Source organism: Canis aureus, chromosome X (assembly GCF_053574225.1).
Source record: "Canis aureus isolate CA01 chromosome X, VMU_Caureus_v.1.0, whole genome shotgun sequence".
Classification (NCBI taxonomy): domain Eukaryota; kingdom Metazoa; phylum Chordata; class Mammalia; order Carnivora; family Canidae; genus Canis; species Canis aureus.
The window spans coordinates 41059306-41203484 of NC_135649.1; the positions used below are offsets into that span (position 1 = coordinate 41059306).

The window sequence follows — 144179 nt, forward strand, 5'->3', positions numbered from 1 at the left end:
CGTGAGACTCGATCCCGGGTCCCCAGGATAGCGCCCTGGGCCAAAGGCAGGCGCCAAACCGCTGCGCCACCCAGGGATCCCAAGAGTTACAAAAGTTTAGATTTTCAGTAAAGTAGTGGTTTGATGAGACACAGTTTCATAGAAAGGATCACTGGTCATTGAAAGAAGCAAGTGGCTCCCTGTGGGAAGTGTTTATAAAGGGATATTTAGAGCTTACCAAGGTGGATAAAGCTAAATGACTCTTCTGAAGGAGTATCCATACTGACTTAAGACAATCTCAGGAAGACTAACTCCAGGGAATTTACAGAGGATGAGAGCTATAGCCAGTTACTATGATGTTAGATAAGACAGCTTTAAGGACTCAGTAGAAACCTCAGTAGAATTCTTTTAGATCTGAGAGAAGACTGATAGCTGAGGCATGGAGCAGTGTTCTTCTATAATGGAGGTAGGCTTAAGAAGTCCCAGTTCTTATTAGAAGCGAGCTCTAGAAAACAGGAATTATGTAACATTCATATGGCAGACTTTTCCAGCTGGTGAAATGAGATCACATGAACTCTACTATCCAAACTTCATCAGCTGCAAGGCTCCACCTGCTCGCAAAGGAATTTAACCCCATTCCAAAGACTGTCCAGTTATTTCTGACCATTCTCAGCAGGGTGGCAGGGAGTAGGAGGGGTTACCACATGTGCCTATAAAAATCTCCCTCACATTGTTATAGTCAGGACTACTAGTCAAGGCACCTCATCATTGCCTCCATTGCTAATGCCCTTTGTGCAAATAGCACAGAAGTTCTAGTCCTCATGGTATTGAGATCTGGGCCCTTCACCCAACTTTATATAAATTTTGTCACTTTGGCTCGAAACAGCAGAATTTGAGCCCAGAGTCACAGAGGGGCCTTCATGAAAATGGTGCCTTCAGCTTTTGGCTCTCCCTTTCCGACTGGGCCTTGAACCCAAAGGGCTAGCCAAAGCATCCACAATCTACTTTCCCTTTATTCTTTCCATATCTTTCTCTTTTCTGTGTGCCCCAGAAAAAAAGAAAAAAAATCCAACTTACTACTCTTCCTTCAACCCAAATTCTAAAGTCTCCATGCATTGGAGCACCTGGGTGGCTCAGTGGTTGAGTGTCTGCCTTGGCTTAAGTCGTGATCCCGGGGTCCTGGGATCAAGTCCCACGTCAGGTTCCCTGCATGGAGCCTGCTCCTTCCTCTGCCTATGTCTCTGCCTCTCTCTGTGTCTTTCATGAATAAATAAATAAAATCATTTAAAAAATTAAGTCCCCATGCATACAGACTTATGCCAATAGGTAAAGGAAAGGGGGGAGGCAGCCTGGGTGGCTCAGCGGTTTAGCGCCCCTTCATCCCAGGGTGTGATCTTGGGGACCCGGGGTCGAGTCCCTCGTCAGGCTCCCTGCATGGAACCTGCTTCTCCCTCTGCCTCTCTCTCTCTCTCTCATTCTGCCCTCTGTGTCTCTCATGAATAACTAAATAAAATCTTTAAAAAAAAAAAAGGAAAGGAGAGGGGAAACAATCACCTAGTCTCTTTCAGATGAAGTTCTAGCACCAGCTTGAGCCCAGCCAAGATACTCTTTTATGCATATAATAAAAACATAGGCTATATTTCCATCATGGCCTGAGTGGGAAGGGGAAGAGCATATTGGAGGAAGGAAACAGTGATATTAAAGGATCCACCAGGGCACCTTGATGGCTCAGTGGTTGAGTGTCTGCTTTCCGCTCAGGTTATGATCCCGGGGTCCTGGGACCGAGTCCTGCATCGGGCTCTCAGCAGGGAGTCTGCTTCTCCCTCTGCCTATGTCTCTGCCTCTCTCTGTGTGTCTCAGATGAATAAATATAAACATTTTTTTTTAAAAAGGATCCACCATTTTGGAAAGAGAATTAAACTTTGGAAGAGTCGCTGACTTTCTTTGTCATCCTTTCTTACTGCTCTTTTTCATTTTCTCAGGCTTAATTTCAATATTGAGCCCAAGTCTTTTGCTCCTTCGTCTTTAGATCCAAAAGAGGACAGCAATTAATTAGTCTTCATGGCAGAATAAACACTAAGGTGAGTTCTCATCACCAAATACTATGAAAAGTGATTGATGATGTTAAGTTTGGCAGAACCCTTTATCTTAAATTAATACTATTTCATAGCCAAAGCTGAAGCCTTTTGTTCCATAAATCAGTGGGATATCTCACCAGGTGAAGCAGCCTTAAAAGGAACACAATATCACTTCCAAACTACAGTTATGACAATGGCGAAGACGTGCAAGTCACCCTTTTTAATTAGTCATTTCACAATGAAGATTTTCAAACAGTGAAAACCATTAAAAAATAATCAAATAGGCCAACTATTGAAGGAGAAGAATTTATAGACCTGATTTATTAGATACTGTCACCCATGAGGAAAATTAAAACGAACCCGACTTCAATTGGTGTGCCATGAATTGCCAGACAAAATTAGAGACGAGGAAATTTTTGGAGGCTGTGGGTGGCAACTCAGGAGATCTTGACATCATAAGAAAATTCCTTGATCCTCAAGAGTTGCTGACACCATGGCAAAGAACCTGGAGTTGGTAAAATATAAAGGCTGGAAAGTGCTGTACTGAGAAAGCAAACGGGTTTCATTGACCTAGAACAGTGGCTCTCAACTGGGGGGAGATTTTGCCACCTAGGGGACATATGGCAATATCCGCAAGCATTCTTAACAATAATCTTTTTAATTTTCATAGTTTTAGAACTATAAAAAGTTGCAAACTCAGTACAGAGACTTCCAAATACCTGACCTCTATTCTCTCTATTGTTAACATCTCACATCAGCACCATATATTGTTATAACCAAAGAAACAACATTGATACATTATTACTAACTGAAGTTTATGCTTTATTCAAATTTCCTTAGTCTTTACCTAAGATCCTTTTCTGTTTCGAGATCTCATCAAAGAAACCATATTGTATTTAGCCATCCTGACTCCCGAGGCTTCTCTTGGCTGTGCCAGTTTCTCAGACTTTCCTTGCTTTTGATTACCTTGACAGTTTGCAGGAATATAGGTCCAAACTTTTGTAGAATGTTCCTGAATTGGGATTTGTCTGATGTTATTCTCTATTCTCATGATTAGAATGTGGCTATGGGTTATTAAGAGGAAGGATAATAGAGGTCAAGTGCTGTCCTCATCGCATCATATCTAGTGCTATCAACATGACTTATCACTGATGGTGTTAATCTTGACCACCTGTCCAAGAGAGTGTTTATAATGTTTCTTTGCTCTAAAGTTATTTTTCCCCCATTCCATACTCTCCTCTTTGGAAGCAAGCCACCACACGCAGCCTTTATTTGCAGGGTGAGTAGTTATGCTCCACCTCATCGAGGGGGGGGATACATACATAAATTATTTGGAATTCTATGCGGAAGATTTGTCTCTTCTCCCATACTGATTTATTCATCTTTTTTTTTTAAAAAAAAAACTGTATTTAGCATTCATTTACACTAATATGAATGCCTAAATATTTATTGCAGATCTTTTAATTTGTTTAAGGTTTTATTTTTTTAAATGATCTCTACACCCAGGGTGGAGCTTGAACTCATAACCCCGAGATCAAGAGTCATATGCTCCACTGACTGAGCCAGCCAGGCACCTTCCCACCCCCATTTTAATTTTTATAATCGGGTCTGGGGAGGGTGATTATGGCATCTAGTTGGCAGAGACCGGGGATACTGGTCCCATAATCTGCCGGATAGATCATCTGACCCCAAATGTCAATGGCACCAAAGTTGAGAAACCCTGCTCTAGAGCCTCTGATGTTCTACTCTGTTAGATGTTGCATATGGAAATACAATTCTAAGTTTATAATTGAAGTCAGTGAATAAAAGTTGTGTTTTCAGAAAACTTTATTGGAATGCATAAAAAGAGTAATTCTTTTGGTGTCATATAAACATAAAGCAAAAGATTTAGACCCTCTGAGGCTCCACATAAACAAAATGAGCTGAAAGTTGAGGCAGTGACCCAGATTATTCAAATGCAGTGGTATCCTCTCCTTACCACTGTGCCGTTGAAGAAAAAAATTTGTTCAATGTGTATGTATTGGTAGTCTGCATTGAATGAATTCACTGAATATTTACTTAGTGCCAGTGCATGAGTTCAGGGAATCAAGAGAGGCTTTGGAATGAGTCTGGAGGTAGTGGGAAATGTGAAATAAAAAAGAAAGTGCCATTTTCTTCAAAATCTGCCTTCTCTGTACATGGTACCTTTTCACTTCCTTGTCCTGTACTAGAACAATGGTACTCAACCAACACCAATGTCACTATTTCACACACACACACACACCCTAGACACTTATCAACATCTGAAGATGTTTAGGAGCAGTCACCACCTTGGGGAAGAGAGGGGTGCTACTGGCATCTAATGGGTAAAGACCAGCTATGCTGTTAAAGATGCTATAATACACAGGACAGCTCCTCAAATAAAGAATTCTCCAGCCCCAAATGCCAATAGTGCCAAGGTTGAGAAAACCCTGGACTAGATGGGAAGAAAACAGTCTTCCAGGTTGATCGCATTAATTTCTTACAACCAGAGAGAGGCATAGTTGTCTTGGTATATCCCCTTTTAAGGTGTGTGTGTGTGTGTGTGTGTGTGTGTGTGTATGTGTGTGTTTCAACAACCCCTTTTAGCTACTGTTTTGGCCAACTTACTATTGGTGTTGAAAGACATTTCTTATCATAGGTGTACCTGAGTGAAATTAAACTTTTTACCCTAGCCTATAAAACTCTGAAAAATCAGGCCTTCCCTACCTTTCCATCTTCTTCCCATGCCCCTCTGCCCTTGGTTCTCTTGACCGATCCAGCTGCCCGAGGCCCAAGGCCAGATTGGTTTTGTGTCCTTTGCATGTGATGATCTCTGTCTGGACTACTCATCCTCCAGCTGGGTGGGCAAGGCTGGCTCTTTTTCATCATTCTTATCTCAGCTCAAACATCATCTTCTCAGCAAAGCTTATCACCTAAATCTAAAGTACAGTCCCTTCCCCCGCCACACACATACCTACTCTTGATGTCATAGTTTTATGTTGCCCATAGCACTTAACACTTCCTGAAATTATCTTGTTTGTCTTCTATATTACCATGTAAGCTTCCTAGGGGCAGGGACTTTGTCTCTTTAGCTCAGCTTGAATCTGTGCGCCCACACCCAGTCTGGCACAGAGTCCGACTAAATAAATATTTGTTGAATGACTGAATGGATGAAGGCAAGAGTGGGGAATAAATATTTAAAATTTCTGGAAATTCTGAATTTATAGGGAATGTTTTACATTCCATTAATCTCGTAATATAAAATGGAAATCAGGGAGTAAAACTTCAAAATACAGAATTTTTAAAAAGATTTTATTAATTTATTCATGAGAGACTCACAGAGAGGCAGAGACAGAGACAGAGGGAGAAAGGAGCCTGATGTGGGACTCGATTACAGGACCCCAGGATCATGACCTGATCCGAAGGAAGTCTGCTCAACCACTGAGCCACCCAGAACACAGAATGTTTTAAAAGAGCCATTTGTAGGGGATCCCTGGGTGGTTCAGTGGTTGAGCGCCTGCCTTGGGCCTGGGGCGTGATCCTGGAGTCCCGGGATCGAGTCCCGCATCGGGCTCCCTGTGTGGAGCCTGCTTCTCCCTCTGCCTGTGTCTCTGCCTCTCTGTGTGTGTGTCTCTCATGAATAAATAAATAAAATCTTAAAAAAAGAACCATTTGTAGTTTGAATGCCCCCTTAATTAGGAACGCACTACATAGTATATTAATGTCATCAAATCATAAAATGGTTATAACTTGCTATATTGCATGTCAATGAAGATTTTATTCAAGTAGTTCTGAATGTGGTGTTGCAGTAAAACCTAATTTAAATTTTCTTCCTAGATTTCTTTCCTATTTAAGAGAACCAGAAAAACTCATGAGGACGGGTGAAAACACCTCTGCTAAAGCTGTTAGGTTTTAGGACTTAGGCTTTCAGGCAGATATAGAAAACATTAAGTCTTAGGAAACAAGCCAAAATGGGATGAACAAGAAAAACACCCTGCAACTCACTGAACATAAATTTTACCTCCAGGGAGCTTTGTGTACTCAATTTTATTTCCAGAGATATTACTATCAGCAGTGTCTTCTCCAATGCTTCATTTCATGAACTTTTAAAAACAGAAAGCTCATAGGCTTTGGCTTGGTTCTTTCAATACCATGTTCTTTGGTTCTTGGTTCTTTCAATACTACATGGAAAAGAAGATTTTCCATGATTTATGGAGGTGAAATTTACATAGAATGAACCATTTTAAAGTATATGATTCAGGAGGCACTTAGTATGTTCACAATATTGTGCAGCCATCACCTCTGTCTAGGTTCAAAACATTTCCATGACTTTGAAGTAAAATCCTGTACCCGTTAAGCAGTGTCCTCTCACTCAGCCTCTGGCATCCAGTATTCTGCATTCTGCCTCTATAGATTTATCAATTCTGGATGTTTTGTACAAATGGAATCATCTCATATGTGGCCTTTTGTGTATGGCCTTTTTGACGTGTACCAGTGTTTCATTATTTTTATGGCCAGATAATATTCCATTGTATGGGTGTGCCACATTTTGTTTGTCCATTCATAAATGGATGGGCATTTGGGTTATTTTCAGTTTTTTAAGCTATTATAAATAATGTTGTTATGAACATGGGTGTACATGTGTTTGTTTGAGTACCTGTCTTCAGTTATTCTAGATCTACACCTTTGGAGTGGAATTGCTGAATTATATGGTAACTCCATGGTTCATTTTTTGAGGAACAGCTGAACTGTTTTCCACAGCACCTGTACCATTTTGCATCCCAGCTGGCAGTGTGAAAGATTCCCATTTTTTCCCATATCCTTGTCAACACTTGGGATTTTTCTTTTTTTTAAAGAGCTTTTCTAGTGGATGGGAAGTGGTACTTCATTGTGGTTTTGATTTACGTTACCCCAAAGACTAATGATGCTGAGCATCTTTTCATGTATTTATTGGTCATTTTCAATGTAGACTATTTCCGACTTCAGAATATTTCTGAACTTTTATGGTTTCTTTTAGACAGTGTGGAAGATAGAAAGATCAGAAGCAGACAGGAATGAGAGAGCTAGCGTCACAAGATTCTATTTGGCAGATGCCCCAAATGCCTTCCTGGCCCCCACCCCTGAGAATGTCACATTTTCCACAACAACGGAAAGTTCCTTTCTGATAGCAAGTCTTACAGACCTTGAATATTTGCTGATACAGTTAAATAAAAGAGTGGGAATGTCATAAAAGTAGTGGACAGGAAATAAGGAAAGCAATCATAGACAGGACAAGTTGACTATCAACTTCATATGTCCACTAGGTAAGGAGGACATTCCAACCCGGAAGGGACGTTTCTAGAGTGGGCTGAACACATGCAGGTAATTAACAAATATATTAGAAAAGTTTGTGGGGTTTTTTTTCTTTAACAAAATAAGTAAAGGAGAAAAAAAACCCACCTTTCTCATCAAAATTTCTGCTTGCTTTCTCAGATATGTTCCACAAAAATTAAACAGATCATATTTTCCTGTTTTCTTTAGTTATTCCTGACTTTTTTTTTTAATCCAAGCAACTCAGAGCCCTTTAATAGGTGTGGTTTGGGTAACTGTGCTACAGTTAGATTATCAAACTGCTGGGAAACGGATATGAGGTAGACAATGTGGCAAAGTAAGATGAGCTCTGAGCTGATAGTCAGGAGATTGGTGACCCAACCCTCTTGCACTGAAATGACTAGTTTTGTAACCTTGAATAAATGTCTTAACCTCTTGGAGACCACAGTGTCCTCATTTGTAAATACGTGAATGACTGGACTCTCAGTGATCTTCCCAGTCCTTTACAGCTCTGAACTTCTATTTGAGAAGTTCATGTGTTATGTACTTTAAATTTCAAAGGCAGATGCGTACCCTTACTTTGTTTGTGCGTATAGAAATGAAAACTGTTGCCTCAGTTCAAACCTGTATCAACAGAACAAGTTTAAAAAGGAACAAAGAAAAAAAAGGCCCAGGGACACAGGCTTCTAAGTTCTGAAGCCAGGCTTCTCTTTGTGTATTGGCTGAGTGCCTCCGTACACTCGTATGTGTGATGATCTGCCCTCTGCCCTGAGGTTTCTTAATCTCCGTTTTGCAATGTGTGTCCTAGATGTTTGTTTATCAAACTGTGTAACTGACTCAGACAGGGCATTGCACTGTTTCCTAGTCAATGGCCCAAACATTTCTCATCAGAACTTTTTCAGTCTTTGGTTCTGTAACTTTTGTGAGTTCACATGAGGGTACCTTGACTTTCACTTAGTCTGATGGTGCATTTTATTTTCTGCCAGAGGATACTGGGTTTTGAAACTTTCCCCCCTCTTTACTTGTCGGGAATATTGTTGTAAATGGTTAAGGTGATTCTGTCCTGCCAGCACAGGGGCCTCCCTCCAGCCTGTCTAACACAGGTTCCGAGGGAGCTCTGGGTCATCTCATTGTCAGGAGAGTACAATTCACTACTTCAGTCCCTGATGAGGAGTCAAGAATTTAAGATCTATCTGAGAAGGGTTATGTTACATTTAGGTACCACACAGCATGAGCTGGTTCATAATCTTCGGATTAAAATCCAGAGGCAGAGGCAGAGGCAGTGCACTTGTTGTGATGAGCACCAGGCATTGCATGGAACTATTGAATCACCATATTGTATACCTGAAACTAATATTACACTGTTAACTGGAATTTAAATAATGATTTAAAAAAAAAAAGTAAAATACGGACACCTGGGTGGCTTAGTGGTTTGCCTTTGGCTCAGGGCGTGATCTTGGAGTCCCAGGATCGAGTTCCACATAGGGCTCCCTGCATTGAGCTTGCTTCTCCCTCTGCCTGTGTCTCTGCCTCTTTCTTTCTGTGTCTCTCATGAATAAATAAATTAAAATCTTAAAAAAATAAAAAATAAAATACATACATACAGAGCCAGTGGAAACAATGAAGGCATGGTCTTTGCATTAATATTTATCTCCAATGCTAGAGGTTTTTCAGGTTAAAAACAGTAGTAGGTAAGATAAAGGTCTTATTAAAATTTATGATCACAGAACTCAATCAGGGAACTGATCTGATCTGCATTATCTGAAGACCTGCTTTTGATATTTTTATTACCTTTTGGCTATTTCTTTTCTGTTAATTTACAGGCATACTTTCCTTTTGTGCTTTCCTGGGGTTTCTGTGTTTTGTGTCTTTCTCTCAGCCCTGGGTCAGCTTGTTTATTTCCAAAAAGCAGCCGCTTCTGCAAAAGGCTGGCAACAGGGGGTCTGAGCGAGGGAGATGTCATTGCAGCTGAAGAGACTCTTATTTTAGGTTGGTGTGTTCTCTTCAATTAAACGCTCCATCTCCGACATTTTTTTCTCCAGTAGGAGGTCAGAATATTGTACTCCTGCCAAAAAAACTCCCCAAACTTGAATCCTAAACAAAAGAAATAAGCCCTCTACCCTGAATAAAACAATATTTTGTGTTGGTGACCTATTTCAAAAATCATTATATTTAATTTGATTCAAAATTACTTTTACAATTTTACAGCATTATCAGTACATGCATTTGTTTTCTTACTGGGGTCTATTTATCAATGGGACTATCACTACAAATTATTCTTCTCAGCGTCTATCAAAAATCAGAGGAAAACTGTTTTGGCAATATGAGACAATTACCTTTAAATGGATCATTTGATTCAGCAAGTCAACATCTAAGAGCTATTTAAGAAACTAATTAGAGAGACGTGCAAATTTATATTCATAACAGCATCACTTATAGTACTAGAAAAATTTAGAAACCAACCTAAATGCCCCACAAACAATAGGGCACTGGTTACATAAATTATGTCCTATCTATATGCTGGAATATTATGCAGCTCTAAACATGGTTTTAAAATAATTTTTAGGGACACCTGAGTGGCTCAGCAGTTAAGTGCCTGCCTTCTGCCCAGGGTGTGGTCCTAGAGTCCTGGGATAGAGTCCCATATTGGGCTTCCTGCATGGAGCCTGCTTCTCCCTCTGCCTGTGTCTCTGCCTCTCTCTCCGTGTGTCTCTCATGAATAAATAAATAAAAATCTTTAAAAAATAAAATGATTTTTAATAACATAGGGGAGAGCCCACTTTAAATGTCAAGTGAAGAGAAGCACACAATACTATACTATTGAGCCCTGAACAACATGGGTTTGAACTGTGTGGGTCCACTTATAAATGGAATTTTTTCGATCAATATGGCAGAGCACTATAAATGTATTTTCTCTTCTGTGATTTTCTTAATAATGCTTAATTTTCTCTAGCTTTATTGTAAAAATATAGATGTAATACATGTAACATACAAAATATGTGCCAATTGTGTTATCTGCAAAGCTTCTGGTCAGCAACAGGCTGTTAGTAGTTAAGTTTCTGGGGCATGAAAAGCTATTTGTGGATTTTTGACTGCATGGGGCATCAGCCCTCCTACCCCCCCCATACTGCTCAAGAGTCAACTAGATGTATAGAATGGTTCCAATTTTGGAAAATATATGCAAAATAAAGAACTGGTAAGAAATACATCAAAATATTCATAGTATCTCACTCAAGGCAGTAGAATTGTGGATTGAAAGAGCACTCTTCAGGGGTGCCTGGCTGGCTAAATCGGTGGAGCACATGACTTTTTTTTTTTTTTGAGCGCATGACTCAATCTCAGGGTCGTGAGTTCAAGCCCCGTGTTGGGTGGAGAGTCTACTTAAACTTAAAAAAAAATAAAGAGCATTCTTTATATATTTTTGGTGCTTTCTATGTTTTCTATAGTGAATAGTTATTACTTTTAGAAAAAATGTAAAATTATCAAACATTTTAATGAAAGGAAATGAAACAATAATGAGAGTATTGTTTGCCTATTGGATTGGCAAGATTTTTAAATATTGATAATATTCAATGTTTTCAAGGATATGAGGAAAATGGCACTCTTACATATCTAAGTAGGAGTATGCATTGGTTTAGTCCTTTTAAAAGACAACTTGACAGTGTCTTTTAAAATTTCAAATGCACATAGCCTTTGACCCAGCATCATTTTCACTTACAGGGCTTAGCTATATAGAGATGCTAGAGTAAATACGCAAAGATACATGCAGAGGGATATTAATTGGAGTATTGTGAAGAATTAGGGGAAAATCCTGAATGTTCATTAATAGGGATATGATGAATACATCATGATACATCCATGCTATGGAATATAGGGTAGCAGTAAAAAAGAAAGGATGGAGCTTAATTACTTAGCTACCTACATACAAACATAATACCATGGAATGAAGTTTGTGATATATTATTAAGTGGATAAAGTGATTTTAGAGCAATATGTATAATATATTCTCATTTTGAAAAATAAGTATATATGGAGCACTTGGGTGGCTCAGTCAGTTAAGCGTCTGCCTTTGGCTCAGGTCATGATCCTGGGGTCCTCCTTGCTCAGCAGGGAACCTGCTTCTCTCTCTCCCTCTGCCTTCTACACCCCAGGCTTGTGCTCTGTCTCTGTCAAATAAATAAATAAAATCTTTAAATAAAGAAAAATAAGTATAGTGACCATATATGTGCATGGCAAACATTTGGGAAGATGTGTATCATTGTCTACAGCTGTCATTATCTGTGTAGAGCAGAATCAGAGACTCTTTTACTTCATATACTTCTATTTGAACAAAATAAGTGAACATGTGCTTCTTTCGTAAGAAAAATAATAATAGAGATAAGCTTACCATATGAAAATTTGCTTAAAAATAGTCTTCCAGGAACGTATTAATCCATAGACAGTGATGCATAGTTACAAAGAGTTTGGACAATTTTATATAAGGCCTAATTTGCATCATGGCTCAATTAAGAGAGAAAACTGTTTCATAAACTGATCTGGATCACCATATGTAATGTTTTGCCCAGAGGCAACAAAATCCAAGTTGTTGAACTCTTTCATAAATACTTGCATGAGCTTGCAGAAAGTTGAGGTTAGGCGTACCTGGGTGGCTCAGTCAGTTAAGTGTTGGCTTTCAGCTCAGGTCATGATCTCAGGGTCCTGGGATTGTGTCCCACATAGGGCTCCCTGCTTACCCGGGAGTCTACTTCTCCCTCTCCCTCTGCCCCTCTCCCAGCTTGTGCTCTTTCTCTCTCTCTCAAATAAATAAATAAATAAATAAATAAATAAATAAATAAATAAATAAAATCTTTAATAACAATTGAGGTTAGACCCTGATTCTGAAAGCTACCCACATAGATGGTCTGGATTAGATACATAGCTAAAAGTGACTCAAAATCTATGAGTTCACCTTCCAGGTATTCGCTTTAAATGTCTTTTTATAGGAAGGGTTCCCTCTGTGTCTAATATAGAAGTAGGATATTCCAAAATGAGAATCTGTTTCTATTTTAGATGGGCTTATGTGATAATGAGATTGATATGTGAAATATTACTTGTTCAGCCATACACACGTTTTCCTCTGAAATAATAATAGTATCTACCTTGTAAGCTTACTGTGTGGGTAAAATGAAATAATGCAGGTAAAGTGTTTGGGGCAGTGTCTGGCACAGAGTGAGTATTTAAAGCTGGTGGTCATTGTTATTTAAGCACATTGCTAAAGACTTTCCATTTGAATGACAATAAATTGGCCTAGACCCGGTGCCACATACATCCAAGTGAAGTAGACAGTTTTATTACAGCATTTTAGTTGGGAGAAGGATTGCTTTGAATAAATGTTCCAGACTTAAGCAGAGTGAATATGTAGGTATAATGAAGGGGTTTGTCCATTTCACAGAAGGCATTAGCAAAGGGCATATTTAGAGGATTGAAGGGAATGGAGGTTAGCGGGCAGGTCAGAGTGATTTAGTAAATGAAAGTGAATGTGGTGGTTGTAGAACACTTAAGGAATTTAGCCATTGGCTTTAAAGAAAGTCATTCCATAAACAGGAGAATCTGAAGAAAGGTTGATGTGGTGCAAATGGAAGGATGTGAATTTTGGTACCGGCTTCCTTTTTTTCTCATCTGTAAAATGAGGAGGTCGAAGTTGGTAATTAACGGCCACTGTTTTCTCCACACTTATCATAAACCAGGCTTTTTACAAGCATGGTTTCATATAATCCTCCCTCAGAAGAGCCCTGTGAAGGAGGGACCATTATTAGCTCCAATTTACAGATGAGGAGGCTGAGGCTTCGAAAAGATTATGTAACTTTGTGTAGGGTGGTCCGTGTCCAAAGTCCACATGGTTTCCATGATGCTAGTCTGCGCTCTGAGGGGCCTCCCGGCTCTAGTAGTCAGAGATTCCTAATAAGGGACATTTGAAAATGTTGTCTCTATTTGCTTTGTCTTTTAAGAATGGGAGATGAGGAGTGCCTGGGTGGCTCAGTTGGTCATCTGCTTTGGCTGGTCAAGATCTCAGGGTCCTGGCATTGAGCCCCACATGAGGCTCCCTGCTCAGCAGGGAGGCTGCTTTTCAGTCCCCCTGCCCCCCCTTTCTCTCTCTCTCAAATAAGCAAATAAAGTCTTAAAAAAAAAGAATGGGAGATGAATTAAATATTCTTGTATGTGAAACGGCAAGGAAAATGAAGAGAGGTCAAATATGAGTTATGATACTAATGACCTTTCTTTTCCCCTGACATTATTGGGCTAGAATCACTGCAGAAAGTGTGCAAAAATACACTAAAGGTAATGTCCACTCAGATCTGATGACACCCACAGCCCATTTCATTTGCCTTTGGCGTTACAGATAATCTGAATACTTTGTTCTTTCTGTCCCTTTTGGGAACGTTGCTAAAGCAATTTGCAAGGACACTGTGAAGGATTTTATTTAGAGGGGACAAGAGTTCACTTTGAAAAGACCCAAGAAAGAATTAGTAAGAGATACTGAAGTCAAGTTCCATTAAAAAAACCCTGCTGGGATTCTGATTTGGACTGTACCAGCTTTATCGATTCATTCAGGAAGAATTGAGTCTTTACAACACTATCCCCTTCCATTCAGACATGTTGGGGGACTTTCCCTTTATTTTGGTCTTTAGATTAATATAAAAATCTGGCAAATGTGCTAGACTGAAAAGAAATAGTTGTTTGAAATGATAAAAGGATCATTTCTCAAATGACATTTAGATCTAGATACTATGCCTCTGAACAGTTTTGAATGGGGTAGCTTGGGTTATTATTTATGTTCACAGTAAGATCATCTCCTGTCTAGGTTTCTGATTTCACTAGTTGTTTCAAACACGCCATCAAAGACAGTATTTGGCCTGGTGATCAGGCCTGAAAAAAAAATAAGGCCTTGCTAATGGCAAAACATAACATAGCTTGTCTGTGCAAATATTATTGTAAAGTCCTGCTGCTTATAGTTGGACCACAGGGGGAAGTCATTATTTCACAAACCTGTGAAGTATGTTTAACACACAAAAGCTCGTTACACGGTCAATGAAGAACAGTTGTTTTCTGCCCTTCCATAAATAACTAATGCCAGGAGAAGCTTGGCTATCTGTTTCAGCTTCTTGTTACAGGAGAATAAAATGAGCAAGGCCTAAGTATCAGTACCTACAAACAGAGCTGTCACGTTCAATGCTACTTGGTTTCAGACAGCTTCATTTTCATGCTTTTAGTGCTTTTTATGTCGTAATTTGAATCTGTCGACCACACTGTATATGTTTCCGTTTTCCATTTCCATATGTTTATCTATTCTGTTTCTAATTGGGTTGGCAGTCCTGGGTAGGACTTAGGACCAAGGACGCCTGATGTCGTGGCAAATGCTGTAGTCCAGGAGTCACGAGAACTGTGGTAGGCGATCCAAGCTCTAGTTAGTTGTGGGACACGGAAAAGTCATTTCACCTGAATCTACTTCTCCACCTGTAAAATAGGGATAATAATCCCTTGTCTTCCTAATTAGTAAACAATTGTGGAAGTGTTCTCCTTAAAATGTCAGGCAGCTGGCTGGGGGAATGTTTTGTTCCTGGGTAGGAGTGCTGGAGGGTTTCTGATGACAAGAAGTTTGACAAGGTTTGTTTTGGCCTTGAAAAGATGAGAAAGCAAAGTTAGAAATTGTATGGATCCATTTGGTTTCCTTTTTGGAAATGTAGCTCTTCTTCCATCTTCGTCCTGGGTGTGGTTAACTATAGAGCAAAGGGGAGATGGAGTATATGATTAAGGTAGCCAGGACCATCTGCGTTAATGAATAACTTAAGTGATAAAGATTTTAAACAACTGAAGTAGTTTCTGGGTCTGATAACTCAATCTATGTCATTAGTACATATATATATGTATGTGCATAGGTATGTATGTATACAGAGTCATACATACCAATAAAAGCTGAAAGCTTTGGGCTCTTTATACCTTGTAAAGTTGGAACAACTTCACTAAGCTAAGGAGATTACGTAGTTGAAGAGGTCTGGGCTAAATGACAGATTTGGTAGAGATGGACAAAAGTACCATTTATTTATTCATCCATTCATTTAGAGAGGGAGAGGGGACTGAGAGAGAATCCTCAAGTAGACTCCAAGCCCAGGGGCCATCAACAGGCTCTATATCATGACCCTGAGATCAGGACCTGATCTGAAATGGAGTGGGAGGCTTAACAGGCTGAGCCACCCCAGGGAGGGGGGCCCCCTGACAAAAGTACTCTCTAATGACAAGTGCTTCCTGGTCCAACAGATTGACTTACATGCTACACGGGGTCTGTCCCGAGTCTGTGTTTTAATTCCCTGACTAAACAGTAAATTTGTTGAGGGCCGGGATGATCATTCCTCCAATTTTATTTGTGTTAACACTGCCGTGGATGACAGTGTTCTGTACCCTGCAGGTACCCAGTGAATTATATAGCTGACAAATGATTACTTATTTCTAGTATTACAACAAGATCTCATAAAATAAACACGACGAACTTGTTGTTTGAAGTCCCGAACTTTCTAGGTCAATCTCAAAAAAGGAAGTTCATGAGTGCTATAGTAACATTTGTAGATATATTATATGTAAGTGGGTGAGCCTGTTGTAAATTGGCTAAGTAATCCCAGTTCAGAGTAAGTAACACTCAAGAGCTGTCTGTAGCACTATGCTCTCTAATTGTGGGCCCCTGACCACGCATAGTGTCACCTGGGATGTTTATTTAAAAATCAAATTTTTCAGCCCCACTCAGATCCTAATCATGGTATCTGGAGGCTGTTTGGAATCTTCCAGTCACCCATATTTTAACAAGCACCCCAGATGCTCTGGATGCATAATAAAGCTTAAGAATGACTCTCGTCTATAATCTGGAGGGGTGACAGACACGTGTACTTCTATGGGAAGATGGAAAACAGCAGGAGAAATGAAATGTCCACCACCAGCAGGAAGAGGAAGTTAGTCCTCCATTATGCATCAGGGAACTTGGAAGAACGTCGGTGTTTTACTTCTTCTGGTGATAAATTCTTGGCAGTTTGTCGCGGCTCATTTACAATTGTGGTCTATCCGTTTGGCAGTCCAGAGACAGGTCACCAGAATCTTAACTTTTAACAGCAATTTCTCAAATCTCTTGGGAACGGTCTTTGTAGGACTTGCCCCTAGGCTACGATCATGGCCAGGAAAATGTCATCGTGCTGCAGTGACTTCTCCTTATCAATTGTGGGTCTTTGGCCATGTCACCGCGGTGGAAAGAAAAGGCAGCCAGTGAAACACAAGCGGGAGGGAGCGGGTGGGGCGGGGGTCTTTTAACGCGGCGAGAGGCGAGGTTAAAGGAAAGGAGGCAGTAGCTCCGGCTTGGAGGAGCAGGATGCCTTTAATCAAAGAACAGGATCTTCGTCTGCAGAAAGAGCAGCAGTCCAGAGATGAGTATCTCTAAAGGGCAGCTGGAAGATGACCCGAGGGGAACTTTCCTCCCGGGGCTGAGTCCTAGGAAGCGAGCACAGGTGCGGGCGTGGGCGCGCTCCAAGCCTCGCTGTAATCAGATAGTTGCTGGGCCCTTCCGAAAACGCAGTAGATAACGCGGCTGGCCCGCCCGCCCAGCGGCTCGGAAGCAGGAGCGCGAGGCTGCGGCGAGCCAGCAAGGAGCCGTTAGCCGACTCGGGGAGCCGGCAGCGCCCCTCCCCTCGCCTTGGGAAGCCCGCTGGGCCCCGCCTCCGCGGCTGACGTCCGGAGCGAGCGGAGGCGGGAGCGTGGGTGGGCCGAGACGTCGGCCGCCCGCGATTCGGCCGGCTCAGCCACACCACCGCGCGCCCCCGCTCCGCCCGCCCCTCCGGGCGCGTCTTTTCCGGGCTCGCGCCGCGGCGCCTCGTCCTGCCTCAGCCGGCTGTCCGGGTACGCGCGCGCCGCTGCGGCTTTTTCTCCGGCCTCCGCGGCGCGCCCCTCTCGTCCCAGCCAGCGCTAGCGGGCACGCGGCTCTTCCGTGGGCTTCCCGAGTGCCAGGCGCCGGCCGGCTGCGAAGACACCGCGGGCCGCGTCTCGGGTGAGTAGCCCTCGCTGCTGACCCCCCGTCGTAATTAGCACACGAGCTCTGGCCGCCCCACTGTCCCACACCTGAGCCCTGCCGGTGAGGTGGAGGGGATGTCCCAGTTCCCGGAATACGCTCGCTTTTTTCTGGAGCCGGGCCGAGCTATCGGCCCGCCTCCTCCCCGCCCCAACCCCAGTCACGGGGCCCGGAAAGATTTCCTAGGGTCTCTGCATCTTCTCCGCAGAGGTCCAGGGGCCTTGAGAACCCGGCCTGCCTCTCTTCCTGCCGCCCACCGCTCCCCACCCTGCGAGGGCCAGAAGCATCCTCCCGACAGGGCTCCGGTGCTTTGCCCTGATCCTTTCCGAAAGAGCACCTCAAGTACTTGCCAGACCTCCAAACGACCTTTAGGGCGCCTCTAGACTTCAACACCATCTTGTCCCCGCTGCGTTGCTCTGGCTCCGAGGGCTAGGGGACCTATCTGGCCTTAGCAGCATCCGCCCTTCGGATTTGAGGGATGCCCTGGCTTCTGATCTCCTTTTAGCTTCCGTATCTTTAGGTATGTTGGAACACGGCTGAATTCTAGCAGAAGCACGCTCATATTTTTTCCTGTTTTTTTTCTATCTACATCCCTGTCCTCATGAACGCTGTATATTTAGCATTAGCTTTAATCACTTCCTCTTCCTCTCCTTTGAGTACCCTACAGAAAGAATTGCGGCCGATGTCTATAGCACAGAGAAAAATCGAGGAGAATATGATTCATTGCCTAACCCCCATTAAGGGGTTACATATTTTAAATAGGACGTCATTTCTCCTCCGCACTCCAGCATCTCCTCCTTCAAAGGCATTTTTCCACCCTCTTGAAGTGGGTTTTGCTCTAGCGTCTCACCTTAAAAATAATCAGCCATCGCTCCCAGAAACGACGGTGAGATGCAGAATAAGGGCAAAATGGCATTTGAAAAATGAATCTCTTTGAAAGAGCAAGCAGTCTGCTTTATTGGTAAATGGCTTAACCGAAGCCTCAGTTCATCTACTAAAATGAGGATGTTAGACTGGAGCACAATAAGGTTTCTCTAGTGTTTTGATTCTAGGACTTGACAAATTCATGCTCAGTCCCATATTACTGCATAATGGAGGTTTAACCTAATTAAAGCCCCATTTCCTGGTAGTTGCTGGTCACTTTAGTTTTCCTTGGATTTTGCCTCTTAACAGTTTTTACTATCCTTCATACATAGGCTGCGTGCAAGTGGAGATTCAATTACAGGACCATCATCAAACATATCGGTCAAGCTTTTTATGGCATAATACCTTCTTCCTTGAATTGTAAAATAGCTTTTTCAATTGGAGCCATTAAAGTGCAAGACATATAAGTCTCCTGTTGGAATTAACACCATCTCCACCATTTAGGTGGAGGATGAAACATCAGACCGTTAGTATACTTGCACCATAGAATAAAGTACCATTTGTTCTGATGTGGGAAGAAATTTGACACCTAAAAGTTCATGGGAAGGTGTAATGCAACAATTAAAAGCTTTCCCCCTCCCTGAAAACCCTATTAAAACAAGTGATTCAGATGAACATTTTTGTTTGGGTTTCAGGTAGCGGTGGGATGGGTGGAGGAGAAAGGAGAGTCTTGTCCAATTCAGTAAAAGGAGAAATGGGACCCTGGAGAGGCTCTGGATCCAGCTGTAGTGAATTGTATGACCCTGAACAAGTCACTTAACCTCTCTTCATTTTTGCATCTGTCAAAGCATTGTGATGATTGGCAGACTGAGCCATAAGCCCCCTAATTTGAATTCTTTGTTCTTATACTGAAAAAAATTACATAATGAATCTGTTATGTGATTATATGATATAAATTGCATTAACGCTCTGCCATAAGTCCTTAGTTTTACTGCTTGTTTAGAATGTTTTCCTCAAAGATCTGCATATACTTATTCTAACATATGTGTGCATAATTCTTAATTCATCCTTATCCAATGAGTGAAGATGATACGTGGAAGTCTGTAAATCGGGAAGCATTTAACAAAGTCAGGTATTGTTAGCTTCTGCTTGCAAGTGAAATGTGTGCATACCACACTTTTTTTTTTCTTAACGTTCATGGCTTTTAGAAGTTGGAAAGTGATTGTGTACATACCGCCTACTGCCTTGTAACTGTAATTGACTAGGAATTTTAAAGAATATGCTGGCATCTCATTCATTCATTGTATCACTCATTGAATTTATCTCATTCCTTCAGCTGTCACTTATTTTGTGCCAGGCCACCAGGATACAATAGTTAAGAAAACCATCTTATGACTTTATAGTCTGGGATGGTTCTGGCGGGAGTTGTGAAGATATATATATATATATTTTTTTTTGTATTAATTATATGATTATATTAATTGTAGCCTATAGCTTCTTTTCCTGGCATTACTTTTTCTCCCCCTTCCTTGACTTTCAATCCCTGAGATGGTAGCAAAAATAAAAGCTTTATTTTTCCATTCTTATCACTGGCTGGTGTTCTATACTCTATTTGTCTTTTAACTCTTCATTTTGAGGTAGCTATATATTTTTTTAAAAGACTTTATTTACTTATTCATGAGAGACACAGAGAGGCAGAAACACAGGCAGAGGGAGCAGCAGGCTCCATGCAGGGAGCCCTATGTGGGACCCAATCCCCGGTCTCCAGGATCATGCCCCAGGCTGCAGGTGGCGCCAAACTGCTGCGCCACTGGGGCTGCCCTTGAGGTAGCTATAGATCTCCTCCACTTCTAAGAAACAATACCCTTTATCTAATTTTCCCCAGTGGTGACATCTGCATAGCTGTGGTATAATATCACAATAAAGAAATGGAAATAGATACAATCCATCCACCTGATTCAGAGATCACCAATTTTACATGCACTCATTTGCGTTTGTGTATTTAGTTCTGTGCAGTGTTATCACATGCATAAATTCATGTAACCACCTCCAGGGTGAAGATACAGTTGCATCACCACTAAGATCCCTGGTGTTGCCCTTTTATAGCCACAGCTGTCTCCCTCCCTTGCTGACCCCAGGCAGCTGCTAATCTGTTTTCCAAGTCTATAATTTCATCATTTCAAGAAAGCTATATAAATGGAACCCTACATTATGTAACTTTTTTATATGGGCTTTTTTTTTTTTTCACTCAGGGGAGGTCCCTGGAAATTCTTGTGGGGAGAATATCTTGTATCCAGTTAGTTCCTTTTCATTGCTGAATCCTATTCCATAGTGTGGACCTACCCCAGTTTGTTTCAGCATTTACTGATTGAAGGACATCTGTCGTTTCCTGTTTTTTGTTCTGAACCAATTATAAATAAAGCTCCTATGAACGATTGTGTACTGATTTTTGTGTGAACATAAATTTCCATTTCTCTGGGATGATATACTGGTTGTAAGGTAGTTGCATGTTTCATTTTAAAAGCAACTGCCAAACTGTTTTCCAGAGCGCTGGTACCATTTTACATTCCACCAGCGATGTATGAATGCTCTTCACCCTTGCCAGCATTTGCTGTTGTTACTATTTTCTGTTTTAACCATTCTGATTGGTGTCTATTGATATCAATGACTTGTCATCTCTATGTCTCCGTAAGTGACATGTAAGTTCATGTATTTTGTCCATTTTCTAGTTAGATTTTTTTTTTCTGTTCTGAGACTTCTTTATATATTCTAAATACTAGTCCTTTGTTAGGTATGTGGTTTGCAAATATGTTCTAGTCTGTAGCTTATCTTCATCCTCTTCATGGGGAGTTTCAAAGAACAAAAAGTCTTTTTGCTCTCAAGAGGTCTTATATGCCTTTGTTATTTAATTTTATTCCTTGCTATTCTGTATAAAATTCAATATTTCTGTAAGCAGTTGAACAGTTTTTTCAACAATCCTGGAGCTCAAATGTATTCTGTGAACAAATGGCCTTGATGGCTGAGTGTGAATACGTACTCACATGTGCTCTCACTATATTAAAATGGCTGCCATCTTTTGTGCCTTAAAAATATAATTTCTGCCTTACCAGGCTGTGAAATGTTAATATTTTAAAATTAAGTAGCTACGATGTGCCAAGGAGATTTTTGGTTTCACTTTCTAAATTTAAACTATTTTTGCAAAACTGTATAGTTTTTTTTTTTTTTGTATAGTTTTTTTAAATCAGGTTTTTGGTAAGTGATCCAGAGAACAAATTTGTGTTCTCATTTTAAATGTACTTTAAAAGTTCCTTCTCTGTTTCGAGTAGTGAGCTCATGAATCATGACTGTATTTAATTTACTAGGCTATTTACACTCCGTGTCGATTACCAGAATAATGAATAAAAGACTTGAATTTGTACATCTAAACTGTATGTTTTCCTTTTATAGTACTTAGTGTTCATTTTCTTTAAAAATAAGCATTAGCTTTGAGGGGACTTAAAATTTTATATTTTGAAAAATGGATGTGTTCCTTTTATGAGAAGAACTTACAGGAAAAGGTTAGTGATTAATTTTGAGAATATTCATTTCTGTAAGATGGTACTGAAATGATTACCTGTCCCTTCAGTGTCACCACATTTGCTCAAATAAGTGTACAGCTAGGGTAGTGGATTCCTGTTTGATGAAGATCAATCATCGGTATAAGGCAAGGGCTGGCAAAATACTGCTGGTTTCTAAACTGCCCACCACCTCTTTTTGTGTGGCTGCATTCAAAATACATTATTAGAGTTAAAACAGAGAATGTATGGCTCCAAAAGCCTATTTACTCTTGATTCTTGACAGAGAGAGTTTACCCAGAGATAAAGCAACCTCATAAATTATTGAGTCTCTGTGTTATAAAGGAAATTTAACAAACTTTACCTTGACTTTTAGGACCTTTTAGTTATATTTCCATGGGAAATTGTGGTTCAGAAGAGAATATTCATTTTGTTTACTAAGTCTGCAAGGCGCTGTGGTCTAGGAACAGCATTAAGGAATGGACGGAGGGTTGGAAAGTTGATTTTGTTAAGTGTGGGCTATTTCAGCATGATGTAAATTTTCAGGTATGGCAACTGGTGAGATTCAGAAAGTGGTCTACGCATTTGTGATGTCCTTCGGAGATCCTAATTGTAAGCTAGAGTGCTAATGATAGAGCCAGATACGGCAGTGTTATTGCTCCTGCTCCCAACACTATTCTCCAAACTCTAAATACATAGTAGTCTAAGCCTTATGAAGCTGCAATTAGACTTTTGGTTTACTGTTTTGTTTGCATAGCTTTGTTTTGTTAGTTCAAAGTTGACACTTCAGTTTTCTTAAATGTCCTATGGGTGATGTTGAAAATGGAAATTGAGGGGATGCCTAGGTGGCTCAGTGGTTGAGCGTTTGCCTTTGGCTCAGGGCATGATTCTGGAGTTCTGGAATTGAGTCCCACATTGGGCTTCCTGCATGGAGCCTGCTTCTCCCTCTGCCTGTGTCTCTGCCTCTCTCTCTCTCTCTATGTGTGTATCTCCTGAATAAATAAATAAAATCTTAAAAAAATGGAAATTGAATTGGGACAGTTGGCTCTACAATGAGGAAAAAATAGACCCTGCCTCCCATCATATACAAAAAGAAATTAAGGGTGTATTTTAAATATTTAGGTATATATTTAAAGAACTTCTAGGAGGCATAAGACCACCATAGCAGAGTTAAAATGGAAGTGACAGACTAGGGGAAAATACCATTTACCTATGCAGTAGAAACTTTAACTGGCTCACTATATTACATGATATTCTTTGTTTCCTTTGTGAAATAAACTGCACTAAACATTTGCTATTAGTAGGTTGGTCTCCAGTATGCTAGTATGCTTGGGGACCCACCATTAGAACAGATGCTTTTGGTACTTAACCTATAAAAATTTTCAGATGAAATGACACATTGTCTGGGATTTACTTCAAATTTTATGGGGACGGGGAGGAGTTGCGGAATGCATAGAGATATAAAAATTTAAAATTAGCACATGTGAATAATTGTTGAACTGGGTGATAGTTACATTCAAGTAATTAAAACAAATCGAGTGTCTTGGAGTTGATGAAAGCAAGTGACTACTGTCCAGGTAGGTGTGGGTAAGATGATAAAAGATTTGTACAAATAAGACTAAAAATCTAAAGTTTTCTTCACTTATAGTGCTTAGTGTCTTAGTCCTACATCTTCTAAGAGTTCAGCTCAAATTTCTTCACAATCAGTGGGCCTGGAGTTAAAGGTCTTGGTCTCTTGGTCCTCTATCAGAAGTTTGAAGAACATGTGCACATTGTCCACTGATGAAATGAAGGTAAAATGAAACGTTTGTCATGTGAATGCTTTTTATGATTGTTTACCTTAATTGACCTTTTCAATTAATCAACTGTTCCAAATAGCATTATCTACTATATACTCTGTTTTTTTTTCTTCAGATCGCATAAATCTTATGCCTTTTATGAAAAAGGCTTCTATATATAATATCCATGATATATAAAGAGCTGCTACACATCAATAAGAAAAAGGCACACATTAGAGAAAGTAGCAGAGGGTGGTGAATTGGCATTTCCCAGAAAAGAAAAATGATGAATAAGAGAAGAGATGCTCAAGTTCCCTCTAGTAATCTGGGAAATAAAAACCATTTTTCACCAAATAATTGGCTACACTAAATATAATATCCACTTTTAGCAAAGAAATGGGTACTATCATACCCTGTTACTGTGAGTGCAGATTGTATAGCTTCTTGATAAAAAATACTCAAATCCTCTCATTTTATTTTATTTTATTTATTTATTTTTTATTTATTTATGATAGTCATACAGAGAGAGAGAGAGAGGCAGAGACACAGGCAGAGGGAGAAGCAGGCTCCATGCACCGGGAGCCCGATGTGGGATTCGATCCCGGGTCTCCAGGATCGCGCCCTGGGCCAAAGGCAGGCGCCAAACCACTGCGCCACCCAGGGATCCCAAATCCTCTCATTTTAAAATGTACATATATTTTGACCCAGGAATACTATTCAGAAACTAGGGAAATATCTGTGCATGTATAAAGATACCTATAAGGCTTCACTGAAGTGAAACTGGTCATAACAGTGAAAACTTCACAGCAACCTGAATGTCCATCAATACGGGAATGATTTAAATAATAATATGCTGTTCTATGGCATACCATAGGGCTATTAAAGAAACCCTCAGATTGACCTAGACAAACTGACATAGGAGTTCTAAAGTACACTGTTGAGAGAGGAGGGAATCAATACTGACCACATCCCATGATTCCACTTAACCTAAAAACAACGGCAGAACCTTACTGTATGTATGGATAATACAAAAAGGTCTAATTGATACACACCACGCGTAGTTATCTCTGGGGGGAAGAGAGTGTTGTTTTACCCAGTACAGATCCATGGTGAGTTTCTAAATATGTGATTGCTATTTTGACAGTAATTATACAGATTAATAGTATGAAACATTAACACACTGGAGGATATTTATAATACGATCCTGATATTATGAATTACATGATGACACACTGCTAGAAATGTAGTGCCTTCGTTTAGTGAGTGCTTGGGTATTTTTTTTTTGTAATTTCTCTCTTTGTTAAAGTACTATTTGTATTTCTTAGATTTTCTACACTAAAAATATAAGTATAAAGAAGTATAAGGGCATTGTAATTCCATACCCAGAGAGATCTGTTGCCAACTTTTGGGTATATATGTTTGTTTACACATGTATGAGCATTTGCATATACACATATGCACAAGTGCAAACATGTATCATTCTACAAAAATGGGTTCTTTTTGTTTATATCGATTTGTAACTTGCTTCCTTCAACTTGGCATTATATTGGGGCATCTTTCAGGATTGGTAACTGAATAAGTGAAAAAGACCTCCTGGTGGGAAAGGAAACACACTGCCATGTAAATACAGTGTTCTAGTTAAAATAACTGGTTTCTAGGGCAAACTGTAATCTTACAAAAAAGAAAAGTCATGGCCACCAAAAGTAAATAACGAAGGAATTTAAAAATTCTCAATGGTGAACCAGTTCAGGTCTGTTTTGAATTTAACAATGAGCACGTTCTTTAAATTGTAGTTACTAGTAATGATGTATAAGTGCAATATATCAAAATGTCATTAGCAATCTGTTTTGAATTAGGTTTTTTGTGTTTGTTTCTTTTAGAGGAGGACTGAGGGATGAGGGGCAGGCACAGAGATAGGGGGAGAGACTGACTCTTAAGCAGGCTCTATACCCAGCATGGAGCCCGAAGCCCAAAACAGGGTTCAGTCTCCCAACCCTGAGTTCATGGCCTGAGCCAAAATCAAGAGTTGGATGCTTAACTGACTGGACCACCCAAGCGCCCCAAGGAGTTTGGTTTTAATAAGGGTTTTAAAGCTGAACTTGAACAGTTGCTTTGATTCAGAGAACAACCAACTGTTCTAATTTTTGGTAAAGGTGTGAGCATAATTGTATGATTTTACAAGTTCTAAAAGTGAAGAAAATCTAGGTTATAGCCACATGGCTCTTTGTCTATGGTATCTTCATCTGTAGTATATAAAATTGAATATTAGAACTGTGTTGGAGGATCAAATTTGATTTGGGCAAGTATGTGTGCATTCTGCTCTCTCATGTCTTCTAGAAGCATTTTTAAAAATTTATTAAAGTAATCTCTACACCCAACATGGGGTTTGAACTCACAACCTAGAGATATCAAGAGTTGCATGCTCTTCCAACTGAGCCAGCCACGATCCTGTCTACAAAGCATTTATTAAGCACATCCACTGAAGGTTCATTATAACCTCTTCTGGGTTTATGCTGTGAACTTGGAGGTGAAAATTTTACCTTACTTTATGTTACACTGAATACATTTTGATACTGTAACCATTTTTAATAAATTCAGTAGAGTACCAAAAGAAGAGTCTACTTTGCAGACAATGGTGTGAATGTGAAGACCCATTGTAGCTGCTTGTGTTTTTTGCTACGGTAATTGATACATCATTCATTTTCTCCAAAGCTGTGCACCTTAGGTTATTGGGAGCTGATTTTGCAGCATGAGGATTTTTCTCTCATGGGTTCTGTCAAGGCAGCAGATTTTACAGAGGAGTCAGGATAGAGGTTCTGTATTTCCCACTTGATTAGTGAGAAGGGCATGTGAGATTTACTGAGGAGGCATTGAAAACATTACTGGTAGATTCTAGTGGTTGTGAAGTTAATGCAGTGGAATGCTGGTGAAACACCTGTTTTCTTTTAGGGATTCTGTTTATTGCCTTCCATATGTGGTTAAAGGATTTTAATACAGTAAAATGATAGGGTTTTCGAAGGACCTCTCCCTGGAGGTACCTGAGTGATGAGTCGTCAAAGAAAATCTGTAGAAATGAGCAGAGCTGCTACCGTTGAGATGGTGTTCATTCACTCTGTTCATGATATGTTAGTTTCTGCTTCGCAGATGAACTGAAAGCTGAGCATTTCCCTCAGACAGGAAACAGGAACTTGGTGAATGAACTTAAAATTCAGTTGTGGCTTTGAAAACCAAAGAAGACAGAAGCAGCACTAATATCTCATGGGATAAAGCCAAGTAAAAGACACTGTGTTCCACATGACCACCGAAGATACCGAGAAGTTGCTTAAAACAATAGTTGAAAAATCATAACTTGACTGAGGGGTCAAACTGGACAGAGCTAGCTATAAAGAATGGTCAGATGAATGTGTTTCAGGCAAAATAGAGCAGGAAAGAGAAAAGCAGGCCCGGGAAAATGGCATTCTTATACCTAGAACCACAGAAGCCTTTAGGATTTGGCCAATTAAAAGATTGGTCTAGTTTGGCTTAAAATCTTTGGTAAAATATTTGGGATTCCCTTGGTGGCTAGGCAGTGCCTTATAAGAGTAGGTTAGAGTTTCTGTGAAGTAAGTCATTTCCATAATCAGGAAACTAGAAAAGGAGTAGAGTTTAGACTCATTGTTGGTGAATTATAGCAATCCACAGAAGGGAAGCTATGTGGTGTTTATTTCCCCAAATAGAAATGTAATCATTAACATATTCATTCAAATACAGTTAAATTACACATTTTTAAAATATTTTATTTATTCATAAGAGAGGCAGAGACATAGGCAGAAGGAGAAGCAGGCTCCCCACGGCGAGCCCAATGGGGAACTCGATCCCAGGACCCCGGGATCACGCCCTGAGCTGAAGGCAGACGTCTGCTCAACTCAAATTCTCCCCCAGAAATTTTTGGATTCCTAGGTTTTGTCATTAGTGTCAAGTATAAAGGCCAGGAGTTTTATGTGGAAGCAGATTTTTAATTTATATACATATTTACATTAATTTTAATGTTCGCTTGACCACTGACAGATTGTTGAGTATTAAAATGTTTGTAGGTTAGTTGTTTTCTTTGGGAACTACCAGAGAATTTATTCTTTACAGGTGGTATCCCTTAAAGTAGTTGGAGAAGACTTCTTCCCCCCGCCCCCCCCAAAAAAAGTAGTTGGAGAAGAGACAGCTGCAAAATGGAAACCCTCTCGAACCCCCTGCTGTTGTTTTTATTCCTGTTTTGAAATGGAGTTCCCCCACCTCACTCTCACGGCATGTATTTTGGGACCACATGAGTAGAAGTGAATGGGGGATGATCCTTGACCCCAGGCATACAGAATATTCACTGGGTTTAGAATGACACTTGCACCAGTCCTGCTCGCTGTCTGGAATCCTAGCTGGGTGGGGCCTACCCTGGATCTGCCATAAGCCTAAGTGCGTGGCCAGGGCGCCACGGTGGAAAGAACATGGATCAGTGCCCAGATAGCTCCCCAGTCCCTGTTGCCTCTCACCGGTGGCCTGCATTTACATCCTGGTTCTTTGCTAACCTGAAACTTTTGTGTGGAGTGAGATTGACCTACGGTTGTTGCAGTGATAACATTTGGTGAAATGAGAGAGCTGTCTCTCACACAACTCTCAGTTGATCTTGTTCTCAGAAAGCCTCTAACCCTAAAGATGGCAGGTTTTCAAATCTCTTAGGGAGAAAGTGCTTGCGTACCATCTTGTTCTCAAATGAGGAAGACTGATCACCTCCCTCTCTGCCTTTGATTGAAGGGATGTGTTGCTTAAGGCACAACAGGCAGGAAAGAGGAAGTGGATGCTATACTGGGGCATTACCAAAGGAGTAGGAGGTGGCAGTGAATATATGATCTGTACCATCTGTACCCAGAACATACCTTAAAGTTTGAAAACCTGGAATCTCACCTCCAGTTTGTGCTATAAAGACATATTTTAACAACAGAATGTAGCCTATGAGGTTCCTTAAGCTAAGAAAATATATATATATATATAGTATACTATATATATACTTTACCGGTGCTGCCCAATTGCTTATAATATATATAAGCTAAGAATATATATATATATGTGTGTGTGTATATATATGTATATATATATGTGTGTGTATATATATATATATATATATAGAGAGAGAGAGAGAGAGAGAAGCCCTGCCGTGTTTAATTCAGTGATATCCGCAGTCTCCAGTGGACATCTGCAAAACTGAGTCAAAACTCTTATCTTTTTCAAAGGTAGGATTGTTACATAACATGTGTTGCTTTACTGATCTTGAGATGGAAGCAACTCATTTTTATTGAATGGGTAATTAACCAAAGACTTATCCTTTATTTTGTTGCTTTTGTTTTTCTATTGAAGTATAGCTGACAACATTATATTAGTTTCAAGTGTACAACATAGTGATTCAACATTTATATGCATTGCAAAATGATCACCACGATGTCTAGTCACCATCTGTCACCATGCATAGGCAACTCTTTCTGAAGCAGGTAATTTTGGTTGAAAGAACTGTTTTTCAACCTAGAGTTAATTTCTCTAACTTTGTACCCCTCCAAGCTAATGTAACACTGCAGTAACTTTCTGTGTACCTTCTCTTCTAGATGTTACAACATTTTGTCATGAGATCATGAGAAAAAGTTTTTGCATTGCGTAGAGCAATTCAAAATTTGCTTAGGATGCAAAATTGCTTCTTAGATTTGTTGCCTCTGATGCTGACCTCCACCTCTGGTGTGAAAAAAAAGCAGTGATGTTTCAAAGTAGCACAGTTACATATTTGGCTTGCATAAAATTGTTCTGTGGGATGGTCATCTAAACTGTGGGAATTTGTGTTGAGTTTGGTACTTGGCCAAGTCTGGGGCTGTGTCCTGCTATTGCTAGACCTTTAAAATCATTTTTTTTCTCTTGCCTTTACCGGTGCTGCCCAATTGCTGCTGAAAGATCAGGACGTTGCCTGGGCTTGGTACCAGGCACTGACCCTCAGTGCCCCTCTCTTCTACTCGCTGGCACAGCAGTCCTGGGAACCCTAGGATGGAGATGTTTGAAATGTTTTGATAATACCTTTTCTAATTCTTTAAAAATCTGGCCGGTAAACCACTGCCCCGTAACCATCAGTCCTGAAGATGTATAGTAAGTAAACAGAGAATTCTGGCTTTAAAACCTTCCACTGGATTCGCCTTGGTTTTGCTTTTGAGGAAGAGTAAGAAGCAGATTATCCCATATACCTCTAAAATCAAAGCGCCTTCTTAACCTTTTACTGCTCCTCACCTGGTTGCAGATGCTTCAAGGAGGATTGAATTGCAACCTACTTTATTTTTTTATTTTTTTTTTGTAACCTACTTTAAAGGTGATATATTTTAGATTGAACGTTGACAGAAATAATTGCAAAGGGGCATCTTCTAGGCAAATTACATTGCCGTCGCTGCAGAAGTTCAGTGCTTCGGGGATACATGGGCAATATCTGCTAGTAGTAAATAGCACAGTGTTGACATTGTAGCAAGTTTCTTGGCTGACCTTTGTATGGTGCTTACTCCTCCTCCCTTAAGCAGCAGTGGTTCATGGCTGTGGGAAGAAGACTCCAGCTCTGCTTGGAAGTTTCTAGTGCTCTGGTGCTTCTCTTTGAATCAATTTTTTGAAATTCTTTTTGTGGGTCTCATCCTGTGCAAAACTGTCTTATGTTGAGGCATTTTAAATACTGAAGTAACAAAACCTCTAATTAATAAAAGCTCTGTTGGAGAGGCACCTGGGTGGCTCAGGGGTTGAGCGTCTGCCTTTGGCTCAGGGTGTGATCCCAGGATCAGGGATCAAGTCCTGCATCCGGCTCCCTGCGAGGAGCCTGCTTCTCCTTCTGCCTATGTCTCTGCCCCTCTCTCTATGTGTCTCTCATGAATAGATACATCTTAAAAAACCCACCTCTGTTGGGTATGTTCTGCAATGGAACTAGCATATTCCAAATTTATGCTTGCCATGGTAGTGGTGTAACCCAAAGGCAATGCTACTTGTAATACCTGGCTAGTGGTCTGCAGGTGAAATTAATTGTGATATTTTCGCTCTGGGTTTGTCTTCCAGCTCTGCACTAGTACTTTATTGTTTTTTAGAGACTCACTTTCATTCTTTGGCTTTGGAGACTTTGCCTAAGTATTTGAAGGAAGTTTTTAAAAAGTACTGGGTGTTATTCTGTATGTTAGTAAATTGAACACCAATAAAAAAAAATAAATAAAATAAAATAAAATTTTGATATTTACAAAAAAAAAATAAATAAAAAGTACATTTTAGACAAGCCAACTAAGACCTAAGCAGTAACAGGTATATAAATGGGTAATCTCAGAGGGTAGCTGTTGTTTGTAGCTTTTAAAAAAGTATATACTTGTCTGGTTGGGCTGTTATAGGGTTGAGGGCTGCCTCATGGGTGACCCTCCTTTCCTATTCTACCTATATGTCTGTTCTTTGTGTTAGTCCACTTAAATATTATTTACTGAATAGTAAGCTCCACAAAGACAGGGCATAGTATGTGCTCACTGAATATTTTTTGAACAAATGCATGCACACACACCTGTAATGGCCCAGGATTTGGGAGGCTAGGTTTTAAAATATATGACAAAGGAAATGAGTTGTTACGGGCTGTACTTATTTTTAATTCCTTTCTTCAAATAGAAATGTTAGTATGGTGGTGAGTCTTCAGCAATGATGATATTTTTTTAAGATTTTATTTATTTATTCATGAGAATACACAGAGAGGAGAGAGAAGCGGAGAGGCAGGCTCCATGCAGGGAGCCCAATGTGGGACTCGATCCCGGGTCTCCAGGATCACGCCCTGGGCTGAAGGCTGCGCTAAACCGCTGAGCCACCGGGGCTGCCCCAGCAATGATGATATAAAACCAAAAAGAAGAGAGACTTAACCATTTGTTTCCTGCTTCTATGCCCAATAGGGTGACATCACTTTTACATTTAGGGGAGGCCATATTATATGACAGTCTTTACACCTTTCTGTTGTCATGCTAGAGGGCACAGGAACTTCCTGTCAAAGTTGTTTTATTTCAGCATGTTCTCATTTATATGTAGGGCTCTTTTTAACCAAATATATTCCTTGTTCTAGAGTTTTCAGATGTGATCTTAATATGGCTTATTTTGCAAAATAAATGCTTCATTTTGTAATAATTTTAGATTTGCAGCAAATTTGTAAAGATAGCTCTTACATCCTGTACATCTTTTCCCAGCTCCCGTTTAATGTTAACATTTTATGTAACAGTATAGTACTAAAACTATACTTATGGTTTATGGTTTAAACCATAAAATTTATTTTGATTTCTCAAGGTTTTCTACCAGTCTTTTTTTTCTGTTCCAGAATGCAAAATTGTTATACATGTTTCTTTCTTTTTTTACTTATTTATTTATTTGACACAGAGACAGAGCGAGCAAGCAAGAGAGCAAGCACAAGCAGGGGGAGTGACAGGCAGAGGGAGAGGGAGAAGCAGGCTCCCCGCCCAGCAAAGAGCCCGACTTGGGGCTTGATCCCAGGACCATGAGATCATGACTTGAGCCAAAGGCAGATGCTTAATCAACTGAAACACCCAGGTGCCCCTATGCGTGTTTATTTCAGAAAAGACAAAAAGATAAAAAAAGACAAAGTATGGATAATTCCCCTAAACGGAGCCAGCTACTGATATTTTTAATACATATCCTTCCACATTTTTTTTTCTGTAGAGAATAGAAATCCATTCCCCCTCCAAATAAACCTTTGGATTTCCCTAAAAGACAGGTCACAAAATGTGTTTTATATACTGTTTTATAATTTGATTTTTTATACACTTAATAGAGCATTTTTTACATGTACATCTTCCATTGTCTGATATTTTTAATATAGATTAATCTGTTCCCTTAAGACATTTTGTTGATTCCATTCCTGAACTTAGTTAATTCTTCATAACTTAAGACCAAACTATGCATGTGTTCTCAAACCGCCTCCCCCCATAAACCTGAGAAGAATTTTTCTCAGTAACAGTGGCTCATTAAGCCTGTGATTCCAAATACCTGTATATTAGGTTGGACCATTTGAAATTGCTGTTTTCTGGCATGTAACAGGATTTTGACTATTGGCAATTTTGTATAGGTCATCCTAATAGTTTGAAAAAGCCTTCTAGATTATTCTGATCCCTTTCTCACCATTCTGATTCCGTTGAGAATCCCTGGCCTCTCACTGTACTGCGTATCTTGGCATTTAGAATGGTTAGCTAACACAAACATTTTGTCAGGCAAAAATGTTGACAAACTCCCCTTCCAGGTGTTGCTGATAAACAGGATCCTTAAGACCTATGCCCGTGTTAATAACATATGCCGAAAACTTGAACTCCAGTGAATTGCATCTGCCCATCTGTATAAGGAAAATAGACTTCTGAACTTTTAACTCAAGCTATATGTAAGATCACCCGATGGCTTGGTCTCCTAGTTCCATATCTGTATTGGATAGCCAGGGACACTGGTGCCACCCAGTGGTACCTTATAGAGGAGCAGCTAATGATGCTTTACCACTCTCCAACATATCAAATTCTTTAATTTTTTCCCCTCTTTCTTTTATGAATTTCTATGTTCATGGTCTCTCCTTTTCTTCCCTTCACCTATGCCAGGGCACTTACGGGTTTCATTTACCCCAGCTGATAATACTCAGGGAGCTACACTAGCCATGTAATTTGCTGTGATAATCCTTATTTAAATAAAGGCTTTGGAATACGAGACATGAAATAATAAGTAACACACCAAACAGTTATTTGCTCTGTTTATGAAGTCGTGGTTCCTATCCAAAAAGGGCATCGAGTTTGTATTCTGTCAGAATATGGCACTTGTTTAATTTCAAGTTTCTCCACTGTGTGAGAGGGAAACATGTTTATATAGCTCAGATGGGAGGAGGCATACACGTCTACCTAAGAGTGAAAGATTTAACTTGGAAATCACTCTTTGGCTTCCTTTCTGCTTAGTATGACTGGTTAATTCACTTCAAACCTGTTGGGTAAGCACCTACAGTGTGTCTGTACTGTGCTAGGTTCTGGGGAGTAGAGCAGGAACCCAGATAGACATGGCCTCTGCCTTTAAGGAGCCCACTGGCCCAGCAAGGGAGCAGGAACCTGAACAAGTTTAAGTGCTGTGCTACATGGGTGCTCACAGAGCAAAAAGTGGAGGCACCTGCTCTAACGTGGAGGAGGTCAAGGAAGGCTCTTTAGAAGTGTCATTTTAACTTTAAGACCTAAAGGAAGCCAGGGAAAGGGAGAAGAGAATGTTCTTGGCAGAAGGAATAGCATGTGCTAGACCCAGAGGTGAGAGATTAAGCTTGGTGCTTTTGAGAAACTAAAAGAAGTTTATAATGGCTAGAGCCAGGAGATCAGCTCCACTGAAGCTTCACAAAAGTCCTCACAACAGGAGTAATAGTATTCCCTCCATTTTAGAATTGTGGCAAATGAGGTAAAGAGGGTAAATAACTTGCCTGAGGTCACCCAGTGCTGGTAAGGGGCATAGCCAAGAGCTGGACCTAGGCCATCTGGCTCCAGCATTTTGGCTCCTAACTACCACGGCCAACTGCCTCTCAGCAGGGCACTGTGTTATATTGGAGCTTCATTGTCTGTTTCTTTAGCCTTATCTGGTTAATCTGTGGTCTTTTCTTCAGATTGGCCAAGTTAAACAGTTTTTCTTAGCAAACTGAATGTTAGGCTGTCCTAGGCACAGACTATTCCAAGAGCTAAAGCTAATAAATATGTAAAAAACTCCTTAAGCTTACAGCATCTGGGGTAGCCCAGAAACTCTGCAGTTTCCTTTGGTCTTTTGTCATTGATTGGAAATCAAATGCTTCATTTGATCTGCAACTCTAAGGTTGCTAACCCGTATTTTCCAGAAACATCATAGATGGGAAGTTATAGTTGTATATTTTTTTTGTTAAAAAATGAGTAATATGTATTCCCTGCAAAACTGGAGTTTTTCCCTGATTGCTAAAGTTAATTTGGCAATTATCTGTTTCTCTGACTTTTAAATTAGTTAAAAGGTAAACACAACTTTTTAAAAAATATTTATTTATTTAGAGAGGGTGCGTGCATGCAAGTGGAGAGGGTAAGGGGAGGCAGAGAGGGAGAGAGAATCTCAAGCAGACTCTTCACTAAGCATGGAGCCTCACTTGGGGCTCAGTCTCATGACCTGAGCCGAAATCAAGAATTGGTTGCTTAACAACTGAGCCACCCAGGCACCCTGGGTAAACACAACTTTTTATTTTTTTAAATTTTTTTAAAAAGATTTTTATTCATTTGTTCATGAGAGACAGAGAGAGAGACAGGCAGGCAGGCAAGCAGAGATATAGGCAGAGGGAGAAGCGGGCTCCATGCAGGGAGCCCGATGTGGGACTCGATCCCAGGATTCCAGGGTCACGCCCTGAGCCAAAGGTAGATGCTCAACTCCTGAGCCATCGAGGCATCCAGTAAATACAACTTTTTAAACAGAATAATAGTCTTTAAAAGTTTTATAAATTGAGAGCCTGTAAATGGAGATCTTTTCTTACAGGGGATCTGATTTATCCTTTTATGTACTTAAAATGTATAAATGTGTTTTGTAAGATGAGGAATTGACCTCAATTTGAATTTATCAGTTAAGGCTTTTTAAAGTTTATTTATTTTAGAGAGAGTGTGTGTGTGAGTGGGGGTAGGGATAGAGGGAGAAAATCTTTAAGCAGACTCACTGTTAGGTGCGGAGCCCAACACTGGGCTGCATCTCACAACTGGTGAGATCATGACCTGAGCCAAAACCAAGAGTCTGATGTTTAACCTACTGAGCCACCCAGATACCCCTCAATTATGGTTTTAATCTAGATTTTAGAAGTTGGATTATGAAGACTCAGTTGTACGTAAACTAAAATTGTCATATTTTGCATTGTTGAAACACTTGGAATAAAGAATTGTGTGTGTGTGTGTATGTGTATGTATGTTTAATGACACAAAGCTGGTACTTTCATTTACTTGCCCATTTGTATATGACAGTGGATTCAGTCAAGAGTTAATGTTTCTCACCAGGGTGAAGGTTGGATTTGCCAATGTAGCCAGCCATACGTTCGTGCCTTGTTCTCTTGTGGGACTAGAGTTAGGGTTATTACTGGAGTCCTCACTAGAGATGTTTTGCCAAAAAAGGGATGGAGACTTTGACAATAATTACACCAGGCCAAAAGGTAAACCAGGGGACAGACTTTGTCTAACTGACAAGTGTAATCACTGTCATTTTAACCAGTTCATACAGGAATCAAATTTGTGAGCTTAGCTTCCGAAGCACTGGCTCAACCCAGCTGAATTAACCAGCACCCACAGATGGATTTCCCTTCACTTTGGAGTTAAAAAATTGATTTTCAAGTGGATGTATTATTGTATGTTGCAGTGGAATCGCATGAAATCAGCTGTATTCTTTCAGTAATTTTTAGTACTGTGAACTCTGTGCTGCTGGGCCCTTTCAAGGTTATTACAGGACACGCTCATAGCTGTCTGGAATTTACAGGAAGTAGATTACTTAATGATACTTTACTGTTACCCGAAGCATTTTGAAATGAAAACTTGGAGGGAAAGAAATGAATCAACCTTTCCTGCCCACTCCTTTCTGAAGTTAGTACACATTTGTAATGTGATATCACAGTTGATTGGAATGTCTGAAGCAAGACACTCTTAGGTAAGATGATATGCTCTGAAGTTCAGAGTCATTGGTCCCAAAGTTGAGGTTGTAAACAAGTGGATATTGATGGAGAATTTACTTCTGAAATGCACTCCCTTTAAAATCCTTCTTACCACCTGGGTGGAAGGCAGAGAGATGATACCCATTAGGTGCCTTTTGCTTGTGATACTCTTTCTGAAGGAAGGCCTTGATTCCCACCCCCCGCCCCGGGTTGCTGATTCTGGTCTTTTTCCTTGTGGGACAGAAGCATTGGTGAGTATGACCGATGAGGTGCCTATTAAATCTTAGGCAGATATCATCTGGCATTTGAGTTCCTGTTTGTTGTAATCGGGTGAGTGGAACTCCAGGCTTTAAATAAATTATTTGTATTTTAATCTGTGTAGAACCCCTCATGATTGTCCAGCTTTTTGATATCATCTATTCAGTTTCCAATAGTAGTCAATTTTTCTTAGTCACATTTTGGCAGAGGAGACAGCAAAGACAATTGCTAGTTTTAGGAAACCTTTAACATTGAAGTTATAGCAAGAAAAAAAACTGTTTTATTTTGCTTTGGAGATTATATTGCATTAGCAAAAGAAGTTTCTTTTACTTTGAGTCTAATTTAGAAATAGAAGTGTCTGATCTTTACATAGTGCAGGTAAAGTCAACTTTTGGATTCTTTTACAGTGTCACTTTGTCACTTAAGTAGTGTTGAAAGCCTTAGGGGTGATGTTCATTGTCACTTATCAACACACACAAACACACACTAGAATGAACTGAAAGCCTCGTGCTGTATTTTCTACTTAATTATTAATTGATGGTCACTGCATCAGCTTTAGGAAGCATAGGAAAAATAGAAGGATAAAATTAAAAATTACCAGTAATTCTACAACCTAAGGGCTACCCATTTCAGCTTATAGCCTGCATATATTTGAAGAAGTTGATATTCTTTAAGTTACCTCTTCAGCCAATTAAGCTGTGCGCATCTTGAACATTTTCTTGCATCCTTGAATATTCTTTGACATTGCTGCATTTGATGACGGTGTAGAATTTGATCATACGGATGCATCATTATTTTACCAGTCTCCATTTGGGCATTTGAAATTAGTTCTATGTCTTCTGTTCTCTTTGTAACAGTGATGACTCTTATCTCTGTGTGTGTGTGTGTGTGTGTGTGTGTGTGTGTGTGCGCGCGCGCGCGCACGCTGCTTTGTTTCTTAGGATATTCTAGAAGTAGAAAATGGAATTACTGGGCTGGGAGGTATGACATAAGAACTCTTGATGCATATTGCCAAATTGCTTTCTAGGAGGCTTGGACCAATTTACACTTCTGTCAATAGTATATAAAGTGCCTTTTTGTATATATTTGGCAACACTAATTTCTTGATTCTTAATTGGCACTACTTTTGATGGAACTTCCACGCATTGCCATTGTAGTAAATAAAACATTCCTGGTAAATGAAAGCGGGAATGTAATATTAACAGTAGCACTGCAGGGAACTGGTGGGCCTGGATACTTCAAGAACCATCAAAACAGTTTTAGCTCTGGGAGTCTGTGCTTCTCAAAATATATTTTTCCTTTCTCGAGCAGTTTATTAATCTCAACTTTAGGGGTAAGCGCTAGTTTGTTTTTTCTCCTAAAATTATTGCTCCATGAGAGCTTAATGTTTATGACTCGGGCCTTTCTGTGCATTTATTAAGACTCATGCTTTTATTGTTTTTAAAAACAAAATTAACTTTTGGCAAAGAATACCTGAATTTTGGAAAGTTTTGGTAGTTACACAGGGTACTTTCTGGTGAGGATTACTCAAAGTAACAAGCACTTGTTTGATTTTTGTTCAGGTCTTTAGTATTATAATAAAAGCCCTATAATTTCAGAATCATCCACATATTAATGTGTTTTTTGAGTAAATTTGGAAAGAAGACAATTCGGTAAGTCCAGTATTTGATATGATGCAAACTATTTGGCCAAAATGTTTAAAACTCAGTGTCCTATGGGCACCTGTGTGGCTCAGTGTTAGTGTCTGCCTTTGGCTCAGGTTGTGATATACCAGGGTCCTAGGATTGAGTCCCATGTCAGGCTCACTGCAGGAAGCCTGCTTCTCCCTCTGCTTATGTCTATACCTCTCTCTGTGTCTCTCATGAATAAATAAATAAAATCTTAAAAAAATCAGTGCCCTAAGATTGTTGGTCCCAAATCAAGAATTACCAGTGTGGCAGCAATATTCATCTGTTAAAACTTTCTTCCACCCAGTGATTGTTTCATAATAGCAAAGCTATACCTTAAGCAGACCTTACAAGTAGGATATATTGATGTTTGTGACTTGAGAACTTTAAAAGAAAATGTGGGGACACCTGGGTGGCTCAGCGGTTGAGCATCTGCCTTTGGCTCAGGGCATGATCCCGGAGTCCTAGGATCGAGTCCCACATTGGGCTCCCTGCATGGATCCTGCTTCTCCCTCTGCCTGTGCCTTTGCCTCTTTCTGTGTCTGTCATAAATAAATAAATAAAATCTTTTTTAAAAAAAAAAAAGAAAATGTGTTTTTTCCCTCTTGATGCTGTTTTTAATTTAATCCTGGGTAACAGAAAAAACAGCAGTAGTGTACTTTTTTGCTGTTTTCTAATATTCTTTTTCTTTAAGTTTTTTTTTTTTTTTAAGTAATCTCTATACCCAGCATGGAGTTGCTCTTTTGACTGAGCCAGCCAGGTGTCCCTGTTTTCTGATATCCTCATAATTACTCATCTTAAGAGTAAAACTGATCAATACAGATTAGGAAGAAATTTTTTTTTTAATTTTTTTTAAATTTTTATTTATTTATGATAGTCACACAGAGAGACAGAGAGAGAGGCAGAGACACAGGCAGAGGGAGAAGCAGGCTCCATGCACCGGGAGCCCGATGTGGGATTCGATCCAGGGTCTCCCGGATCGCGCCCTGGGCCAAAGGCAGGCGCCAAACCGCTGCGCCACCCAGGGATCCCCAAGAAATTTTTTTTTATTGGAGTTCAATTTGCCAACATTTAGCATAACACCCAGTGCCCATCCCGCCAAGTGCCCATCACCCAGTCACCCCAACCCCCCACCCACCTCCCTTTCCACTACCGCTTGTTTGTTTCCCAGAGTTAGGTGTCTCTCATGTTTTGTCACCCTCACTGATATTTTCACTCATTTTCTCTCCTTTCCCTTTATTCCCTTCCATTAATTTTTATATTCCCCAAATGAGACCATATAATGTTTGTCCTTCTCCGATTGACTTATTTCACTCAGCATAATACCCTCCAGTTCCATCCACGTCAAAGCAAATGGTGGGTATTTGTCGTTTCTAATGGCTGAGTAGTATTCCATTGTATACATAAACCACATCATCTTTATCCATTCATCTTTCAGTGGACACCAAGGCTCCTTCCACAGTTTGGCTATCGTGGACATTGCTGCTATAAACATTGGGGTACAGGTGTTCCGGCACTTCACTGCATCTGAATCTTTGGGGTAAATCCCCAGCAGTACAATTGCTGGGTCGTAGGGCAGATCTATTTTTAACTCTTTGAGGAACCTCCACACAGTTTTCCAGAGTGGCTGCACCAGTTCACATTCCCACCAACAGTGCAAGAGGGTTCCCCTTTCTCCACATCCTCTTTAGCATTTGTTGTTTCTTGTCTTGTTAATGTTCACCATTCTCACTGGTGTGAGGTGGTATCTCATTGTGGTTTTTATTTGTATTTCCCTGATGGCCAGTGATGTGGAGCATTTTCTCATGTGCTTGTTGGCAATGTCTATGTCTTAGGAAGAAATTCTTAATTCTACCATATAGGGAAGCACATAAGATGCTTTCCTAATGTTCTAGAAAGTAGAACCTATTATAGCTCCTGTGGTCATTCGGAGGGGAGAGAGGGAGAAGAGTTTCCTTTTAGAAACAAGTTAACGACACCCATTTTAAACTCTATTTTTGGCTCTGAAAGTGTACGACTTTATAAGTAAAGAGTGGAATTTATATACATCTAGTTTATTTTCCCATCCCAAGTGAAACCTAGTACTTACATCGTAGGTTAGGTACTTGTTATTTTTACATACACTGTATGTGTATGTATATATATATATATATATATATATATATATATATATATATAGTGATTCAAAATTCCATACATCACCCAGTGCTCATCATTACAAGTGCCCTCCTGAATCCCCATCACCTATTTCCCCCAACCCCCCACTCCCCTCTCTCTGGTAACCATCAGTGTGTTCTCTAGACTTAAGAGTGTTGACTTGTTTGTCTCTCCCCTTACCCCCACCTTTGCTTGCTTGTTTTGTTTCTTCATTTCCACATGAGTGTTATCCTACCATGTAACAATAGCTAGCATTAATATTTGGTGCATATATTGCTAATTTTTCTATGAATATGTACCCACTCAAATATATGTATATATAATAGAGTCATCCCTACTGTTTTGTACCTGTGTTGTTTCTTGATTTCAACATTTTTTGACCTTTGGACTGTATTATATAGTTTGGCAGTTTTCATCTACTAGTCAATATGTGACATACGTACATTTATCGGAAGCAAGACCTGTAAAAAGATCATTGCTTAGGAGATTGTTTTATATTGGACTCACCAGAACTGACTTTGAGATTTGCACACTAAGTGCTCAGGACTTTAATATTTCCCACTCTTTTTGAAACATTCTCTTTTAAACATACGAAGCTTGGTCCTTGAGACATTAATTACAGGAGGAAGATTGATCATGCTTTAAACCTTTCTAGCAGATGCTATCACAAGTTCAGTATTGACTTTACTTCCGGAAGAATGTTTTCAAAATACTGGTGGCTAACCAATTAGCAGACTAACTTATTTGCAAGAGGGCAAAACTTCATTGTTTTGAAGTAGGTCTCAGAACATGAGGGTTGTCTGAAGTTGAACAGCCCTGCCTCATATTTGTGGTTGCCTTGTCCTTAATCACCATCCTGCTAGCTGCCTGGACACTGGTTTGCTCCCTGGTGTTCAGTGAGCGAGGCTTTCTCAGGGCTGGCTCATTCCCTAATGGAAAGATGATAAACTCTAGATGCTGTATTCTTTTTTTTTTTTTCATGCCACCAGTTGATCATTAAGTAGAAACAAACTATGTCATATGCTTCAGTCTATTAAAAATTTGCCTTGTGAAGGATTTCCAACTTCCTTGCTTTAACAGAAACTTGCATATACGCATGAAAGGGTGAAAAATGTGTCCCAAATTTGCAGTTCTCATTTCAGCATTTGTGTTTCCCTGATGGCCAGTGATGCGGAGCATTTTCTCATGTGCTTGTTGGCCATGTCTATGTCTTAGATCATCCCTAGTCGTAGCCATTTGTAAATCTGAAGCTTCATGGTGATAATCTGCTTAGTTCTTTAATATGAAATTATTTCTTTGATTTATTGTAATAGAATGACCTTAAGAGGGCCTATTTTATAGGGGGGAGGCTAGGGGAGAAGTTAAATTAAGGTTCAGTTATTCTGTTGTATAGGAAAAAATTAGGCTAGGAAATGTGATTTAGTTCCTTTTATCTGGTGGGCTGTGCTTTTTGTTGTTTTTGGTTTTTCAAACAATTAAAGTGAGAGGCGCTGAAAAAGAATCATGTCTGTTTCTTGTATTTAAGAACCTGTGAGAGTTGTTTTGTCTTAACTGATTGATGGAGGGCTGTGAGAGTGGAAATGAGTAGAAGGTTGAAGCTGGGGCTCTCATCCAGCTGAGAGAATTCTCTTGACACTTTGGATTCTCCTCCCCAGTTTCTCCCTCCGTAGTACTAACAACCCAAGTGTAAACTATCCTTCACAAATATCTACTGATGAAATTATTTTCCAAATTAAGCAAACTAGTGGATAGTTTTATGTTTTTTCCTGCCACCCACAGGTCTTCAAATGACTTTGTTGAAAGTTGGTCTTTGTTGCTTATCAGTTACCTGAAATAAACTGGGGGAAATCTGTGTGTGTGTGTGTGTATGGATGGATGGATGGATAGATAGATAGATAGATAGATAGATAGATATAAATATATAAATATGAAGTCTTTTTTCCCCAGCATTCGCTTTTTGAGCTCTTTGGACTTTATTGGAACATGTATATGCAGAGATTTACTTTGCCTATGCTAATATCAAATGTTAGCTCTTTGGGAGAAAAAGAAGAAAATGTTAAGTAGCGTGCCTTCTGTTTTTAAGAACTCTTAACCGCCTGTGTTCATGCATGTACTGACACTGCCCCCAGCACCCCAGTCCCCAAAAGTAGATTGTGGATATTCATTTGAAGTGGAAAAGTAGTTCAATTTAAAAAAATAACACAAAAGGCATGCTCTGTTAATTATCAGTCTGGGTAAAAATCATTATTTCCTTCATCGTTCTGATAGTAGCAAAATAGAATGAACTTAGTTAATACCAGGTAGTTAGCGTAGTCATTAATCATATGGATGATTGTAACTTCCACTGGGGTGTCTAGATTTAAAAAAAAAAACAGTTTGAAGGGTTTTTCTCCTAGTTATTTGCAAGTAGTACCTGATTATTGCTGCATGGAAATAAGACTTCATTTCTTCTTCAAAATCATAGTCGTGCCCAGGACATCCCTACAGTGTTGAAATGTAAGCAAGCAATGTCAAGTTATGGAAGGGCCTTATTTTACCATTCTGAGCATTCAAATGCTAAGTCGTTTTCTCCTGCAGTGTACAAAATAGGTTAATCCTCAGCTGTAAACTGACCCTAAGCCTTCATAGCATATGTTATCTTGAAGAACATCACAAAACTGATCTGTGTATTCATTGAGGGAAGATGAAAATATCTCTAGGTTTTTGCCTAGAGAAGTGCTGTATTTTAATTTGGAAAGAATCTTGCAGTGTTTAAGGGACATTATTCATTTTGGGTTTTGATGGGAAAGTCACTAGGCGCCTGCAGGCACTTGGGGTGAGGATGTCTGGGTAGATTGATTGGTTTCCTCTGGTTAGACTTTGTCCCTGAACTTGGCTCCTGTCCTGGCGGGTTTGGGGGGTGAAGAGGTACAGATAAAACTAGTAAGAGCATGACTCCTGCTTCTTGCCATTTTCTTTTTATTTTTACTTTAAATTTTTTTTATTGGGAAATAATTGACATATAACATGTGCAAGGTGTACAACAGATTGATTTGATACATTTATATATTGTTATGATTACCACCATAACTTTAGCTAATGCCTCTATTGCATCACGTAATTATCATTTCTTTTTTTGTGGTAAGAACATTTAAGATCTAGTTTCTTAGCAGTTTTGAAGTATATGACACAGTATTTCAACTGTGATCACCGTGCTGTGTATTTGATCTCCAGAACTTCCTCATTTTCTAGTTGTAGTCTGTACCCTTTAACAACATCTCCCTGGTTCCTCCTACTAGCCCCTGTTAACCACCATTCAACTCTGGTCCTATGAGTTTTAGCTGTTTTACATTCCCCATATGAGTGACATCCTGCAACATTTGTCTTTCTCTGCCTGGCTCATCTGACAAAGCATAGCATCCTCAAGGTACATCCACGTTGTTGCAAATGGCAGGCTTTCCTCCTTTCTCATGCTGAATATATTCCACTATATGTATATACCACATGTTCTTTATCCATTCATCCATCGGTAGACACTTAGGTTGTTTCCATATCTTGGCTATTGTGAATACTGCAGCAAACATGGGAGTGTGGATATCTTTTTGATAACCTGTTTTCATTTCCTTTGACTATGTTTCCAGAAGCGGGATTGCTGGATCATATGATAGTTGTATTTTTAATTTTTTATGCAACCCCCATACTGTTTTCCATAGTGGCTACACCGATTTACATTCCCACCAACACTGTGCAAAGCTTTCCTTTTCTCCACATCCTCGCCAATGCTTGTTATCTCTGGTCTTTTTGATGACAGCCATCCTGACAGGTGTGAGGCGATATCTCATTGTGGTTTTGATTTGCATTTCCCTGATGATGAGTGATGTTGCGCACCTTTCCATGTGCCTGTTGGCCATCTGGATAACTTCTTCAGAGAAATTCAGCTCCTCTGCCCATTTTTCCAATCTTGCCATTTTCGCACAGTTTTGACTGCTGTTTCTTAGGCTGAGTTATTTTTCTGTGATCCCAATAGCATTACTTCTAGCCATCCAGTTATCTCTAGTCACATCTTTGTTTTCCTGTGATACCTGGCTCATTATGAGCTAAGGTGCATAGGTGTAATGTGAAACAGCATTTGAGTTTTTTTTTTAAAGGGGTTATTTTTTCATGTCCATGTACCCATAAATGTTGTCTTTTATTACAGATTGAAATCACAAAAGATATACGTGCTCTTCTTAAGAGGAAAAGGGAATCTGTAAGTATTCTTTGAAAGTTCTAAGTTTGTAATTTTATCAGCTCTCGGAGGAAATGAAGTTTTAACCATACTAACAGTCACCCTGATTCTGTTTGTAGTGGGAAAACCCTGCCAATCTCCATGTTTGTATTAAAAACGCAATATCCAGATAAGTAAAATGGGAAAACTTTTTACTCTGCACAACCTATAAAATTTAAACCATCACCACTAATTTAATAAAAGGGGGAGTGATCATTGAAATCTAAGTAAAATCTTTTTCCTTGAGCGGTGACCAAAATCAGAATCCCAGTGTTCGCATCTTGGGCCTTCAAAATGACTTCGTCCAGTGTTTCCCAAACATTGATTTTTTAGACCAATGGTGGTCAGTCAGGAGGTTTTAGTGGTCCAGGGTGAAGTGAGGACAGCAGGCCATGAGTTTTTAAGGCTAAATTCTTCCCATTTAAATGATTAGTTGTTATTATAAGATTTGTCCATCTAATTTGGGGGCATTAAATACCTTCTATATCTTATGAGATGATGGTGATAGCAAATGGTAGGGTTTTTGGTTTTTTTTTTTTTTTTAATGTCTATACCCCTTTACCCGCCCCCCCCAAAGGCCGCTGTGTCCATCCCTTCACTATTCTTCTTTGCTTTTAAAACTTTTACTGGCCTGTGTTCTCTTAAAATAAGAATCCACTTTTCTCATTTTGCAGATGAGGAAATAGACAAGAGGTTATTTGTTCTAGAACCAAAACCCTGCATACAATGCTGTCTCTCTAGTATTTCTGGTCTTCTGAGAGTCACCTTAATTATAATAGGTTATAAACTTGAAACAGAAGATCTAATTCTTTTGAGCTAATAACTATTTTTGAATTCCAAGCATAAAGAAATTCGAGACTTAATGTTCTTATGTAGCTCAGGGCTAAGTTCTCCTGATTAGCCTGTGTTAGAAAATTCTTAAACCAGAAATTTTCATCAGCAGGCCCAAATTAGCCATCCTGAATTCAGCTGCTTAGCACACTATCCCATGATTGATAACCGAGGTAAGGGTTCTATCAGTGAGGTTAGTGTTTCCTTTGGGAAATAGGCGGTGGTGCCATCCTGAGGGCAGTAGTATTCAGGCTTCTACAGTTGATTTATTGATCCACAGAGTCTGTTTCCTCCCTGCTTCCCACTTGGCATCCCTTCTCTCTCTCTCTCTCTCTCTCTCTCTTACACATACACACACACACACACACACACACACACACACATACCCTACAAATATAAACATTTATAGCAGTTGGCCTACAGCCCATCTAGATATGTAAGAGAAAAAACAACCAAGGCAAAGAATCAGAGTTGCCAAATGCATTGGCAGAAACATATGGCCAGTTGTGTTCAAAAGTTTACAGATACTTTGGAGTGCCTTTGACACTTCAGAGGGTCCTCCTAGATTGGCATAGCTGGGCCTCGGCTATCCCAAAATACACTTCAAAGCAGAAATACCTAATTTCTTTATTCCCCTCCTTCCCTGCCTCCCTCACCTTAGTGAAGCCTACGTGGGCCAGGGAAACGAATGAACGTGAAGAGAACAGAATGGAAAGTAATCCTCATCCCTAGTATGGGGACATGAACTCTAGGAGTGCTTTTCCACGGCTTCGTGTATTTAGTGTCATGTGGCTTCCTCCTTTAGTGAAGAACTCTTTAATTTCTAAAAAAGTCAGGCACGCCTATAATGAAATGCTAAGAATTGAAAAAATAACTTTTTGAGTCTTCTGCAGTCTTCTGAATGTGTGTACCCTTCTCTCTACTAGTGCTAATATTTGAGAGTTGACTGTATGGCTACAGGATGTCAATCTTAGACAGATTTATCAGTCTTTGAGTTCTTATATTAGTCTCACTTATAAAGGTATATTTAATACTGAAGAGCAGAGTGGTTTTTTTTTTTAAACGAACAAAAAAAAAAACCCCATAACTCAGTTTCACATGGTGGCCATTTGGGTGAATTGTAGTGACTTATTTGGCCATTTTGTAAGAAATGACATAAGACTACATTGTTGCATAATTTGTAACAATATAAAGTACTGGGAAACAACATTAGCAAAGAACTAACCTGTTGGACTGGCTCCTCCTCTAGCAAATGTGGAGGGTAGGTCATGTGGCAGAAAAAGGTATAGTTGCAAAATTCTCCCTGTTACACGAAGTTGTACTTGGGGAAGTATTACTGCTGGTCACAGTTTTTTTTTTTAGACCTATACTCCTGATTGGCAGCCTGCAATTTGTGTTACTTTGTTATTTATAGGTAACATGACAGGAAAGAGATACAGTCTCTCGGACAAAATACATTTATTATAACTAATTTAATTTGAAAGTTAAGTTCTGTAACCCAATTAGTTTTGATTAGCTTATATTAAAACCATAACTGTGTTCCCATAGAGAAAACATACTTAGGAAACAGGAGGCTTTACAGACAAAATTAAAGTTTAAACCATGGCACAATGTGCCCTCCCATTGAGCAGCGGCAGTTAATCCTCAGCAGTAGCCTAGGATGTTGAATTTGGCATTGTGCTATCTACTCCCCTTTTACGGCACTGAACCCTTTTTTATTTCTCTCCAAATACATGCCTCCCAGAACTTAGTTTTTTCTCCCTTCCTCCTGATGTCTATTAAAGTTGGATCATAATATGCTTTGTCAGTAGGTGCCATTTCTAGCATGGTCTGTCCCCAAAGTCTATACACCCGTTTCCCAACATTTGGAAGCTTCAAATTTAAAAATCAAGTGTGTTGTGAGGACTTAAAATGAGGAATAGGTACCTAATTATACACAGTGTATGTGAAGTGTGTAGGCAGCAGCATTGGCTCCTAGATCTCCTCATTTCAACACATATAGATAGGATCCCAATTATAAGATCCTATGACCTAGAAAAAACATTATCTGATGCATGCTGGGGGATGTTCTTAAGGCATTATGGGAGGGGACTCTAGCTACAGTGTGAAAGAGCATCTTCAACATGGCAGCTGAGGTGCTTTCTTTGCTGGGAAAAGCTGGGAAGAGACTGGCAGGATGGCGACTTCAGGGGTTAATACCTCTCCAGGTGATGAAGTAGACAGGCTTGGTTAAGCTTGTTAGAGACGCACCCAAAGATCAGTCCTAGTTGTGAGACGCTTCTAGTCAAAATAGCTATGAGCTCATTACAGGTGCAGTGTGCGGAGAGAGGGCATTGTATGTGTTCACCCAAGGTTTTTGCTTTATTTTGCTTTTTTAAGTTTTCAAATGTATTTAGTATAATTACTGTGGTTTGGGTTTAAAGTTTGTACAAACTATACCATATTGATTAGATTGGTTTGTCAGTTTGAATCAGAGGAGACTTACAAAGGGCAGGTGAATATATATTTCACATGATTATTCAGTCTTGCAAACTAACCACAAAAATCCTATTTCTAATGCCTTTTATTTTCTTAAAATAATGACATTTTTAAAGTCTTAATATGAAAATGTGAAGTATGTTATATTATAAATATATCTCCTACAAAGTTTGATTTCACTAAACAAATGCAACCATTCTGTTACTGTCATATTTGAGCTTCCTCCTGTATATTTTAAAATCATTTGGAATTTTTTAATAGTGTGTGAGAGAAAGTAAGATTTTAAAAAAAGCACTCCACCCCTTTCCAAAAATCTTAGTGATGCAACATCTATGTAGAAATATGATCTTTTAAAGTGCCACAGGTATGTTATCTCTTTCATCTCTTGGAACTTTTATAATTGTTTTCTGATTTGATGTTGAATAGATACAGCTAACCCCTTTCAGAAGGCAAATTGTCTCTTTATTTGGTATTTAAATCACCCTTAAATGATGTGTGACTTGAAAATGCAATTTCTTGAAGTATCACGCAGTTAATCATTGATTTTCAAATTGATTCCTTTTACATTTTCATAAGGTTGTTTGTTAGGGACAGATGACATCAATCTGTCCTTATGTGTTTCAACTTGGCAAGTGCATGGATCCTTGCTTGATATAGTCTGTTTTCTCAGACGTTGGGGAGAAAAAGTCTTGGACTTCAGTTTATCAGTTCTTTTTCATTGACAAATTGATGTTGCTGTGTGCTTCTGGGGGAGATGATTCCTTCTTTTAAATTCAGACTAGTCAATATGTAGTGTTTGTTTACTTTGTGTACTAGAGCTTAAATGTATCACTAATGCTTTTTGTGTTTAACCTAACTGTCTCAGAGCATTTGAAGTAACTGGAATGAAATACTTCACATTAAACTTGACCTCAAGACAGAAAGTAAAAGAAAATTTTATCTGATTTCCCATTAAGATTGCTAGGACTTACTAGATACCTAAAGGGTTTTTTTTTTTTTCCCACCTATAAAAATGCCTTAGGACACAGGAAGGATCAGTGCTCAAAATTCCTGCCAGGATTTCTTCATACATGGAGTTTGTCACTGTCACCTATTTACTTATTTATTCACCTATTTAGATGATACCAGTATGACCAGGGTCACAGACAATAGAGCGGGAAGCATAGCTTTAAAATCTATTTAAATCTATTACAGTCTGTTTAAAGTCTATTAGCCTTGGATCAAAATTCTGATTTCACTGTGTCACCTTGGGGGAATTGCCTCTCTGAGACTGGTTATATCATCAGTGAAATGAGGGTACTACTTCAAAGGGGTTTCCTGAAGGATTCAATGAGATAATGTGTCTAGAGGACTGAGCATGGTGCCTAGCTCAGAGTAAATGCTCAATGGGTGGTTATTAATCTGATCTCCATGCAGAAGGGTAAACTGCAACAGGAACCGAGAACTGTTTTATGACCAAAGATGATGGCCTGCCCCTTCCTGGCAGCCCTACAAATAAATTCCTTCCTTGATTTCAAAGAAGCACAATGTAGAGTTCATGTCCTCCTAATGGGTAGAGCAGCAGGTATCACTCTTCATTCAAAGGACAGCATACTTTTACAAGAGGCATGGGTGAAAAAGCATGTAGTACCAACTACGTAGCCTTTGTGCTTTTAGAAGAGCAGTCTTATACTTCTGGGCAACAGGTAGTTTTTCCAGTTTTATATTTTCTGTTAAGCAACTAAAAACAGGTTCAAACTTATTTTAGGGATTTTAAGACCGTACCCTGTTCCAGAATGTTGACACGGACAAGTGACTTTTTTTTTTTAAAGAAGCCACCTTAGTTGGTGGCTTCCAGGCTGTTGTACTTGCATACATTTTTACTTTATTGTTCAGAGCAATGCTTTATCTGTTCTTATTTCAGTCACCAGGTTTACTGCACTGCAAATGGGTGGAGGGACTGTTGTCATTGCTGAGTGTTCTGCAGCAAACTGTAAACTCTGTCTCATGGAGCTTATGTTCCAATGGGGCCATCGATAACAAATATGAAAAGGAAAGCAGGTGTTGTATTGGCGATAAGTGCTCAGGAGCAAAACAGAGCAAGAAAGGGCCTGGGTGCCATTTTAGGATTGCTGGAGAAGGTGATATTTGAATAAAGACAAAAAAGGAGGTGGAGGAATAGGCTCTGCCTGTGTCTTGGAAGAACATTCCAGGCAGAGAGGAAAACATGTACAAAGGCCCTGAGGCAGGATCCTGCCTGGTGTCTTCCAGAAACAGTAAAGAACAGGTTGAACTAAAGCAGAATGAACCAGGGCAAAGCCTGGGAGATAAAGGCAGAAATTTCAGAGAGAGTGGAAAGATCCCGTAGTCTCATAGGGCAGAGTGAGGACTAACTTCTGAGTGGGGCGTACAGGGATCCTTTGAAAGGTTTTGAGCAGACGACTAATATAATCTACCTTACCTTTTCACTGGAGCAGTCTGGCTGCCAAGTTTTGAATTGGTTATAAAAGTGAAAGCAGGGAAATCAGACTGGTAATTGCATCTATTTAGGTGAGAGATGGTAGCGGCTTATACCAGGATAGTAGCAGTGGAGGTGGTGAGAAGCAGTTGAATTTGGCCTGTGTTTTGTAAGTAGAGCTGGTAGGATTTGTTGCTATGAAGTTGGGTGTGGAATGTGTGAGGAAAAGGATGCAAAGGAGGGAATCTCTAAGGTTTTTGGTCAGAGCAGCTGGAATTACAGAGCCAGGCAAAACTGGGTGGGATAGGTGTATGGCAGGACAGTCAGTGGCTCAGCTTTGACCATTCTAAGTCTGAGGTACTTGACTGAGGGATCTGTTGAGGAAGAAGTTGGATCTACAAATCTGGTGTTTGAGGAAGACTTCCAGGGTAAGGGGGAGAAATCTGGGAGACCTCACCATGTACATGCCATCTAAAGCCATGGAACTAAATGAGATCACCATGTAAGTGAGTGAGAGAAAGCCAAGAGGGGGTTCAATGACTCAGGGCTGTTGCATTTAGAGGTCAGGGAGATAAGGAAGAAGCAGCAGAGAAGACTGAGAAGGAACAGCTCGAGAAGTCAGAAGAAAACAGGAAGAAGTGCAGGTTCCTGGAAGCCAAGTGAAGAAGTTTCAGTCAGGAACAGAGCGTCAGCTGGGTCAAAGGCTGATGATGAGTCAAGGGAGATCAGGGAACCTTAACTGACCTTGGGACGTGAAGACATGGAAGTCACCTTGATCAGAGCAATTTGTGGAGGAGAGTGTAAAAGCCTGATTAGTAGGTTCAAGGGGAAATAGGGGGAGAGAACTGAGAGAGGAAGAACACAGGTGATTCTCAAGGAGTCCCCAAGAGAAGAAGAAATGGAGCTGTGGCCAGAGAACATATAAGAGAGGGAGTGGTTTTTAAGGTGAGAGAAATAATAGCCTGTTATGCTAATGGACATGATTCAGTGGAGCAGGGAAAGTTAATGGAGTGTGAGAGGGAAGAGTCCATGGAGGAGCATCACCAAGTGGGGAGGGGGGGACACGACAGGGCCGTGGAGCACCAGTGGAGGGGTTAGCCCTAGCCGGGAGAGGCACTGGTCCGTGTACATAGTCTTGGGAGAGAAAAGAGCACGTGGCCACAGATGCAAGAAGGTGGGTGGGTACAGTGGTGGGAGCATGTGCAAGTTCTCAGACTGTTGCAATTTTCTCAGCAAAACAATAAGCCAGCTCAGCAGCTGAGAATGGGGATGGAGGAGGAGCAAGTGTTGGTGGTCAGAAGAGCGAGGAACCAGCACGAAACACAGGAGGAGAGCAAGCCAGTGAATGGAGTGGTATGGTGCTGTGGTTTCCTCGCAGCATTGAGGGCTGTCATGGGTATAAAGCAGGTGGGGGGGGGGGAGCAGTACTCCGCACAGTCCAGTTTTTCTCCAGCCAAATTCAGTTGCATGGGTGCAGGTGCAGACTCCAGAGGAGAATTGGATTTAACCAGGTTGTAGTTTTGCCCAATAAGGACAACAAAGTGAAAGGGGGCAGGACGGTTGAGAGTGTATTCCAGGGACTGATAATTATCACCTGTGGAATGTAAGCTGGCTGTGGGGAAGGATTCTGCCAACAGTGCCACAAAGTAGATAATGCAGGTAATATTCCTGTGTTTATACATGATGCCACTGACTGAGAGCTTTTATGTTAGAGGTCATAAGACTTGTTCGGAGTCCCACTTAACAGCACATGTGAGGTTGGACCCAGACCTCCTACCATTTCCCACCCAGGAAATCAGATTTTCTCTTCTGTAGAGAACAATTCACTCCCCCTTAATATAATAGGCAGGTGTTGAATCTTGAGTTGCTAAATCATCATACACATGTGTCTGTTATAGAACTGCATGCTAGTAAATCTGGCTCTCAAAAATTCAATTTTCCCACTAACTTAGATCCCGAAAGTGGAGCAGCACTTGACATGGAAAGCATTAAAGCATCTGCTACACTACTTGCTGCTTCTCACGTCCATCCTGCACTCTTTGGCCTCCATCTGTTCATTCATCACTTTGTTCTCTCTTTTAGGACTGTCCTCTTGTTCCAGTCATTTTCTTTGTCTTTTGAAAACATACTATCCTTCATGCCTACCTCAAGTACTATGTTTTTTTGTGAAACCTTTCTGGATGGTTCCACTTCCTCCTTCATCTCTTTTTTTTTTATCCCTCCCAAACTGGATGCAGTATCCCCCCTCTTTTGAATATGTTTAGCATTTTGTTCTTAAGAGAGATATATAGCTTATTTTTTTTTCAGTAATCTCTACACCCAACATGGGGCTCAAACTCAGGACCCTGAGACCAAGAATTGCATGCTCTTCCAACTGAGCCAGCCAGGCACTCCTTTTATGGCATATATTATATTCTATATATTTGTGAACTGATCTCCCTGTCCTCTACCACACATATGAACACATGTGTACATGCATATAAAATATTGGGGGCATGCTTTACTCATCTTCGTATCAAGTGCTCAAAACTTACACACGGTAGGTGTTCTCATCTTTAAAAAAATGAATTTATCAATGGATGTGAGTGTAACCCTGGAAAACCTTTGGCAAGGAAAGATTTTCAAATGACAAGCAAAACTGGGCAGAGGCTGGCCAGTGGGCTTGCAAGAGTACCGGACTTATGGACGGGCCTTGGTTACAACGTGCACTCTGCTATTCATTCACCAATATCAGTGGTTCAAACATTCAGCTGAACTGGGGGCTCCAAGAAGTCCTGTCAGGGGCTGCCAATCCTCTCCCACCAAAGCAGCTCTGCTTTTGGCTTTTGTCTCTCTATATTTGTGTTTTCCATATTCGCATAAGATTTTATTCCAATGGATTACCCATGCCCCCCTTGCCACTACCAGAAAGAATTTCAGAATGGCTGGAGTAAATAATGTCTCTGATCTCTCCTCACCTAAATGTTCTTCTCGGCTTGCCTATTGTGTGTGTGTGTGTGTGTGTGTGTGTGTGTGTGTGTGTGTCTGTATCTGTATCTCTATATTAGGATTAAGTGGAAGATGTTTCCTGACCTCCAAGGCTTAAGGCAAATATGTGTAAAAGAGTAAGTGTATATACCATGAATGGCTAAAAAAATGTATAATACAGTTAATCGAATTAGGTTATAAGCCCTTTGAAAACTGTCTTCTTTATATATCTTCAGCCCCAAGTCTGACAATTTCTCAATTGAAGGCAAGACTTTTTTTGATCTTCTGGTATTGTCTTTGAGAATTTATATATTGAAATAAACATTATTTTGTCTTGAATTATTTTCCTTTTGGTACTCCTTTCTATCACTAGTAGGGAATTATTTTTTAGAATTATGCACATAAGTAGGTTATCATATGTGACTACTCTTTAAGATTGTAAGAGCATTACAGAATAAATGTTCTGAGAAAGGTGTGGAGTTTGATAGGGTTGAGAACTACTGGTCTCTGCCATATACTTAGGTGCTTAGATGTTTGGTAATATAATCAAGGATCAAAATGAGTGGTAGACATTTCAAGTGATGTAGCAAGTTAGAAAAAGGAAGGATTATTGTGAATTTGGGTTGTAATGAAATGGGTGACGGAGAGAGGTTAGAGGGGACCTGGCATACTGAGGACTTGGACACCATGATAGACAATTGACATACCTTATCTTGAAGAAATGAATGGCCAGAGTTGTCAGACTGAGGAAACAATTTCTACCTAGGGTAAATCACAAAATTTAAAGTTGGAAGGACCCCGAGAAATCATCTAAGCCAGCAGTTCTTACTTCAGGGTTGGTATCACCCTCTGCGGTTTGTGGAGGGATTTTCAGGAACCCCCCCCCCCAATTATATATACCATTTTGCATAGCTTGGGTATATAGGTCTCATTGGATTCTTTTTTTTTTAAGATTTTTAAAAAAAATTTTTTTAAAGAATATGAGGTTTATTTTTTTAGAAGATTTTATTTATTCATGAGAGACAGAGAGAGAGAGAGAGAGAGAGAGATGCAGATATGCAGAGACACAGGCAGAGGGAGAAGCAGACTCCATGCTATGCAAGGAGCCTGATGTGGGACTCCATACCCGGTCTCCAGGATCACACCTTGGGCTGCAGGTGGCGCTAAACTGCTGCGCCACCGGGGCTGCCCCAAGATTTATTTATTTATTAATGAGAGACACAGAGAGGCAGAGTTATAGGCAGAGGGAGAAACAGGCTCCTCGCAGGGAGCCTGACGCGGGACTCGATCCTGAATTCTGGGATCATGACCTGAGCTGAAGGCAGGCATCCCCTCATTGGATTCTAAAAGGGTCCATCACCTCTGTAGCAAAGGGCTACTGATCTAGTCTGATATTAAGCTCCATTAGATTGTTTGGCTCAAGCTTACACAGCGAGTTTTAGTGACAGAGATGGAGATCGAAACCCAGGTCTTTCCACTAGTAGTTTCTTGCTTATTTTACCCCCACTGAGTTTAAGGACATGCACAAAACCTGAGGCAGGATTAAGCTACCACTTTATGGTAATTGGTGTAAAAACAACTGCCCTGGGTTCAATAGTCTATTCCCACAAGAGTTGCAGAAGGATGGGCTTCAATTTGTCTCTTCAAAGTGAACTATTAGGGATCCCTGGGTGGCGCAGCGGTTTGGCTCCTGCCTTTGGCCCAGGGCGCGATCCTGGAGACCCAGGATCGAATCCCACATCGGGCTCCCGGTGCATGGAGCCTGCCTCTCCCTCTGCCTATGTCTCTGCCTCTCTCTCTCTCTATCATAAATAAATAAAAATTTTAAAAAAAAGTGAACTATTATTTTAATTTTTATAGTTGAAATACGCCGCCATTCACCAAAATAGCTTTCTCAGTTGAAGGAAGGCCCAGCCCCCTGTGAATTATTATTACCCCTAAGGCCATTGCTGTCCAGTTGGCACTATTTCTCTGACCTGCAATAGCCCCTGGTTTTGTGCCCAATCAAATCAAAATTACTTTGTCTGATCTGTCAGATCCTGTACTACCATAAGCTCTTTAGTCAATGTGCATGCACTTTGTGCCCCATTCAGGCTAGTGAGTGCCTCCTTATTGGCACTCTCCAGCCCCTCAAAGCCCTTTCACTCCTACCTCTGTGTCTCTCCATGTGGCTTCCCTGCCTGGAATGCTTTCCATTCTTTCTTTCCTTTTCTGGGGCCAGTTTAATAAGTCTCCTCTCCACAGAGCCTGCTTGCCCTCCCTCTGAATGCCTGTTGCATTTATTGCATGTACCACACACCATAGCACTTCACTCTTTCTGCAAGGCTCTTCCCTGGAAATGCTTCAGCGGTGGTTGCTCTGGGAGTGGGGTTCCTGGCAGTCCAGGGTGGGGCCCTGGACACCCCCAGGCCCCAATTAAGCCAGAGCAGTTCTGCTTTAGTCACCTAGGTGGGAAGTCTGCATGAATTTTTATTTGAAGAAGTGGTTTAGCTGCCCCCCCCCTCAGCCCCTGCCCCACCAAAAACAATTTGAAAAACACTGGATCTGACTTGTGTGCTGATTGCCTCATAAAGTGCTGACTGGTCATGAGCAAGGGCTGGGGATGACACTAGTTTGGACCCATGCTTCTGCTGTTCCCAGGCACTGGGTGCAATTCTGAGCACAAAACGAACACTTAGGAAATGACTTGGCCATTATACTGCTTAACAGTTGTGGGCGGATAGGAGCTAGTGAACAGCATTACCTCAGAAATTGACCTTAACGAGAGCTCAGAATAGCATTTCTGGGTTGATCGTTGGGAAATAAGCCTAAATCGGGGGGGGGGGGGGGGAAGGGGAGGTATTTCTCCCATTTCAGGTACAAAACCTAACCCTACTTAAATCTACCCAGTTTATCTACATATTTAAGAGAAACCTCATTATTGGCATTCCCAAGGTTCAACCAAACTTTACTATCCCTGCCATATGTTTGTATAAGCATGAAAGTAGTGTCACTCAAGTGACTTGCAGAGTGATGTTCAGAGTAGAGTATCCCTAAAAACCCAGACAAAATTAAGTTCAGAAGTTTATGGCAATGCTTAAAAATGGAAAGTGCCAGTCTTTCAGACCAGTTATTTCAACTTTCTGTATCAGATCAATGATATAAACTACTGAAGACCTGAGTATTTAAATCAATATTGCTATCAACTTGTTAATGCTCTTGTTTTGTTTTGTCTTTTTTTTTCCTGCTCTCTGCCTGGTTCATTGTCTTCACCTACAGGTGTACTTTATTGTCAGCTTCCAAAGATTACTAACTTTTATCTGTATCATTAAAATTGAACTGCCTTGGCTATACTGCTACTCTTACTGCTGCTTCCGTTATTGCCTTCTTCAGCAAAATAAGGCTTTCTGCAGCCAAAGAATAACAAGAAATAAACACCACTGTAGAAGCCTTGCCACTATGAAACTTAGGCTAAACGTGCTCACCATTATTTTGCTGCCTGTCCACTTGTTAATAACAATATACAGTGCCCTTATATTTATTCCATGGTATTTTCTTACCAATGCCAAGAAGAAAAACGCTATGGCAAAGAGAATAAAAGCTAAGCCCACTTCAGACAAACCTGGAAGTCCATATCGCTCTGTCACGCACTTCGACTCACTAGCTGTCATAGACATCCCCGGAGCTGACACTCTGGATAAGTTATTTGATCATGCCGTGTCCAAGTTTGGGAAGAAGGACAGCCTCGGGACCAGAGAAATCCTAAGTGAAGAAAATGAAATGCAGCCGAATGGAAAGGTTTTTAAGAAGGTATGGCATCTTTGTGCTTTATAATTTTTCTTTGAAGGGGAAGGTATGCTTCCCTGTAGCATACATCAAACGCATTTTTAAATATGCTGCTATTCCATGTAAATATGCTGTGTAACCAATTCACAGAAGGTGCTCACAGCTTCTGTATATTTACTTAAAGGCAGTTTTAGAGTTCTATACTTTGAATAGCCTTTTAATTGCTTGTTTGAATAAATATACTCATATTAGAGCATGTCTCCATTTAACAGTTAATTCTTGGGAGTTATAAATGGATGAGCTATCTTGAAGTGAACTGCAGAGTGAATAATTTTGGTAGTGGACTCACTGCACTGGGACTGAAACCAAAGAACACTATTGCCATTTTCTGTGAGACCAGGGCCGAATGGATGATTGCAGCTCAGACCTGCTTTAAGTACAACTTCCCTCGTAAGTGCCTTACATTTTTGGAAGGGGAGGAAAGAGGTTTTTAGTAACATGTGAAATTGTCCTGCAATCCTATTGTTTTCATGGTAGGTGGTCTTTAGCAATTTTTCTGCATAAGTTCTATACATAAAACAGTACATGCTGAGGTGAAAAGCTCTCTGATGATTCCTGTTAAAGAAAGTTAATTTCTTAGAGCCAGTATGGGAATTGGCAGCTTAATGGACACAATTTAGAATTTTACTTTTCAATTGGAAGTGAATTATACCTGAAAGATTTGGGATTTGGGGGTATGATTTAGGAAGCGACACACAAAATAATGATTAAAACAAACAAAAATCATTGCTTAGGATTATTCTAGTTCACTGCTTCATTTCGAGGCCTCCTCTTTGACTTATTCCATTTTACATGTGAAATGAGCACATAACAGCTTGAACTGACATTAGATATGATTGCCAAATTTTTATCATCCCTATACTTACTTTTACAGTTTTCTGGGTTTGCAAAGTCATTTATCCAACTCCAAAGTGGAAATTATTATCTCCCACAGGACGAGGGTAGAGCTGAATTTCCAATCTGATCTAAGTTTAGCAGATGTCCCTTGATTCTAACTGATCTTGGTTTCAGCTTAGGTTTCCTTTGTCTGGTAGCTCCAAAATATAGGCCCACCCACTTACAGCTTGAAGGTCACCAATCAACTTGGACACTGGGCCCACTAAAAAAAACTCCCTAAAAGGAATGATAACATGATTCTGACTTAAGATCCTCAGTCTGAAGATTCTCAAGGACTTACCCATTTTTTGGTGCTATGACCAAGGAAAGCGCTTGTCACAGGGTAGTTCTAGGTGGGCTTGGTCTGACCTAAGTTAAGAGTTCAGCCAGAAACTTATGGGCCTTGAGAATCTTGATTGACTAATTTTTGAACAGTTGTAGCACTTCCAGTATTGCTGCATTTCTTCAGGTTTAGGATGTTAGAATCCTGAGAATTTATTTGTAAGGAGAAATTGGGGCTACCAGGAAGTTTCAGGCAATGTTTAAAGGTAATAGTGGAGACTATGAAATCTAATGACATTATAAAATGTTTTTGCATCCATGAGTGTACCCATCACAAAAGGCTGACTTAAACAATGTACCTCATAAATGAGTATCAGTTAACATGTGTTTTATTTTTTGTTATGTAGTTGTGACTTTATATGCCACACTTGGCAAAGAAGCTGTAGTTCATGGGTTAAATGAATCTGAGGCTACCTACCTGATTACTAGTGTTGAACTTCTAGAAAGTAAACTTAAGGTAAATAAAATTTTTTCTTTGAATTCATGGTAGTGTTCTCTGACAGGACATGAAAATGCCCAATAATTGAGTTTATTACAGGCCTGCATTTAATAGCTGAATCTTTTTTCTGCTCAACAGACAGCATTATTAGATATCAATTGTGTTAAACACATCATTTATGTGGACAATAAGACTATCAATAAAGTAGAATACCCTGAAGGATTTGAGATTCACAGCATGCAATCAGTAGAAGAGTTGGGATCCAAGCCAGAAAACTGTAAGTAAAGCAATGAAACCAAAATGTATTAGTCTACTTGAGGTTTATCTCAGTAGATTAGGAAAAGGAGTAATCGAAGTGGAAACTAAACTTCTTTGATTTAAAAAAAATTTTCTTAAATGTTTATCAAGGCCATATATGATTAAAGTTTTCTCTTCTTTTCTCCTCAAAGGTAAACAGTCTTTTAAAATTTACTAAATAGGAGTAACCTGGGTGGCTTAGTTGGTTAAGCATCTGCCTTTGGGTCAGGCCATGATCCCGGAGTCCTGGGATCGAGCCCTGCATTGGCTCCCCCCCAGCCCATGCTTGCTCTTTTTCTGTCAAATAAATAAAATCTTAATAAAATAAAGTTTACTAGATAGTTAATGTATTCAGTGGTTCAGACTTTATGGCAGTTGCTGCCAAACTTCTTTTTTTCCAAGTAACCCACTAACTTTCCAACTTGGACCTCACGTAAAGAAAAGATCTCAGGCCTTCCACTCAATAGCCTTTCTTCTTTTGAATTGCTTAATGCTAGTGATTTTTTAATGATGTATCAGAGGACACAAAGCTGTTTGCCAAGCTCATGCTCAGATTTATGCCACCACTGAGATGGCATTTGATACTTCATTTGAAACAAGTAGATGTGCCTTGTGGCAAAATGTCAATTGGTCATCAGGACAGAGGGTTGAGGAAATTAAAGACTCCGTTTATTTATTTTTTAAAAGATTTTATTTGTTTGAGATAGGGTGAGAGAGAGAGCACAAGCAGAGGGAGAGAGAAAGGGAGAATCAGATTTCTCACTGAGCAGAGAGTCCAACATGGGGCTTGATCCCAGGACCACAGGATCATGACCTGAGCCAAAGGCAGACACATAACCAACTGAGCCACCCAGGCATCCCTAAAGACTTCATTTAAATAGTTTCTTTCCTTATGTTTAATGTGAAGATCACAATAGTCTACTAGTTGAGAAAAGGATTCATTTTGATAGGAAAAAATGTTGGTTGAACCCCTCTTTACCTTCTGAGTATATGACCACTAGGGACCGAACATGTTTGCAATAACAGAGAGAGACTCTAGCTTTTTACCCAGTGTGGAGAATAGCATGGAGGCTGAGGCTCTACCCTACTTTGCAAGCAAACGAGTGAGCCAGCCACAGCTTCTTGGAGGTCCAACATTCCTGAGTCAGAGATGAAGGACAGTTTTTTAATTCACAGCAAAAGCAGTAGCCAGACTGTCAGCATTTGTGTTGCTTCCCCACATTCCAGTTTTCATACAGCAGTGTGAAGAGGGTGGGATGATACCCATACCCGCAGTCAGTCGTGTTACAGGAGAACAACCATGAGATCAGGGAGCCCAAATATTTTATAGAGGGCAGTATGACTGCCCTTTGCCCTAGAGAGAGAGATTATTTTTATTGTACTGGGCAGGAAGCACATCTACTCTTTGGCTCTGCAGGGAGACACGGTCTCCATTTTCCAAAGCTGTTTATTGTGCACATATCCTTGAAAAGATAGTCTGGCACCCAGTCACTGTCTCTGTTCACAAGATACGCAGAAACTCAAGAGACCCATAGAGAATTGTCTATCAACACCAGACTGACCCTGCAAGATTGAGGTCAACTGGGAGGTCCTTATTGATACAGATCTGTTGCCAGTTCTGTTGATTCACCAAAGGATTTTGGTACGAAATATAAGGGGTATTGGTCCTTTTTTTTATGATAGTCATAGAGAGAGAGAGAGAGAGAGAGAGAGAGACAGAGAGGGAGAGGCAGAGGCAGAGGACACAGGCAGAGGGAGAAGCAGGCTCCATGCACCGGGAGCCCAAAGTGGGATTTGATCCCGGGTCTCCAGGATCACGCCCTGGGCCAAAGGCAGGCACTAAACCGCTGCGCCACCCAGGGATCCTGGGTATTGGTCCTTATAATTTTATGTAAGAAATAACCTGATAGACTACATATCCCACCTAGTTCTGTTTCTCTCTTTAGTAATGAGACACATGTATTTTTTGGTGATACTTCACCTTAGTAGGTTATTATGATAACAGGAAATGAAGTGTCACATGTCTTGAGAGTGAGAAGCCTATCTACTGCTATGGCTTCCATTAGTCATCAGAGAAAGGCGGCGGTTCTTATTTGCTTGATTTTTATAAACTGACAGTAGAGATATTTTTTTAAGTTTTATTTATTTAAATCACCTCTATACCCAACATGGGGCTCAAACTCACAAGCTCAAGAGTCATGTGCTCTTCCTACTGAGCCAGCCAGGCACTCCGACAGTAGATATCTTTAAGGATATTAGCATTACCCAATTTAAGTAAAACTTTATCTTTGGTTATTGCGGTGGTAAATCACACTTTAAAATTTTAAAGTTAACTGGTACATAAAAATGTAATTCATTTTTGTTAACGGATTTTTAAAAAATAGAGTTTATTTTGTAGAGCGGTTTTAGGTTCATGGCAAAAGTGGGGAGAAGATACAGAGGTTTCCCATACACTCCCTGCCTCTACAATGCATAGGCTCCTCCATTTTACCAGCATCTCTCATCAGAGTGGTACATTTCTTACGATTGATGGATCTACTCTGACACATCATTATCATCCAAAGCCCATAGGTTACATTGGAGTTTACTCTTTGTGCTGTACTTTCTGTGGATTTGGACAAATGTATAATCTTTGGTATCACCATTTTAGCACCACCACTACAGGATCACCATTATAGTACCATAAAGAATATAAGCTGATTTTTATTTTATTTTTTTAAAGATTTAATTTATTTATTCATGAGAGAGACACAGAGAAAGAGAGAGACAGACAGACAGACAGAGACAGAGACACAGGCAGAGGGAGAAGCAGGCTCCAAGCAGGTAGCCTGACATGGGACTTGATCCCAGGTCTCCAGGATCATGCCCTGGGCTGAAGGCAGCACTAAACCGCTGAGCCACCCAGGCTGCCCTATAAGCTGATTTTTAAAAATCTACCAATCTTATAAAATGTTTATTTAATTTTGATAATGTGACTGTGGATTCTCGGCCATTTTGGTGTATCCTGCAATTGAAAGGAGGTTAAAAGCTTACTACAATATACTACCTTGAAAGTGGAAGGCTCAGTGTGCTGTTTAAAATTAGCATGTTAGAAAAAAAAATAAATAAATAAAATTAGCATGTTAGAATTGTGGAGTTGAAGTCACCTGACAGATCAAGTCAACAACAACAATGGAACACAAGGAATTGGAGGGAAGTGATGGATGGAGAGGTCTGTTATCCTGATCATGGAGATGGTAGCACAGGTGTTTGCATATGTCCAGATACCAAATTGTATGTGTTAAATATGTGCAGTTCTTTATGTATCAAATATACTTCAATAAAGCTATTTTTAAAACATAGAAGCAGTTTAGATAAACATTATCTCATCCACATAACACTTGTCAGCCCATAGTAGATAAATTAACAGCAAGAAACAAATTTATGTCACATTACAGTTTTAAAATACTGACATATCCAGCATTTGCTTAGAGTGTGCATCTAGGCACTTAATAAACAGGGAGTTTCAATTTTACTCAACTGTTAGTATCGTAGAATGACAAAAATGTAATGTTGATAATATCAGTTCTCTTTACTGGTAGGCTAGAAGATACTTTCAAGCAATATTTAGTTTTTCTAATTCACTTTCTCTGTGTATGACTATTCTAATTGTATTTATTGAAATGTAATGTGTTGTCTGTTTTTTTTTAATCTAACCTTTTTAAGTGCGTATGTTATCTTAATTTCCTTTTCCCAATAACACATTTTTATTGTATTTTCCAAAAGCATCCATCCATAAATTATTGGGGGGGAGGTCCTCACAACACATAGTTTGAGAAGCACAACTTTAGCATAGAGGTCAGTAAATTACAGCCTGCTGTCTGTTTCTGTAAATAAAGTTGGACTGGAACACCATCATGACTATTTAACAAGTGTCTATGGCTGGGTAGTTTTGGCAGAGTCTGTATGGCCCTCAAAGCCTAAAATATTTACTGTCTGGTCCTTTGCAAAAAGAGTCTGCTGACCCCTGTTCAAGATGGCTGTGTCTAATAAAGACCTCTCTATTTTCCTCTTCCAGTCATTCAGTAAGCAAAGATAGCACTGGAGCTCAGGACTTCTAAGATGATTAAACACCCCTGCTTTCAGACAGAATGAAGCTTAGATACTATCTAGATATTACCTTTGGTAGGGAGTGAAGTGCTTATAAACCCCTCCACATGGTCGGTCTCTCCCTTTCTCTCTCAGTATCTGAAAATTCCCATCTAATTTTGATTAAACAGAATCAAAGTATAATCCAATCCCGATAGGGCAATAGGCACTAAATCTGGAAGACCCAAAAGAGTCCCAAAGCCAGGCACATGACAAGTGTTCTAACTAGAGGCGTGAGTGAGCGAGTGAGTCAGAGAGAAAGGACCTCTTATACCATTCTTTTCATCTAACTGCACATTCAGTACTTTGCAAAAATGATTTCCTATAGAGATTTCAAGAAGCAATGATAAAAACAGTAGAAAAGGTTAATTTTGGTTTGGTGTTCTTTGGATTTTACTTGTTGCTTGGAAGCTAATCTTAAAATAATCTGTTAAATGTATAATGATTATCTAACTCAGTGTCCATGGTTCAGTTTTTTTTATAAAATACAATTATTTTTATAACCAGGTAAAAAAAGATCAGGTCCAGTGGTTTCCAATCAGGCATGTGTATGTCACCTGTGGAGCCTTCACCCCATTCCAGACACAGAGTTTTCAGAGCTAGGAACCAGAGATAGAGAGTGTTTTTGTTTAAGTTCCATGGGTGATTCTCATGCCCACCAGTAGTTAAGAGTCACAATCAGGTCCAGCCATCGCATTTTAAAGATGAGAAGACTGAGGCCTGAGGAGTTTGCACACAATACTCTATCCTCCCGATTCTTCAAAGTCCTGGATAGCTTTCCTCAACACAGTGGAAAGGCAGGAGTAGACAGGAATTGGGTTGAGCATCCAGAAAATGGGCCAAATTGAGTTTGAAATTCTCATTGCAGGTAACCACAGTTTGATCGGTACTTTGTGTGATTATCAGGAGAGAGTATTCTACGTAGTTTACCATGATGCAAAAAATCTTAAAAATCTTCATCTTTGTTTAGCAATCTAACTTTTAAACTGAAGAAAATATGGTTCTCTTTCATTTGTTTAGTGAGCGTCCCTCCAAATAGACCAACTCCTTCGGACATGGCTATTGTCATGTATACCAGTGGTTCTACTGGCCGACCCAAGGGAGTGATGATGCACCATAGCAATTTGATAGCTGGAATGACAGGCCAGTGTGAGAGAATTCCTGGACTGGGGTAAGAGAGAATTCTTCCACTTTCTTCTTAAAGATCAGAGCTCATGTTTGGCATTCTCTAAACTCGATCTGTATTAAAATGGCAAGATTATTGATGTTTCTAATTATCACACCTTTTTAAGAATGGCTAAAGTGTTTTTCTCATTTTGTTTTAGACCAAAGGACACATACATTGGCTATTTGCCTCTGGCTCATGTACTAGAATTGACAGCAGAGATATCTTGCTTTACCTATGGCTGTAGGATTGGATATTCTTCTCCACTTACACTCTCTGACCAGGTGACAAGCTTTTCACTATACTGGCATGATCATATTAAGTGGCATTGTTTGGCTGACAACGAATTACTGAAACTGGAGATATTTTAATTCTGTGAAAGCCTTCTCCCTGACATCAGAAATAGCTCCCATGGGCAAATATGTAGCTGCAGAAAATAATCTTGTGGATTTGTTAGCATCACTATACATCTTTTTAAATGATTTGAAACTAATTCATCTTGTCTTTATTAGATGTTGATTCTGGATAGCTAGGATAGAGAGCATGAATGCACTGAACCTTTTTGATACATGATCTGCAAATAGTGGTAGGTTTTTTGGGAGGCGATGTGGTGGGAGGATTGGGGCCCAGTTTGACTCTGTGGTTTCTCTAGCACTGTGGTATTCACTAGCCACATACTGAACAAGAGATCATCACAATTAGATGAGCAGAATTTCACCACTCAGTTGCCCTAGCCACATTTCAAGGTCTCAATAGTTACGTGTCACTAGCAGCTCCCACACTGGACAGCACAGGGACCAAGCATCTCCATCATCGTGGAAAGTAGTGTTGCATATCCAAAGGCAATGCTTGGCTTTGTGCCCTGAGTCCAGGTTCTCCCTTCTCCCTGCTGTTGACAGTAGGAAGGCCAACAATGGTAGAGCTCACTCCTGTATTGGAAGCCCATTCGAAATCACACATCTAGTACCTACTGTCCACAGTTACATGGAGTTTGTTCTTTGGATGAGTTGCTATAGAAAAGTGTCAACCAGACATTGGGGCAAAAAAGAGTTTCTAATGTTGCTGTGAGGTCCCAAATGCTGAGGGATAAACTGAGTGTAGGTGGAATGACTTGATTCTTGGGGCAGCTTCTGACACTTCTGCCCGTAGGGGCCCACTATGACTTAGGCAGTGCTGTCTTTTATTTGGGAGTGTCTGTAAAGCATGCAGTTGGCAAGAAGACGTGGTCCTTGATGCTCACAATTAGAAATTATTATACTTTTTTTTTGGTAGAATTACCATTTTAGGAGAGATTAGGTTAGTTATGTAATATTAAGGCAGAAAGGTTAATTGGATGTGTCTGAATTTGAGATTCCAACCATCTTTTTGAAAATTTGTTTTTGGATGTATAACTTAACGTGCACAAATCTTACATGCGCCACTTGATTGGATTTAATATACACATAGAGGCTTCTGTGGCCATCAGTATCTAGATTAAGAAAAAAACACTGGGGCACTTGGGTGTCTCAGTTGGTCGAGTCTGACTCTTGATTTCAGCTCAGGTCATGATCTCAGGGTCGTGAGATGGAGCCCTGCATCAGGCTCCATGCTCAGTGGGGAATCTGAGATTCTGTCTCTCCCTCTCCCTCTGCCCCTCTCTTCACTCTAATATAAATAAATGAATCTTAAGAGAAAAAGGACATTTCTAGGATTCCAGAATATCCCTCATGTCCCTTCCTAGTTATGACCACCTCCCCCCAACCCCCAGGATAATCCAACCACCTCTTTAAAAAAAAAAAAGATTTTATTTATTTATTCATGGGAGACACACACAGAGAGAAACAGAGACATAAGCAGAGGGAGTAGAAGCAGGGTTCATGCAGGGAGCCCGATGTGGGACTCCCCCTGAGCTGAAGGCAGATGCTCAACCCCTGAGCCACCCAGGCGTCCCCCAACCACTGCTTTTAAGTGGCTTTTTCATGAGAAAATGTTTTGTGTTCTAAACAGCTACATACTTGATACTTTAAAGAACACAACCTGTTTGTAAGTTGGAAAGCTACTGGATTAACCACTCAACAGAAAGTTCACATTTAAGATCTGTTAGAACAGGGTGGAGAGAATAAGTAATGAAGTAAACTAATAAACCAGACTTGCTCAAGTTGAGTTTAAAATAGACCTGTGAATGAAACTGCGGCTTGAATTGTAAAACAAAATTTGTAGGGGACTTTATAATGGTAAAGAAAAAGAAAAATCTGTGGTGATTACATTTCAATGCACTGCAGTGGGTTTTTCTTATGCTTAATATATTTTGAAAATGTGAAAAGAATTTCAGTAAGTTTTGAGTGTGATTCACCCCCGCCCCCCCAGGAAAGTTCGGAAGCCCGGGACTAGCAACCCTTGTTTTCACTGCCTTTCTGAAAACAGTTGCCTCGATGTAGGGAAGTGGGCAGATGGACTGAATGTCCCATCCACCCTTTTCATGAATTTTATAATAAAGAGTCTCAATCTCAAGAATCTAAAACCCAGGAATCTACATCACACCAGAAATCAGAAAGATGGGGGAGGCTTGAGGCACCCCATATGAAGCCAGCAGATAATTGTGATGTTGTCATAACTAGGGTTATTGCAGTTGTGATTAAGACAAGAGAACTAGGGATGCCTGGGTGGCTCAGTGGTTTAGCACCACCTTCAGTCCAGGGTGTGATCCTGGAGTCCCGGGATCGAGTCCCACATCAGGCTCCCTGCATGGAGCCTGCTTCTCCTTCTGCCTGTGTCTCTGCCTCTCTCTCTCTCTCTCTCTCTCTCTCTCTCTGTGTGTGTGTGTGTGTGTGTGTGTCTCATGAATAAATAAACTGTTTTGTTTTTTTTAAAGAGACGAGAGAACTAACTGATACCATTACCCAGAGTAATAAAGACAGTGAGGAGGGGCTCCTTGTGGCTACTGCTCCCTGGAACAGCTCTCTAAAGCAACAAGTGGTCAGGACCACAGTCGGGGCGGGGGGAGACAGCTCTTACTCGAAGGACATAATAGTCCATCTATGTCTCCACAGGGCAGCTCTCCCTTGTGTGGTATGTATGTGGGGATGTAGGTTTCCACCTGCAAATGTGCACACGCTTGCACATACATGAAACAAGTAGTTTTTTTATTTCCCTTATCCATCTTAAAGTAGGATAAAAGCAATTGAGTTCTGCCAGCAGAACCTTCTAAATGACGAGGCTGGTGCTGCTGGCAGATCACACTGTTTCTTAAGAGTTGGTTTTCTTCCTGCCTGTGTCAACATGACTCACAGAGCCTACATCTGAACTATAGACTAATGAACTGCATTACAGCAGATTCTTATTTTCACTTGTAAATTTTATTTATTTAAATTGTTTTTAGGGAGAGGGGAGCAGAGGAGGAGGGAGGCAGAGAGAGAATCTTAAGCAGGCTCCACACCAGCTATGTGAGCCTGACATAGGGCTCGATTTCATGACCTGAGATCATGACCTAAGCCAAAATCAAGAGTCAGAAGCCCAACCAACTGAATGACCCAGGCACCCCAGCCAGTTTCTTATTTTAATCTCCCTTTTTCAGTGGGCTCCCTTATCAGTGGTTCCACCTGCTGACCTGACATTTGAAATCCCAAAGTATTTGTGTGAGAAATAAAACACAAGAAAGACATAATACATACACATTTACATATATATATACATATATATCCATATATATACATATATATGTGTATATATATATATACATATATACACACACACATACATACATACATACATATCCCTACATGGTCACTGGCAGTGTCTTCAATATTCTGTCAACCAAAATGTTATCAAATGAGTGTTTTTGTATGATGTTAGTTGATAGCAGTGACTTTGAGAGGTGGCTTTACCATTTGGGTAATCAAAGAACATTCAATTTTGTTTTAGTGCTCAATATACCTTAGTTGAGGGTTTCTGTTTTTCTTTCCTTTTTTTTTTTTTTAGATGGATGGTTTGTGCTGTGGTCGATATGTCATAAATAAGAATGCTCAGTTTACCAAAATATCTCATTCTCCTTTGTTCTGAATCAACATTTCAACTCACAGGAAGGCTGAAATCGTGCTAGAAGAACTAATCTACAGGCTAAAACACTTACGTTCTAGACTTTTGTAGGTTATGAAAATTTGAACCGGTAAATCCCAGGGCAGTAGAGGAGCAAATTCCATGTGTGAATTTGTCACTGTCAGTGTTAGTCCTCAAATTACAGCATTTTTTTTTGTGAAGGTTGGCTTTCCTGATTGTATTTACTTTTTCTTTAATGTAGTCCAGCAAAATTAAAAAAGGAAGCAAAGGAGACTGTACTGTACTGAAGCCTACACTCATGGCAGCTGTTCCAGTGAGTATAGATTGTAAATATCATTTACTGCTCCCACTCAGACTTTTTAAAGAGTAATACTCTAAGGGACTTGTGTATGGTTTTAAATTTTGATTTTACTTTGTTGGGAATTATGGCAAATGTGTTCATCTAAATCTCTCATAAGCATTGGGAAGGATTAGATGGCAAGCTTCTGAAATGTATGCCTGCTTAAGTGGTGCTGATACTTGACAATCAAGGGCTAAAAATGACCTGAGTTCAGATCACCTCATGTGAGAATCAGTCATAATGTTTCAAAGGAAAAAAAATGTTTCAAAGGTAGAAGAGATTCTAAAGATCATTTTTGTTTCATGATTTAAAAAAAAAAAAAAAACATGAAACGTAGGCCATCCCAGAGAACCAACACAGCATATCCAATGTTATGGAACTGAGTCTCGGATCTGAGCCTCCCAGCCCTTAGAGTGGCCAGGAAACTGGCACTGAAGAGAGCTTCCAGAGAAAAAAAAGATAACTTCTAGATATTTAAAATCCTTATGTGAAATAGTGCCTCTTACGAAAAGATGATACAGGTTGTTGGCCTTTAAAAAAAAAAAAGATTTTACTTATTTATTTAAGAGAGAGGAGGGAGGGGGAGAAGCAGGCTCCTTGCTGAGCGGGGAACCCGATGCAGGGCTCAATCCCGGGACCCCATGACTGAGCCGAAGGCAGATGCTTAACCAACTGAGCCACCCAGGTGTTTCATTTTTTGGCCTTTTACTAATAAATTCTGAAATACTTAACACCATGTTTCATACTTGCATAATCAAATATATTCTAGTACTTTTAGGCTTGGGAACTCTAGTGGGACTGTGTATCATGACTTGCTTATATTATGATCAGATTTGAAGTCTTATCCCAGTATCTTTCTCAGAACTATTTTTACACATGGAAAGTCAGAGATTAGATTGTGATTAGATTAGAAAACCCAAGTTTTCTAAGAATTAGAGATGGAAGTAACTTTTTTTTTAAGCTTCTAACTACAGAATTACCAAATGACCAAAGAATTAAGATAGGTCAGAGTAACCTTTGTCTTTTTATTTAGAGGTGCTGTAGAATTCAGCAAGTTTACAAGCTTCAAGAAGCTTCTCATTAAAGCATAAGAAAGTGATGCTAATGATAGCACACCTGCTTACTGTGTTCTAGGCACTGTGCTAAGTGCTTTAGATGAATTCTCTCATTTAATCCTCCCTAAGACTCTTCTAGGTGGATCCTGTTTTCCCAGTTTCATAAAGGAAAAAACTTGCCTGAGGTCACAGAGCCCATAGATGCTAGAGTTCAAGTGTGAACTGAGTTGTCTTAATGACTATGTCTGTCTGCTTAGGATTCTTTTGGTTGGGGAAGCAGTATTTTGGGTTTATTACCCAAAGTGCAGGGGTCCCTAGTAAACCGTATCAGAGAACGTAGGGAAAAAAAGGGGCCATAGACTATAGGAAGTACTATCTGAATTTAGGAATGAAGAATAAACAGGAGTTAGCTGATAGGCTGTGTATCTTCTAATTGGACATTGGCCATTCTTCTTTACTTTGTGTCTTAGAAGGCTAACTTCTGTGGATGAGTTACCAGGGCATTGCTTGACTTCCGATTTCTGGTTGGGTTCAGCCAATTATTTGGCACTCAGGAGAGATCACAGGACAGGAGGAGAGAAGGGGGTATTCTGCGCACTTAGTGCCTTTTCTCCTTCCCTTCTGGGCTGTGATTTTTGGAAAGTTGTCAGATGCCCATTGGACAATCTCTTTACCCTTGGCTGTAACCAGGCCTTGCCCATAGCTGTTGTCCTAACCAGGTTCCAGTAATACTTCTCTCCACTTACCTCTTCGGATCTAGGGATAATAAGCCATCTCCCATATTGGTGGTCACTGATGCTTCACCCAACTTTGTTCCCTTAGCTCCTCCTCCTCCTCTGTAGATAGGCCTTAAAAAAGGCCTATATGTGTGTGTGTGTGTGTGTGTGTGTATATACACACACCAAGAATTGATAGATCATATTTTCTTTACTGGGTCAGAATAAAAGATTCATTTAGTATCACATATTCACATAGTCAAAAGAGGGAATTTAGAATAAATCACTGCTTCTTATAAGCAGTGACTCAGTTGAACATCATGTAATTATCAGGTTGAAGTAGAGGGTGACTTCATGTACTAACAATAAATTCTGCCAACTTATTGTAACTGTATCATTTATGTTCCTTACTCACTGAGGCCTTTCTGTGCCTATGACTTGCATCTACTGGAAGGAGCAGTGGAGGTAGTTCTCACACATCTGTCTCATTCCCATATGCTTTTTTTCCCACCCAACATCCTGTTCACTTTTATAAGAGGGGTAGTTATGGGATATTAAAAGTCTTTTAGGGAACTTTTGGAATTTCTCAATCACAGATCTAGTCAAATATTTCAGTTATATAATAATGATTCCATCTGTGGAAATGGACAGAACTACATTGTACTATGCTTGAATCCTGTAGTAGCTTCTCTGCACCCCCATTAGTTTTATTGAGATACAATTGATGTAACATTGTATCAGTTTAAAGTATACAATGTGATGATTTGATATATGTATAAGTTGTGAAATGCACCCATCACCTCACATAGTTACCATTTATATGTGTGTGTGATGAGAACATTTAAAACCTACTCTTAGCAACTTTCAAATATACAATACAGTGTTAGCTATAGTTACCATGCTGTGCTGTACATTACATCCCCAGGACTTAACTAATCTTCTACCTGTAAGTTTGTACTCTTAGACCAATATCTCCTATTTCTGCCACCCTCTTGCTTCTGGCAACCACCAGTCCACTCTCTGTTACTGAGTTTGGCTGTTTTAAACTCCACATATAAGTGAGATCATACAGTATTTGTCTTTTTCCGTCTGTCTTATTTCGTTTAGCATAATGTAAAAGATGGTTTTGTTGTCTTCATTTGTGAACAGCTCTATTCTCATATTGGAAGAGCCGTTCATAAAGTTATTCATTGTAGCACAACTGAATTTACCCTAATGGCTACTTTAAATATTTAAAACCAGATATTTATAAATAGATGTGCTTTGTGCAATAATTCTTGTTAATTTGTGATTAACAAAAACATTTCTAGAAAACATTTAGTGATAGTCTGGGCTTTTTTGCTTATCTATTTGTTTAAATATATTACCTTGGGAGTCACTATCTCCCAAACCTTGTCCTGCTTTTAGTTTTCCAAGGAGCTGTGAGCAAGAATCCTATATTCTTTTTTGTTATCTTAGTTAGGTTCTATGGAAAGGGAATCAAAATGCCTAAATTATAGGGACCTAAAACTCTAGAAAACTCTGTAAGTAAACTTTTTAAAGAAATACTGTAAATCAAAAAAAAAAAGAAATACTGTAAATCTTTCTGCCATGCACTGAGTCACAAGGTAGTAGTGAAAAAAAGCCATCAGGATTAGATTCACCCTAGTTGGGTGTTCTGGTGCTATTTGAAAATAAGTGAATATATTTGAAAGAAAAGAATTAAAAAAGGTTTTTATGGGGGAGGTGAATGAATTACAGTCCTGTTAACATTAAAAAATTTTTATTATTTTTTTAAAATTATTTATTTATTTACGATAGTCACACACACACACACACACAGAGAGAGAGAGAGAGAGAGAGAGAGAGAGGCAGAGACATAGGCAGAGAGAGAAGCAGACTCCATGCACTGGGAGCCCAATGTGGGATTCGATCCCGGGTCTCCAGGATCGCGCCCTGGGCCAAAGGCAGGCGCTAAACCGCTGCACCACCCAGGGATCCCACATTAAAAAATTTTTAATAAAGTTAGTGTATAGAACTGAAAAACCCCTATACTTGTCCCTAGTCTTTTTGAAATCATGAACAAGTAAATTTAGTAAAATTAATCATATAATAAATATATCCATTGTGCTGAAGACTTTTACCTAAGATGACGTAAACAAGGTATCTTCACCTAAAGACTGTTTCAGTGTTGGTGTAATTCTTTTCAGATTATTGAATATTTTGCTTACCTTTTAGGAAATCATGGATAGAATTTATAAGAATGTTATGAGCAAAGTCCAAGAGATGAATTATATTCAGAAAACACTGTTCAAGTTAGGGTATGATTACAAATTGGAACAGATCAAAAAAGGATATGATGCGCCACTTTGCAATCTGTAAGTACATTTCATAGACTCTATAGTGTGAGCCTTTAAATCTTCTTGCGTATGTATATCTGGAAACTGAATAAGTAACTGGCAAGTTAATTTAGTTTGAGCATCACCACCATCATCATAAGGCTGCATTTCTCTTTTATTTGCTTCTAACCCTCATTGCTTATATAGCCAACACAGAGGATCCTGAGCTCTGATCTTGGCAATTTAACAAATTTTAATAATCGAGTAAATATTTAAAATTCAATGTTAAAATCTGGCCTTGTGAAGAAGAACTAGACTTTTGAATCAAGACATTTGAGCTTAAGGGTCATTTCTAACTAAAAGTGGATCAAGATTTTATTACGCATGAAGGATTCTAATTTATTGTATTCATAAAACAGTATAATAAGTAGATGAATATAACAGCTATTTAAAATGCAGTGCTGGGGGTGGAGACAGGGAAACATTTTCCATTAAGAGAGAAATAATATCGATAATGTTCTAAAGAGAACTGTAACTTATTTTCCTTTGACATCATCGTTTTCTTTCATTTACTATATGTGAAAGCAATTTCCTGACACTGCACTCTTTTTTTTTGCATTTTTATGAGTTTTTCTGGCATTTTGAAAAATTAAAATATAGTTGACATGTAACATTCCCTTAGTTTCAGGCATACAACAGAGTGATTCGACCCCTCTGTACATTATGCTGAGCTCACCACAGGTGTGACTACCATCTGGCATTTTCTGGCATTTTTTTTCAAAGCGTTTTGTGAACATCTCACTTTGTTAACTTCTTGTTAATCACCACGATGGTTCTCAAACTTAGGTGTCCAACCAAAGTTGAGAAATCTTACTCAGAGCTTATAAATTAAGATGTCACCAAGAACAATATATGCAGTATTAAAATTATTCCCCCCTCCTCTTTTTTTCAAGGTTACTATTTAAAAAGGTGAAGGCTTTGCTGGGAGGGAATGTCCGCATGATGCTGTCTGGTGGAGCACCACTGTCTCCACAGACACACCGATTCATGAATGTCTGCTTCTGCTGCCCAGTGGGTCAAGGTTATGGACTGACAGAATCATGTGGCGCTGGAACAGTTACTGAAGGTGAGTGTTGGTAACATGGCAAATAATTCGATGTCAGTTGCCACCAATAAAACCCATTTACACTAGCTTTGGGAGCCATGGCACTTTTATTATCTCATAAGTAATATCAGATTCAGGGCAAACCTTGAATAGTTGGAGTTTTTTGAAATTTTTATTTGAACCATCATTTGTGCCCTTTATTTTGGAGCCCTGTAAATATTGATGCCACTCAGTCCTCAGAATTCTTCACCCTGGGCCTTTAATCTTTACTCTCTAAATGATTACTTCCTGGGAGAACTACACTCTTGGAATAAAGTATCATTCTTATGCTCCCTCTTGAATGCATATCCCAGTCCTGACTTCTTGTTTGTTTTCTCTTCTGGTATTTTCATCATCCTTTGGCAGGGTTTCTCAACCCTGGCACTACTGAAATTTTGAACCAGATAGTTCTTTATTGTTTGTGCTCTCCTGTGCATAAAGATGTTTAGCAGCCAGATGGATACCAAGAGTAACTCACTCCTCCCAGTAGTGACAGTAGAACAACTGGAAACATTACCAAATATCCCCTGAGGGGCAAAATCATCCTGGGTTGGGAAATACTGGGTAAAGTAATATTTTGGGGATTATCCCACTTTTACTTAAACTGTGTCCAGAATCAGTGCCATCATCCCATACCATCTCTCCATCTCACAGATTGTTTGCTTGCACACAGTGGTATTACCATCCTTAAGGTCGTTGAAGGCATTAGCTTTGAAGTCATCTGTTTATTTTTCAGTGTCTTTAACTTCTTTTTTTTTTTTTTTTGTGTCTTTAACTTCTGTTGGGTCCTCCCACTTCTCCATTGGATTGTTCCTCCCCCCTGCATGCTGACTTTGGCATTGAGCCTTTTATTACTTCACACTGCTCTGAGGTAACAGCCTTTGGACTGCTGTGCCTGACTTTATGATATCACTTCTGATTGATCCCGTGTACTTGTGTTAGACACCTCCACCTCAAAGCCTGCTTCATCCCTGGCAAACCTAGCTTTCCAGGCATCCTTGATCTGGCGTCATCATCCCCATCCATTATTTCCCACATCTCCACATACATACCTGGCTCTGCTCTCCAGACAAGCCAATCTCCTCATTCTTTCTCATGTGGGCATTCTTGCTCTCACCTATCTATATTTTCTCTTCCCTTCTCATAGAATGCCCTTTTGGCTAACTGGTCACAGCTGCCTTTTTATGCCCAACTCTTCAATTAAGTCTTTCCCAATGGTTTCTTTAAACAAAGATTTTATTTATTTGACAGAGAGAGAGAGAGAGTGAGAGAGAGCGCCACACAAGCAGGGGAACAGCAGAGGGAGAGGGAAAGACAGGCTCTCTGCTGAGCAGGGAGCCTGATGTGGGGTTCAATCCCAGGACCCTGGGATCATGACCCCAGCTGAAAATAAATGCTCAACTGACTGAGCCAACCAGGCATGATTTCATTTTACATTGATCTTTCTAGTCTCTGGGGTGCTGTTGTGCTCACTGCCGGTACCGTGCAAGTGACGATTTAAATGTGTTCTAAGTTGTTTCACGTGCATTTTGGCCCAGGTTGTTTGTAAGTTCACTGAGGGTACAGTCTCCTTCTTTAGATGTTTTCTCTTTTCAGTGCTTAGTTTCACGCTAGGTACAATATTGATGATCTATAATACTTGATGATGCATAACAGGGCATCCAGATTTCAAAAGGAGAGTATCATCATCATCATCATCCTCCTCATCATCACCATCATCATGTTTGGTAATAACAGCTAATGTTTATGGAAAACTTATTTTGTGCCAACAAGTGTTAAGCACCTTCCAAGCATCTTCTCATTTAATCCCTATGGCATATCCCTACAAGAAGTAGGTTTCCTTACTTTCTCCATTTATTAGATGAGGAAATGGAGGCTTTGTGTGGGGTTAAGTAATTTGTCCAAGTTACATAGTCCATCAGTGAGTGGTAGAGAAGGAATTGCAATCTGAATCTGTCTTACTGGAATCCTAGGTGGATAATGGTGGAGCCAGCTCCCCTCCTTTAACAGAGGATTTTGTACTTAATTATCTGAAAGACAGCCTGTTGAGAAGCAAAAATGATGTAACACTGCAATTGACTGCACTGTTGAAATGAAGTTGAAATATTGAAATGTTGACTACACTTTGCTCTGCACTCACAATGGCCTCTTTCTTGTCATCTGTGAGACTCCGGCTCTGACTCCAGTATTCCTGGTTTCCCTTGGGCACAAGTCTGAAATGTGGTATGCTAACGTCTTTGTTACATTTTCCCTCATAGTTACTGACTATACTACTGGCAGAGTTGGAGCTCCTCTTATTTGCTGTGAAATTAAGCTGAAAGACTGGCAGGAAGGTAAGAATTTTATGACAAGCTCTACTGCTTTGACAAATGCTGAAAACCACTGTGAGCCTCAACATACCCAGGCTTTAAAGTGTTAGGTTGTCTGTGGTAGCAAGTGAGCCTCTCCTTCTGCTTATTCCTTGTCCTTTCTTTCTCCTCAGTAACATCTTCAGGTTCCGAAGATGAAAAGAAAATCTCTAGAATCTAGGCACAATGATTGTGAACTTGAGAATACTTGATGGTAAAGAAGAAAAACTTTCTTAGTGGGGCATTCCCTGGGTTTGGAGAAGGAGATATATCCTAACATTTGAAGCTCAACTTTGCTAGTTGGGCCAGGAAATGAAATCCCATGTGTTTTTTTTTTCTTTTAAGATTTTATTCATTTATTCATGAGAGACACATGGAGAGAGGCAGAGAGATAGGTAGAGGGAGATAGATGCAGGCACTCCCTGCGGATAGCCTGATGCGGGACTCTATTGCAGGACCACAGGATCATGCCCTGAGCTAAAGGCAGACGCTCAAACACTAAGCCACCCAAGTGCCTGGAAACCCCAGGTTTTTAGGGGATAGACTGATCACACACACACACACCCCAACCCCTTAGCTCTTGATCCCAGCAAACATTTTCACAGTTGAGACTCAATTCTCCTGCTGTTTGGATAATTTTATTTGTATATGTAATTGCAAAGGGACGCATGCACTTTATATACATGGGTAATACACCTTTTGACAAATCAGCTAAAGACATTTAAAGCTCTTGTTTCTTTGGAGATATTGTGCTTAGAAGATCTGTTATTATGCTATATGTTGGCAAATCGACTCCAATAAAAAATGTACAAAAAATTTTTAAAAATCAGCTGAAGACAAAAATACATCAGTCTTCCTGATGAAAATTGTGAAAAACACGAAATGTGTGCATTGACCACAAAATAATGTAACAGCCTGGCCTTGCCAGATAAAGCAAAAGCAATTAAAAAGCTAATCATTTCAAAAGGGAATTACTCACCTTGGGATGGAGCCATAGACAGAAAATTTAATTGACCTTCTAGGGACAATTTCCTTAAGTTGTTCAAACCCAAGAAAATGAATGGGCTCTATCTGACATGAACTCGAAGTCCCTAAAATTGTTTCTCCTCTGTGACTTTCTTATGATGTGTGTTATTGTCAGTGCTCCATGAGCAGACAGCCACTTCTTTTTTAAAATGGCATATGAAATCCAGTTGCATTCCCAAGAGTTTTACATCTTGGGCGTAAGCCCTCCTGATTCTTCCTATGGTCATTGCTGTTCCAGTTCTAGGATAGAAATCCGCAGAGAACATAGGCACTATGGGCATGGCTGTATTGAGACTCAGCATCACAGTTGTTTTATTAGATGAGTTATTTATGAGGCCGTGAAATCAGAGAAAATAACAGTATATCATTACAACTTGGTAAGACAAATTTTGCCTCTAATCTTCATTTTCTGATTTTCTGAAATTGTGCTTTAATGTCCGTTTTGGGGAGTGGGTCCATTTTTGGAAATGTATTTGGAGATTTCCTTGCTAAGAAGGAAACTTTGCTTCCTTTTTTTGTAATATTTTACTTAAATTCAATTGCTAACATATAGTATAATACTCGGTGCTCCTCTCATCATATCTCCTCCCCTTCTGCAACCCTTCATTTGTTTCCCAGAGTTGGGTGTCTTTCATGTTTTGTCTTCCTCTCTGATTTTTTTCCATTCAGTTTCTCCTGCTTCCCTTATGGTCCCTTGCACTCTTTCTTATATTTCACATATGAGTGAAACAATCCAGTCATGAAATGGGCAGAAGACATGAACAGACATTTCTCCAAAGAAGACCTACACATGGCCATCAAGCACATGAAAAAATGCTCCACATCACTTGCCATCAATCAGAACCTGTGCTTTCTATAATAGGAATGAGCTTAATGTTTTACATACAGTGGGTTTTGTCCAACTGCAGTGTTGTCTAGTGTAAAAATTTAAAAGCAGCTAACAGCTGAAAGGAACTCTGCTTTAATCCTTTTAGGACATAAAATCCAACATTTCAGGTTGTGGATTCAGGTTTTTTGTATATTTCCCTTAAAGTAAGCTTTATTCAGTAATGAATAGGAAACAAATAGTGGTAAAATACTTTAGAGTTATTGTCAATTATTTCAGTGTTCTCTTATTTTTTTAAAGATTTTATTATTCATGAGAGACACAGAGAGAGGCAGAGACATAGGTAGAGGGAGAAGCAGGCTTCCTGTGGGGAGCCTGATACGAGGCTCGATCCCAGGACCCCAGGATCATGACCTGAGCCAAAGGCAGAGGCTCAACCCCTGAGCCACCTAGGTGCCCCAATAAAAATTTAAATAAAATTTAATAACAAAATAATAAAATCTCCTTAGGAAAAAAATCTGAAATGCATTAATATCGGCATATTAGTAATTATAACAGCTTCAAGTGTTAACCTTCTTGGGGGTACTTTTGTCTTAACAGAGTTCTGTGAAGCCCAACTTCTAATGATATTCTAAGTGTGAAATTTTTTGGTTGTTGGGAATGTTTGCATAGGTGGTGGTTGGTGATCATCATTGAGCCTTCCTTGGTACTTCTGAAAGTACAGTTACCCATGATCCTCATGTCAATGTGAATAAATATAAACTAATATTCTCCCATAAAGTGACATAAAATTTGATACGCAGAAACCTATTAGCATAGGAGTTTTGAGAATTAATGCAAGTACTTTTTGTGTTACAACAGTAACTAATTTCATTTCATGGCTTCCAGGTGGTTATACAATTCATGACAAGCCAAACCCCAGAGGTGAAATCGTGATTGGTGGACAAAATATCTCCATGGGATATTTTAAAAATGAAGAGAAGACAGCAGAGGATTATTCTGTGGATGAAAATGGCCAAAGGTGGTTTTGCACTGGTGATATTGGAGAATTTCATCCTGATGGATGTTTACAGATTATAGGTCAGTATGTTCTTTTTGTGAGAAAACAAAGATTGTTCAGAGGTGGTATTTTTTGGTCAGCTACACATGGTGTACTATATAACCATCTACTGTTAACATACCCTACCTAGTATATCATAGAATAGAATTCCTCACCATTTACCTCCCCACTCAAGAAGCAGTGTGGACACGTTACTTTCCCTAGAGGCTATTTTTATGGCTCCAGCGATCCTTGAGCCTTGGAAAATTATAAATCCTTAACAGCAATTCATTCTTCTGAGAATGTCAGTTGGTTTGGCACTGCCCTTATTGAGCCTACAGAAATAGACTTTTAACTCCAAGATAGCCCTATGCTTATTCACTTCAAGCAGGCAGAACCTAAAATAAAAATGTGACTAGTTAGCTGGAAAGGACCATTCTGTAAGGTGCCAGTCAGGTCCTTCTTAAGCCATTAAATTTCCTCAGTCCTATCCTAGTGGTCCATTTAAATCTATCTCTGGACCCATATCTGACCTGAATATAGTTAGTTCCTGGGAAAGGTGGTTCTTCATCTAGAAATTAGATCTGCTGGGGAAATCCCCATAGGACCAGTCCCTTTCCTTCCCCCACCCCTGCCCCCCTTTTTATGGGTCCTTATTTGCACTGGAATCAAAGGCAGTTTCTGTTGGCACCTAGAATGGGTTACCAGGCTACGGATAGGCAAGTTGGCACTCAACTCAAAGTTGTAAGGCAACCAATTCAGGCTGTGCCATCCTGTGCCAGGAGCACTGTCATTTTAACAAGATCATGTCGTATATGGAAAATGGAGAATGAACGTTTATTACCATGTTCTGTATACCAGACATGGTGCTACATGCTTGTATGAGGTAGGTATCAGTATCTCTGATAAAATTGAGGATTGGGGAGGTCAGCTGACCTGCCCAGGCTCACATAGCTTGTAATGGGCAGAGCTGTTATCCAAAAATTATGCTCCAGGATCCTGTTCCTTCTATTAAGTCTATTATGGTATTTAAGATTATAATAAGATATTGAAGCATTCTGTATGGGGTAGAACATTTGAGCCAGTACTTCTTCAGCTAGGTATTTTCTTTTTAATTGATGTGTATGGACAAGCATTATATATAACATGATTTTAGGAGAAGTATCTTTGTGAATAAATATTAAGGCAGTGAGACTGAAAGAAAATCAGAATTGTGCACACCTTAAGAAAACAGACTGTGGATAACATTCTTCACAACTGACGTCTAGATCGTAAGAAAGATCTGGTGAAGTTACAAGCAGGAGAATATGTATCTCTCGGGAAGGTGGAAGCTGCACTGAAGAACTGTCCACTCATTGACAACATCTGTGCTTTTGCCAAAAGGTAATTTTAAAAGTTGCATTTGTGCTTCCTTATACTTAGAGTAAAAGGACAACTGGAAAACATTTTGATCACTCATAATCATAAGATAAATAACATTTCATCAGCTTTGGGGAATGTAACATATTTATGAAAGTTCAACAGCTTGAAGATCATTTGAGATGATTCAGACATTTTCACTAATTCTTTTCTTTTTAAGATTTTATTTATTTATTCATGAGAGACAGAGAGAGAGGCAGATATATAGGCAGAGGGAGAAGCAGGCTCCATGCAGGGAGCCTGATGTGGGACTCGATCCTGGGTCTCTAGGATCACACCCTGGGCTGAAGGCAGGCGCTAAACTGCTGAGCCACCCATGCTGCCCTTCACTAATTCCTTGACACCAACTGTGTTTTGCCATAAATACTTAGTTAGCCATGCCAGAAAACTTACTTCACTTAACATCCTTAACGACAGATAAGTTGTTAAGTAATTTTCCTAAGAACATAGCTGGTACAAGTTTTCTAAATCAAATACCTAAGAGATTGGGCCATTTTCTTGATATGTTAATAGAATTCATATTTATGGGCTTTATCACACCCTTTAAAAAAACCATAATTGTAAAAAAAAATCCCACAGAACATAAAAGTCATCTTTTTTTTTAAAAAAAAGGTTTTATTTATGTATTCATGAGACACAGAGAGAGAGAGAGAGAGAGGCAGAGACACAGGCAGAGGGAGAAGCAGGCTCCATGCAGGAAGCCGGATGTGGGACTTGATCCCAGGGCTCTAGGATCACGACCTGAGCCAAAGACAGACGTTCAACCACTGAGCTACCCAGGCATCCCTAAAAGTCATCATCTCAGCCATTTCTAAGTATACAGTTGACTAGTGTTATGTATGTTCACATAATTGTGCAGTTAGTATCTGGAACTTGTTATCTTGCAAAACTGAAACTCTAGCCACTAAACAACTCCCCATTTTCCCTGGACCCAGTCCCTGGCTCCCACCAATTCCTTCCTGTTTCTGTGAATTTGACTAGTCTACATGCCTCATCTAAATAGAATCCTACAGTTTTTGTCTTTTTGTGACTAGCTTCTTTCACTCAGTATAATGTCCTTAGGGTTCATCTGTATTGTACCAGGTGTCAGAACCTCCCTTCCTTTTTTGAGCTGAATAATGTTCCATTGCATGTATAGACCATATTTTGTATATCCATTCATCCAATGATGGACAACTTTGGTGGCTTCCACCTCTTGACTATTGTGAATATTACAGCTCAGAACATGGGTATACAAATAATTCTTTAAGGTTCTACTTTCAGTTCTTTTGGGATTTTTTTTTAACTATTCAAGAACTTTATTGGGGCTGCTCTGAGCCCCTCACAGTGTTACAGGAGCCCATAGGTCTTGATGTTGCCTTAGCTCCCTGGGGATTCAGGGGGTGGAGAAGGCAGGAGGACCAGCCTTTCTGGGAGAGAGAAGGCCCTTTTTGGGGGCTAAGACCAGATGGTGGAGCAGTGGGAGACTGAGGATGAACAGGGCCTGCTGGGAGCTGGAAGGGGATGAGGCCCACTTTCTGGAGTGTGGAGGTCATGGACTGTTGGCTTTGTCATGGGCAAGTGGCAACGGGAGGCACTTGAAGTCAGGAAGAGCGGATGGGTGGTGTCTCCTGGGCACTGAACATGGAGATTGCCAGATATGGGATTGCCAGAGGATACAGCAGTTCTACTTTTATTTTTTTAAGGAACCGCCATACTATTTTCCACAGCAGCGGCACTATTTTTTACATTCCTGCTAGTACTGCACAAGCATTCATTTTCTCCACATCCTCACCAACACTTGTTCCTATTTTTTTGATAGGAGTCACCATAATGGGCGTGAGGGGATATCTCCCCACTTAATGATTTTTTTTCATATGCTTGTCATATTTTTTCATATGCTTGTTGGCCATTTCCTTATCCTCTCTGGAGAAATGTCAAGTCCTTTGCCCATTAAAGATTTTTTTCTCCCTTCTTTCCAGTTATACAATATAGTGTTACCCACTGTAGTCACCATGCTTTACATTAGACCCTCAGACCCTATTTATCTTCTGGCTGAAAGTTTGTACCCTTTTATCAACCTGTCCCTATTTCCCCCAGCCCCTGGCAACCACTTTTCTACTCTGTCTCTGAGCTTCACTATTTTTTTCGGTAAGATTCCACATATAAATGATACCATGCAGTATTTATCTTTCTCTGATTTATTTCACTTAGTATAACACCCTCAAGATTCATCTATGTTGTCACAAATGGCAGGATTTTCTTCTTTCTCGTAGCTGAATGATGCTTCTTTGTGTGTGTGTATATATAGCACATGTCCTTTATTCATTCATCTATTGATGAACACAGGTTGTTTCTATATCTTGGCTTTTGTGACACTTGCTGCAGTGAAGTGGGAATGTAGATATCAATTCAATGTCTTTTCATATCCTCTGGATTTGTATTTCTTTGTCCAAACAATTGGATTGTTACATCATACATTAATTCTGTTTTTAATATTTGAGGAACATCCACACTGTTTTTTATAATGGCTGAGCCAATTTCCATCTCCACCCAGCAGTGCACGAGGGTTCCCTTTTCTCCACATCCATGCCAGGACTTATTAGCTCTTGTTGTTTTGATGATAGCCATTCTAACACATGTGAGATGATATCTTATTGTGGTTTTGAGCTGCACTTATTTCCCTGATGATGAGTGATGTTGAGGACCTTTTCATAGGCCTGCTGGCCATTTGTATGTCTTCTTTGGAAAAATGTCTACTCAGTTTCTCTGCCCATTTTTTAATTGGATTTCTTTCTCTTGAGGGACTTTTTCATATATGTTGGATATCAACCCCTTATTAGATAAATGATTTTCAAATATTTCTCTCCCATTCTGTAGGTTGCCTTTTCATTTTTTTAAAGATTTATTTATTTATTTGAGTGAGAGAGGGTGGGAAGGGGCAAGAGAGAGGGAAAGAGAGACCCTCAAGCCGACTCTGGACTGAGTGTGGGCCCAACACAGAGCTCAGTCTACGACCCTAGGATCATGACTTGGGCCAAAATCCAGAGTCGTATGCTTAGCTGACAGAGCCACCCAGGCACCTGGGCAGGTTGCCCTTTCCTTTCATTGATGCTTTCCCTTGCTGTGCAGAGCATTTTAGTTTGAAATAGTCCCACTTGTCTGTTTTTGCTTTCATTGCTTTTGTTTTTTGGTGCCAAATCCAACAGTACACATTGTCAAGATTTTTTTTTTAAATTTTTATTTATTTATGATAGTCACAGAGAGAGAGAGAGAGAGGCGCAGAGACACAGGCAGAGGGAGAAGCAGGCTCCATGCACCGGGAGCCCGATGTGGGATTCGATCCCGGGTCTCCAGGATCGCGCCCTGGGCCAAAGGCAGGCGCCAAACCGCTGCGCTACCCAGGGATCCCCACATTGTCAAGATTGATGTCAAGTGCTTACCCCATACTCTTTTAGGAGTTTTACAGTTTCAAGTGTTTGTTTTAGTTGGGTTACTTGGGGTTTCTTTTTTGTTATTGAGTTACAGAAATCCTTTATATATTCTGGATAATAACTTCTTATCAGAGAAGTGGTTCACCACTCACTATTTTCTTCAGTTCCACAGATTGACTTTTCACACTATTGACTGTATCCTTTGATATGTTGAAAATTTACATTTTTGTTGTACCCGCATTTATCAGTTTTTTTCATTTGTTGCCTATGCTTTTGGTGTCCTATCCAAGGAAGCACTGTCAAACCCAGTGTCATGAATCTTTTCCCCTGTATTGTCTTGTAGACATTTTATAATTTTACCTCTTACATATTTAGGTTCTTGATCCATTTAGAGTTAATTTTTGTGTATGGTATGGCTAAGTCTACCTTCACTCCTTTGTATATGGATATCTGATTCTCTGAACACCATTTGTTGAAGAGACTGTCCTTTCCCCATTGAGTTGTGATGGCACTGTTATTGAAGTTCATTCAACCATATATATATATGCAGGGGTTTATTTCTGGGCTTTCTGTTCTATCCATTGGTTAAATGTCTTTATGCTAGTACAGTGGGTTTTATTACATCTTAATGAAACTGTAACACACAAGAGAATTATGTATTTGGAATTATGTGTACTGTTCCAGTCAATAACTTATAAATAATTGTTCTCAACATTTTAATTTCAATTTTGTGGTTTTTCTCTAACTTTTTAGCGATCAGTCCTATGTGATTAGTTTTGTGGTTCCTAATCAGAAAAGATTGACACTTTTGGCACAGCAGAAAGGTGTGGAAGGATCTTGGGTTGATATCTGCAATAACCCTGCCATGGAAGCTGAAATACTGAAAGAAATTAGAGAAGCTGCGAGTGCCAGTAAGTAAGAAATTGCTTGTCTGTTGAAGTCCCTAGAAGTCATTTTTTAATGATGTTTTGTGCATTAGGCTCTTTGAGGTGTCTATTTAATTATTTTGTTTTAATAATAAAATACAGGGTTTTTAAAACCTGCATCTTGAAAAAAATTATATATGTAGAAAATGATCTTGTATAAAATTATATATATACACATTCTATGTATTCTATGTATTCTATATATTATGTATATTATATATAATGTATATATTATATACATATAATATACTATATGTTATGTATATATAATGTATATATTATGTATATATATTATGTATGTATTCTATGTATTATATTCTATATATAGGATATATTATATTCTATAGTATATTCCATGTATTATACATGAATTCTATGTATTCTATGTATTATATAATTATATGTTCTATGTATGTACATATATATATTATAATTGTATGTTGGAAAGATCTTTAAATGTTGTATAGTAGAATAGCCTATCCAGTTCTTCATTGCATTTTACAACATCCCTGCTAACTGGTCACCCAGCCTGTGTTTGGAATGGGCTATCTTTGTCCTGCTAGTTGATAATGAGGTGCCCTGGTGCAGAGCTCTAATGGCTTGTCATTATGTATACCAACTTGATATGGGCCCTTTCTATCCATAGATCTCTGTCCTTCAGTTCTGGGAAATATCCATTTATCTTTGTTTGCTTGCTCTTCTTTTTATAGATTTTCTCCCCCAGGTTTTGTGTTTGTGTCTTTATCTGGGACTCCTTTCACCTGACTGTGGGAGCCTCCTGCCTTCATGCTCTAGTTTTATTACCTTTTATCTTCTTTTGTTTTCTCTCTCATCCTTTTTGTTTTACATTCTGGCAGAGGCCCTCCAGTTTCTCATCTCTTCTGTTTGTTGAAGTTCCAACTTCTAGAATTTTGAAAGCTCTTTCCTACCTTCTCCATATTCTTTTTAAAAATTTTTTTTAAAAAAGATTTTAGTTATTTATTTATGAGAGACACACAGAGAGAGGCAGAGACATAGGCAGAGGGAGAAGCAGGCATCCCCATGGGGAGCCCAGTGTGGGACTGGATCTTAGGACCCCGGGATCACGCCCTGAGCCAAAGGCAGATACTCAAACATTGAACCACCCAGGTGTTCCTTCTCTGTGCTCTTCTGATCACATCCTGTTGCTGTCATGAGTGCGGTCGGTGTGTTGTCTCTGACTCCCCCGAGGGTGTTCAAGGGGCTCCTGTTCTGAAGCATTCTTCCCCTGTTGTCTGTTCCCCCAAGTCCTGTTTCCTGTGTGCTTGACCACAGCCTCTCCTATACCTGTGCCCCCTTGTCTGGCCACTCATGCTTCAGAACGAACCATTAGAACCCTGTTTGGAAAGCTTACTGGGCTTCACTGACAGGTGATTCAGTGTCTTAAATCAACCCATTTCTGCCAAGAAGACTTCTTGAGTCTCCTGCCTGGAGGCTCTTAGCCTGACCTGCCCCTTCCAGGAGCCAAAAACAGGACACTGGAAAGACACTGGGTGTGGGGTGGGTGGCTCTTACCCCACAACCACCTTGTTTTTTCAGCTTTACTCCCTCTGGTATTCTCAGAGTCCAGTCTCTCTCTCGAGGTCAGCCTTCCCAAAAACTAAACCTGCCTGCCTGCCTATCTGTCTGTCTATCGGCAGCTAGCTTTTAGCTCCCTCGACCCTCCATCAGTTACTGCTATTCTCTTTGCTTTGGATATTCCAAAATTTTCTGTGAACTCTCATCCAGTGTCCCCTCTCTCTCATTTCAGCTATTTCCTTGCTGTTAATACCTTCTTTTAATTTTAAAAGTTATCTTAAACTGTGTAAATTATTTTCTAAGGGAACAGAGAGAAACGGTGAGCTCTTCATGTTTAAGAGGATGCTAGCGACCTAGTTTTAACCTTGTTGCTTCCCCTCCTAAAAAAATGAAAACCTCGCTTTTCTGATGAGGTGTTATGTTACATTCATCATAAAATACTAGACAGTGCAGAAAATCAATAAAGGAGGAAGTAAAAAAAATCACTTTATAGTACTAGTCTTTGGGTGTTAATGTTACACTCTTTCCAGTATCCATACCCAACCCATCAGCATCAGTGACATGTTTCTAAGTCTGTAGATACAGAATTGCATTGTCATTTTTAATAGTTTTCTGGTATAGGAGTAGCCACTTGAGTCTTTGTTGGACTTTTAAGGTGAGTTCCTTTCTCTGGGCCCCACTGTAAACAAATATAACACATATCTTGCATATTCACTTATTTACTTATTTATTTTTTTAGTATGAATCCCTAGTAAGGGAATTTTTGAGGCAAGGAAAATGTATATTTTAAAGGCTTTTTTCCCCGCTCTGTTGACACATAACTTTCTTGTCCCCCAGAAAAGCTAGTTTATACTTTTATCAGAGATACACAAGCCAACCCCTATTTCTCTAACTAGGCTACTAGAATTTATTCTTTTAAATTTACTATTTAGGTTCCACTTATTAGTTTTTAATATTAGTTACTGGGTTGAAGTTAAAAAACTGTTTTTCCCCAAGAAGAAATACTTTTTAAGATTCTATTTATTTATTTGAGAGAGAGAGAGAGAGAGAGAGAGAGAGAGAAAGAGAAAGAGCACGTGCAAGTCTGAGCAGGGACAGAGGCAGAGGGAGAAGGAGAAGCTGACTCCCCGCTGAGCAGGGAGCCCAAAGTAGAGCTCAATCCCAGGATCCTGAGATCATGACCTGAGCCCAAGGTAGATGCTTCACTGACTGAGCCACCCAGGCACCCCCCCAAAACAGAACATTCTTATAGTTAACTTTGGACACTATAAAGGTTCAAATAACAGATGCCTATTAACATAACCAGATTCAAAATTAAGTTACTTTATGATCATAAAGACAAGGGCTTAATGTTTTTTTCTTAAATATGGCTTTATCAGTTATAGTACCATTGATAAACCATACTTTTTATATTACTGTCACCAGGCTACCAGAATATTCTTTGATAGAGATCCTAATTTTTTAATGTGGTATTCCAAAAAGTATTTTAGCCAATAGGCTGTTATTCTGAGTCACTCTCCGAATGTACTAATGGGTAAAATGCAACTTGAGTAATTTGTCCTTGTATGTTTCACTGTAAAAGCAATAATGGGGAAAGTCAAACTGGATCACAATCAGGTGAAAAATGGAGTAAAATTCTAGGACCTGTGGGGTCCTCATAACTTTCTTAGACTGAGGCACGAAATCAAACAATGATTTGGATAATATACAATAATTATGGGCTTCAACATATAAGTCCTAGTTGCCCTGTGCCACAAAACACTTACCTTGCCAATCTTTTGCTTCCAATGATTATTTCAGAGACCTAATGCAAAAAGAATAAAATAGTCTTGATTGTGTTCAGCTAAATCTGCCTGTAAGCATACATTTTTAATAGAGGGCCTCTTCATGTTTCAAGAAGTATGAGCTACCTAACCAGACCCAACTTTGTGTACCATCACACAGCAAAGCCAATCACTGAGACATTGAGTATACAGGAAGAAAAGGGTTGATTTTCGAGGCAGCCAAACAAGGCTGCCAAGAGGCAGGAGGGCAAGCCTTAAATCCACCTCCCCGAAGGGGGAGAGGACAGGGTTCTCTCTTTTTTTCTTTTTGTTTTTGGGTTTTTAAAAATATCATAGTGGTTGGGAATACACAAATATTGATGAAAATGGCAGGAAAACATAAGACTTAGGAAGGATGGAGCACACACATTGAGCAAACATATATGTAATATACATCCCATATTCACTTAGGTGTGGGAACTTAACACGAAAATGACCTCCTGCCTTCAGGAGGTCACCTAAGGACAAAGTTAGGAGCTAGGTGCAAGCTCTGTGAACCAGTATAAACTGAATGGGGTCTGGGGTTCCTTATCTCTGGGGAAAGAATGCAGAGCCTTGCTTGTTCATAGGCTGGAACCTTACCCATGACCTTCAGTGTATGTCTCTGCACAGGGGGCCAATGGATTCATTAGTGGGGTCTGGAAAGAAACAGTAGCTCATTAGGGAGAAACAGGTCCCTGAAAAACAAGCTTTAAATTTCCTGCTAGTTTCAAACTCATTGACCTCTTGGGCATGGTTTCACTTTCCCTAGAGTTCTGGTCTGCCCTCAATCTTGAAGGAATTGGGACAATGACCACTCTGGCTACTTCCTGCTGGAAAAGAGCACAGTTTAGTGATTGGAGGAATGAAGCAACTTTGTACTTTGTTGGAAAAATTCCTTGTACTTGGCTTAATATGGACATTTGGAGTGACCAGAATATTAGTTCCTTTTTTGATTGTTTTACAATAATATTGGAACGCGAATTTGATTTTTACATATCTAACTAATGTAAAGTACAATAATGTAAAGATAACCCAAATCTTATTAGTCCCTGGAGAATTGACCTCATCTCTTCTAGGATCCAGGGAAAGAGTCCAGTAAAATTTGATTTCTCAACACACCTCTTGGCAAATTCACTGTAGCCAAGTGTCATGCTCTCTGATTTTTATTTTATCTAAATGAGTTCTTACTTTAGAGGGATTATATATACACTGCAATTGTGTAGAAATGGCACATATCCTAGCCTGTTTTGCAAGGATAATATAGTCCAGAACAATACAGTTATCAAACACTACCTTGGCTAACAAATCTATTTTCTTTCTGTTGGGCAACAGTGACGAGAGCAGTTTTGTCAGTGAACGCACCTAAGGTGATAGTAAGATTCTCAATCATATGTTCATGAGCCTGGATTCTCTACCAGGATAAAAATGTTCTCCCAAACAAGCGTCAGATTCTGTCCTCCTGGTAACCAGGCATGTTAACTCCAATGATTCCCATTTTGTTTGATAATAAGGTTTTTTTCATATTAGTATTAGAGTTCAATTTGTCAACATATAGCATAAAAAGGTTTAAGAGGGTTAGTGCAGTGACTGGTTTCTTTATGATTTCCTTGGGGTAGAGAAGGGCGGGGGGCGGGGAACCAGATCTTTAAATCAGTAGATTTCTCTTATTTTCCAGCTGCCAAGACCTGGTTCCCTCAGGGCTGGTTAGGAGTAATGGGGAGATCTCCCTTTTGGCCAAGACTTTTCTTAGAAAAACAGCACACAGATCAACGTTGTTCCATTGTAGCTGGAGTTGACCTGTTCTGTTCTGTACCTTGGGGAAGAAGTGTACCACATATCTCATGCACAGTCTGAGTCTTGAGGTCAGTTCAGTTAAGCAGCTATTTCATTTCAGGAGGTGGTCTTGCAGGTGGGCTCTCAAATTTAGGCCTATGTTATGTAAGCAATCAAGTAATTAATAAGTGACATTTCTATGGAAACAGAAGAAAAACACATGTTAATGGTTGGAGCCAATTATGAAGCCAGTGTCTAAGTCCTGAGAGCTGCCAGTGAGAAGATTTCTAGATGTCAGGCTTGAAGCATCTTTAGCTAGAGTGATGGCAGGCAGTGGCCATCTGACAGATCTCCTGGATTGTAGTTTAGTCCCTGGTGTTCTCTCCGAGTGGCTCACACGGCAACATGCAAGAAGATTGTATTGTCTAAACATCGGTCGTTGTAGCAGTTTTAACTTTAAATGATTTCAAGTCAAGGGAAGCCAGGAGAATTCAGTACTCAGCCTCATTTTATAGGAAACGACAAACACCTAGAAATAGTTCATTAGAACTAGCATCTAACATGCACAAAGATTACCACTTTAAAACTAATTTATTTGTAAAATGAATTCAGTTTTAACTTAGCCTAATTTTTTACTTGAGTGCAGCAAGAGTAGTGATTGGCCATGTACGTTCTTTTAAATCTCTATTGCTGGAACTTTTCATAAGGAATTTTAGAACTGAACTTTTAATAGCCTCTTGAGACTCAGAAGCCAGGCCAAATATTTGCTATCAGACTCTCCTGCAATATCTATAGATCTGGGTGAGTTCCTCCCTTCTTGAGGTCCCTGAGATATCCTGAGGTTCCTGCACCTGCCAGGAAGTGACCTCCTTTACTCACCTGGAATGGCTTCTGGGTACTCTGGAAGCAGGATATCAGGCTGGTATCTCCAAGGGGCTCTACTGGATCCTTAAAGTTGACCTTTGTTCCTGAAAGCTATCTGGTCACATTTGGGTTGATGATGTACATTGCCCTCAAATAGGACATTTTGATCTAAGCCTTAGTGATATAGTCAGTGTTTCCAGTGTTGTCACAAGGAGAACAGGTTTTTGTCATCTTAACAGGGAGAAAAACCAAATTCCAATCTTATTCCATTGTACTTTTAATATTAAAACTAATATTAAAAAATAAAACTAGTATGATCCTGTAGCTTAACTATCCTGGGACTAAAATAAAACTGAAAAATAAAAAAAAGGAAATGAGAAAAACAGGTATGAAGAATGGTAATTTGTTTTTGTTGAAAGATAATTATTTAGTCTTACAATGAAACTGGTTATTTGAAAAAACTGAGGAACAAATCAATGTAAAAAATTATAGAGAGTTTATGAAGGGAAATCTTTGAAAAAAAATTTGGTCAGTCAACAGTTGGACAGTTAACTGACTCAACCACCCAGACACCAGAAACTTATGATTCTTAAGATGGAACATGCACATTGAGCAAACCTATATGTAATATACATCCCATATTCACTTTGGGGTGGAAACTTAACACAAAAATGAGACAAAATCTGGCCCCTGCTTTCAGGAGGTCACCTAAAGACAAGGTGAGGGGCTAGGTGTAAGCTCCATGAACCAGTATAAACTAGATGGGGCCTTCCTTTGGCTCTTTACCTCCGGGGAAGGAATGCAGAGCCTCATTTTTTTCATAGACTGGAGCCTTACCCATGACCTTCAGTGTATGCCTCTGCAGAGGGGGCTAGTGGATTTATTAGTGGGGGGTCTGGAAAGAAACAGTAGCTGATTAGGGAGAAGCAGGTGGCTGAAAAATAAGCTTTAAATTTTGTTTTAACCTCATTAACCCTATGGACATGGTTTCAGGTATAGGTAGTATCTATCATAAGAATGCAAAGTAATAGGGGTGCATGGATAGCTCAGTCACTTAAGCATTGGACTCTTGATTTTGGCTTAAGGGTCTTAATCTCAGGGTTGTGGGATGAATGGAGCCCCTGGTTGGGCTCTGTGCTGGGCGTGGAGCCTGCTTAAGATTCTCTCTCCCTCTTTGCCCCTCCACTCCCCCTTACCCACTCATGACTGTGCTCTCTCTTTTATAAAATAATAAAATCTCATTAAAAAAATACAAAGTAGTAGTTTTACAACCAATTGTAAATTAGTTGATAATTGATAATCAATTATTATAATCAATTGATAACTACCAGTGGCTTGAAAAACCAACATTTGCTGCCACCTGCAGGCTATATTTCATAATGTAGGTGTTTCTGATAAAATGCCACGTGTAAAATTCTGTTTATTTTTCCTTCCCCGTGCTCTTTCGTACTTGCTGGCAGCATATCCTGTTTATCAGAAACTGGGTAATTGCCCATTGTTCTCTAAATCTTGTGGCACTAGATATTTAGGAGTTCCCAAAATGAAACCTCTCATGTAGCCTTTTCCCCGCCTTTGAACCAGAATTTAGTTAATAAAAATTAAATACAGTGACTTTTATGAATAGGGCCTATGTAAATAAGGAAAGTCATGAAATAAAAAGGTTCCGGAGCCAGATCTGTACTTAAGAATGTAAAGGTTTCCTTGAGATCCTAGTGTGATCTCAGCAGATGAGCTTTCAGACACCTCCCCATAACTGAGCCGTAATGTGTCAACAGAGTAGATGTGGAGAATTCAAACAAGTTTCATGTTCTTTTACTGCTGGTTCAGGTATTATTTTTAGGAATTTGGTTCTCCATAGTTTGAAAGATTATTTTTCCCCCCTCAGCTTTATATTTTTCTCTCTTTTTAATGAGAAATTCAGTAAATCGAATCAAGCTTTCCTGAAACTCAAAAAAACAAAACAAAAAAGCTTTCCTGAAACTCAAGACCAGTATTAGGTCAAAAACTTCCATGAATTTGAGGTTTTGGCTTGTCACCCATGCCAAGTGGTCTCTCAAGTCACCTAGGTTGTTTAGCAGATTTTACACACACAGATTGCATATTCCTTCATAATTGCTGTTTTACATAATTGCATGTAAAATAAAGCTCCTCTGCAGATTTACACTGCTGTCAAAAGGCTTTCAGGATACTAGGGATGAGCTTGTATTAATAATAAGTAGTTGAGGGACTATAATTGAATTTTAAATTATCGAAGTGCTCTATTGATTGATTCTGTGGCCTTATTTTCTTGCATCTTTCTCCACATGCGCTGAATTGGTTAACGCAGACACAGGATGTGAGGCCTCAAATTCTTATCCCATCAAAGTATGAAACTCCCCATTCCCCCTTTTGATTCTTATTTGACCGTCTAATAAAGCTCATGCAGAACAGTTGTCCAGAGGTGTAGTTTTCTGCAAACAAATGAATACATAGGTATGTGTTTATTGAGGGTTTGTACGGTGGCCCTGTGCAAGGCAGTGAACAAAGCAAAACCTCGGTTTCATGGACCTTGTGTTTTAGTGGGTGAGGCAGATACATGTAATCTGTTCGGTGGTGAGAAGTATCTGGAAGGAGATGTAGTGCCCGAGGACAGGGAGGCAAAGAGGACACAAGGGCCAAAGGGCCAAGGAAGCCGCTTCCGGGGTGCGGCATTTGAGCAGACACCTGGGTGAAGTCAGGAAGTGAGCCACGCAGCTGCCAACAGGGAAGAGCATCCCAGGCAGAGGACACAACAAATAGGAAGACTCTGAAGAGGAGGGGGTTTGCATATATAGCAGAATAAAATGAGAAACTGCAGGCTAAAAGTACATTCAACTGAAACAATTCATGTACACTTTGAGAATTCTACAATGACATTGTAAGGTACTGGGATCCTTACTAATTAACTGGCCTCTCGCCTCTCCCTTCTCCCCTGTCTCTCCCTCTCCTCCTGCCTTCCCCTCACTTCTCATTTCAGTGAAACTGGAGCGATTTGAAATTCCAATCAAGGTTCGCTTAAGTCCAGAGCCATGGACGCCGGAAACTGGTTTGGTCACTGATGCTTTCAAACTCAAGAGGAAGGAGCTGAAGAACCATTACCTCAAAGACATCGAGCGAATGTATGGGGGCAAATAGAATGCTGCTGCTCACTTACAGCCATACAGGAGGTGGCCTGGTGTTTTTTTTTCAGCTCTAGAATTTTCAGCCTTGTTGAGCTGTCAGAATATAAGGCGTATATCATTCTAAAGACATGGTAATTAAAAAAACAAAACCAAAAGTGATTAAAATAGTCGTTGAGTCTACTTTAACTTAGTTTTGCCTAGTTCTCGTGAAGAGTCATTTCCCTTGAGCTGTGTTATTAATTTTAGAACAAAAATCCTGTTTTTTTAAAAATTAGCTGAAAATATATCTGTTTTCTTCAAGGAACATATTTAATGTGGAACAAAATAAATTGGAGTCAGAGTCGAACGTAGTTTGCGGCAATTTGCATTTTCTGATGTCTGTTGTCTTCCTAGTTCAGAAGAAGCTTAAAATAGTAAGCATGACAAAAAAAATATGTTTTAACACTACTCAACGCAGAAGTGCTGTAGGACTTTAAAAGTCTCTTTCCAACCATGTATCTTGAAGGCAAAATTCAGTTGTAATATGATAGACAGAATCAACTAGTAGTACCTTGGAAACCATTTTAGGATTCATAATTGTTGGCATAGGTTAGATGAAGAACCATTCTATTGTGAATAATTACAGTGCCCAAAGTCTGAATACAACAACCATTAAACACACCAAAAATACTTAGTAATATATTTAAAGGGAAATTGAACTGCTTTTCTGAAACTTGGAGGTTTTAAAATCAGCGGCTGTCATGATTTGAGTGACTTAAGGGCAAAGTACATTTTCAAGACTATTGGAAATTGGCCATGTTTGTTCAAAAGAAAGGGCTGAGACCAAGAGTGAGGTGATCAAAAGTGAATCCCATGTTAACAGGAAGCCTTTTCTTCATGCAAAAAGGTGATGGCATCCTAAGTCTTTAGAATTCCAACCCTTGCACAGCACTGAACCTGGGAATGAATTTTAGTTCTGAATTTACCTTTGGTAACAGGGATTGATTTTAAAATATCCTCTTATTCAGTGACTCTTGTAGCTCAAGGTCTGTTTGCTGTTGCTGATTTCATCCTTGATCCATAGTTGATTTCAGAAAGCCTTTCATTTAGCTTTAATTTGAGCAAAGCGGGTTATGAGGAATGACTTCCCCCATCTCTTGTTCAAATCCCTGAATGATGACTTCACTTGAATGAAATTGAGGAAGTGAGGGGGGAAGAACACACCATTACCACTATTTTCCTGACTGTGGGAGGAGTTTAGAAACTGGAAATGCTCGATTTGGGCCAAGGGAGGGTCCTCAATAAGGGACTGATTCTTGGGCAGTAATTTGGCATGTGGGCTTCTTTTTAAATCTTTCATTCAAATCCGGGATTCTGTAGTTGACAGATTATCACACTTGAACCATAGTTACTGTAAAAAGCAAAAATTCTTAATACTGTTATTCTTTGCACTTTTTTCTTAATCATTTTATATATATATATATACATATATATATATATACACACATATATATGTTGCTTACATTGCTTTGTACAGATGTGGGCCACCACTGCAACAAAATACATTCTTTTTGCTCTAAGATATTTATAATGAAAATATTTAAATGTTATGTATATGGTGGTGAAAAGGAAAAAAAATAATCCGGTGTTATTATAAGCAAGAATGAAGGTTTTTGTAAAGATTTCTGTTCAGTGTTCTGCAATGTTAAATTCGAGGCAAGCTCTCTCTGAAGTGACAGGTGTGTGAGTATTCTTATTCTTTCCAACTTGCCTTTGAAGGGTGAAGAACCATTGTCATCAAGTAGACTACTATTCAGCTCCTCCTATTCAGGCCCTCCACTGTTGATCCTTTAAGGATGATTTCCTTAGATTTTTTTTAATATGTGAATAGTTTTCCCTTTCGGAATGGTGATTTTAACTATATGAATTGCATGCATACTCCAATATTTGCACCCCGCCCATTCCCATCTCCTGAAAGCTAGAACACTGCCAACTAATCTGTTGTACAGGTCCTTTAGAAACATGGAACTAACACTTAAAGTTGGGTGCTGCTAATTCTTTGTGAAACTCCAAATATTGTTACGGGACCAGGGAGATGCCACTACTCTACCCCCTAATTTTTCATTGAAAAAAAATACATGGTATTATGTAAACCAATCTCTCCATATTCATAGTGACTTTTCAAGTATTTGAGCCTAAAGATTTTAATCCTACATTTTTATACCTGTTGAAATTGTTCACTGTTGTTATGACATGTCAGCCATCAAATGAAATTGTACTTTAAAAATTTACTACAATTCTGTACATTTCTAAGTCGAACACTTGTGACTTTTGCTTTAATGACATGAAACTATCTTGCCTCCTTGATATTTGTATTACTGCTGCTGCTGTTTTTTTTTTTTTTTACCCTAGAACAGAGGTTATAATTGTATGGCTTTTCAGAACTGAGATACAGGTGAATGATTCAAAGAGTCAAAAGTTGAGGAGAATAATGTTTCTTTCTGGCATAAAGACTGATTAATAAAAATCCTTGCCTGTGTTTTCCTGATAGCACATGACAAATGTCTCTTAGGTGACAAGATGAGAGAGCAGGTTAATGATTGTGTGGTATTTGGAACTCAGAGAAATATTTTAATTTTCAAATGTAGTTACAAATTAGAACGTATTCATATTTTGTACTTTCTGTTAAAATGCATGATTGCAAGATTGTTACTTCAATTTTTGTGTTTATTCCTAATGAAAAGCTTGGTTTGTTCTTGTTTTTAAGTTTGCACTCGAATCTTAAGAAATAAATCTACTCATGTTATCAGGGCGATTTGTGCCTAATGATGCGCCAAGACATAACCTGCAGGTTTGAATACTATTAGCCAGACTTTATTTATTTATTTTAGATTAGGTGATTTTTTAAAAAAAGATTATTTAAGTAAGCTCTCTACCCAATATGGGGCTCAAACTCGTGACCCGGCGATCAAGAGGCACATGCTCCTCCGACAGAGCCAGCCAGGCACCCCTATTAGCCAGACTTATTTATTTTTACTTTTTTAAAGATTTTATTTGTTTGAGAGAGAGGGCACACAAGAGCAGGGGGAGAGGGAGAAGCAGACTCCCTGCTGAGCAGGGAGCCCAATGATGCGGGCATGATGATGTGGGCTCGATGTGGGTCTCAGTCCCAGGACCCTGGGATTATGACCTGAACTGAAGGCAGACACTTAACTGACTGAGCCATCCAGGCACCCCTTAGCCAGACTTTGAAACACATATTTGCAAAGCATTCATCTGTAGGTTTATGGAGTTGCATTAAGCAGTTAACCTGGCCTGTATACATCCTATCCATTGGTTTGGAGAATTTGAACCCAAAACCTTTACGTTGCTACAGTTAATAAAGTAGAACTCCTTTGCACTACCGATATTGTGAAACAAAGCACAGTCCTGGTGTGTGGATCATTAGGAAGTGCTACTAAATGGTAACTTACCTGTAGGCTCCTTAATCTATTTGAGACCTATGAGGGTGCATATGAAACAGTGTTAGAGTCCAGGAACTGGATGGCCTCAGGCTATTTTCGGGCTCTGCCCCTCCTCTCTAGCAGTGTGACTGAGCAAGTGTCAGGAACACTGGTCCACTACTTTTTTCCATCTGAGCAAATGGGGTTTGTTGATCATAGGCTCTACCCCATCAGGTGGTCGAGAGGGTTAAAACACGTTAGTCCCCGTAAAGTGTTTGGATTACCTTATGTTAGCCGACATCATCGTTATTGTAGCCAGACGATCTTCACAGGTGAGGTGGTCTCACATATTTGCTTATTAGCATACTCAGGGCTTTAAGACTTCAAGGCTTGCCAGTCCCTGAAGACTGGAGAGTTCTGGATACAGAGGTGAGGAGGCCTGGCTCATTCTATCACTGGCCTTGTAACCCTGGACAAATCGCATGATGCCCTCTTAGCCTCAGTTTCTTCTTCCTATATTAAAGAAAAAAGACAGAACTTCAAAGGAAGATACCCTTTGCAAATAGGGAAAAGTGAATGACAGACAAAAGAGGGAGTGTAATGTTTCCTGGGGCTCATCACATCTAGCTTTCAGTTGTGATTGTGCTGTCTCAGGTTTGCTTTTTTTTTTTTTTTAAGATTTTATTTATTTATTTGACAGCACAAGCCTAGGGGAGGGAATGACAGAGAGGGAGAAGCAGGCTCCCTGCGAAGCAAGGAGCCCAACTTGCGACTCCATCCCAGGATCCCGTGATCATGACCCGAGTCCAAGGCAGACGCATAACACAGGAGCCACCCAGGTGCCTCCTGAGGTGGGTTTTTAATGATGCCCTAGATCCCAAAGTTTCTAAGAAGGATATGAGGCTGTGGATGACACCATCACAAGAAGTGAGGATTCTTCTGGGTATAAGGAGTTTGCCACTCTCTTGTGCTCTCTCTTAAAAAAAATAGAGTTCTGCCCCTATAATTTAAAAAAGCGTTTTACAACTAAAAAAAAAAAGATTTATTTATTCATGAGAGACACTGAGAGAGAGGCAGAGACACAGGCAGAGGGAGAAGTAGGCTCCTTGTGGGGAGCCCAATGCAGGACTCGATCCCAAGATCCGGGGATCACGACCTGAGCAAAAGGCAGATGCTCAACCACTGAACCACCCAGGTGCCCACTTTTTTTTTTTCTTTAACTGCAATCCTCAATACTGTGTCCACATGCTGACATGGATGCAAAATAATATTCTGTGACCCTGTTTTTGTTAAAACAAAACCAGACCCAACACGATGAGATGCTTACCGACTTTCTATTCTAGTTCATTCATTGAAATGCTGATCGTGACCCTCCCCCAGTTGATTTCAGGACCCCTCGGAAGAGCTCCATCTGCTAGAGCTTTCTGTTAAGTTGGAAATGTCCTGAATCTCTCCTATCCCTTCTAGGAGCCACTGGCCCCACGTGGCTGTTGAGCATTTGAAAGGCAGTTAGTGCCACTGAGGAACCCAATCTGTAATTTCGTCCTCCTGCTAGACAGCACACCTCCACAGCCTCTGCAGGCCACAGTCTTGAAAGCACAGTTTTAAATCCCACTGCCCTGCGAAGCCTGGGCAAGAGAGCGACTCCTGGCCCTCACCCCTCCCAGTTTTTCTACCTCATAGACAACCGCTTTCAACTTTTGGTGGTTTGTTTTGGTATTTTACTCTCTTGTATCTAAATAGTGTGGGTATGTTGCTACCTTTCAGCCTTGTCATTATTTATTGACCTCTCGCTTTGCAGAGGCACACTCCCCATCCTGTCAATGTAGGTATGTAATTAAATTGATAAGTTTAAATGATAATAGCTGTGCTATTCAAAGCTAGAAGGCGTATAGGAAAACCATGATTAATTCTCCTTTCCTGCACTTTTAACCCCCTGATGGCAATAATAAGCCTCTCTCACATTGGCTTGGGTTTTTTTTTCTGTGTACTTGTCACAAAGGATTTAACCCCAGACCCTCCACCACTAGTCATCCCTCCTGAGATTTGCAGATAGTAAGAATTCGAATTTGAGCAGTTCTTCATCTCTGGAATAAATGTCTTCTAGAACCTTCTGAACAATTTCAAGCTAGATCATCCACCTTCCTTAACTGTAGGATTATCCTTCCAGTATCTTAGACTCTAACTCCACTCTCATCCTTAGAGTTCCCTCCACCTGTTTCCTTAACCCACGTCTTTCTGCTGCTTGAATTATTCCCTCTTTGAAGAAACACATCCTACAATAGCTTACTGAGAAGGGAGATATGGGAGGTACGTGTGAGATCTTGAATTGGTCATTTGCTCAGGTGTAGCATTCAAGATGGAAAATTCCCCCTCCACAGTGAAAGCATTATTCCATTGACATTAGTAAGCATCCAGTGTTAGCTTGAGCAGTTCAAAGCCATTCTTTTCTTTTTAAGATTTTATTTATTTATTTATTCATTCATTCATTCATTCATTCATTCCTTCATTCATTCATGAGAAACACACAGAGAGAGTCAGAGACACAGGCAGAGGGAGAAGCAGGCTCCCTGCGGGAAGCCTGATGTGGGACACGATTCCAGGACCCGGGGGTCATGACCAGAGCCAAAGGCAGATGCTCGACCACTGAGACACCCAGGCACCCAAGTTCAAAGCCATTCTGATTTCTCCCACCCCTTCTATAAGACTCGATTTTCCTCTCCAAAGCTCATAAAAATCTGTTCTGTGAAATCTCATGACGATGTGCTTTCGTGTGCGTATGTTTTCATCTGTTGTACTAGGCCATTTCAACCCAGAAACCCATGTACATCTCTTCTGGGGAATTATTTTGAATTATCTAATTGATTTCTTTCTCTCTGTTTCCTTTGTGTTCTCTCTCTCTCTCACTTCTGTTGTCCCAATGATGAATCACTTGGGCTGATCCTTTAATAGTCTTTTTATTCCTATTTTTCATAGTTTAAAAAATTCTACCTTCTGGGAGACTTCCTCTACTGGCTAGTTCAACTCCTGAATGTTTTATTCCTGCTATCATGTTTTGAAGAGCTGGCGGTTTTGTTTGTTTCCTATATGTTCCTTTTTTGAAGCTTTCTGTGGTTGAGCAGTCATTTCTAAGTTTTTCTTTTAAGCTTTCTTTACCCCGCAGAGCCAATTTATTCCATTTGGCTTTTTTTCCCCTGCTTGCCTTTGTCTCTATTCTTTAAAGGCTTGGTCATCTTTGCAGGCTCGTTTAGGAAGAAAGTACTAGAAAGCTGATTGGAAAGTACAAGAGTATGGTTGGAGCTTATTAAAAATGTTTGGCAGTGGGGCGCCTGGGTGGCTCAGTGGTTAAGTGTCTGCCTTTGGCTCAGGTGGTGATCCTGGGGTCCTGGGATCAAGTTCCACATCCGGCTCCCCATGGGAAGCCAGCGTCTCTCTCTGCCTATGTCTCTACCTTCTTTCTGTGTCTCTCATAAATAAATAAAATGTTAAAAAAAAACCCCACCCAAATGCAGATTAGTATATTTCAATGTGTACATGCACTTGTAGTTTCAGCAAAGCTTTGTTTGTGAGAGACGTGGCATCTGCGTGTACCTACAGTTCATCTCTTATTCACTCCCCACTCGTACCACACCGATTGAACCCTCAGGCCTTTTCACCTAGAACTACCACACCGACCTCCTAACCAGCTTCTTGCCAAGCCTATTCCTTCCATCACTGCTGGTAGAGAAACCCGCCAAACTTAACCTTGCTAAAATGCCACCTTGTTGATATTACTCTTATTCAAATCAAAACGTCAGCTGGGTATTGAGTTCCTGGATCCCAGAGATCTCTTTGCCTGTCTTACCGGATTACTCCAGCAGGAGTCTCCCGTTCTCTTTTACTTCTGTGTTCTCCCGTATGTCAAGCTCATCCCTTCAAGGGCTTCTTCACCCTGGCTGCAACTAAGGATCACATTAGAAGATTAACATGACAACAAAACCCCAAACATACAAAAGCACCACTTTTTAGAAGCAAAGCACAGAATAATTCATAGAGGAGAGGATGGTCTTCCTGGGTCATCAAGGAAGGGGGTTCCCGGCTGGTTACCTGTTGGCTCCCATAACCCTCTCTCTTTTTTAAAAAAATATTTTATTTATTTATTCATGAGAGCCAGAGAGAGGCGGAGACACAGGCAGAGGGAGAAGCAGGCTCTCTGCAGGGAGCCCGATGTGGGACTTCATCCGAGGACCCTGGGATCACGATGCCCTGAGCCAAAGGCAGACGCTCAACCACTAAGCCACCAAGGTGCCCCAACCCTCTCTTATTTGTATGAGATTGATTTTGCTTTCCCTGTGGCAGCTTACTTATTTTGATGCTTGAAAACCCAAGAGGTTCTGAGAGAATGAGATCTAAAACCAGGGTGTTTCTTGGGAGGCATTGCTAAGGGTATCAAGAACCAGAAACAGACTCTTTATGGCAGGGCCACGTGGAAGTGCTAAACATTGACTTTACCCAATTTATATTTTGGCCTTGGGGTCTTAAGAAATAGATCAAAGAAAAAAGTCAAGAGACTTCCAAATCTTGTATATCCCCAGAATGACTTTTGCAGCAGAAATCTGAAAACAGTTCTTTCGAAGTCGGGTATTTCTTCTCATGCCCTTGCTCTTTGCCAGCCCTCGGAGTTATAGGAAGCTCAGAATGGGATATACATATAAACACATGTCTATTACAGACATGTCCAAAGACAATTTCTTCTTCATGGCCAACATCCCCTACCTTAGCTGTAACTTCAACATTCCTTAAGATAGGGCACTCCAATGCCCACATTCAATTTGGGATGGCAAACAGCATACGTGAGCACAGGAGAGTAGTAAGGTAGCTCCCCAGGAGGGGTGAAGGGCAGGGCCAGAGAGGGAAATCCGGGAAGTCTTCCTGCCCAGATAGCAACTGTTGGAGGCATGAAGGACTTGAGGGACTAAGAGATGAGTTAGAATCGGTCTGGTTTGATCCCCAGCCTTCCTGGGGGGTCCACATCATTTCTAATCCACATCTACATTTCATTAGCCTTTGGGATTCGAGATGGTGAGAGAATCAACCTCCCTCAGGGGCTCCGAGGAAATGAGAGGACATGGGGTCTTCTGTTTCATTTCAGTAGGAGACTGCTTTGTCAGCAAGAGGTCCCTTGGGCTCTCTTTGCTTATTAATTCTTCCCTTGTACTTATGATATAAACAAGAGCTCTCCCAACCCCATTTCCCAAGGTTGTGAGATATTTTGGTTGGCCTTTGGTTTTGCTCAGAGAAGAAAAACTCCGAACTAGCCCAGAGCTGTAGGGATTCAGCAACCTGTCTCTGGGAGGAAGGCTTCCTTGGAGCCTCCAGTCCGAGCCTAATGCTGAAGAGGCAGGAGTGACTCTTACCAGCTTTTAGCTAGTAACAAAGAATGTGTATTCACCTGTAGCAGCGTCCCTTCTGTGTCCATCAGCCTGCAAGGACAAAGTGGGGTGAGAGCAACAGCGATCTCAAAGCTTGAGATTACAGACCAGAGATCACCCAGAGCTTCCAAGTGTGCCTGAGATATTAATGCCCTTGGCCCTTGAGGTGTCCAGGGCTTCCTGGTAGGTTGCTTTCTTATTCATTAATTCCAGAGCATCATGGATGGTATCTGTGTGTGCTGTTTCAGTGAAAACTATTGAAAATGCTCTTCTAGATATATCCCCCTTCTTGGAAAGCATTGGCAACATGTGGCCATGATACTTTGTTTTCATGCTTATAGTCCCAGGCAGACTGTTGGTTCTGTGAAGGTAGACGGAGTCTGTCTCATTCACTGCTCTGTCTCCAGGGCCTGCCACGGTGCCTGGCACATAGTGTGTTCTCATAAAAATATTTCAAGCGAGTCAGATCCACAATGAGCTATCACCTCACACCTGCCAGAATGCCTAGAATCAAGAAGACAAGAAATAAAATGTGTTGGTGAGGATGTAGAGAAAAAGGAACTCTTGTACACTGCTGTAAATGGGTACAGCCACAGTGCCAAGCAGTAAGGAGTTTCCTCAAAAAGTTAAAAAATACCATTCAGCAATTCCACTTCTGGATATTTATCTGAAGAAAACAAAACACTATTTCAAAAAGAGAAGTGCACCTCCTTGTTCACTGCAGCATTATTTATGATAGCCAAGATATAGAAACAACTTTAGTGTCCATCGATGGATGAATGAATAAAGAAAATACAGGAAGTACACACACACACACAGAGGAATATTATTCAGCTATAAGAAGAAGAAAATGTTGCCATCTGTGAAAATATGGATGAATCTTGAGGGCATTGCACTAAGGGAAATGTCCAGAGTGCAAAAGACAAATATTGTATGATCTCACCTATATGTAGTATCTTAAAAAAAAAAAAAAAAAAGCTCATAGATACAGAATGTACTGGTGGTTGCCAGAGAGGGTTGGGTGGTTGTTGAAATGGGTAAAGGGGGTCAAAGTGTACAAAATTCCAGTTATAAATAAGTCATGGGGATGTAATGTACAGCATGGTGACTATAGTCCATAGTACTGTGACACATATTCAAAAGTTGCTAAAGGTATAGATCTTAAAATTTCTCATCATGAGAAAAATATTCTATAACTGCATATGGTGACCTACATTCACTAGACTTAGTGTGATCCTTTCACAATACATACAAATATGAATCATTATGTTGTATACTTAAAACTAACATGTCAATTATGTGTCAATCAAAAAAAATATTTCATGAATGGATGAATGAACGAGAGAGTCTAGACCTTGGATGATGAGTAACATTTGGATAAAAGGAAAGGGTTAAAAGTTTGCAGGGAAAAACAACACAGAGTCATATACCATCTTGGTGTATGCCAGGCACAATTTGGAAAATCAGAGAAGGGGTTGTGAACTGTTCATGTTTGGAGGCAGTGGGAAATCAGTAAGCACCATCATGCCTATTTAGCATAATGCTGGATGAATAAAGAGCCACTGAAGCATTATTGCCCCGAACAAAGCCAAAAATTAGAACAAACACATGGTAGTTGATACAACTGGTCTTGATTTTTCTCTTAGCATCTAATTTTATGTCAAGCTGTGCCTACTCATTGTGGGAACCAATTTCTCATTTGGTCTGGGCCTCAGTTCCAGTGATTCCTAAATGTTCCCAGGTCATGTCCCAGATCAGAGGCCCTCCCCGAAATCCCTGGCACCCCCGGAAGCAAAGGCTGCCATGCCATAACTCACGACGCAGGGGTGAGGGGAGGTGAACCCTGCTGTTCTCATCATATGTTGAGGACATTGCGTAGGAGAGGCTCATTGATGGCTTCTGATAACACAGCCAGCCAGTGGCCAAGCCAGAACCAAAATGCCTATTTGTCTGAGGTTGGAGCGGCTGCTCTTATCCACCATGCTCTATCATTTGTCTCTTATGGGGTCTTTACCACACCACGTTGCAACGGTCTAGGTAGCCCTTAACTCCTTAGAAAGTTAGCTTTATCATAGAAGGTAGGTCTCCTCTCGATCCCGCGGGGACTAACCGGCCTGGCGCAGGACCTGGCAGGGAAACCCGCCATTAAACTCTCCAGTTGAGGGATCCCTGGGTGGCGCAGCGGTTTAGCGCCTGCCTTTGGCCTAGGGCGCGATCCTGGAGACCCGGGATCGAATCCCACATCGGGCTCCCGGTGCATGGAGCCTGCTTCTCCCTCTGCCTGTGTCTCTGCCTCTCTCTCTCTCTGTGACTATCATAAACAAATAAAAAAAATTAAAAAAAAAAATAAACTCTCCAGTTGAAAAACGTTCTGGGTGCCCATCACCCAGTCACTGAGAGGGGTACTTGATGGGATGAGCACTGGGTGTTATGCTATATTCTGGCAAATCGAACTCCAACTAAAAAAATATAGACAAAAAATTTTTAAAAAGGAAAAACGTTCTGAACGAAGACCTGCAGAAATCCCGGCTTCCACCAGATGGCGCTGTGGGAGTCCAAGAGAAAAGTGCCCTGGGGACTCTGCCTTTCCCACAGAATACCCTGAGTATCCACTTTGTTTTCTTTACCTTCCCAGAGAGAACTGAGTGGGTGGAAGAAAATTTTTGAGATAATGTCGAGGCATGTATTGACAGAAATTTGACAATTGACTTTCTGACCATGTGCCTTGGCCCAGAAGGAAGGTTGATCTTCTGCCACCCTTTGAGATTCACGCACTGCTTTGAAAGACCTCAAAGTGGTTTGCAGACTCTTGTCACCATTAAAAAGCTAGAAATAAAATCTGAATTGTGCAGCGAATTGAAGGAGGCTGTGCAGTGGAGTGGAAATTCCTCTGGACTGGATTCAGATGGCTCTGCTATCAACTGATGGGGGACTTCAGGCAAGTCCCCTCTCCCTGGACCTCCTATCCTCAACTGCAAAATAAAGGCAGTGAGATGAGTCTTCCAACAAAGGAGTTTTTTCCCCCCTTACCCTCTATACAAAGGACATTATACAGCAGCATGATAGTATGACAGTAATAAAGATGACCAGTGTGACCACTTGCAAGCTATGTGGCCTTGGGCAAGTTATGTAACCTCTCTGGGCCTCAGTTTCCTCATCTGTCTAACAGGAATCGTACTGTACCTACCTCATGGGGTCCTTGTGAGGACTGAGGGAGATAATGCATATAAAGTGCTTATCCCAGTCCTTGGCACACATAAGCTTTCAGCGAAGGCTGTCCTCACACAGAAGTGACTCTCACATTTTAGCAACTTTATCTACAGTTTGGGTGTATATCTAGCACTCAGCAAAATAGAGGGGAAGGCTTTAAGTAATAAACCACACACCGGCTTTAAGTAATAAACCACACACCAGCTGCGCCCTTTAATAAGTGTAAGGGTAAGTGCATTTCATGGGTACAAGACAAAGGCTAAAAGTAACCACAAACCCTTGGAATCCCCATACATGGTTGGTGGGAGTATAAAATGATACAACCAATTTGGGAAACAGTCTGGCTGTGTCTTCTAAAATATCTTCCTGGTGACCCAGCATTTCCACCTTTATATATTTACCCAAGATATTTACCCATTCGTACAAAGGGATTTGTATGAAAACATTCATAGCAGTTTTCCTTTAAAAAAAAAAGATTCATTCTTAAGCAATCTCTACACCCAGCATGAGTGCTCAAATTCACAACCCCAAGATCAAAAATTGCACGCTCTGCCAACTGAGCCAGCCCAGCGCCCCATAGCTTTACTTTTAATGGCCAGAAACCAGAAACATCTCAAGTGTCCATCATTAGGAGGATGGATAATGGATAATCAAACTGTACTATGATCACTACCCAATGGAGTGCTCCTCAGCAATCAGAAGGAGCAAACCGCTGATGTATGCAATGACATAGATGATCCTTGAAAACATCAGGCCGAGTAAAAGAAGTCTTATACAAAAGAATTTATGCTGTATGTTTCCATTTATGTGAAGTTCTGTAGCAGGCAAAACGAACCAATGGGGGGGGGGCGGTTGCGGATCAGAAGAGTGATTATCTCTGGGAAGGGACAAGAGGAAGCTTTCTTGAGTGGTGATAAGGTTCTATTATCTTAGCCAGTGGTTAAGTTACACAGTCACATTTGCCAAAGCCCAGCAAATGTACAGTTAATGCTTGCACATGTCATTGTATGCGTATTTTACCTCGAAAGGAAAACAATCTTAAGCAAATACTGAATTCAAGTTAAGGGTAGGCATGTGGAAAATGCTTAGCAGTTGGCAACTTCAAAGGGAGGAAAGACAATGGATAGACAGACAGGTGGAGAGATGGCTAGGGAACCGGTAGATAAAGCCCAGATGGGAAACCATTAGTGATGGATAGTAAGTGACAAGGTATCCACTGGAAAATTCTTCCCACTTTGCTGTGTGTTTGAAATTTTGCACAATGAAGTTTCCTTTCTGGAAAAACTATAACCACTAAGTTTGGCATCCTGCATGAAGTGAATTTTTCTTTCAAGCATTACAAAAGAGCCCTCATTGGAGGAAGGCAGACCTCAAACCTAGGTAAATATTTCCTGAGCGCCTATGATTTGGCAGCCACTGCACCATACTAGGTGAGGGATTCAAGGAGGAGGAACACAGCACCTGTCCTCAAAAGGACTGCAGGGACCATCTGACAAGCACATATGTCACTGTTATCCTACACTGGGGATGCTAAGGAGAGTGAAATTTCATCTGGTGGGAAAATGTCATAATTGTTCTCACCACCAAAAAGAAGAAGAAGAAAGAAGAAGAAGAGGAAGAAGAGGAAGAGGAAGGAGAAGGAGGAGGAGGAGAAGAGGAAGAGGAAGAGGAGGAAGAAGAAGAAAGAAGAAGAAGAAGAAGAAGAAGAAGAAGAAGAAGAAGAAGAAGAAGAAGGAGAAGGAGAAGGAGAAGGAGAAGGAGAAGGAGAAGGAGAAGGAGAGGGAGAAGAAGAAGAAGAAGAAGAGGAGGAGGAGATACATGGGTCAAGTGGTTCAGGTGTTAGCTACCACTGTGAGGGTCATCACATTACAACGTATGCATGTATCAAACCCACACACTGTATATCTTACACTGACATGATGTTGTAAATCAGTTGTATCTCAGCAAAAAGATAATAATTTAAAAAGGACAAGTGCCTGGCATGAAAGACATGTGAATAATTATTGCTGCAAATAGGACTGGAAGGCCTTTTCAAGCCAGAGCAACAGAGAGTCTTGGAGGCTGCCCTAGGGTGATAATTTGGCAATCCAGTGGGGCCCATTCAAGAATTTTAAGCCAACGAGCGATATCCTTGGAAAACTGCTGGGAGAGTGGGGCAGCTGCAACAGATTTCATTGCTTTAGAAGGATTAACAGCCAAGGGAGCTTCTTGTGTACCTGCAATGGGCAGAGAGAACAAATGGATGCACCCCTGGGGAGGAGAGAGGTGCAGAATGATCCAGGGTGAGAGGAGATGAGATCCTCCTCTTTCCCAGCAGATGGGAAAGAGGAAGCCATTTAGTTTGTGCTCCTTTCTTACTTCTTGGCTCCATAATGTTGTGGCTCTGCAAGGCTAAACTGGTTGTTTATGGCCAGCATCTATTCCAATTGGTTGCCTATTCTGAGTGATCAGTGCCCAAGACCTACTACAGCCATTAAATATTTTTGACATCACCCCTACCCAACTCGTAGGGTTGCTGTACAGTTAGTGACTATAATGGAATCTGCCCAGTGCATGTTAAGCATTCAATACATGAGACCAGGTCACTGTATCTGATGCTCCAGTTTGTGGCTTGGATATAGGATGGCTGCAGCATGAGCCCACCAAGATGCCCCAAAGTCTCTAAAGTAGATACCTGAAGCCCCTCGGGTCCGTTCCAACCCACAAATATTGTGACCTTTATCAAACTCCAGTCTCCACCCAACCCCCTCCAAGTACTGCACATATTCCTATAGAACAACTGAGAAGCCCTGGTGGGACCCAGGAGATTTCTCATTTATTCTCCTCCCTCTTTTGAGCATAGACCTGCTGTGGCAGCTGGTGGTGAGCCACAGAATCGAGATGGTGCTGCCGGGAGTGGGTAGGGCACATTGCCACGACAGTGAGTTCAGACCACCTGCGGTCTTCCTTTTTCAAACAAGGCTTCGGACTCTAGTGTTTAAAGCATGTCCCAAGTCCGAATTCTTTCCAAGCCAGAACTCTGGCTAGACTTCATGCCCACTACTCAGTCCACTCCAGATCCTCATGCTCCCTGCTTTCTTGCAGTTTATGGAGTGGCTGCTACAGTTATGAAGCCCCAGACAGTTCGCCAATGTGACTCATTCACCTTCATGTCTGTAGGACTCAGCATGGTGCCCTCTACCCAGTGGAACATGCAATAGATATTTGTCGAATGAGTGAATGAATGAATGATTCTTTCTTGGTCTATACTTTGTGTATGAAGAAGCTTTCTCTCTTGCCCTTTCTTGGAGCCCATTGTGGGTCTGCCAGCCTTCTGGACTCTAACAGTGCTTAGCATCTGTGCCTGTCCTTTGGCCACCAGCCAAATTCAACTCAGGTTCAATTCAACCAACTTCCATGGAGCTGCGCTATTGGCAGGAAGCACACACAGTCTCAAGGAATGGCAAAAGTATTTCCTAGCACATGGCACCTCAATTGTACTTTTAAAACAAAGTTGGCATGGAACAGAATCTTTTCCAAGACTTTGTGAAAGTCTAAATACAATATTATAAATGACTTCCCTTTATTGACACACTTGATAACCCTCCAGGTAATAAGTGACGATGGAGAAACAGATGATTATTTGACAGGTACAGGGCAGATTTAGGAGGGGATGGAAGGGTGGGAGGAATGAGATCCAATCCTTGTCTGAGGGATTTGCAGTTTCATTAAGTGTGGTGGGGAAATGGGGTTGGCATCTCAGCCATTCGGGGCTGGCCTCAGACTAGGATTTGAAGGGATACCCAGCAGCCCCTTAAGTAAAAACAAAGCCAGAGTCCCCCACACACACACCTGTTGTTTTTTTGCCAAGGGTTGGGCCTTTTAAAATTTTATGACTAGTCTTCATTCCTAATTCCACCCCCTTTCACACATCTCCTGCTCCCCATGCCAGTCTTCTGTAAATGAGTAATGTGTGCTCTTTCTAGCAATTACTTCATTTAATGGAATTAGAATTAGCTTTGTGTGTATTCATAGAAACATTATTTTGAGGGGCAGCCTGGGTAGCTCAGCGGTTTAGCACTACCTTCGGCCCAGGGCGTGATCCTGGAGACCTGGGATCGAGTCCCACGTTGGGCTCCCTGCATGGAGCCTGCTTCTCCCTCTGCTTGTGTCTCTACCTCTTTGTCTCTCTGTTTCTTATGAATAAATAAATAAAATCTTTTAAAAAAAGAAACATTATTTTGAATAGCAAAAACCTGGGAAGAACCAGAAATCTTACAATAAGAGCTAACTTAAATATATAATGGTAGATCTGTGGTCTAAAATACTGTGCAGACAAGAAAATGATGTTATTAAAATGTAATTGACATAGGAAAAATTCACAAGATGTGATTGAGTGAAAAGATAGGTTACAAAACAATGATGTGTGTAAGGGGGTGTAATGCATGTGTGCGCCTGTTTGCAGCAGGTGTGCATGCTATTGGTAATTTTTTTCTTGGCCTTTTTTCCATTTTCCAAATTTTCTCTGCTGAGTGCTGGAGTCAGAGTTAAGGCACCACCAGGAAGGTTGCATTGTAAAGACTCTGAGACCATCAACAGGGGTATCAAGCAAGGCTTCCTCCAGTCAGTGGATTTTGAGGAAGGTGGAAGGCACAGTGTATTGGAGAGGACTCCGGGAAAAATCTGTTTTTAAAAAATATTTTATTCATTTATTTGACAGAGAGAGAGAGCACAAGTGAGTAGAAGCAGGAGGAGCAACAAGTAGAGGAAGAGGGAGAAGCAGGCTCCCTGCTGAGCAGAGAGCCCAGTGTGGGGCTCAATCCCAGGACTCTGGGATCATGACCTGAGCTGAAGGCAGATTCTCAACTGACTGAGCCACCCAGGTACCCCAAAAGCTGTTTTTCAAATTCAAGGGGAGGAGATGGTGTCCATCAATGGTGAGGACTTCAGGCCCACCAAAGAAGATGAGACTTCGTTAAAGAAGCAACAGGGAGCGATTCTGGGTTTTTCAACATAGAGGTGAATTGGTGGAAGTGGTGTTGGAAGAGAGTTACAGAGGGTCTCCAACTTAGGATGGCTTGACTAATAATTATTTGACTTTACAAGAGTGTGAAAGTGGTACACATTCTTAGAAACTGTACTTCAAAATTTTCTTTGAATTTGGATCTTTTCCCATGCTGGCTATATATGCTACGATTTGTTCTCATAAATAACTGATAGGCTTACAGCCATTCTGTTTTCAGTACAGTATTCAGTAAGTTACGTGAGACCTCTGACACTTTGTTATGGAATAGGCTTTGTGTTAGATGGTTTTGCCCAACTGTAGGCTAATGGAAGAGTTTTGAGCATGTCTAAAATAGGCTAGGCTAAGCTGCGATGCAGGTCAGGTGTATTAAGTGCATTTTTTAATTAAAATATTTGCTTTTTATTTATTTGACAGAGAGAGCGAGAGCAAGAGCGAGCAAGAGAGACAGAGCACACAAGCAGAGGGAGCAGCAAGTAGGGGGCGAGGGAGAAGCAGGCTCCTTGCTGAGCAGGGAGCCTGGCATGCGGCTCAATCTCGGGACCATGACTCAAGCCAAAGGCAGAAGCCCAACCAACTGAGCCACCCAGGTGCCCATGATTTAAGAAATTTTTAACTTATGGTGGGTTTATCGGGGCATAACCCGATTTTATTTTATTTTATATTTATTTATTTATTTAGATTTTTATTTATTTATTCATGAGAGACAAAGAGAGAGAGAGGCAGAGACACAGGCAGAGGGAGAAGCAGGCTCCATGCAGGGAGCCTGACGTGGGACTCAATCTCAGGTCTTCAGGATCAGGCCCTGGGCCGAAGGCGGCACTAAATCGCTGAGCCACCTGGGCTGCCCCATAACCCCATTTTAAGTTGAGGAAGATCTGTACTCTACCCAAATCAGGGTGGATTGGGTTATAGGCAGGGAGATCTGCCAGGAGACTCTGCCAAACGTTTGCATATTTGACCTGAGGTAAAGAGAGTTTGGATTAAGTTTGTGGCCAAACCAGAAAGGAAGGAGCAGGTGGATGTGACAAAGAATCAGAGATAGAGATTCAAATTTGGCTAAATATATGCCTGTTGGTCCTCAAAGCCATGTAAGGAGACACTTTCCAAGGAAATGGATATTAAGAGAGAATAGCTGAGGACTGAGTCTTCAGGGATTCCAACAGTTAACAGAGGAGGAAAGAAGAGGAGCCAGCAAAGGAGACAGAGAATGATGGGTCAGAGAGATAAGAAGAGAAACTTGAGAATGCAATGCCATGAGAGCCAAGAGTAGGACAGTTACAGGAAGGAGTGTGTGGTTGATGGTATCAAATTCATCCTTGAGGTCAGAGATGAAAACTGAGCAGAGACCCTTGAATTTGGTCAGGAGGTCATTGGTGAATTTACAGAGAGTGGTTTGGCAAATGTGCTGGATTCTAGAAGGTTCCAGGGAAGGGAGGTGTGGAGAAATGGAGGCAGCTCGTGGATACCATCCATGTGACAAGAGTAACGTGTTAGGACTCTGATGAACAAGGTCAAACTTCATCATTCTAGTTCCGCTACTTAACTACTTGAACTAGTTTCCTCTTCTGAAAATGGAAAGAATCCTCTGAGCTCATAAGGCTGTTCAAAGTACAATAGGAATTTAAATGATTACTTTTATGTGACAGTGAAAGGGATTCTCCCTCACTCCCTACCCCTAGACGCTAGAGATTTCTGGAGCATGATAAGAGGAGCCTTTTAGCTTTTTAGTCCTATCCTTAGGTTGATCTTGTTTCAAGAATTTTCTAGCTGTGTTCTCTGGCATTCTTCATGCTAAGTCACTTTAGTGATTCTTCCCTGAGCCCCACTAAGGTGAGGACATTGAGGCAAGGTGGTTGGGAGGGATTCAGTGGTCAGGGCCATATGGAGTGTCTCTGAGACCTGTGTAGAAGTTGCAAGGCTTTGTTTGAGACTCTGGGTATAGTGCCCTGGGGTTCCAACCTCACCCCAACACACAGAAGGCTGCATTCCCTGAAGGGGCAGCAGGGAGATAGGCACCCCAAAACCCTCTTTTTTTTTATCTCATGGCACCTGTACACTGAATGGCAGTTGGACGAAAGGGTCTCAAAAAGGCAGCTTGAGTCTCAAGGGTGCATAAAGCCCTATCCTCTTTTTTTTTTTTTCATTCCTTCTATTATCACTTGGCAACCATGGCCTCATGTTTTTTTTTCTATTCATTGTCTAAAAATCAGCCCTTTGAGCACAGTTCCTTTGTGAAGCCCAGGCTGATTGTGATTTAACATACTGTGGTCTGATCTTTGTCGCAGTGTCTTATTTTCCCCTCAAAGAAGATTCCCAATGGGGGAAAAATGGCTGCCCCACAACCAGCCAGCAGGGCCTAGACCTATTATGAAGCCCTGGAGAGGCATGGGGCTGGGCGCTAGCCTAATGGGATGTGGAGGTGATCGGTGCACATGTTCTCTAGAACTCAAACTTTTCAGATCCCAAGATATCTAGAGACTGTCACAAAGGGCCTTTTTCAAAAAGTTTGTTTGTTTGCTTGTTTATGTATTTATTTGAGAGAGACAGATACAGAGACAGAGATAGTGAGAGAGACCATAAGCAGGGATGACAGGGAGAAGCAGGCTCCGAGCTGAGCCTGGGTTGGATCCTCTGGTCCCTCTACGAAGCTTGGGCCTGTCCCTGAGTGGTGGGATACAGGAGGACGCATTGAGGATCCTGACAGAGGAGCTGAGGGACCGGTTTCCCAACCTGAGTGAAAACTACTTAATCACCACTGACGCCGCTGGCTCCATCGCCACAGCTACGCAGGATGGTGGGATCGTGCTCATCTCTGGGACAGGCTCCAACTGCAGGCTCATCAACCCTGATGGCTCTGAGAGTGGCTGTGGTGGCTGGGGCCACATGATGGGGGATGAGGGCTCAGCCTACTGGATTGCACACCAAGCAGTGAAAATAGTGTTCGACTCTATCGACAACCTAGAGGCAGCTCCTCATGACATTGGCTACATCAAACAGGCGATGTTCAACTATTTCCAGGTGCCAGATTGGCTAGGAATCCTCACCCACCTGTATAGGGACTTTGATAAATGCCGCTTTGCTGGGTTTTGCCAGAAAATTGCAGAAGGTGCTCAGCAGGGAGATCCCCTTTGCCGGTTTATCTTCAGGAAGGCTGGGGAGATGCTGGGCAGGCACGTGGCAGCAGTGCTGCGAGAGATTGACCCGGTCTTGTTCCAGGGGGAGCTGGGCCTCCCTATCCTGTGTGTGGGCTCTGTGTGGAAGAGCTGGGAGCTGCTGAGGGAAGGTTTCCTTCTGGCACTGACCCAGGGCCGAGAGATCCAGGCCTAGAACTCCTTCTCCAGCTTCACCCTGATGAAGCTGCAACACTCATCTGCCCTGGGTGGGGCCAGCCTCGGGGCCAGACACATCGGGCACCTCCTCCCCATGGACTACACTGCCAATGCCGTTGCCTTCTACTCCCACACCTTCTCCTAGGGCCTGGCCCTGGCTCCACGTCTCCAAACCCATTGGACACTGGGTGCTGGAAAGGAGGAGGCTTTTTTTCCTTCTCCTTTTTTTTTAAAAATGGAAAACACATATAAAAGAAAATAAATGCACTTTATCTACAACAAACAAACAAAAAAACAAAAACAAAAACAGAACCCTGGGATCATGACCTGAGTTGAAGGCAGAGGCTTAACCAACAGAGCCACTCAGGTGCCCCCAAAGGGCCTTTTTAATGCCCGTTTCCCGTTTAATGGACGAGCCTGGTTTCATTTCTGGGAAGATGGCTTCCCAGAGGGAAACAGGCTCATGCCATGGATGGTACAATCCCCCTGCTAAAGTGGGTAGGCCTATCTACAAATGGATAGGAGGGCAGGGCAGGGGGACCTCCAAGGAGGCTGGTTTATTGTCAGAAGCCCTTCTGGGAGACCAGGGAGTTGTACTGCGCTTCAGTCACCAGATTTGTCCTGAGCATCTGAAATGCTCTGCTTTGGTGCAGGGGTGGGGAAGGAGATAAGGCTGGAAAGATAGGCCAGGGCCCGTGGCTACCGGAGCCACTGCCATCAGACATCGGAGGAACATGGCCTCGGCTGCCCATTCTGCGGCAGCGCTGGCAGCACCCCGGGGCAGGACTGGCCTTGGGGGGCCAGAGGCTGTCTTTGCACCAAAGTCAAAGCCGGCCCGCTGGGCAGGTGGCCAGAACTCGGAAGGAATTCTCTTCTGCAGCCCAGGGTCCAGGCTTGGCCCCAGCGCGCTGCTACACCAGCCTCTGTCGCCCAGGGCCTCGCACATTCCGAGCCCCCGCCCCTCCGCCCCTCCGCGGGCCTCACCCCCTCCCTGGTCCCCCTCTCCTCCCCCCCTACCAGCTGTCCCCTTTCCCCAGAGCGCCGAGACAGCGGGAGCCTGGGAAGAGGCGGCCTCAGGCCGGAGGGGGCGTGGTGGGGAAGGGGAGGAGGGCGGGGGTGAGGGGATAAGGAGGCCCGCGCTGCCAGTGCCCCCAGCCACTGCCCGCCCAGAAGCCAGGTGCCGCCGCCGCCTCTCTCTCCCTTTCTCTGTCTCTCTCTCTCGCCTGCTTCCCTGCGCCCCCGGGGGAAAGGTCAGCAGCGTCCTGGAGCCACCGTGCCATTCCCCGACAGCCATGAACTGCAGCGAGAGCCAGCGGCTACGCACTCTCCTCAGCCGCCTGCTGCTTGAGCTGCACCATCGGGGCAACGCCAGCGGCCTGGGCGCTGGCCCCGGCCCGAGCATGGGAATGGGGGTCGTGCGTGACCCGTTCGTGGGCCGCGAGGCCACCAGTGCCAAGGGCGACGACGCCTATCTTTACATTCTGCTCATCATGATCTTCTACGCCTGCCTGGCCGGAGGCCTCATCCTGGCCTATACCCGCTCCCGCAATCTCGTCGACGTCAAGGACGAGCCCGCCCAGGCCTGTGCGGTGCACGAGTGGGCCGCCGCCGACGCCGAGACCGCAGCTGGCTCGCCCGCGGAGGGCCGCCACCCGCTAGCCCTCGGGCCGCCGCCCACTCCGGCTCCGGGCACCGCCGAGGGGGTCTAGGACCGCCGCTCCGCTTGCTTGCTTGCGCGCGCCCCCCTCGGCTCCCCACGGTCCCCCAGCGGCCTGCTCCTTCTCTCCCCTTCCAGGAGCCGCCTCACCTGAGGCCCAGACGACGACGAGAGGGCCCGCAGACCCTGTCTGGCAGGCCCTGGAAGAAGCACCACCCTACCCACCCCAGACCGCGTTCTCCCTCCTCTCCTGCCTCTCCCTCCAACCGAGGCCTCTGCTCCCACCCCACACAGCCAACTGCACTAAACTGCCTCTGCTCTCTTCAGACAGCCCTGACACCACGCTCCAGCCGCCTGGGAACTGAATCGCACAAGTCCAGCCCTTGGCATTGAGGTGAAGCAGTGAAGTCCATCAGAACTCTGCTCCGGAGGCTGCCGGGACTGCTCACTCTGCCGAGCCAACGGGCGGGCCATCCTGCCAGGCAGGCCCCAGCAGCTCCAGTTTCTTGTTGCCTTAGGGACCGAGACAGAGACAAGAAGAGACCTCAGACATCTTTCCCCTCCCTCTTGCAGCAGGGAGCTAGCAGGACATTAGGACCCTTTGGTGGGCTACAATGGACTTAATGAGGACTGAAGGGGGAGGGAAATTCCAAGGGCAGGGGAAAGCCTATGACCCCAACTGTATGGCTTTCTTGCATCCAGTTGTCATCCCAAAGGTAACTTGCCTGATTTTTAGCAGCTTTGCCATCTTCCGGAGTGGGTAACAATCGCTAGGTGTATCACCTCAGTACCTCAAAATGACGCCCACCCCCCCCCCCCCCGCAGGTCAATTCAGTTGTTATGGCAGCTGTCTGCTTCATGTATGGAACAGGTGGCTCAGATGTTCCCTTCCTCTGTAACCTGGGTAATCTCACAGGTAATAAAAGTTGTTTAAGCAATAGCCTAAGACTCTTCTCTCAAAGATCTTAGCCTTGAGACCCAGGACTATGTAGAAAAGGAATCCTTTTTGCTTTTGGAAATGTCTAGATTTGAGGGTTGTGTGGTTGTGGTATTTATATTTGTATATTCAATTCCAATACAGTAGAGGTGAGTGGAATTGGAACTGGAAGAAACAGTTGATACAGCTAAATGGGTTGTTTTTCCAAGGGTTTCAAAAGTTGGAACTGCTTTATAACTACTTTTTTTTTCTTTGATTTGGAAGCACCTTGAAATATCATGATGCTAAGTGAGGATTTCCCACTAAAGCAGTTCTTCAGGATATACTTTTAAAGACCTCTCATACCCATCACTATTAGCCATTATCAAAGTTAATTTTTAGAAACCACCTTTGTAAGTCTCCAACATGTAGCTTACTAAAAGAGAAAAGCCAACAAATACAGTATATCTTAAGTCAGAGGGACGATGCTTCAACTGAGCAGTCTTAACCAGCAATGGGTAAAGTGACAGATGCATGTTTATTCATTTATTCTCCTTGTCTCAAGAAGGTCATCAGAACTTGCCTGCTTAGGGCTTAAATACTTATTCCTGATAGTGGCTGTTTGGGCTTCATCAAACACACATAAAAATCGCCTCTTAGCATTAAGCCAACTTGCTTAAATGCAGCTGATTTCTGTGACAGCAAGGCAAACATATTATGAGGCACTTAAATGAGCTGATAATATCTGAGCCTCATTCAAGGCGTTGGTTTTGACCTTCTGGCCCATCTAGTATTTTACTGGAGCTGTTGATAAGTTAAATGAACTTCCTTTCATTCCCAGGACCCACTTCTTGAGGATCAACTGGCCTTGCCCCATTGGCTGATCTCCAGTTTTAGTTTCAGCCTTAAGGCAGGTGGGGGCCAGGGATTGGGCAGCAGTCCAAGACAATGACTGGAAGAAAGGGAACGCTGTGAAAGCTACCTCAGGGCCAGGCAGGGAGGCCTGAATGGGATGTGGAGGGAGGGCACAGATACCCAGCCATGTCAGGGGCATGTGGGGGAAACAGTCCTTACCCTGGGATTCAGGTACAGCAATGTCCCTCATTTATCTGGCATAAATGGGGACACAAGGTTGTTCTGATAGTGAGCATAATCACTGGGTAGGTGTTGACACATTGGTATCGTTTTTCATAGACATTAGAAAAACACATTGCCAAATATACATAAAGGAAGCTGCTTCCAGCCAATGCCCATAGGCAACATTAATGCACCAGCTGTGGGAAAACAAATCCCACCGCAAAACTATTATTTCTGCTTTTAAAAATATTTTAACCTTTTAATGATGATTAGGGTACCTATGAAGAACATGTAGCAAGAGGAGCCACAGAGCTCTTCCAGTGAGAACAGTGACCTGGCCTGGGGAAAGCGGTTTACTTTACTGGCCAGTCACTTTTTCTAAATACATTCAGGATTACGACTGTTTCCCAGATAATGAATGACGTCTCCCAGAAGCCAGGACACTCTACCAGCCAGTGGGGGTTGTCAACAGCACTGAAGTAGTCATATTGTGGTCAGCAAAAGAGAGAAGAAAGGAAAACCAGGGGTTTGGTGGTTTTGATAATATATTTCTGAGTAGCAGGAGCTAACTAACTGTACAAATTGGGGGAAATGTTAGCCTTCTCCTGAACTTTTTTTTTTTTTTCTTCTCCTGAACTTGATTCTAATAAGTTGGAGTGATTCTTTTTTCCCCACCTACCCGGCTGTCTATTTCTCCCTTCTGTGTAAGCAGATCCTGTTTTAGATCAGGTCGAATCTCTTTGCTCAATAATAAGGAAGAAAGAGACCCATGCTTCCTTAATTGTAATTTGAGGCTTCCAACAGAGCACAATCAGGAGATGTTTTGAGTTCCAGTGTCTGGAAGCACGCATCAACAGTGCAAGAATTAATGGAAACTTTTCTTCCATTATGGACATAATGCTGTGCATTATGTTATTATTATTATTATTATTATTATTATTATTATTATGTTATTATTGTTCACTTTTCTAGAGGGCTATAAATGGGGTCTTTCATTTGTTTGGAGTTACCACCTTCTCCTTTTCAATTTGCCATCTCTTTTAGAAACCAAAGATCTGCACATGATTTGTATCAACAAAGAGAAAAGGCTCCGGGCTGATTTCCAAATAATCTTGCCCGACAGCTAAAGCAAATGCACTGTGGTGTGATGAAGAGCGCAGAACTAGAACTAGGAAAGCCAGGGTCCAGCCCTGGCTTTGCCAATTAGCCTGCTTTGTTTCTCAGAACAAACTGCCTAACCTCACCGGGCCTGTCTCCACAGCTGTGGGGATTTAAGGATCAAGTAAGACAATGCATGGGGAAAAGCTAGAAGTATAGCAGCTCTAAGAAGCATAAGGTGTTAAGACTTGTATTTTCCTTTTTCCTTCGTGGGGGAGTGCCTTTGGGTGGTGGAAGGTGGGCGGCAGGAGGCATAGAAAATTCTCCACTCTTTAGAGTCTGCTATTATTGTTCAGAGAAGAGGATTGTAGGGACTTGGCCTCTAGCTCCCAGGTTTCTGAGCCCATCTCCACCATCCTCAGATTCTTGGATGACTATGAGTCTGTGGGTAACCATCTCACCATCCTACTCATCCCCTCTACCCATAAGCCCACGGTGACCTCTTTAAAAAAAATACAATAATGCTGTACTTTCAGAGTTCCACCAGGACTGGAATCTAGACTTTGAAGACGTAGGTCAAGGATTGAGAGAGGGCAGAAGAGAATAAAGAGAAGGAATCATAGGCTTCATGAGGGAGGTAGGAGGAAGAGCAATCTAAAATTTTAGAATGTTCTGTGAAGGTAAGGGAGCATTACTGAGGACCACCAAGGATCAGTAGCCAACCCTCGGTGAACGAATTACCTATCAAAATGGCTTTGGGAGAAGAAGCCAGATGAGAAGTCACTTTTAGAGCCCCTGTTGTTACTTAACACACCCTACGGCCAGCCCAGGAAGACAATTAGTGTGATTAAAGTGATTCTTCCTTCTGTGCTGGATCTTCGAGCATAGGACATGTGGAGTACCAAGCTCTCAGAGAATACAGCCTCTCTTTTGGCCACCTGTCCCTGGCATTTGTCTTTGGCCTATTTCTCTTGGCCAAAAGCTTAGCATATTCTGCAGGTTCTTCCTCATTTTTCTTAGTACACTGTTTCTTCAGAGTAATATTCTAGTGTTTGTGTTGCAGGACACAGGAAGTACCAAGACACTGAATTTTGCCCACTTTGGTACTAGGTGACCCTGCCAGTCCCTCATCAGCTATGTTCTGAGGGAGGGCAGGGTCTTGGAAAAAGCTGTGGTTTGAGCCTCTTAGTCTGAGGAGAATTTGCTCAGAACAGACAGAGGGATACCTCAGATACGTCTTTCTTTTTGTTTTTGTTTTTAATTACGGTAAAACATACAGAAGGTAAGGACGCCTGAGTGGCTCAGTGGTTGAGCATCTGCCTTCGGCTCAGGTTGTGATCCCGGGGTCCTGGGATCAAGTCCCACATCAGGATCCCCACAGGGAGCCTCTTCTCCCTCTATGTCTCTGCCTCTCTGTCTCTCATGAATAAATAAATAAAATCTTAAAAAAAAAACAAAAAAATACAGAAGGTAAAATTTACCTTAGCCGTCTTTCAAAGTGTACAATATTCAGTAGCATTAAGTACCTTCGAGTTTTTGTGCAATGGTGCTTTTTTTCTTAAGTCAGAGAAAAGGCAAGCACCTAAATGACTTTGTATCGAGCAACAGGGCTTAATCATTGCTTCACATGACACCCCCTGCAGGGGTGTTCACATTTTATAGGAGATCATTGAGGACAACGTAAAGGTGAAACTCAAGGGAAGACTCTCTAGTTGTGGATTTCAATGCAATCTGGAAAGAGTGCTCTCTTGAAAGGTTTGGGTGTGTTGGGGCTGGTGGTCAGGGGAAGGGTATACTGTGCTTCCCACAGATCCTCAAGCCACATCCTCCTCTTACTGTCAGATGCTCTTGCAACCCTGCTGAGGACTAGGGCGGTCACAGAAGACTGGATTTCTGTACAAATTCGCTGAATTCCCTCATACCTGACCCACAAGATGTCCATTCCTGAAAACATGTCAGGTCCCTGAAGAAACAGGGGACCTTCTCCTTGGCTCTTTTAGGATCTCATGATGACCTAGCAGGGGTTGCACCTCCAGCAGGCCTGGAAGAGAAAATAGAGAAAAGGGGCATGTTAATTTCGCTCCTGCTCTCATGGGGCCACTCCTTTGGGGGCACTGTGGTCAGGACCAGCCCTTGGCAGAACTATGGGATCAGTATTTATCTCACATTTTTTTTTTCCTGTTCCAAGCTTTACCATCACTCTCAGTCCCAATCTTCTAGAACTGTTCCTTCCCTGCTGCCAGGGGCTGTTGGTCTTATTCACTTACATCTAATCCGCTCTTCATCCCAGTGATGACCCTAATAGTCATCCTTTTGGATGTCTGATCTTATCAATTTGTTACTCTTAGGAATCCTCCATTTGGACGGGACTCAGGCTCCGAGGGAGAAACTCTCAGAGAGGACAGCCTCTATCTCTTGGCAATCTGGTTTTGGCTGTTTTACTTTGGCCTCTTTCATTCTCTTGGCCAAAAGTATAATATATTCTGTGGCCTCTTCCTTATTTTGCTTGGGACACTGTTTCTTCAGAGTAGTACACTGATGTTTGTGTTATAGTACATGTGGAGTACCAAGATGTGGAGTGGTAGGCACTTTGGCCCTAGGCTTCTTGCCTTCTTTGCTCTGGGGCTTTCTCACAATATGCTGGCAGACACCATCTTTATATTGAAGAGTTTGTGGATTCTGTGAGATTTTGGGGGGTGCCCTGGCAATGGGGCACAGCAGTATCAGTGAGTCCAGGAATATCCTTTTCCTCTTCCTTTTATTCTTATAAGAACGAAGTTGAGAGCACTGAGGTTGGCATCCACAAAGCAACCCCCCATGGATTTGTGCCTTCTTCTTCTAATCCTCTTTGGTCTGTAGCAGGAATGCTCCTTACCCAGTAGTGGGTGGACATGGTCAGGGGTTAGGACGCCCTACTTCCTGGAGAAGCCTTGTTTGGCATTGCCACCACTGTTTAGGACCATATAACCCTTCCATTCCTCACTCAGAGTGTCAGCAGCAACTTCTGCGGCCATACACTTCTCATCAAAAGTACGAAGTGTGTGTTTCTCGTCTACCTTAATGAATTTCTGGCAGCTGGTGGCTGTGAAAGTGATGTTCAGCTTCATTTTGAGGCAGCTGACTGCCTCCAAGTTGCCACAACAAAGGGGAGCAGTGCATCTTCAATGGTGGCTTTTGGACGACAATGAGGGTGAGAGGTGTGAAGGCGGAAGGGTTTGTCCTAGATTCCCAAATCTGAGATGGGTAGTCTGGTGGTCCCACCATTGTGGTAAGCTCAAGAACAGCACTTTGGCTTTTTTTTATTCATCTCCACTATTTCTAGGAGTGCTTGGAGGATTCAACCATCAGCCACCTGCATTTCCATGTGAGTCTCCTAAGGTGGAGGGTGAGATGGGGGTGGGGATGGGAGTAACTGGGACAGCAGAAGGGAGAGAGAGAAGCCCTTGGCCTGCTCCCCAGTTAGACTCTGTGGGTTGGAAGGCTACCTTAGCAAAAAGGATGGTGGAAAGGAATGGTTGAGAAGACTGAGGGAAGAAATACTAGGATGCAGTCCTTGAGGACCCATAAGGAGGAATTGCTACCATTTTCACTCCATCTTTCTATACATCCGTACCAAACTCTGGCCATACCCATGTGACAAACCTTACTTGGAGTAGGCTGCTCTGGAATCAGCTGGGTTAGTCTCCATTCCATGTCGCAAGTAACTGGCACCATCCCTCAGAGGTTTGGGCTCTACCTCTAGCAAGTTCAAGGATGGGTCAGTTCAAGAACCCCACTTTTTCATGGTCTCCATCATCCACTAATGTCTTCCACTAATGCAGAAGAGTGTAATGCATATGGCATGGACTCTAGAGCCAGACTGCCTGGGTAATATGAGGAACGTTACTTAACCTTCTCCAAACCTCCTTTCCTCATCTGTAAAATGAGTGTAAGAAATAGTACCTACCTCCCAGGGTTGTGATGAAGATTGAGTAACTTACATAGTGCCTGGCTCATGGTCAAGGTTCAGTTATGGTAGCTTCCAATCTTGCCCCAATCCACTGCAGTAGGGTTGTTTCCTCCACTGCAGCAATGGGAAGGCTTTGTCATGGTCACTAATGACCTGCGTGTTGCCGATATAATGCTCGATTCTCAGTCCTCATCTCTATGACTGCTCAGCAGCATTTAACGCACCTTTCTTGAGACTTTATTTTGACTTCCACAACAACTCAATCTCCTGGTTTGTCTCCTTCTTCACCAGTCCTTTTTCTTCTTAGTCTCCTTTGCTAGTTCCTCCTGCTGTTGAATTGCCCACGGCTCCATCCTAAGATCTCTTCTCTTCTCCATCTATTCTTCCTCCCGTGGTGATGTTAACTAGTCCCAACATGCAAAATATCTTCTTCATATATAAACATCATCTTAACAATGATGATCCTCAAATTTATATTTTTTTGGAAACCCCCTACTCTAGCTCCAGACTTGTGTGTCTGACTGACTTCTGAACATCTCTACTTGGGTATCTAACCCTGTCTGAAAGTTAACATGTCCAAATCAGAGCTTTTGAGTCCCTTCCCCCCAAAATTTGCTCTTCTACCTGAGAAAGAAAAAGCAGCCCTTGCCATCAGAGAACTGGTCTGACGATTATATCTGGGCCTCATTGCTGGTTAGAAGCTGGCCTGGTGTTCACAGGTCGGTCATTTTATTCTCGTGTTGGACATAAACCATCTCACAGAACACTGACATCAGATTAGTTTAATGACAAGACATGTCTCTGTGATCATGATGAAGTGAGATAAAACAAGGCTACTGTATAATGTTATCTGGATACAGGCAAAAACAAGGTTATTGTGAAACTGGAAAATACCAAACATTCTAATTTCCTAGCTAACTGCTACTTCTCTCCCCCTTATGCCTTTAGTCTTTCTTCATTCTAGATAAGAGTTACTAAGACATTGGATCACAGAATTACCCTCCCTTCCTAATAGCATCCAATCCAGAGAAGATGATCACTTCCTTAGACCCTCTCCCAAATCACCTAAGAGAAGCTCCAATCCAATAATAAGTGCTTTCTACTACCAGTTATCAAGACACCCATGATTCCCCATGGTATGAATCTCCCTTGTTGCCATGAGTCATAAACCCAATTTGTTCAACTACAGGTTTATTCCTGGTGGCCTTTGGCTGGAGGGCATTGCCATATTAATCTTTCCCATTTTTTTTTTTTTTTGGTAAAAGGTACTACCATTATTTATCTAGCTGCTTAGGCCAAAACAGGAGTCCTACTGATTCTTCATTTCTCCTCACCATCTCACATTCAATTTAGGGTCCAAGTCCTTTCAACTGTACTTCCAAAAGGAATTCCACATATAACCATTTCTCATGATGGCCACTTCTACCACCGTAGACTACACCCCCATCATTTCTTACCTGGTTTAATAGAACACGTTCTAACTGGTCTTCTAGCCTTTACCCTTGACCCCTTGCAGTCAGTTCTTCACACAACAGCCAGAGCAGTGTTAAAGTATAAAGCAGATCATGTCTCATCTCTACTTAAGGCCATACATTGGATTACCCACACAATTACAATACAATCCCAACTCCTTCCCATGTTCTCCAAGACTTCTCTAAACCTCATCTGATATCCTTCCCTCTTGCTCACTAAACCAAAGTTAGGCTAATCCTTTTGCTGTTCTTTGAACACATCAAACTCATTCCTGCCTCAGAGTCTTTGCATGAGCTATTTCTCTGCCTGGAATATTCTTCCTCCATATCTTCTCATGGCTGTTTTCCTTCTCGTCATTCAAGTCTCAGCTCGAATGCCACTTCCCCAGAGGCCTCCTTTGACCATCCTATCTATAGTTGCTCTTTTCTCCCAGCCCCCACACTATTCTCTATCTCATTACCTTGTTTATTTTAATTTCACAGTATGAAGCACTGTCTAAAAATATCATGTTTGTTTACTTACTGGTTTATTATCAGTGTCTCCCACTTAGGCTGTAAGTTCCGTGAAGGCAGGGATTTTCTTCAGGCCAATTTAAAAACTTTAGATATATTTTGTATACCTTGGGAGGAGTATACTGAACGTTAAAAAGCACACACATTTAAAATATATAATGTGACAATCGCCTGGGTGGCTCAGTCTGTTGAGCATCTGACTTTTGATCTTGGCTCTGGTCATGATCTCGGGGTTGTGGGATCAAACCCTGTGTTGGGCTGCGTGTTGGGTGTAGAGCCTGCTTGGCATTCTCTCTCTCTCTCCCTCTGTCCCCCTCCCCGACTCATCCTTGCATTCTCTCTCTCTCTCCAAAAAAAATGTTTAAAATACATGATGTGATTGATTTTGACTTACATATATACCTGTGAAATCATCACCAAAGTCAAGTTAATGAACATATCCATCACCACCAAATATTTTCTCTTGACCATTTGTGCCTTCTTCCTACTGGTCCAGACAGTTGGTGTCCTGCTTTTTGTCACTATGAATTAACTTGCATTTTCTAGACTTTTACATAAATGTAATCATGCAGTATGCACTTCCTTTTACTCAGCATACTGATTTTGACACTCACTCATGTTGTTGCATATATTAATAGTTTGTTTCTTCTCATTACTTAGTAATCGTAGGATGTACCAAAGTTTGTTTATCCATTCACCTGTTGAAGGATATCAGGTTGTTTCCAGTTTTTTGCAATGATGAACTAAGCTTCTATGAACATTTGTGGGCAAGTCTTTGTATGGATATATGTTGAATGCAAGGAATTTGTGTTTCTGGTTCATTGCAGCATCTCCCATGCCAGCCACTTGCATAATATTTATATAGCATGTGGTAGTTAAATATTTTTTGAATGAATAAGTAAACCTTTTCAGCTCAGGTTGGTGGACATTTCCACTATTCCTGTGCTCATCTTCGAATCCTTCATCACCTTAACTTTTGTCCTATTCCTGCCTTTCCAGTCTGCAGCCCTGGGTGACCCCTTGAAGGTGATTGTTTCCATGGTTAGCTTGTCAGAGAAACCCTACTCATCGGGTTCACTGCCAATGCATGCATTCTACCCTAAGCTTGCCCTTCTGGCTGTTCAACAATCCATTCATTCCTCACTTGCTGACTCCCTATCACGTTCCCTACAGCAGCTGCTCCAAACTTCCTGTGTTCTCCTCAAGCCCCCAGCCCCATGCCTCCCCCTCATTCTCAGGAGATGACCTCACCTCCTTCATTACTGAAAAGATTGAGGCCAGATGACAGCAGCTTCTTCAACTTCCATCTGACCCATCTGCACATAGCCATCTCAAACTCTTCCGATGCTCAGGAAGACGTGCTCCTTCACCTTGCCAAGGTTAAGCTCTCTGCTGGTGTGCTTGATCCTAGCCCCAACTTTAATATTAATAATAACAACAGCAAAAGAAAATGTATTTAGCTCTCAATATGGATGACACACGGGCTAAATACTAAGAAAACAACTCTAATATTTATTGAAAAACTATGTCTTTAACATGTATCCTTTCTTTTTTTCCTCCCAGCTTAAAAACCCATTAATTTCTTTTTTTTACATTTTATTTATTTATTCATGAGAGACACACACACACACAGAGGCAGAGACATAGGCAGAGGGAGAAGCAAGCTCCATGCAGGGAGCCCAATACGGGACTCAATCCTGGGACTCCAGGATCACCTCCTGGGCCCAAGGCAGGCACTAAACCACTGAGCCACCTAGGGATCCCCCCATTAATTTCTTTTTAACAAAAGTATTACAAACATGAAACAACTGGCATATGTTACCTAATCCAATCTTCCCAGCCAGATTGTAGCATAGTACTGCTTTTTATTATTTTTTAAAGATTTTATTTATTTATTCATGAGACACACACACACACACACACACACAGAGAGAGAGAGAGAGAAGCAGAGACACAGGCAGAGGGAGAAGGAGGCTCCATGCTGGGAAACTGACATGGGACTGGATTCCGGGTCTCCAGGATCACGCCCTGGGCTGAAGGCAGAGCTAAACCACTGAGCCACCCAGGCTGCCCGCATAGTACTGCTTTTTAAAAAACAACAGAGGAGACTGGTGATCAGACAAATTACGGAACTTCCTTTGGGTCATATGGCTAGTGAGTGGAGGAGCTAGGACTTGAAGTATGATCTAAATCTAGAGCTCTTGCTTTCCTTCTTTCCTCCCCCTCTCCCTCTTGCTTTCTTTCTCCTTGAAGTTCAGAGGGTTCTCCTAATCCTACTCCTTAGTCCATGGCCTATTAACATGCTTGGCCACAGTATAAAGCAACTGTAGGAAGAGGTGAAATACAGGGGAAGAGAGGCACACTAGGAAAAGACATGAAGGGCGAGGCACACTAGGAAAAGACATGAAGGGCCTTGCCAGACTAAGGAGTTTGAACTTCATCTTGTGGGCAGAGATTCCTAACCTTAAAGTAAGCATTCTGCAGGGTTGCTTGTTAGTAGGCATGTCCCCAGGCTCCACCCTCAGACCTACTGGATCAGTGCCTTTGAGGGTAGGCAAAAGTAGAAACATCAAAGCTCACTTCAGAAGCTCTTATTCCAGTGGCCTGCACTGTGGTGGTAGCTATGGGAGTGGAGAGACATGGATTTTTTTTATTGTGGTAAAATACACATAAAACCTACCATTTCAACCATTTTAAAGTGTGCGATTCAGAGGCACCTGGGTGGTTCAGTCAGCTAAGCATTCGACCCTTAATTTCAGCTCTGGTCATGATCTCAGCATTGTGAGATCAAGCCCCATACCAGAGTCCCCACTGAGCATGGAGCCTACTTAGAATTCTTCCCTTTTCCCTCTGCCCTTCCCCCCAACTCATGCTAGTGCTGTCTCTAAATAAGTAAGTAAGTAAATAAATAAATAATTAATTAATTAAAGTGGGCAATTCAGTGGCATTTACTCCATTCACATGGTGTTCAACCACTATCAATTTCAGAACCTTTACATAGCCCAGATTAGAGAATCTGGAAAGGTAGAATTGGTGGGGGTATGTAACCAATGGAATATCCATGGTGAGTGAAAGGGATGGTTTGGATGGCATACTGAAGGAAGAGGCAATCTCCAACAGAGATGAGTAAATAAACAGTGCGATCTTGCACAGGTAGAAATGAAGGAGACATGAAGGCAATTATGGACATGGTGAGTTTCTTAGTGACCTTCAGGGTAGAAATATGAAGCAACCAGTTGGTGTGGATCTGGAGTACAGGTGGAAGTTAGGGCCTGGAGGCTCAGACTATATAAAAGCAAACATTTGCACGAGGCTCACTACTTGTCAGACATGGAATAGTGCACCATGTACATGATCCCCGGTAGTCCTCATGTTATAAATGAGCAAACAGAGGTACAGTGTAACTCACCAAAGTTACTAGCATGTGACAGAGAGGAGATTGGAACTCAGGCATACTGACTTTAGGGTCAGTGCTCATGGCCATTATGCTCTGCTACCTCACCCAGAGGTCATTTCATATGCAGAGGAATAATACTTGAATCCAGGAGGGTAGGGCAAGGTGGAGGATAGAGTTAAGGGAAATCTACATCTATGGGGAGGGGGGAGGGCATAAGAGGAGTCCATTGAACAAGACAGAGACACAATCAGGAAGGTAACAGGAAAACGGGGAAATTGCAGAGTTCAAGGAGAGGAGCGTTTCAAGAAGGAAGGAATGTCTGATCCTATAGATGTGTTACAACTGAAGGTCTGATAAGAGGCCACTGGACTTGCTGGTGATTGTCACTGGTCACCTTCTGGATGGCTGGTTAGTGGGGAGCAGGGAAAGGGTTAAGGAGTGGTTTGGTGGTAGGAACAGAAGGCAGCTAGCATGGGCTATTCCTGAGAGTCTTGGAAAGGAATTGAAGGGGGAAAATCATTGACAAAGTTTTGGAAGGAGTCAGCGCAACCTCTTGGATCATGCAGAAGGAGCAGACTCCTGCCCTGCCACTTAAGCACTAAGTGACCTTGGGTAAATGATTTAGCTGCTGGGAGCCTCAGTTTGCTCATGGTAATAATAGGGCCGAGCTGTTATAACCGGGTTAGGAAGTAAGAAGATGCATGTGAAATGTATACTGATGAGCTATGGTTTATTAGTTGTTCGATACATGCCAATGAATCTGGTTCGGTGATCTTGAGTATCCAGGAAATTCTGGAAGCCACTCTCTTCAAGGTATTTGAGATCAGTGATGATCAGACTGGAGTTGCCAACTGCTGTCAGTACGAAGGCCCTTTTGGGGGTCACCTGGACTGGAGTCAAATCATGGGAACTAAATGACAACAGTTTAAGCTAGATGGCTCTTCAACCCATTACCTCCCAGACAGTGAAATGGGTACAGCTTGAGTGAGCTGTGTCTGAGTGACTAGGTAGAGAGCCAAAACTTTGAAAGGAGAATGACTAATCTACCAGACCATTCTCTGGCCTTGGTTTTCTAAGCATGTAAGGGAGCAAATAAAGCTGAAAGCACCTTGGCATTAGGTGTTTAGGGAGATTTGCCCACTTGCAAGACAGGTAATTCTCTATTTCTCTCTCTTTCAAGCCTCCATAAACTCCACACAAATATTACAATGGAATGCACACAATGCCAAAATCCTAAATGTTACTGATTTTTTTTCTTTTAGGATTCTGAATGTGTTTAAGGATTTTGAAGAACTCAGAAGTCGGAAGTGTCTGTTGTTCCAGTTGGTATCACTAAGAACCTGTAGAAAACAATTTTAAAATCTCCATTGATGGGGGACCTGGGTAACTCAGGGGTTGAGTATCTGCCTTCGGCTCTGGTTGTGATCCCAGGGTCCTGAGATTGAGTCTCACATTGGGCTCCCTGAGGAGAGCCTGCTTCTCCCTCTGCTTATGACTCTGCCTCTCTCTGTGAGTCTCTTGTGAAGAAACAAAATCTAAAACAAAATAAAACTAAAAAAATAAAATATGACTTCATGAAGTCATTGACTTCATGTCATTCTTTGAAAGTTGCTTTTATGTAAAAACAAAAACACTTTCTCCTCTGCCATCTTCTCCTGCTCCAACTTCGATGCATAGTGACCTGAAGGCAGACTTGTGCTTATTTGAGATCCCCTAGATTAGGATCAACCGGAGTTTATCAGAACCATGGTTTCCCCGGGAAAAATTCTGCCAGTGCTCAAGGCATCCAGTGGCATTCATGAAGCCTCACTGCTGGGGCTCGAAAAGCACTTCAGTGCCCACCCTATAGAGCCACTGAGAACAAGGCTTCTAGGAGTTTCTATCAAAAAACAACCAACATATAAAGAAAGGGATGTTGTACTTCTCTGCAATTTCCCTCTCTACCACCCTCCTGCCCCGTTTTTGTTGTTGTTGTTGTTTATTTGTTTTTTATCTTCCTGGTCTTTGTTATTCTGTTCCTTTCTCTTGAGCCACTGGCATGACCACTCAAAGTTACAACCTTTTTTTGCTGTCTCATCTGTGTCAGTGTCAGAACTGATTGCCAGTTGGAAAGACTTTCTCCCATGGCTGAAGCTGCTGCCTGTGTACATCCGGCGACACTGACTAGAGCTTTCCGAAGTGGGAGACTGTTGGAGCAAAGAACTGGATTCCAAGAAGAATGCCTGGAAGGGGAGATGGTGGGGGCAAGTGGTTGCTGTAGCAGATTCAGGGAAGCCTGCCACTGAACCCTGTCAGAAGGGAGTCCTGGACTTCAGTGAAATGGGCCTGCTCTTGTCTGTCTGTAGAAAAACACCATTTCTCCTCCAAACCCAGCCCTGATCCAGACACATGGACAGAGTCTACTTCTCATTGTCTTCACTCCTTCAGAAAGTAGAATGGCCCATCCACTGGCTGCCAGAGTCCTGTTTTCAATATGCGCTGGTCATCCTTTGGGAGAGAAGAAAAATGATTCAGAGAGCTAGAGCCCCAGTCTCTGAATGTAATGTGAATTCTGCTTTTGGTGACTTTTTGGGTGATTGGGCATGGTCCTGTGACCCAAAGGCTTCCAAACCCCTTCAGCTGGTGACTCTGGGTCATATTTAGAGTTATGCTCAAGGTTTGTTTTGGTTTTTATTTTTTTTTCGCTCAAGGTTTGTATGTGTCCCCAGCCCTCAGTGGCTCCAGGTAGAAATTTTCCCCTTCAGAGAGTCCCCTCTTCATTTCTGAGAATCCCCCAAAGTGCTACCTTCCTTGTGTCTATAAACCACTCTGCTGGCTGTGCTCACTACTCTGCTCTCTTCTTTCTACTCCAGATCCCACTGTCCACATCTGCAATTATGCTGAGGGTGGCCATCGGGACCAGGCTGGTGTCCTAGGGACCTACGCTCCTCTGAGACCCACTGGAGAGCTGAGCTGTGGGGCGGGGCTGTCTTTTGTCTAATTCTCTTCCACGCTGGGTTAGTAGGGCCCAAAGCTAGGCCAGCTTATGCCTAGAGTCTCATAAAGTCACTAGCATATTGTTACATCAGCCCCCAAACCTCAGTGCTCACCAAATAGCTCACAGCATCTGTTGCTTCCTGTTCACTTTTCTCACCTGAGGGTCAATCCAGTTCAGTGGGCCAGAGGGACCAGGAGCCAGGACAGTCTCTCAAGCCAGTCTCCTCTCTGCTCCACTAAAACCCCATCTGCCTCCTAAAACAGCCTAGTCTCTTCTACCACCAACAAACTCTTCTCTCTTACCTTTGAAATGGGTTTGTAACAGCTTGGCACCACATACACGGCATCTCAGACATTTCCACTATCAGGCAGAATCTCTGCTTTTACAGCTACGTAATTAGAAGAAGCCCCCCTCTCCTTCCCCTGGGGACAGGGACAGGAGGAGACGGGGAGCTCTAGATGGGGACCCACTTAGTTAGGTGATTTGGGAGGGGCGGGGCAGGAAGTTGAGCATTCCCACCTGATAATTTCCATTCTGTCTGTGAAATGCAAGAGTGGGGAGGTGAGGGATGGTGACCAGAGGTTTTATAAAAGTGAAGAATGTTTGAAATTGTTGTTGGGGAAGGAGGTTTGAACAAACTAATCAGGAAGCTGACAGGATCATGGGGCAGCAATAAGGCCCACTTGAGATTGGTAGTCACGACTTGTAGAGGATAGAACTGTCTGTCTAGCTGTGCATTTCTCCAGTAGGGCTTGGTCACAGGCACAAAGAAGTTCTCCCTTCTCTCTCTCTCTCTTTTTTTAAAGATTTTATTTATTTATTCGTGGGAGACACAGAGAGAGGCAGAGACATAGGAGAGGGAGAAATAGGCTCCCCATGGGGACCCTGATGCGGAACTCGATCCCAGGACCCTGGGATCATCATCTGAGTCAAAGGCAGATGTTCAGCCACTGAGCCACCCAGGCACCCTTCTCCCGTCTCTTAAGTGGAAATGACTACTCCTGACCTTTTTTGGTAATGGAAAAGACACTGGGCTAGGACTGAGGAGACCCGGGTTCAAGTCTAGTTTTCATCATTATTGGTGTGAACATGAGACAACTAATGTAGCCTTTTTACATCTCCTCTCTGATCCAACTCAAAGGGCTGGGACACGAAAGAAAGGCCACAGGGAATGACAAAAACCATATACAAAGCAGGAAAGTGGCAAAACCAAATAAAATGAAAAACGCATCCACCCTAAACACTTTGAAAACTATGTTGTGGGGAAAGTTAGAAATAAGAGAAAGCGTTTGCAAGACGTATTTCAGAGAGCGCTCGCAAATCAAATAAAAAACAAAAAGGAGAAAAATGGGCCAAAAGAATGAGTAAGCAGTGAACATAACTGCAATGAGCCATAAACACAGAAAAGATGTTCAGCCTTGCTAATGCAGAAATTCAAATTGAAACAAGCAGCAACTGCGTATTTTTTCACCTCTCAGATTTACTAAAATGAAAACAAATCAGTAATAATGAGCGTTGATCAAGGTGTGAGGATGTGCACATTCTCATACACTGTTGGTGGGAGTGCAAACTGGCATAATATTTTTAAACCAGGAATTCCATTTCTAGCAAATGATGTCACAGGTATACTCACACAGATACATAGATATATGTGTAATGATAGCCATTGCTTCAAAGTTTGTCATTATAAAAACAAGCCACCACACAAAAACCCTTGTGCACAACTCAAATTTCCTTCAAAGAAAAATTAATTATTATATGAACATATGACAGAGGGGCGACTGGGTGGCTCAGTCGGTTAAGTGTCCAACTCTTGATTTCAGTTCAGGTCCTCGGATCCAGCCCCGTGATGGGCTCCATTGGGATTCTCTCTCTCTACCCTAACCCCCACCTCTCTACTCTCTCTCACTCTTGCTGTCTCTAAAAAAAGGATTTTATATTAATGTTAACTTCAGGGAAAGTTGCTGACATCTATACTCTTCCCAACACACTTCAGCATGCATATTATTTGCTGTATTTCAATATTACTTTACGTTTTCTTTCCTTTTTGTGATAAAATTTATACGCAATGAATTGCACAAATCTAAAGTTCATGATTCAACAGGCTGTGACAAATGGATACACCTGTGTAACCCAAGTGTCTACCAAGACATCGAACGTTATCATCACCCCAGAAAGTTTCCTTATGCCCATTCCAGTCAATCCTCATCCCATCCCCCTTTTGGCGCATTGAAAATACATAAATAAACTTTACTTTTAGCATATTTAAAAATTTCCAGAAAGTTTGCAAAGATAGTACAGGGTTCTTTTTTTATTAAATATTTTTATTTATTTATTTATGAGAGACACACAGAGAGAAGCAGAGACATAGGCAGAGGGAGAAGCAGGCTCCCCATGGAGAGCCTGATGCGGGACTCTATCCCAGGACCCCGGGATTACAGCCTGAGCCAAAGGCAGACTCTCAACCATCAAGCCCCAGTACAAGGTTCTTGTGTACCTCCATACCTAGCTCCCCCTGTTGTTAACATCTTACATCACTATGATGTATTTGTCACAACTAATGAATCGATATTGACACATGATTGATTATTCATTGAAGTCCACATTTTATTCAGATTTCACTAGTTTCCCCCCCAGTTTTTCCACTAAGTTTTCCTGTTCCAGATTCCATCCAGGATACTGCATTATACCTCGTTATCATATCTCTTTGGGCTCCTCTGGGCTGTGACCATTTCTCAGGCTTTCCCTTTTTTTTGATGGCTTTGACAGTTTTGAGGAGTACCCATCAGCTATTTTATACTCCGCCCTTCAATTTAGGGGTGACTGATGTGTTTTCTCATGATTACACTGTAGTCCCATAACTTCTCTATAGTCACAGTAGTTGTGTTTAACATTTGTAGTCATGCTTAAGATATATCTTTCAAGTCACAGTGTTGGGTACTGCTGAGGAAGAGTGAAGGAGGTTGCTGATACTAAGTTATTAAGAAGATGGACTTTGACGAGGTGCCTGGGTGGCTCAGTGATTGAGCATCTGCCTTCAGCTCAGGCCTTGATCCTAGGGTCCTGGGATGGAGTCCCACATCCAGTACCCCGCGGGGAACCTGCTTCTCTCTCTGCCTATGTCTCTGCCTCTCTCTCTGTGTCATAAATAAATAGATAAATAAATAAATAAATAAATAAATAAATAAATAAATAAATAAAATCTTTAGAAGAAGAAAAAGAAGCAGCAGCAGCACTTGGACCAACTTGGAGGAAAAAAATGAGAACATTGAGAGTTACGTTGCCAAGAATGGCTCAGGCTGACCGTGAGCAGGCAGGTCTGCGCCATGGCTGCAACCTGCCTGAAGGGTGGGGGCGGATGCGTGAGTGGAGAGTCCTCAAAGGGAACTGCGATCTTTCCATAACAAATGTCTCCTAAATCAAGAAGTTTTCCTAATCTTGAAGGATTGACTATTCAGCACCACATCAAGTGATAATTCCTCACCACCTTCTGGACAGAGTGACTTCAAGCTGGCTAGTGAAACCAGTTCTGGGAATGCCCAGGCATGAGCGCAGCCTCATCACTGAGTCTATTTTATGAACATTTGGACATATTCTGCAGCATTATATTTATACTCTGGCCAAACGATTGAAGGTTCAAAGAAATAATCCTTGGCTTCCTCCTTATACCCCCCATTTTCGTCTCCAGAATGGCATGTTCTGAACAGAGATAGAGAGTGCAACGGCTGGCTGATTAACCATTATAACGCTTGGCCATCTGGGGGTGGGGGTGGGGTCGACCTGGATTTGAAAGAGCAAGTGCCCATTATGTGGGGTTAATGGGAGCAGAGAGGGATCAAGTCAGTGAAATGTGAGAGAATCAATATGTGGAATGCTTGACGATGGCACATTCACACATTTCACAGAGGAAGGAGGCTAGGGTTACACCCAGCAACTGCAGATGCTCGATGAAAAAAAAAAAAAACCTCTTAAACATTTGCTATTTGCTGGCTGCCCCGAGCACCCCCGAAAGACTTCGCAAGCAGGGCTCCGTTTCCTTTCTTGGTTCTTTCTGGGGGTCTGTCTGCGGCTTAAGACTACCCCTCCCCCAAATCCCTCCGCTCCCCTGGGTTCTGCACGTGACTTGGAAGACAAGAGGCTTGTGTGTGTGTGTGTGGGGGGTGCCTTTGCTTTGCTCTCCAAGTGAAGGTGTGCCCACGGGAATGTGTGTGTGGGGGGGGGGGGGCGGGGCACAGCGGGCTGGTGGAAAATGAGCAAACAGCTGGAGACACTCCAAGGCAAGATAGAATTTTAGTTCCGGCGCTGGTGGAGGCAGGAAGGGGAGATGGAGAGGGGTTGGAGATAGGGGAAGGAGATGAAATCTAGGATCCTCTGCGGCTATTAAGGCTTAGCACCTGGTCTAAGGCTCTGCACACAACTGACACATTAATTAATGTTCTAAGAATAACTAAGATTTATTGAGAACTTAAATTTCTTCAGGCCCTATACTTCATATCCGTGATCATCTTAAGTCTATTTTCTCCTTCGTTCTCTGCTTCTTCAGTAACCCGTGGAAGGGGTAATAATCATGTCCCCGTTTTACAAATAAAACACTGAATCCCAGAGAGGTCAAGTAGCTTGCCCAAGAGCACAGTTAGCATGTGGCAGGGTTGGGATCTGAATGGGGGGCTTGCCTACTCCACTTCTTACCTTGGGTGAAAGGCCTCAAGAAGGAAGGGCAGAGTGGGCTGGATAAGTTCCTAACTGATGTCTCTAGCTGCACGATTTTCCTTCCCAGAGTTGGGCTTCCGCCTCTCCCCAGTAATGGTCCTCAGATCTCTAGCCCCTGGCTGTCCACCCACAGGGTGTGGAGAGAGGAGTCTTCCAACCCCCCCCCACCTCCCCCACCCCACCTTCCAAGGCATAGACATAGACAACAAACTGGTGGTTGCCAGAAGAGAGGGAGGCAGTGGGATGGATGAAATAGACTAAGGAGATTAAGAGCTACAAACTTCCAGTGATTAAAAACAAGCCACAGGGATTTAATGTTAAGTATAGAGAATATAGTGGCCACATATTGTAACAACTTTGTAGAGTGAGGATGATAACTAGACCTACCTCCTGATCATTTGGGAATGTATACAAATATTGATTCGCTATGCTGTACTCCTGAAACTAATATTGTCTGTCAATTATCGCTCAATTTACAGAAAGGTAAGGGCACAGTGGGCAGCGGAATGGGAAGAGCTAGCTTGCCTGGTCCGGCTCCTGTCCTGTTCTCTGTGATCATCTGCGCTTCCTCACCTCCTTCTCCAGATTCTCACCCTCTTGTGACAAGAGGTACTTGCTGCATCTGAGCTTAATGGCTCAAAGGGTGGGTGGCCCTTGCCTCTGCAGCAGCAGGATGAGCTGCCACCGGGGTGTCTCTGGCAAGCCGGCTCCTGCTTTGGCTCCACCCGCCAGCTGTTTTCATTTGGCTTTCCGCAGCACTACTCCCATTTTCATGCATTCAGAGGCTTGCTCTTCTCGCTTTAGGTATTGCTTCCCTTCCGAAAATTTCTATACAACCTCCCAATTCTTCCCACGTTAGTTGAGCCTCCCCACCCCCCGCCACTCCAGGCCGCTTAGGGCAGCTGGCTGGGGGCGCAAGGGGAGTAGCAGCTCCGGGGCTGCGCTGGGCTCCAGAGCAGGGCTCTGTGTGTCCCGCAACCCCATCCTCCTCTCTCACGCAGTGCCTGCCTCTCTCTCTCTCTCTCTTTTCTTCCTTTTCTTTCTCTTTCTTCTTTCTTTCTTTCTTTTTCTTTCTTCTTTTCTTTCTTTCTTTCTTTCTTTCTTTCTTTCTTTCTTTCTTTCTCTTTCTGTGTCTTCTTTCATTCTTTCTTTCTCTTTCTCTCCTCTCTCTCGCCCCCACCTTTTCTTTCTTTCTGGCTGGTTTCTACCTTGCTTCCTCTTCCTTTCTCGCCTCCTTCAATTGCTTTTTACGCTGTGCTTTTTTTTTTTTCCAGATCACATACTTCTTATCAATCCATTCAACGATCTATTTGGAAAAAATCTTCCCCTTCCTGTGTAATTTTTGGAGTACAACCAGTGTTAATAGTTTGTTGTCTGTTCATACTTTTCTTCATGAGTATACTAATACTCGTGTGCATGCACACACACACACACACACACACACATTCAGTCTAAGTTTTGATGCGGGCTTTCTTCAGATTTGAAGACCTCACCTAAATTGCAGGGTGTTCTTGGTTATTTGTAAACTTCTGGCTTGTTACATATTGCTTTCATAAATATATCATGAGGGCCACAGTATCAGTCTTGTGACAGAAGTGAAGCATATTGGTTTCAGAGACAAAGGCACATTTGCCATATAAATATTCCATTGTTGCTTGTTATTCAAACACATTTCGTAAACTGCATTGAGTAGAATTCAGAGGAAGATCTGGGACTAGGGTCTGTGATGTAGGTGGATTCTCCCGGAGCTCTACTCAATGCAGGTGTATATGCACACGGGTATATGATCGCTTCCCCCACCTATTTAATTTTTTTTAAAGATTTTATTTATCTATTCATGAGAGACACACAGAGAGAGGCAGAGACATAGGCAGAGGGAGAAGAAGGCTCCCCATGAGGATCCCAATGTGGGACTCTATCCCAGAACCCTGAGATCACGACCTCAACCACTGAGCCACTCAGGTGCCACTTCCCCCATCTATTTTAGAATAAAAACACCATCATACTATGCACAACAATCTATGCACAACAATCTGCCTCTTTAAAAAAAACAACAACAATACATCATGAACAACTTCCCTGGCCAGCAGGTATGGAGCTATAACTTACGCTTTATTCTAGCATTTCAGCATTCCAGTGTATGGCTGTCCTGTAACTTATTCAACTGTTAACCTCTGGTGGACCCTCAAATTGTTTTTCCCTATTTATTTTGCCATTGTCAACTGTAGTGAACATACCTGGACATAGGTCTCTGCTCACTGCTAAAAAGAACATCTTCAGATGCATTTCTAGGGGAGATCTTGCCAGATCAAAAGTTTGTACTTGCATTTTTGGTACTTACTACCAGATGGCCTTCCAAAATGGTTGTAGAAACTCACTCTTCTACTTAGAGGGAGGTATAAGAGTGATGCTATTTCTCCATATTCTTGCCAGGATTGAATATTATCGATATGTTTTAAATGATGCCAGTCTGCAGGGTAAAAATGGTCCTGTCCCATCCCTTTTAGTATTTTATATATCCTTGACAACCTGTGAGGTGGAAACATCTCATATGCTTATTATCTGTATTTTCACTACTTCTACTATTTGCCTCATCAGGACCTTTACCATCATGTTTGGGTCCTTGTCTTTTCCATAGAAAATTTTAGGAATTCTTTCCAGTACTGCGCTACTCATCAGTTTTATTTCACTGTAGCTATTGTTTCCCAGGGGGCATCTTTACAGAGTCCTTTGCTCCACGGAAAATTTTAAATTGTGTTGTCATTTATGTCAGTCATGTTAAGTTTCAAATGATGATTTGTCAGTTTATGGCTTCTGAGTCTCCTAGCTTGCTGACAAAGGCCTCTTCCACCCTGGTTCTAGAAATCTTTGTTTTCTAAGTTTTTTTGTGAGAAAAACTGAAATCTGGAATTTATTTTATGCGCGGCACAAGGTAACGGTCTAACAATTTGCTCCCAGTTATCTGGCCAAAGTACATGCTTGCTCAGTGAAAAACAGTGAGAGTGGGCCGCTTTATCTTAAACCTTAAACCTGGGCCTAGCCAAGCAGGCCCAGGACAAGTCCCAGACAGCCCCATTTGGGGGGGGGGGGCGGATTCCACACAACTGCCAGAACAGACACAACCTTTCTCATTTATCTTAACTCTTTTATTTCAGCACCGGAGAGAGGGATGTGTGGTTCTCAAGTGGGCCTGGAGCAGCACAGGCCCAATGATGCACTTCTCTTCTTATTACTCATAGCATGCGTTGGATTTTGCTAAACTGTCTATCAGATGGAGGTGGTTTGTTTCTAAGTTCCCTTTTTAGAGGTTTTATTATTTTTATTTATTTATTATATTTATTTTATTATTTATTTTGTTATCCATGCCCGTGGGGCTATAGCAGATACTTCTTTCCCAGTTGATGCCATGAAATAATATTCATCTCCTTTAATTTGTGGATATAATCAATTATATTGATGGATGGCTTAATTTAACTGTATTTGCATTCCTCAAACATGCCCTGCTTCATCAGAGTGAATTATGTTTTTAATACTATGCTGGAAGCTATTGATGATATTTTATGAAAACATTTTGCATCTATATTCACAAGTAAAAGTGGTCTATAGTATTTCCTTTGTCGCATTCTTTCATCACATTTGTAAAAGCTTATGTGTAGAATAACATGGAAAACATTAGGACAGTTTGAACGACACAAATTCTATTGTTTTTTTTTTTTTTGAAGGATTAATAGAACTCAGCGGTTCCCTTTTTTTCCCTATGGTTACAGGTCTCTTCATGTTTCCTACCACATCTTGTGTTCATTATGATATTCTGTGTCTTGCGAGAAATTTGTTCATTTTCTTTACATTTTCAATGTTGTTTACAATGTTGTCATAAGTTTGTCTTATAGTTATTTTAGTGTCTTACTTAAGTGGTTCTACCTCATTTTTCATTGCTAACAGTATACATTTTAATCTTTTTTAAAACAATAGACTGCTGAAGCAAGCAGTTTATTTTATAGATCTTTTAATTTTAACCTGATTTATCCATTCTCCTTTGTTTTATTTTAAATTTTTATTTATTGTTTATTTTTATGTTTTTAAAAGATTTTATTTATTTATTTATTAATGAGAGACACAGAGAGAGAAGCAGAGACAGAGGCAGAGGGAGAAGCTGGCTCCCTACAGGGAGCCTGATGTGGGACTCGATCCTGAGACTCCAGGATCACGCCCTGAGCCAAAGGCAGATGCCCAACCACTGAGCCACCCAGGCGTCCCTATTTTTTATTTTAAAAAATATGTTATTTAAATTCAATTTGCCAATATATACTATAACACCCAGTGCTCATCTCATCAAGTGCCCTCCTTAGTGCCCATCATCTAGTTACCCCATCTATCCATTCTCCTTTGTGTGTCTGTTTGTGAGGGGGTGGGGAGGGGGTACTGTGTGGTGGCAATAGTTTCTATTTCTTTAATTTTAGCTTCTGTCCATATTAATTCTCTCTTTATTTTCTTTAAGCTCATGTTTTTTCTCTATTTTTTTAGAGAGAGTTCAAAGGCAGGGGTGAGGGAGGGGCAGAAGGAGAGGGAGAGAGAATCTTCAAGCAGACTCCTGACTGAGCATGGAGCCTGATGAGGGACTCCATCCCACAACCCATGAGATTGTGACCTAAGCTGAAACCAAGGGTCAGATACCCAACTGACTTAGCCACCCAGGTGCCCCTTCACTCTTTCTTTAACGATAAAACTATTTGAACTATGCATTTTCCTTAATGTTTCTCTAGCTACATCTTGTAGGTTTTCTTTTATGAAATGTTTTTCTTTGATTAATTTCTAGAGAATTTGTTACTTCAGTATTGATTTCGTGTTTGATTCAGTGACTGTTCAGAAGTCTTTCTTCCTTTCCAAATATTAAATGTTGGGGAGTTATCTTCTTTGTTAATTTTGTTTTAGTCAGAAAATATGGCCTATAAATTTCTCCCTTTTGGAATTTATCAGACTTTCTTTGTGACCAAGTGCATGACTGATTTTTAGAAATGGTATATGGATATATGCTAGGAATGTGTATTCTTTGTTAAAGTTCAATTTCATATTAAATTGAACGTGTTGATTACATTATTTAGATTCCTTATATCCTTGGCTAATTTTGTGCTTTATTAAATATTTATAGAGAAATAACTTTTCCCATTAAAACAATAGTTTTCTATTAAATTGTCCTTGTGTTTTTTAGTATTTTTCTAATGTATTCACTGTTGTATTGTTTAGTGCATATGATTTATGACATAAAATTCTCTGTGAATGTGCCTTTTATCATTACAAGAATCTATCCTTGTTCTGTTTAATTCTCTTGGCCTTGAATTTCACTTTATCTAATTTTAATATTCCTTTATTTTTGCTTGTACTTTTCTGAGACAGCCTTCTGTAGCTTTATTGTCAACCTTTGTTATTTATTTTTTTCAGGAGTAGTCATTAGAAATGCCATACAGTTGTTTTTTTCTAAAACCCAAACTGGGATAGTCCTTTTATTTATATTTTTATTTGGAGGAAAGCATAATTTAAGCCATCCTCATTTACTTTGATAGCAAATGTATTTGATCTTGTTACTTCCCTCATGTTTTGTTCGTCATACTTGTTTTTCTTTATATTGTTTCCTTACTTTTGCTAGATGTATCAAGTTGTGAAACATTTTTTTTACTTGCCCTCTTCCTCTCCCCAAGGAATTGAGAAGTTTTATAAATATAGCTCTGTTTTTTGCTTGTGGTTACATTCCTATTTTTAACAACCATATTTAATAAGCTGTGTTTCTCTTAGACATGTCAGCATTAAACATGAGCATATTCCCTTCATTCTCCCACACATTTGACAAAGATCAATGGCTATTTCAATGTAAATTGATTAGAGAGGACTCAACTGAAGGTGGGGAGACCAATTACACAGTAATTACTCTAGTTCAAATAAGAAGTTTTCCCTTTGAGTGTATCTATCATCTATCTATCTTTTGTTTGTACTCTTAACATACACTATACAGTCAACTCTCTCATTATTATTATCCTTTTAGATTTAGCTGTAAATATTATAACCACTGTTTCTTGGGCCCTAAATCTATGTATCATGAAGTCTTTGTTTTGATTTCATTTTAATTTGATTAGAGTTATTTCTTCCATAATTTTTTGAGGCTGCATCTCTGAAAATGTCTTTTACCAAGGCAGACCAATGATATCTTGGATGAATATAAAATTATGGAATGAGGGGCACCTGGGTGGTGCAGCTGGTAAAGCATCGGACTCTTAGTTTTAGCTTAGGTCCTGACCTCAGGGACATGAGATTGAACCCCTTGCTGGGCTTTGTGCTCAGCATGGTGTCTGGTTGAGTTTCTCTCTCCCTTTGTGCCACTTATGCTCTCTCTCTCTTTAATAAATAAATAAATCTTTAAAAAATAAAATTTTTGGTTTTTTAAAATATTTTATTTATTTATTCATGAGAGACAGAGAGAGAGAGAGAGAGAAGCAGAGACACAGGCAGAGGGAGAAGCAGGCCCCACGCAGGAAGCCTGATGTGGGACTCGATCCTGGGACTCCAGGATCATGCCCTGCACGGAAGGGGTGCTAAACCGCTGAGCCACCCAGGGATTCCCAAAAATAAAATTTTTGAATGATAGTTCAGTCAGTTGGGTATTGATATTGTTTCATCATTTTCCTGCTCTCTCTGAGGAAGATGGGAACTCTGATTCCATTTTTTCCTTAATAAATGCAAAATCAAACACAAAATCAAATGAAAAAGCAAAACCTCTTTTTTGTCTGAAGGTTTATATAATTTTTTCCTTTATCTGTGGAATTTGTAAATGCAGGGAAGTTTTCTTCAATCATTTCCTTGATTGTCATTTTTACATATGTTCATTTTTTCTCATTCTTGAACTCTTATTTTATGTGTATGTCAGGTTGTCAGGCTTTATCTATATCTTTCATTTTTTCAGTCATGATTTCAATTTCTCTGTGCTTTTGCTCTAATATTATGGGCTATTTTCTAGTTCATCTTCTGGAAAACTAATTTTGTTTTCAGCAGTGACCATATCTCTACTGAAGTTTTGAATTTGACAATCATTTTATTTTCACATCCGGTAACTTTTATGTCTTCTAATTAAATCTAATATATATAAAAAAAAATAAATCTAATATATATGAATTGTATTTATCATTTATAATATAATTCAACAAATTTATGAAGATTGAAAAAATGGAGTGCTATTTAGATAAAGGAACAGAATTGAAAAAGGTAGTGATTATTAAACACAGATTGTAGGTATGAAAGAACATACAGAGGGAGAATTCAATGTGAGCAGGAAAGAAAGAAGTTTATGCCATAAATTGGAAGTCAAGAAGGAGGTGGAATTGATATCTGTTTCTTTTTTAAAAAATATTTTATTTATTTATTCATAAGAGATGCAGAGAGAGAGAGAGGCAGAGACATAGGCAGAGGGAGAAGGCTCCATGCAGGGAGCCTGATGGGGGACTCCATCCTGGGACCCCAGGATCACACCCTGAGCCAAAAGCAGACACTCAACCACTGAGTCACCCAGGCGTCCCTGATATCTGTTTCAACCTTGAACTTTTAAATCAATATTGTCACACTCCTGCTTCCGCCATCCTGTAAAGTGAGCCATGAATGTCTAACGTTGTTCCCAGCAAATATTCTACCACTCTCCCTGCTCAAAGGTATTTCTTCATTTTTTTGAGGTGCTATTACTTCTGACATGAATCCAATTAAAAAATAAACATCTTATTTATAACTCTACTCTCATCCTTGGAACAGTGTTAACCTCTTTTCTCACTAGTTCTTGATTTTTTTCTCCCTTTCAAGACTTGGGCTTAGATTGG

General features: G+C 41.1%; 2 protein-coding genes and 1 pseudogene across 5 annotated transcripts; all 3 read left to right on the forward strand.

Moving 5' to 3' along the window:
- The first annotated feature begins 17238 nt into the window (after positions 1 to 17238).
- ACSL4 (acyl-CoA synthetase long chain family member 4) lies at positions 17239 to 96968 on the forward strand. 4 transcript variants are annotated; one of them, XM_077888325.1, is made up of 16 exons: positions 17239 to 17427; positions 44607 to 44657; positions 56647 to 57177; positions 57426 to 57603; positions 58779 to 58888; positions 59009 to 59147; positions 64316 to 64466; positions 64621 to 64744; positions 68737 to 68808; positions 72824 to 72963; positions 73878 to 74050; positions 76327 to 76401; positions 79157 to 79348; positions 80576 to 80690; positions 84893 to 85050; positions 94039 to 96968. In XM_077888325.1, exons 3-16 carry the CDS (start codon positions 56827 to 56829, stop codon positions 94194 to 94196), a joined length of 2136 nt encoding a protein of 711 aa, XP_077744451.1. In that variant the 5' UTR covers positions 17239 to 17427; positions 44607 to 44657; positions 56647 to 56826; the 3' UTR covers positions 94197 to 96968. The 4 variants fall into 4 exon arrangements, with proteins under 4 accessions (XP_077744451.1, XP_077744452.1, XP_077744453.1 ...); XM_077888326.1 differs by having other exon boundaries at positions 17240 to 17427; positions 56938 to 57177; XM_077888327.1 differs by having other exon boundaries at positions 17240 to 17427; positions 56941 to 57177.
- A 16834-nt stretch (positions 96969 to 113802) lies between these two features.
- LOC144307717 (N-acetyl-D-glucosamine kinase pseudogene) lies at positions 113803 to 114832 on the forward strand (annotated as a pseudogene).
- Positions 114833 to 115685: 853 nt separating this feature from the next.
- KCNE5 (potassium voltage-gated channel subfamily E regulatory subunit 5) lies at positions 115686 to 117157 on the forward strand. Its single transcript, XM_077887676.1, has one exon. It carries the CDS (start codon positions 115853 to 115855, stop codon positions 116267 to 116269), a length of 417 nt encoding a protein of 138 aa, XP_077743802.1. The 5' UTR covers positions 115686 to 115852; the 3' UTR covers positions 116270 to 117157.
- The last annotated feature ends 27022 nt before the right edge of the window (positions 117158 to 144179 follow it).

Excerpts from the sequence above, each read along its gene's own strand:
- KCNE5 (XM_077887676.1), top strand. The coding sequence starts at position 115,853 with ATGAACTGCAGCGAGAGCCAGCGGCTACGCACTCTCCTCAGCCGCCTG.
- ACSL4 (XM_077888325.1), top strand. The coding sequence starts at position 56,827 with ATGAAACTTAGGCTAAACGTGCTCACCATTATTTTGCTGCCTGTCCAC. Across the intron at positions 59,148-64,315 it reads GGGATCCAAGCCAGAAAACT|TGAGCGTCCCTCCAAATAGA; the intron begins GTAAGTAAAGCA and ends TCATTTGTTTAG. Across the intron at positions 79,349-80,575 it reads TGGATGTTTACAGATTATAG|ATCGTAAGAAAGATCTGGTG; the intron begins GTCAGTATGTTC and ends ACTGACGTCTAG.